Source organism: Oncorhynchus tshawytscha, linkage group LG23, assembly GCF_018296145.1.
Source record: "Oncorhynchus tshawytscha isolate Ot180627B linkage group LG23, Otsh_v2.0, whole genome shotgun sequence".
NCBI classification, from domain to species: domain Eukaryota; kingdom Metazoa; phylum Chordata; class Actinopteri; order Salmoniformes; family Salmonidae; genus Oncorhynchus; species Oncorhynchus tshawytscha.
Window position 1 is genome coordinate 3,793,760 of NC_056451.1, and position 144,179 is coordinate 3,937,938.

Here is a 144,179-nt window from a genome sequence, read left to right on the forward strand (position 1 = left end):
AATGACCATGTCTTTTGTTCTTGTACCTAATAAGAGTATAGAAAGAAAAAGATCTAACATCATTCCCAGGTGGTCGTCTTACTCTGTAATCTTTGTTTCTTCTTTCTCCACACTAAGACCCTTCATAAATGTCCAACTTCCTGTTAATACATGTCACCCAAAACACACAAATGTGTATTGTTTAAAATGGAGCCACAAGACCCAGCAGAAAGAGAGAAGGGGAAGAAAACAGTCAATTGTGTTTCCACACACACAGCCAGCACCAACTCAGGTCATGAGAGTGACCTGCTTGACCGGCTTGGCCTGAAGTGAAACCACCATAGTGTCCTGTGACTGGACTTGTGTCCAATTCACGAGTTCCCACCAGACCTGGGTTCAAATAGTGTTTGCTTTTTCTCAAATACTTTGATCTAGGGCTCTATTCAATCTGTAAAGCTGAAGCGTTCCAGAATCCACAATAGAAATGTAAAGGTCACCGTGAATGCAGACTCCGCCGAAGCAGGAACGTTGCCTTTTTAAATTTCAATCCCGCTGTAAAGCTGAACTTCTGCGGTGCGGAGTGAATAGAGCCCCGAGTTGTGTTCGATTGAGCCTGCTTGGAGTGCTGAAAGGGTGGCGATTGCAGTTTTAGGACTATATTTCCTTGTTGATTCCATTCCGCCAGGCAAGCTCAATCAAGCGCAGCGAAAAGTATTTGAAAGAAGACACAATGCAATCTCAACACAGGTCTGCTTCGCACGCACACATCAAAATGCCACATTAAAAATTCTGTTCTATATGTGTTGAAGCCTGACATTGTCTAACAAAACAACATCAGGACAGTTATGATACACTATCCATGCTTCAAAATAGACCAATGTTCTGTTCTCCCTAGTCGTTCACCCTTCACCTCTGGACAGAGGGTGTCTCAGTCAGGATAACACATGATGTAGAATGCCCTGCAGAAGGATCAGAGGGAGTTGCAAAACAAAATCAGATGAGAGTTGGTCATTTACTGTACTGCTCTACTTACTGTAATGCTGGGAAACATGTTTGCCACATTAGGCTGTATACCTATTTAGTTACGCTACTCAGTACCTCAGCATCCTAGGCAATTGACTTCGCTGACCATACTTTTGAGTGAACGTGCCCAATGAGAGCAATTGAGAAACAATTCCTCCAGGCAGACCATGGGCTCCTTCAACTGCACAGTTATTTTGTCCTGCTTGGCAGACTCAACACTCTCACTGTGCTGATAATGAAGGAAAGAATAGTCAGAACAATGCCTTGCAGCTTGGATTGCTTCCCAAAGTCAGGGAAGAGCTAATTTAATGAGAGACCAGTGTAAACTGTGTTACTGAGGATGGTTCGCGATTCACAGCCAAACGCTGCCTGACATCCAACTTAAGCCCATGGCTATAGGGCGCATGAATCTGACAAACCATCCTGGATTACAAAAAGTCAATCTGAGAAAATGTTTTCGTAACTCTAGAACTTTATCAGACAAAAAGTAGAAGCCCTGCATGATAGGATAGGTTAAGCAAGGGTGGCGGGTGGGCAGAGTTGGAGATGGGTGGGCACATGGGAGGGTATGTTGGGAGGGATGGGGAGGGCTCAGGGAACAATCAGGGAGTTGTTTGTTTATTCGTAAAAAAAAATGTTTTGTGGTATTCGGAGCAGTTTAAATTTTGAAAAAAAGAATGCTAAAAACTTCAAAAATAATAAACAATGTGTTTTCGTAACTCCAGAACTTCATCAGCAGCAAACAATTAAAAGTATACACCTTGCATTAAAATCTTGTGAAACATAAATGTGACAAAGGATGCTGACAACAAATGTGCAGAGGTAAAGGATCTGTATAGGATTATCATTTATGTTTTCTACAATGTTGATTTCGGGCTCAGTAACTCCCAGCACCAAAAAATGTGATAAGCTTGGTAGTGTGGGTGTTAAAGATTGCTAGAAATGTTTTCCCTTTGGTAGCACGTTCAGATGACAAACTGCATCTACTGTACTGTAAGCATGCTCAAGTTTTAATGAATAAGCATCAAATCAGGGTGAAAATAATTTGAGGAAATTAATATCTGGCCCAAATAAATATCTGTCCTTAATTGAGTAGAAGAGGGGGGTTGAGATAGAAGGCGGAGGGGTGCTCGCTCTCTGCACTCAAATCAACTCCCATCTAATCAAGCTCCAGGCCAATCAGGTCCATTCATTTGACATCATGGAATTTATGCTGAACAAAAGCTACCATGCAGCCCCTCCCTCTGAAGTCAAAAATCACAAGCTGCTGTCCAAAGCTGTCGTATGGTTGGCTAGGCTGGGCTACACACCAACCCTTCCAACCAGCAGGGAGGGCACAACCCTACTACCCCACCCTACCTCACTTCCACAGCCGCCCAGCTCCTCTCCCCCTCTCCAGCCTCTGTAGCCCAGGACATTGGCTCCCTGAATGGACCCCTGTGAACCAAAGTGCAGCAAAGCCCCCCCGAGTCACGTGATAGTCTGGTACAGTAGTTATACACACACAGCACCATCCCACTGTTATTTAACAGACAGACACATCAGCAACCTGCACAAGGTCGCTCCAGAGCGTAGCGTATCATCACGGCAGCCTCACACAAACATACTCTGCCAGAGGACCATCACATTGCGCTGTGGGACTCAAACGCCAGCAGCCAATATCCATCAACTGCATCCAACTCTGTCTGACTGAGAGGAAGCTTACAGAGTCAGGTAGGTGCTTCCTGTCAGGTGTTTTGGTCAGGATTGGAAATTTGTCATTAGTAGATGAAGAACTACTATATCGTGTTTTGAGAAGAGTTGCGTAAGGGGTTGAATACCATCATGTTACATGGCCATCTGAGGTTGAGGATCACTGGTATAGATATATAATGGGGTGGTATTTTCCTGGTTGCTTAATGAGTTATAAAATCATCACTTTTATTTTACTGTCTTTTTATAGATTTTATTTCACACATGACAATTACTTTTCAGGTGTGCATAACTATCATTTATCAAGTTTACACGGTAATTGGGATGGACTAACAGAAGCATATTTGACTGTATTTGGAAAAGAAATGACATAACATTTTGGATTGAGAGATGCAACAAAGTTCATCAGGTCTCTTCAAAGATAATTGAGGAACTTTTGTATTTTTCTTACTTTACATCTTACCTAAGACGACATACCTCATAGGATTTCAAATGTCAATTCACGTTAAGTTGCACACCCCCTTTTCTAGCAATTAGTGGTACAGTACAGTATATCCAATATGAAGTTTGGTGTTCTTTAGTTTCTCTTCTTCTAGCAAGTAATCTGTGTGAAACTAATTTGATTGCAATTATTTCCACGCCTTATTTTACAGTCAACAACATACTGAAACTTTTACCAAGGGTTGCACAAGGAAGAACAAATTAGGAATGGTCTTTTTGTCATAATGATTATTCATGTAAAGTAGAAATAATGGCTGGAGATTGGTTACAGCTGTTCAATACCAAACTAGTTGAACTGTGTGAAATACGGTATTACATGGGGTAGTTGAAATGCAATCGCCATTGCATTGCATGTTAATTGTCAAATACAGATTAATGCACTTTCTCATCAGTCCTCATATCACTCTGTCTTTCTCTTGTATAACTGTTCTGGGAGACCTTTCATAAAGAGGCGAAGGAAAAAAAACGAAATCAGATGCTTTTAGCACCATCTACTGGCCTACAGGCGATGTACCGTATATTCAATAGCGTTTAAGTAGGACCCGCAGGTCTACTTAATACTCTTGTTGATTTCTACTGAAGATTTGTTGTGAACAAGTCAAACAAAAATGGCATAGTTCAAATACTTGTTTCATCAAACAGAGTTTGCCACGGTGACGTGTGATTTTATAAATGTATGTATTTTTGCCGAAAGTGCACTTCACAGTCAATTCTTCACTGTGAAGAAACGTATGTTCACTCTAGGCTGCATCCATCTGTTTTTTTTTTTGTTGTTGTTGTTGGCAAAAACAAAGCAAGTTGTAAGAGCTTGAGGAATCACCTGCTGTTTCTCAATGAAACAATGAGGTAATAATCCTTTAGTATTGTGGACTTTTTGTTATTGCATGCTTTAAATTGTATGCTTTAACATGGGTAACTTTTTTCTCATTAGACTGGTTCATATGCTCCAGCTACATAAATGCAGTGTTGGATCCAATTACGCAGCCCAACATTCATCTGAATCAGGAGACAATCATTAGACCAGAGCAAACTAAAGAAAATGTTAGCTTAACTGAATCCATATGTGAGAAAAGGGTAGAGGCGTGATGTACTCCAAACAGAGGATTGTCCACAACATTCCAGGTAAACGCTGCAGATGCCAACTCAATTGGAAATTACCTTTGAATGTCAAGCGAGCTGTAATCCGGTTATGGATTGAACCCAGCCAAAATTGTGTCATGTCAAATTAACAATTAGAAAAGATCAACAGCACAATATGACTGTGACAACATAGGTAGGCGCCATTCTAGAGGGTAGAACATAGAGATAAACACATGTATCAATCTCTATGGGGTAAACACATTTAATGGCTCTCCAAGGATTCAAGGCTGTTGGAGAGACGTGCTGAGAATATGGGACAGGAAGAAGATTGAGCAAACAAGTCAATCCTGCTTTTCATGTGTTTTGGGTGTGTTGTCTTACAGTCAAGTCATAGACATTACAGATACACAGAGTGGTCAAAGTAGCATATACTGCATTTCCTTTGAGTAGGTTACTCAGGGGCACAGTGACAACTTGTTTCATCATCAGCCTTTCAGGTCAGTGCAAAAGGAAACCTGTACTGGAAACTAGGAGCAGTGACACTGTTAGTAGTGTCACGGTCTCAGGTTACAGTCTCCTAAAAAAAACGATCTGGAGTCTGACATTCTGTTATAAATACACAGCTTCTTATGACTAGTGTGTAGTATAGTACTTGGCAGCTGCCTCCCTCTCTCTCTCGCTCTCTCTCTCTCTCTCTCTCTCTCTCTTGCTCTCCCTGTTTCTCTCACGCTACAGCCAACGTTTTCTGTTTAGGGGGGCAGAGCCAAGGTCATATTTTCTAGGGGTGGAGGAGAGGGGGAGGGTACGTAGTTGACCCCTCCCCCTTCTGCTACTGCAACTTTCTCTAGTGCTCTAGGGGCTGCAGGGAGGCAGAGCTGCAGAGCACATGGCGAAATTATTTTTCGAACGAGGCTCCTTTAAATCCGGGGGATTACGGTGTCATAGACAAGAGGAGCCTGTGTACTTCCTGTTCTGTCAATTGAATGGGATACACGGAATTCGTGAGTGTGTGCGTGTGTATGTAATAGCGATAACGAGGGGGGAGGAAATATGAACTGAATGTACACACTTGCCGGATAATGTAATAATGCTCTGATCACAGTGGAGTGAGACGTTACCCAAGAGAGAAGGAGATATAATAGGCAATCCCACTCCATCACAAGGTAAGATTATCATTCGTCTGAGTCTAAGGGGAATTAGAAAATAATTCCACAAGCCTCTGTAAATCCATCTGCTCCACACTGAAGCTGAGCCTGTTTGTTAATTAGGCAACATGGGATAGAGAAATAGTCTAACCAATAGTATTATTGGTTTGACTATTTCCTCATCACTCACATCCCATGTTGCCGAATTAACAAATTGTCTCAGCTACAGTGTGGAGCAGATGGAATTATTATGTCTTCCGTGTAGGATGGATTCAAACTGAAGAAAAACCAGGAAGAGGAACTGAGTTACTGTGAGCATACAGTAGTTCTGTAAACTCTTAAGGTTATGTGTTTGTGGGTATGTGTGTATCAGTACGTATGTAAACAAGAACAGTGTTTCTGTCCATTCATACACTGAGTGAGGTGACTCATCAACTATTCAGTTTCAGACTTTGAATTACAGGCAACTATGAATCAGCAGAAGTCACAGTAACACCCTCTTACGACGTTGTACTTGCACAGAAAAGGATGAAGTGTAGGTTCAGCCTGTGTATATGGGGCTGTTCCGAGACTAGTAAGTTTGTATGTGAAAGGTCAGGTACTCTGTGCCAGACTCAACATTCGGGGTGGATGGGGGAGGGAAGGCTGCTGAGTCTGAGACTTATGGTCACATACTGCGTAGCAGACAGGCTGGCTTTGGTAACCAATGACAACGTGGGTGAGAGGATACCCCCACCTATACTTACACATAGGCTAACCTTGAGGAGAACCAAGGGAACTAAGGAAATGTGTTCATATAATGTTGTCATTGTGATGATGTTGCAGAGCTGAGAATGGGTATTTTGATTTAGTTCTGTGTTCTGGTACAATGAATAGTTTTTGGTAATTATGCCTTTCAGCACCCCAACTAATGTCAGTTCATGTTGTTCACTAGTTTGCTCCAAATGGGGGAGGGGTGGTTGGGTTGGAGGGTAATAAAGGAAATACATACATATCTTTAAATATATATATATTTGCAAAAAAATATATGTGGGATTGGATGTGATGCAGACAATTGCATTGATGGAAGCTACAATCGATCTGCAATGTTAATGCTGATTTATATTTATACCCCCCCAGTACATGATCAGTATTATAGCAACGTATGTGGTTGCATTTTAATCATGAAATTGTGCATTGTTTGTGTGTTTCAGGTCCTTTATGCAAGTTGTTTACTGGCTGTGCCTCTGCCCTTCACCATGACTCTCCTAACCCACGTGCTGGCATGTCTCTTTGGCATGGGCTCCTGGGTGGCCATCAACGGGATGTGGGTGGAGCTGCCCCTCATAGTGCCTGAAATCCCAGAGGGTTGGTACCTGCCCTCTTACCTCACTGTGCTCATCCAGATGGCCAACGTGGGGCCCCTTTTCGTCACCCTCATGCACCGCTTCCGCCCAGGCAAGCTGGACGAGCGGCCCGTCATCTACTCCATAGTGGGCCTGGGCGTGGTCGCCACCTTCCTCCTGGCCTTCTTCTGGAAGCACACGGTGTCCCTAGCGGGCGCTACGCATAGTGTCCCCCTCCTAGTGCTCTGTTTCCTACTCTCTGTGGTGGACTGCACCTCCTCGGTCACCTTCCTGCCCTTCATGATGCGCCTCGGGCCCCAGTACCTCACTACGTACTTTGTAGGGGAGGGCGTTAGTGGCTTGGTGCCTGCCATAGTGGCTCTGGTGCAGGGGGTGGGGGTGGTTCACTGTCGGAATGCTACAGTGGCTAGCTTAGCCAATGGGACCTTAGGGATTAACTCCACGGTAGGGGCCAGTGGAGAGCTCCAGGCTCAATACCAGCCCGCTAACTTCTCGGCCCAGGTCTTCTTCCTCTTCCTCAGTGCCATGATGGTGGTGTGTCTGGCCGCCTTCCTCTTGCTCAACCACCACCCGGCCGTGGCCAGGGAGAGGAAGCGCGAGCACTACTTCAACAGAGGCCTGGCAGAGGAGAAGAGTGACCAAGCCCTGTCCCTGTCTCACAGACCTCAAGAGGAGAAGCCCATGATCAGTTCTCCGGATGGCCACCGGAGAGCCCGGCAGAGCTCCTTTGGGACGGGCTTCTACAGTGGGCTGGAGGTGACGTTCATCTTTGTGGTTCTGGCCTGGGTCAATGCCCTGACCAACGCAGTGCTGCCCTCAGTGCAGTCTTACTCCTGTCTGCCCTACGGGAACCAGGCCTACCATCTGGCGGCCACCATGGCAGCCGTGGCCAACCCCGTGGCCTGCTTCATCGCCATGTTCCTGCCCTTAAGGTAAACCCAACTCTGGACTAGCATAACTGACTGATCAATAATTTACTGAACATAGACTCTCTCAGATCTATGCAGTCACCAGTGAATGCTGTTGAAGGTAGACATGGGGAGGAGTCATTGTAATGGCTGGAACAGTCACTGAATCAAGTTGACGTCTATAACAAAATACAGAATAAACAGCATTAAGTAACATTGTACTGTCTAATCCTGAAACGTACAGTACTTCAACGGATCGTTTAACTAATCCAAACACCTTGAGTTTTCCAACCCACTTCCTCAACTCACCTTCTAGCTTGTCCTTGTTCTTTTTTTCCCCAGGTCGTTGGTGCTGATTGGGCTTCTGACAATAGTTGGGACAGGGTTTGGTACTTACATCATGGCCATGGCTGCACTGAGCCCCTGTCCTCTACTGGTCCACAGCGTCTCAGGCACCGCACTCATAGTAAGGCTCTTTCTGTTATTAGGTCATGAAATAGAGAAAATACATGTGTTATGTTGCAAGATTGCTGATAACACCTGAACACTGCATGACTGTCCATTTGATTTCATTGGGCCATTGAAAACGACATGTTTCTGAGTGAAAATGTTTGAGGTCAAGCAAAGTCTTCCTAAACAACAGTAAACAATCAAACTCATGTCCATGCTATTGGCTATGTAGTTAATGATCCTCTAATGTACCGTGAATATTGACACAATGCTAGTAATGTCTATCTACTCTCTGTTGTAGGTGATCGCCTGGATGTTGTTTGTCCTGACCCTCTCCTATGTGAAGGTGATCATTGGGGTGATCCTTCGGGATGAGGGCCACAGTGCCCTCGTGTGGTGTGGAGCAGTAGTACAGCTTGGCTCCATGCTGGGTGCCCTGTCCATGTTTCCCTTGGTCAGTGTCTATGGACTCTTCAAATCAGGGGACCCTTGTAACACCATGTGCACAAAGTAGGGATCAAGATGTGGCTTACTGTAGAAAACAAAAATTGTTGACACTGGAAATGTATATTTCATCAGTGAGTTTGTCTCTTTAAACTGATTTTGACGTATCTAGTCTGTTGCCAAAGCAATTAAATATCTCCCTATGGTTGCGGAAGGATCTCTTTGAAGCACATCCTCAGATTAGACACTAAATGGCACCAAACCATTTGTGTTTGTTTTCCGTTGAATAAAGTTGAAAAACATAGGGTCTTAATTTAATCACCTTGTTGCAAGATGGCTTTTTCTGCAATGCAGGAGCTATAAAACGTGTAGTGTATTTGAGGTTTAAGGCTTCTGAAGTTTGCAATTTCCACTTTGACATTTCAGACTTAATTTTTCCCTTGTGAAAAATGTTTTCATTCCCTATAAAATGTTCCATGAATTATAATCCACATAATAATTTACATTTCCTGTTGCTGCAGGATTATTTTCCTGCTGTTGCAAACGGGCTCAAATTAAGATCTGAAATCTGTAAAGTGTGGGCGTCCAACTTTTATTGTTACAAAGACCACAAAGATGATACACTTTAATTGCTAAGCTTTTTGTAATTCTTCTTTAAAAGAAGCCGAATGACTTGGAATATGTTACAGGGACAAAACAGTGCCTTCATTTTGGAGTTTCTAGTACTGCAAATGTCAACCAAAAGGTCATTTATGTTTATTCTTTACCAGTCTATGTTTAATGTATTTTTTTTTTTTCAAAACCAAAATTTGTCTTACATGCTTTGTATACGACCTTACTGCAGTCATAATGTAATGCACTGTAATTATGTATGGCTTGAGTCAATTAAAATGTATACATTAAAATATATATATGTTTTGTATTTCTCTACTAATTGCTTACTTCATTATCAACTTTCTGTAGTTTATTTATCACTAGCATGGGTATAAAGCATCACTGTAATCGTAATCATACTTAGATCCTTCGCTTCCAGAATTTGACCAGTAGGTGTCAGGCTAGGATAATGGTAACACGAGCTGAGAGTGAGATCTGAACAGAGCAGGGGTCCACATCCTGGCATACAGCTCAGACCTATGGATATCACATATGCCTTCAATCTGACTGCAAGATCTAATGGAAAAGTATTACACTTTTTTAAAAATATATTTTTATCCCCCTTAACACTGCTTTCTTAACAAGTGTCTAATAGTTCATTTTGTGTAGGCATGTTCCTATTATTTATTTAAATGTAAGTCCTGTACAGTAGCTAGATCATCGGTGTAGACTTACAGTATGGTTTAGGATTTAAAAACATGTATTAATATACAACACATTTACTCACATTAATGTCACCATGAATATATCCCTTTTATATTCAAGATCATTTTATAAATATCACTGTATCACATTGATAATGATGAAGGGTAATTGTTTCTATATTTTTAGGAGGCCTTACTACTTTTTTTTTTTTACATGAGTCATTTTCTATTTGACCTTCCTTCTGCTTTTTGAACACTTCCTGAGATTGCTCAAAGTACAGTAGGAGTTGTGCATGTCTCTTGAGTATTGCCCCGTGCCACTAGAGTCATGTCTCGATCATTTCCTGAGTCTCACCCACTCACAGTAACTTAGAGTGAGAGCAGTTGATGGGTGCAGGTGTGTGCTCCTTTTCTCTACAGACCCCCTACAGATGGAGAGCACTGAGGAACAAAGTCATAGCCTGATTCAGGCCCCAGTGGATTCGTCATCTCCTGTCGTCTCATATCATACATATGCTCTTATGTCTATTTGTGGCTTTAATGGTTGAAGTGTGCAGGGGCCCATCAATAACAGAGGTTAGAGAACTTTTAGGTGCTGAGTAATATATGCAGGGATTTATTTGACTTATCCTCTATTTGTTCGAGAGAGCCCTGGCCAATTAGGATGCTTCTTCTGTGATCGCTATTGCTTCTGTGAATGTGCAAACTGAAATGCAGGTGGACTGCCCTGACCTACGTGAAGGTGGGTGCTTTGGAGTAGCAATGGCCATCTCTCTCTCTCTCTCTCTCCTATTGTCTCTCGAACCAATTCTCTCGCTCAGTCTCTCCCTCTTGACCCATATCTCACACTGTCCGTTTCCCTCTCTTGGCTCCCTTTGATTATGCGTACAGCATACGTTGTGATCCTAATTTGAATTGAAAACATATGAGGGGAAATCCTAGCACCCGCTGCTCTTTAACGGGCCGATGTGGGATTGGAGAATGCTGAGAATGATTGAATTTTGTGTTAAGGCCAGGAACGATCAGGTCTCGCCTGGCGTTATGCAATCGACCATTCTCCCCTCACAACGCGACGTCTGGTAAAAGCCAGAGAGGGAGGGATGGAAAGCCCGACGTCTGGACCAGACCTAAAAGGGATTTCTCTAAATGATTCAAGGCAATACTAAAGGAATGCTGAGCGATCAGAGGAGCCAAATGAGATTTGATTCACCACTTCAAATGCAGAGACTCTGGAGGCGACTGCTTTTAATATTGCAACAAAAAAAAATTTTTACACTGTGATGCTTGACACACTATATTTCCTGACGGACGGAAACATATGGTTCATATAGGAATCCTGCTAGGCACTATTATTTATATGATTATGTCATGTCTGTTTTCGTTCTACTCTTTCCACCTGCTTGGCTGCATTTGAAAGTCTTATTGAGCAAAGGCCGGCTTACTCCAGGCCTTAAAATTACCACTTTGTCCAAACTCATCAAAACACTTTTATTGCAACTTCATACTATCATTTTGGGCCCTTTGGGGGAGGCTTTTGTTTTCCGTTTAGCCCATTACAGAGTTGTCTTGACCTTGGCTACTCCTTTTGTGCGACCATGCACAAAGTAATCAAAAGTTAAAAGCAACACAAGGTAGGCACCTAGCAAAAAAAGCAAATATTTTCTGATAAAACATTCATATGGGCTATATTATATATCAGGCAGGAAATCATTGGAGATGACAGGGTTTCCTTGCAGCTAAGTCCAGTATGGGTTTACAAAGTAGATGGCTACTTCTAATATCATCCTTCTCCCACCCCTTGTCAACCAAATGTAGCTGACTGACCTACATCCGGAGTGTACTACCAGAGTGTACTATATCTATTTTTTTGCAATACTTCATCAAATAAATTACATTTGTGAGATGAATGAAATGAACGAGTTAGGTACTCTATGAGTGGCAAGCTTTACTGCTCTACACTTCGTGAACCATGAGGGGACACACACACACACACACACACACACACACACACACACACACACACACACACACACACACACACACACACACACACACACACACACACACACACACACACACACACACACACACACACACACACACACACACACACACACACACACACACACACACACACACACACACAGTCCCATCACAGAGAGTGCAGAGGCTTCTGTTAACATAATACTCGGCTGTTATGAGTTTTCTGTGCTACAATGCACACAGTAGGGACTATGAAACAGAATGTCCGAGCTGCGGTCAGAGAAGGAAATACCTCTGTGTTTACTGGCTCTCTAAAACGTGGAGGCACTTCCTTGTGAGTCCTCTGCGAGTCATCTGCTGAAGGCCTCGAAGCAGGGCATTCAAAACCGATTTGAGATGGATCACCAAAGTTCTCATGTGAGGGGAATTTCTGGATCCCAAATGGTATCAGGTGAGGAAAACCCTGTTGGACCACAGAATGTGAGGAAAAGTCAACAGTTATTAATGACAAAGGTTAGTTGTGATGGAAGACACTATTTTCTTAAGTTACTTCATGGTTTTGCTCTATGTGATATATTTTCATGCAGCTAAGACTATTCAATCCGTATCGCCGAATTTCAGCGTTTCACCGGGATTGACATTTAAAGGCAATGTTCCCACGTTAGCCGAGACTGCATTCAATGTAAACACTGCATACGTTGGCTCAATCAGAAATGACCTTCACATTTCTATTGCTTCAGCGATACAGATTGAATAGAGCTCTAGATGTTCACTAAGCATTTTATTTCCACGTCTAACACACATCTTTAGCTAGTCTGGCTATGCTGATTCTCTACACGCTGAATGAGGCTGCGGCCCGAAACGTGTCCGTGCAGAGCAATTTGGATTCATTGAAGATTCTTTTCTGGTGTCCTGTCCATCTCATTTACTGCATTCGGACAGTGAACCAGACTTAAACCTCCTGTTGAGAAGTCCTATAGTCTCCTCTCTGTCAGGAAGCCAATCCACCAGGGGTGTGCCAGCAGGTCACCCCGAGGTCACGCCGGGCATCCATTAGAGTGCTCATTTAGTGGATTGCTCCTTTAAGAGGAGGGATCGGCCTGATAAGGCAAAGAATCATTACCCCCTCGTCCCGCCCCCACCCTGCTAACAATCAATACAGAAGGATCATTAAAATGAATAGCTGGACACTCCCCTTTTCTCCGGATCCTCATTGTGAAATCAGTGTCAGGGGATATGAAGATTGAGCCGAGAGAAGGCGTCTAAAAGCCTCCAGTGATTGTCATGAAGTCATCTTAAGCCGAGAGCCCATGGCTGAGAGACAGAGAGAGAGTACTAAGCACCCACCTGAACTCTGGCTAGCCCTGCTTTTAGCCCATTAAGAGCAGCCCACGTGTCTGCTGCTACTGTAACATCAACACAACTACATAGCGTATATAGAACTGTATGGTAGACAAGCTTGAGTGCAAATAGTAGGGTCGATGACTGTACAGTATGTGTGTGTTTCAGGGGTTTTCGGCATGAATTTAGAGCACTAAAAAGGAATCAGAAGGGGATGTCGTAATTAAATGATTTGGATTGATTGACACACTGAAACCTTATGATGATATCAATAAATGGACTATTTTTGAATGATTTTCAATTCAAGTCTCCTCAAGCACAACAGTATGTCCTCGTCAGAATTGTTTGAATCCTTGCATGACATTTCACGCATCGCAAAAGAGATATAGTGAATCAAGTTGAATGATTGCAGATGAAGAAAAGATACGCACACAGTTTTTCCAGTCCATCTGGCTCTGTCTTTTTGAGTGTCTCTTAAAGTCACTTTTAAAAGGGGATTCGTCTTTGTGACCGCAGTGATGTGACCATGTCAGTGGGTCATCTGTTGGGCTTGTCACATGTCCAGAGGGCCCATGTGGAGAGAGAGTGCACCTGTGGAACACCCAGACACACATACGCACGCACACGCACGCACACACACACCCAAACACACACGCACGCACACACACACACACACACACACACACACACACACACACACACACACACACACACACACACACACACACACACACACACACACACACACACACACACACACACACACACACACACACACACACACACACACACACACACACACACACACACACACCCTATCAACCCTCCTTCCCCGCTCCCTATGAGGGGCAATATAATCATTCATTCTCTTCACGGGCAGTAGATGCTGATCTGAGACCAGCATTAATATCGCCACTATCCTGCTAAATTTGCATAACGACATACCCTTATGTCTCTGTGATCATGAACAAAAATATCCATGCAGTTTTCTCCTTTACCCAAAATAGAAAAACATCTAAAACATCTCTATTGCTTAGAATGACAGAATATCAAAGTCCAACTGTATGCATGGTCAAGCAATCATCTCTTAAAGCATCTCTTAAAGTCGCCCCCATGGCTCTCTCAACATGCCCTTCATAACAGAGGTAAGTTATATCCCGGATTTACGATCTGCAGATGGCTGAACTGGAGGAGAGGAGAAGAGAGGGCAAGAGCCGAACCACTGTGCCTAGCTATGCATTCACTTTATAAAAGCAGAAATCAAGGGCTCGGTGGGAATAAAACGAGAGAGGAAGCGGAGCCATAAAGAACCTGTAAATCTACCCTCTGAAACGTCTTAGCGGTGCCCCGTGCCAGGTGAAGGGTGCACGAGCGCCCCCCCAGGGACCAAATGGCACGAGCTGGAATCATTACCATTCACTGGGATCACTGGGATCTTTTGTCACTTACAAAGGAAGCACATAGAATCAAGCCACGTAGGTACACCTGTTAAATCTGTCGATGTATCTCACGCTGTCTTAAGCCACTTCATCAAATACATGCCCCTATAACATGAACATGAATAGGACCGTTGCTATTTGTTTGTCAGTTCGATTGTTCTTCTAAATCAACTATATGGGTCCTCTAATAAAATGATAGCGGTTTCAATGATTTCTCAACTGTGTCAAAGGGTAGCTGTCTCCGGGCAGAGGAAGACCTAGGTGAGAGCGGGCGCCAGGAAAAAGAGGCGTGACTGCATCTGTAAATAGAGGGGCTATTTTGGGACTGCCGTGGGTGTACAAGGGAGCACCGCCCAGGCCTGCCCGCCTGACTTCTGTCACTATGACGATGGGCCATTCGGAACTTTGCTGCGAGATGGAAAAAGTCTGGAGGACTGGCAGGTGGTACACAGGAGCGTGGTACAGCTCCCTTGGCGAGAAACACCATGCCACTCCCATAACCACCCACTCCACTCATGCAACACCTTACTGTAGGCTACACACGTCCTTGCAAAGACTTACACCTGAAGGACTTGCATATTTAATCGAGTATAGCAGCTAGTCATGCTCGTCAGGTCAATCTGAATTAAGGTAAAGGCTTGAATCTTGGATCAATGGCTTGAATTGCATAAGAAGAAGACTTATTTTATTTATTTCACCTTTATTTATGACCAAACAATGCCTGCTATTTGCAGTTCATTTATGTAAATACCTTGTTGCATCTCCCCAAAAAACAACTGCCTATCTAAAAATTCTGTATTGTTTCTTGCAAGAGACCTTAGAGGAAATGAATGCATCATCAGAGTTTGCATAAAGCAATGGTAAGATAATTGAATTTGGCCCATACACATCAAGGTCCTGCTGTGTCCATTTCAAGCTTTATTAGGCATACGGGGACAGGTAGGAACCATCCAAGGTTTACCATGGTCAAATACTATAACACAAGAAAAACCAAAAGCTGTTGAGTTATAGAGAAAGTCTTCAACTAAAGCATAGCCATATGGAACATGGATGGATAAGTCAGAGCACGAGTTCCGTGTGCTTCGAGAGATGCATTTCGTAAGTAATTTATTCTGCGTCGCTGTACGGAAAATATTATGTTGAGGGTAAATTAGATATGTAAAAATGTTATGTCATTCCAGACAGTCGGAGGGATAAAACACCATATAGGATTCCTGGGAATGATTTGTGCCAAAAGGAAAGGGTTTTTATAGCACACGCATAGATTCATAGACAAAGCCATCTGGTAAAGACTGCAATATGAAACAGCTAGAGTATCACTGCATGTGTGTGTGTGTGTGCGCGTGTGCGTGCGTGTGTAAAATGCTCAACGTAAAAATCAAATTAAAATCCTAATAACAGCAATGCAACATGTCAGTATTGTCATCGTTATGTCATTTATTGATTCATTTTTATTTTTTTATAGAACACATTGAGTGTACATAAAACACCATTTCAATTTCCATAAATATTTCATATTAAAGAGGAAATATGTTTCACCTTTGTGCCTGGATAGAAAATGAGTAAGAGTTACAATCATGTTGTAGCAGAGAGACAATAGAGAATAAGGCACAATACGTCAATCTGTTACATAAAGCCATGCTATCATATAGTCCACATGTATTCATGAAGCTACTTAATGGTATTGTAAAGCTAAATCATATATATCATTAGTGTTCTCTGCATGCTGAAGAAAGACATTGTACTAGACGACGTAGAAAACGATGGCGGATCTGTCATCCTTTATAAGAAGAGACCCCGCGGCTCAGTAAGGGCTGTCTGTCCTATCATACTAAGCATGTGAATCTAGATCCTATAACATTTGGTCGTGACGGAAGAGAAAGCCGTGCTGCTACTATGGTAAAGTACATTGCATACTGACTGAAGCCTACTGAGCCACTGTCTCTAACAGTAAAGAACGAAGAAGCTCGAACAATAATTCGGTAAGAAATCCTTTGATTATGAGGAAACCAATTATTGCCAAGCTGAAGGCGGAAGGCCCAACCCTTCTCCAGCTGTATTATACAGGCAAGGGGAATAAAGATGAAGACTTAGATTGTCCTTATCATCCTATGGTATGTACATGCCAACCCAGTTGTTCTCCTTCGATATGTGTAGGAGGCTCTCTCATGATGGTCTAAGCAGTTCTGAATATATATCTTTTTTTAAAGAAGGGAAGAGGGAGAGGTAGGCCAGAGTGGAAGGATAGAAGAGGCACTAGGTGTCAAGACAGACGCTAGCAACGAGGTGGTACACATTGGATCATCAGAAAAAGGAAGACGCTGAAAAAACAACAACAACGAGGAGCTAAACCGCGAAACTGCATAATAGATTTAAGGCATACACAAAGTACATTTCAAATACATGTTTATACAAAGAATATCATACACAACATTCGGTATAAATGGACAAGGACATAATAAAATAAAAAAATGTTACACAAAACTAACCTATACACGTCCCTACTTGTTTTCCAGCTATTTTTAGGTTCCCTGTAAACGAATGATTGAAGTGATCGAAATGACATTGCATTCTAGTCAGTGAGTGATGTTGTAAGGCACCGCCTGGGTTGCTGTGGTTTGCCAGGACGCTCTGACCAACATATGACACACCCATTGGCTTGTCCGTATATTAGAGTCCAACACACATAAAGAAGACGTTATCAGTAAAGAAACACGTAATTCAGTCTTACTGAGCTGTTTGGTCCATGGAAGAGCAAGAGTTGTCATTTAAGGCAAGTGTAGTAATTGTCACAGTCCCTCCCATTATATCAAAGGCCGTCTCACATTATATTATAACATTCGTTCATATGGAGCTTTGCAGTTTCCTGTCAATGACCACCAGTCGACCAATCGTTCTGCAGCGTCACGAGGGGCAAGCGAATCAGGCATCTGGGAAATGTAGCAATGAGGAAGTGGTAATGTGAAAGCTCTCTGTTAAGGGGTTCCTCATGTGGATATAGGAGCTTTGGTTTGTGGTTCCTTTGCCTCTGTCCCTTTTTGTATCTGCAGAGAGTTTATGTACTGAGATGCACTGAGATGCTGGACAGGTCGTTTCGGATGATCTCATTGACTGTGGAGACAAAAGGAGAGATATTGTTACTCGAAAACCCATCCAAAATATACCTCTCATTATAACATCATCATTGTCACAATATTCATCTTCGTCATCTTCACCATCATCACCACCATTTTCTGCAGCTGTTACGTGTGCCGCATGACATTTTGGTGGTTAAACGTTTGTCACTGTGATTTCTGCGGATTCATGTAAGAGTAATATCTCCACTTTCTTAATAGCAAAGTGAAAAATATACACCTCATTCTTAATCTCTTTTGACACAGCAATAAAATTGCTTTTCTTTAAGAATTTTCAGTGAATCACCACTGTGGGATTTAGACACAATTACACACTCACACACACCCTTATTCTCTTTCTTGTCTTTCCTGTTCTAGATCCTGTGCCCTCATGTTTCCCACAGTCAGGCAGACAGAGAGCAGTCCCCTCTCTTTATCTGCTGTGTGCTTTGGCACATTGGAGGGGGAAGTGACTGACCCGGGCCCTAGGACTGGGAGCAAACTAGAGGCTCCTCAAGGCACTCTAATGTAAAGCAGAGGAACAGAGAGAGAGAAAGAGAGATAGAAAGACAGAGAGAGAGATAGAGAAAGAGAGAAGGGCCACTCAGTCTGGAACTCAGTGAGGTCACTATCCACATCACTGGAGGTGGGAACGGAAGCACCCTCCTCATATCCACTCTGCACCCACAGACCAGGGCAGACTGGGCAGACTAGGCCTACTTTATCAGCTCCTGGCCCACTGGACAAACAGGCATACAGTGGAGACAAGCTACTCACACAGATACTGCAACCCCCCCCCCCCAAACACACAGACACAGACATCACCACCCTACACACAGGAAGAGAGGAGGGGGGGGCCAAAAGAGGGCACCCTTTCATCTATTGTGGCAGTAGAAGTGTTTATATGATTAAATACTGTATTTTCCTGGTGTTTCTATGAATATGAATGTCTATGGATATGAGTTATGATAAATAAGTTCAGTGTTTGAATTCTGATTGACTGAAACAGCTTGGTAGAGGTAAAAAGGATGAAATAATTCTGAATATGAATGCACGGATGCACGCGCGCACGTGTGCACACACACACACACACACACACACACACACACACACACACACACACACACACACACACACACACACACACACAGAGTTGGGGCTCACCTCCCTTTCAACTCCCACTGGAAAAAGTCAACCTGAGCCAACACCGCTAGCTGTTTTTACCAGTGATTCCGCTCCGGGCTAAACAGGCTTTTACACGTTGGGGTTATTTTTAGTTACGCCTCCTCGGGACAACAAAAAAAAGGCACACAAGCGTGTTACAATTAAATTATCAAACTTTAATGCCAGTCTTCAATTCCATGGTTGTGAGAGAAACAAGAAAATAGCTTGGGGCAGAGAAGAATTGTGAGGGAGGGAAAACCCAACACCTCAGCAGCATATGCCACAAATGTACCTATTCTCTGAGAGAAAAGCAGTAGCTTCCTCGCTTCTTGTCAGTCAGGATAAAAACACTGACATCTCACCACCCACGTATTAACCACAGTGTTGTTTTTCTACGCTTTATCAACTAATATTTTCCACTTTCGAGGTGCAGGGGAAAAAAAAAAAAATTGTACAGGTAGTTCAACTGAACGGTCCTTGACAGCCTCCTGTCTGAGCCCTGTTGACGTTCAGAAAGCCACCGAAACAGGATGTGGCCAACTGTTACACCACACAACTATCACAAAGAGTTATTTTTTTAACTAGCTAATGCCATCAGCTATCTGCATCTCTAGGGGGAAATAATCATTCTTAGGTAGGCCTCAAAATAATTGACTGACCAGGGACAAATTAGTTTGTATTCGTGTTTGGTGTTTTACTGTGCTTAGAGCTCCCCATAAGATGTCATGTGAAACTTTATTGCAGTATTCAAGGTCCACCCTATTATAAAGTCTGTCTCTAATTATATACCCGTGTTGCTAGGTAGGGGCTGTCCTAAGTTGTAGACTAGTATCAAGGTTAAGGCGTCAAGCCCTGGATCTTGTTCATGGAAATAGCTTTGGAAATGGTGATGGAAATGGTTTCAAATCAAATAGAAATCTACGTTTCTCATTGGACAAGTAAAGGTAGTCCTTCCCTATTTCAGGCAGTTGTCTTCCATGTGGTACCTTACCGAATGGACATGACCCAGTTGTATTACTGTGCCCTAGGCCACCCTGTCTAGTCCTTGAGGAGAAACACAGTCTTCTGAGGTGAGGAAAGAAGGGAAACGGGGTCAGAGGTCAGCCTAGGTCCTCTCATTGCGTTCTTCTTCCATGACTCAACACTAACCGGGATGACAGTGCTTTACTCACTTCACTTTAACCCCCATCCACCTCACTCTCTCTCATATGAAGGAGGCAAGCATGAGGACACAGTAAAATGGTGAGAAGTCCTATTTGAGTGGCGAATATTGTGTTCGAAATGGAATTTTGCTATAAATCAAGGCAGTTCAAGGTGTCACACGGCCTTGTGAGTTGGTGCAAGATGGCAATGTCTCCTCGCAGACTGAGTAAGACCCTATCAAATATGCCCGACTGTCAAAATAGAAAAAGGATACTTCATAAAGATGATAATGTGAATCTTTGGAAGATAGGCAGTCAGTATCAAATGTAGTTACATTATATATAAGCCAAATTAATTTAGGTTCTGAAAATATTATTTTAACCACTACAGATGTTAATGTGCGACTCTCCTTGGATCAAACTTTGATTGATGATAACACTACTATTGTCATTCCAACCTGCTTGACAAGCTTCTCAACAGCATCGGAAACTTAATATTATTTTTTCCGGTTCTGGTTTCTCATGTATGGAAAGCTATAAGTGTGAGAAGTCCTTTGTTGAATAAACAAAAACAGTGGAAAATTCAACTGAACATATTCCACTCATGCAAAACAGCACAATCCTCGGCAAAAAAAAAAAACGGAATAAAAGCGGCATCCTTTATTACCTTAAGTACCTCTAATCGCATTCAAACCACAGCCAGAGCTGTCAGCCTGTTTAACAGCACATTTTGGAAGTCGTGAGAGTGACAGAGGGCTGAATCTCAATTGTGATCCTTTGATTTCTCACCTCCTCTCTCCTCGCCTCTTTCTTTCTCCTACAATCAGTATGGTTACATGCACACAATAACCTGATTACTGTGGCTAGTCAGATGAATATAATCGTTTGTTTAAAACATTGACACATTTTGCAAGAATAACGATTTCACAACTAATCCTGTTTACATGGACACATCTGAATTTAGGCTACCCGATTGGGACACAGTGTAGACAATTGGCAAATCAAAATAAACCTTTTTACCACAGAGAAGCCTTTTTGATTTTTTGATTAAGTTTCCCGACATATAAAGTTTAGTGAAAACTAAACTTCTAAGATTCATACTTTCAGTTTATCCAAACTCACTCCACTCGCGCAAAAGAGGGAGGCTGGCGCTACTGCTGCTGGCACGTGCAGATCAAATACACAGTCTGGAACCCCGATTAAGCTGCTTCCGTGTCCTAATAATTCAAAAGATTACTCAGAAAACCAGGTGTTTTAATCGGTGTGGGCTTACTTCGATTTGGAGGAAGGTAAGCACGAAGGTAAGCGTTTGCAGGCCTATTGCCATGATCAGCCTACTGCCATAATCCGTTTTTATATTCAAATGATTTACTGTGCATGTAGACGTACTCAATGTTTGGAGAAAGGAGAGAAGGTAGTATGGAAATACAGTGTGTCAATGAAGCAGCCATCGCTCCTACCCACCTCTATAATTATCCTGCTGCAGTACTTTCTATGTGTTTGTGCGGTGGGGAGTACACGTCGAACCATGTTTCTACGGTCGGACAGGCAATAGATGGATGTATCTATGGGATTGGCTTGGGTTGGGCTCTCTAATCTCTCTGCTACAGTACATCAGGGAAAGAAGCAGCTTTCCCTCCGGGGTGTGGCCCTACTGAACAAGTGTATAGAGAGAGCTCTCCAAGGTACTCTCTCTGTCGGCATAAACAGTCATTAAAAAGACTTCCCTCATCTCAGGGAGGAGCTACTAGGCACCTCTGAAAGGGCCCAAAGTGCACAGCAGAGGGACTGCAATGCCATGTAATTAAATTTCAAGCTTTGACTAAACCATGTTTGTCAGTTGTACATGAAATTAGAACACAGCACCAAGTGAACCTTCTGTTAGGTTAAGCTACCGTAATGTGCCTGAAATGGACGCCAAGGCAATAAGCACCCAAAAGGTTAAAGAGCTTGTCATTGTTCAATTCTGATAAAGACTGATCCGAGATCCAACAGTGAAGTCCATCAGAGCAGCAGTGGAGCAATTTGGCCCTATTTTGATTGAGTTATTCAGGCAGAAGCATTATGACTTCATTTGGGCGAGGAGAACGCGCCACCCGAGCTCCTCCAGCCAAACCTGACCCGCGCGGCGGATTGAGTTAGCCGAGGTTAGCAGATAGCGTTGGCGTCGGGGTTCGATAACATCCAGGCTATCCTCTGAGAACAGAGGATAGCCATGCGGTTAGAGGAGACGGAGAGGAGAGCCTCCCAGGCCGCAAAAACACTTGGTGGTCCCTGCAAGCGTAACCTGATTCCCCCTTTACCCAATCAACGACTGGCAATGACCTGGCAGCAGCGCTGACTTCGCTTCACCTTCTTCCTGCTCAACTTTCTAAACATACCCTCTGAACTCTGAGTTGTAAGCGTTGTAAGAGAGGCATCCTCTGCTTGGGAGTTTCTATTCTCTCCGGCCTCCGGCTGCCCATGAAGGAAGGCATAGCTAACATCCTGAAAGACTTTCACAGGGTGGATAAACTACATTAACTCCAGTGGTGTTAGGGTTAGAGACCTCGGTGCTGTACATAGGTGTACTCTTCCTCTGCTTACACTTCCCCGGGCCCTCGAGTGCCCCATCATGCCTTGTCAGAAAGAAAAGCACAGCTTCCACTTATTGTGTTCTGGCTCCACATGAAGAAGCTGATCTGAATCATAATGGTCATTCATATCAACATGGACACACCGGCACGCAGGCCCACAAGCGCACCAACACATACGGACAGCATCCATGAATGCAGGCACGCACACAGACACAAACAGGCACACACAAAGGAGCACACAGGCAGACACACATGCAAACCATGGCATGAAAATCCAGATTATTTAGGAACAATAGCGTAATGCAAACAAAACTATGCATTACCCTTCTCTATTTCAAAATACTGTAGTAGGCAGAAGAGGGGAGTACAGCCATTTGGACATCCACAAAACAAATGTTCAACCTCGTTTGAACTCAATGTGTATGTGAAATTGATTTGGTGAGGAAGCTGAACTGGAGTATGAAGCTGCTAAAGAGAGACAATTGAATTTCCTGCTACATATTACTTTTGTTTCCCTACAATATCAAATCTGCTCTCGGTTTCAGTAGAAACGCTTTAATGGACAATTTGCAGCCTCCCACGCAGGTCTGCAACAGCTAGAGGGAGAGGCTGGATGCATGTCCCTCACTCCTCTTCCCCTACGAATCTGTCAGAACCAGTGTTGTGAAAGGGTCAGAGCATGCAAACAGGTACACACATACCCATGCACGCACGAACACACACACACACAGACAGACAGACAGACACGTGCACTCGCAGCACACACACACACACACACACGCAGCACACTCACGCATATACAAACTCATCCCTATAGATAAACGCAGTTGGACACAGAGGAATTACACTAAGCTAATTCTTCATCGTGATCGAACACTTCATAAATTCGTCTCAGACTAGCAGGTAGACAACAGAGACTGATACCCTGGGAAGCCCTGTGGGTGTAATGATGTGATTATATGTGCAGATGGGGATATATCATCCCCACAACTCGGCTAATGTGTGAAGCCTGCCTTTCCCCATGTGGAAGCACTCAGCCTCACGACTGACCGGAGGAGACGAAAGAAAAAGTTAAATTGTGTGGGAGAGAGAGAGCGGAGAGAGAGGGCGGGGGGGGTGTAGCTGGAGTCGACTGTTAGGGTCTCTGCTCGAGTTTTACAACCCTTCCGGCAGCAGCTGGGCTGCTGCGCAGACGTTGCTGTGTGCCCTGGGCCTCGGCCAATCCGCTTCCTCCACTGCCAAGGTGCACACCAATGGTAAGGGGGGGAGAGGAGTAATGGTTAACAGAGGCTGAGCCACGCTGGCGGAGAGAGGGAGAGAGGGAGTCCTTGGAATACTTTCCTCTGATGGCTGCTACTGCTTGCAGGACCTCCGAGTATTGCTCCACGGTGGAGAGCAAGGAGTGGGGAGACAGCGAGATAAAGTGAAGTGCTGCTCTCATCTCATCTCCACCTGTGTCTTCCTACGTGAGTCTCTGATGTGCTCCTCGTCTCAGACAGCTTGCTTTATTGGTCTCCGACGTCAGATGAAGCCTGCTCGTTGCCAGGCTAAACGGGTAGACCCCTAGAGAGCTAGCGAGCGTCTGCTCTGTGCTCAGCCCAGACGGAAAACACCAGGCCGTAGCAACCGCCGCCTCGCAGACCGAAACAGGCTGAAAAACAATAGCCAGCCACCCCAAAATTACACAGCCAATCTAAAAACAACAGCTTTTTCACTGAAAACCACCCGACACTGATTTGCTTGTTTTGGCAAGGCACTTTCTCTTTGATCTTCCATGGTGTGTTGCTACTGCTGCCTCTCCGCCCTATCTTACTCCTCTGTGAGATGCCGCCGCCGCCCGTTCCTCTCCTCCTCTCACTTCCTCTAAGGCCCTGGGGGCGGTGGGTGTGTTCGCTGGGGCCCTTCTCCGGGGACGAGGCCGGGGAGGTGTTTACATGGTTAGGGCTGCTCTCCTGTGAGCTCATCATTGATGGACTGAAATTAGTCACTTGATTGTCTTCACTGTGTCCTCCCCCAGTTTCTCGACTACTAATAGTACAAAGTAACGCAGCGGCACCAAGATTTCATGATATATTTGATAGCATATTTACGTATAAAGCTGCAATAAAGCGCAAGCCCAACCGACCACAACGTCTACAAATATCTGAGTGAGTGAGTGAAACACACGCCTGCATGGTGAAGGTATGAAGGGAGTCGGATTTGAAAAGTTCAGCATGCCTCATTGACTTAAAGTTTCGTGCTAAAATAACGATGGCCGTCAGACATGCCCGGTCGGATTGATACCGAATTGGAAAGGCATGAGGCAACAGTGGCTAATGCACATGGATTGAGATCTCCCCTTTTGAATATGGCGGAAAAAGCATTGACATATTGAAGCCATCATACTTTGCGAGATTACAGCCACCTGAGTGAGAATTTGGCCGTACACCTGCATATAATGGGATTTATGACATCAGCATTTGTATTCTGCCTCTTTAAATCACCTGTTCCCTGTCAGTTGTAAAGTGAGATTTTGGAATCCACGTTTTATATAGAAAACCACATTCCCTGCATCCAAAAAGGCATACCTCGGTGCAAGTTTTATTAGATCCTATCTATCATAGACATGAGGCTTAGAGCGGTACCTTATCGTTTGAGTGTATGTGTGTGTGTGTGTGTGTGTGTGTGTGTGTGTAGAGCTCCTGTCGCTTGGCCTTCGACTGGACCGTTGCTCTTTCCATCCCGGTGAAGAGGTAGGAGCTCTTGTTCTTTTGCATTCTCTTTCATGCATTTACAAAAGGGAGCCTTTGAACTTGACAATATACTCCTGGAGCGACCCATCCCAATGCCAGCAGGGATACTGTCTCAATCTGCCTCGCAATGTTGGATATACAACAAAGATCTTGCCATGAGGAACTTCCAGGAGTCACAGCGCAGCACTAAAACACTAAATCCACAAAAGGCTCAAGCAGTGCAGAGAAACTCCTCCTTTCTCCTGTCTCCAACACTCCTGCTGGGATCTCGCAGCTGACCTACAAGGTCAGACTTATATTTACTGTAAGTCTCAGATCTGATTCACTCTCAGTCCACTGACCTGCAATCTGCTCTGAGTCTACACTGTTTTAAATCTTCGTCCACCTGCTATGATTGGTAGACTGAGAGGCAAAAGGGTCAACTTAGGGTGACTCATGGACTTACTTACCTGGGCTAGGGTTAAAGGGAAGGGGGTGGGCTGGCTTGGCAAGTCCTCTCCTCACGTCAACCTCTTTTTTGATTTACCTAGTGTGCAGACAGACAACCTTTCTACATCTGGAGGTTCTGATCCAGCCATCCTGGATCCTATAACATCTATAGGGATCCCAGGATATCTGTTCCAACTTCTTCCTACACACATCACAGCAACCCTGCGCACACATGCACTCTAACACACACACAGACAGACACACACACGAACGCACGCACACACACACATACAAACAAAAAACCTATCTGAGCCGTCACTGGTAAATCATAGATGGCGGTTTCACCTGATTATGGCCTATACGACTTCCTCACCTGTAGATTTAATGCTTGCCATCGCTCGGGGAGTTCGCCACATGAACGTCTTAGCAGAGAGGGAGTCCCGCTCTTTTTCCCAAATACAGTAAATCTTACTGATTCAATTAAAACATATGTGACATCGCCGCTCACCTGGAGCGTTAACAACTGACCTTACCTGACACGAGGAACGTGCGAGCAGATTTGACATGAGTGATTCATAATACCGAACAGAAAGAGAATCTCAATTTACCCCATCTAAAGAGAAATAAACAAAAGTTTTCAAGAGTGCAGCTTTTGCAATCTCACATCACCTCCGAGTTTCAACCTGGACTCCCCTGACTAGCTCTCAGAGGTCTTACCTCTTAGTGAGGTATGGCAGTAGACAGGACCGGCTTAGCTTCCACCTTCTATACATGTTATACATATACATATCAAGACGAGAACTTAAAATTGTAGTGTGAGAGAAAGAGGTCAGTCTGGGGAGTCTAGGGACTAATTGAGATTTATATCCTCCACGGTTCATAAGCCAGCAATGGGACACTGAACGCTCACCGCTTCTGAACGATCCTTAAAAGCAAACCCATTCAACCTCAGCGTGGTAATTCTCTGCTCTACAGGTGCTCAGTGGGAAAATGAGAAAAAAAGAGAGAGAAATACACTCCTCCACTCTGAGCCGTGTTTTTCTTTCTTAGACTTCTATCGATTCAGTTAAAAACAGCTTCAGCCCCGTCAGAAGCAAGTATGTTTTGTCTGTGTGTGAAGTACAGGGGCATTGGGAGAAACGGCCAGGGAATCTAACCAGAGATTGCATGCTGCTTGCTTCACTCTCACATTTTCCCCTCTCACTCTCAGTATGTCTGTCAGCCTTCTTGTGAGTCTGCCCTGTGTGTGTCTGACTGAATATCCCTGGATCTAAGCAGGTGTTGAGGGTGCCTGCAACCCCCCCCAATAGCCATTCTCATTGCAGCTTCTGCCCCATTGCTTCCTATCGCTCTCTCGGAATAGATAGATATATATGAGTATGCCATTTAGTAGACACTTTAGGAGACCCAAGAAATCAATGTGATGACATTAAATCAATGTGGAAAACTGATAGGATTTGAAAAAGTAATCAACGTAAGGCTATTTTAAGTGCTCTCTTTTGGAGAGATTGGAAACCCAAATTGGTCTACACGGACAAGTTCTGGCCTGGTTTAGATCTCATCTGTCGGAAAGATATCAGTTTGTCTCTGTGAATGGTTTGTCCTCTGACAAATCAACTGTAAATTTCGGTGTCCCTCAAGGTTCCGTTTTAGGACCACTATTGTTTTCACTATATATTTTACCACCTCTTGGGGATGTCTTTCGAAAACAATGTTAACTTTCACTGCTATGCGGATGACACACAGCTGTACATTTCAATGAAACATGGTGAAGCCCCAAAATTGCCCTCGCTAGAAGCCTGTGTTTCAGACATAAGGAAGTGGATGGCTGCAAACTTTCTACTTTTAAACTCGGACAAAACAGAGATGCTTGTTCTAGGTCCCAAGAAACAAAGAGATCTTCTGTTGAATCTGACAATTAATCTTGATGGTTGTACAGTCGTCTCAAATAAAACTGTGAAGGACCTCGGCATTACTCTGGACCCTGATCTCTCTTTTGACGAACATATCAAGACTGTTTCAAGGACAGCTCTTTTCCATCTACGTAACATTGCAAAAATCAGAAACTTTCTGTCCAAAAATGATGCAGAAAAATTAATCCATGCTTTTGTTACTTCTAGGTTAGACTACTGCAATGCTCTACTTTCCGGGTGACCCGGATAAAGCACTAAATAAACTTCAGGTAGTGCTAAATACAGCTGCTAGAATCCTGACTAGAACCAAAAAAATTTATCATATTACTCCAGTGCTAGCCTCCCTACACTGGCTTCCTGTTAAGGCAAGGGCTGATTTCAAGGTTTTACTGCTAACCTACAAAGCATTACATGGGCTTGCTCCTACCTATTGTTATATCTGGAGTACTTCTCCTGTCTTATCCGGTGTCCTGTGTGAATTTAAGTATGCTCTCTAATTCTCTCTTTTCTCTTTCTCTCGGAGGACCTGAGCCCTAGGACCATGCCTCAGGACTACCTGGCATGATGACTCCTTGCTGTCCCCAGTCCACCTGGCCGTGCTGCTGCTCCTGTTTCAACTGTTCTGCCTGCGGCTATGGAACCCTGACCTGTTCACCGGACGTGCTACCTGTCCCAGACCTGCTGTTTTCAACTCTCTAGAGACAGCAGGAGTGGTAGAGATACTCTTAATGATCGGCTATGAAAAGCCAACTGACATTTACTCCTGAGGTGCTGACCTGTTGCACCCTCGACAACTACTGTGATTATTATTATTTGACCATGCTGGTCATTTATGAACATTTGAACATCTTGGCCATGTTCTGTTATAATCTCCACCCGGCACAGCCAGGTGGCCACCCCTCATAGCCTGGTTCTTTTCTTGGTTTCTTCCTAGGTTTTGGCCTTTCTAGGGAGTTTTTCCTAGCCACCATGCTTCTACACCTGCATTGCTTGCTGTTTGGGGTTTTAGGCTGGGTTTCTGTACAGCACTTTGAGATATCAGCTGATGTACGAAGGCCATTTTCAAAAAATTTGATTTGATTTTAATTTGATATATTGTCTTTTTTTCATCCACCTTTTAACCTAAATCCAATGACATGGTGACATGTATTGTTGATTTCATGTTGGATTCACAGTTAGTTCACAACTCCAAATGTAAATAAAAACTAGATGTTGAACTGAGGTCTGTGCCCAGTGGGTTACAGTCAAGCATGCATACAGTACATTACTCTCTATAATATATACTCTAAAGTAGAAAATATCTCCCGTGATCCTGATGCTAAAACTAGACATGATTACAGAAAGAAATACAGAAGAAATCGATAAATAACTGTAAAATTATAAATGTGTATACGAGAAAACTCCTTTTCTCTCTGTTGAAACATATCTGGAGAGGATGATTTGTGTAATGGCCTGCACCATTGAAACAGGGGGTGATGTGCAGTTAGTTTATAGGCCAGTGACAGAAGCTACTAGGGGACTATTCGTTCTTCCCCACTCTCCTCTCTGTCCCTATCTTCCGAGTGGGGAAGAACGAATAGTCCCCTAGTAGCTTCTGTCACTGGCCTATAAACTAACTGCACATCACCCCCTGTTTCAATGGCTCCCTCTACTCTCTCCCTCTTCTCTCTCTCTCTCTCCCCCCATCTCTCTCTTTAACAGAACACAATGGAGACAGGGTGCTTTTCCAAGAGCAGCAAACCCCACGTCATTCCCCATCCTGCCTGGCCTCTTCTGTTGACATCCGTCACTACAGGATCCTATACCACTGAGCGAATACATTTCAGATGGGGCCTATTATTAACGAGTCAGAAATGAGAGATCTGCTTCTTTTTACCGATGCCACAGGTATTTACATTCCCAAAAAAACTAACAGCAACAAAAAACCACCGGTATGAAGAGTGTGAGAGTGAGGACTTACAGTATGGCAGTGGCAGACCCGCTTTGTAAAGGGGGACTTAACACAGGAATGTGTGTTTGTCTGCCTGTGTGTGTGTGTGTGTGTGTATCTACGCGTGGGCTTAGATTGTGTGTTGTGTGTTGTGCGTGTGGCCAGCAGACTATCACAGCAGTGAGAAAAGATTCACCGTGAAACCATTCAGAAGCCAATATGTCAGTGGTCTGGAGAAGAGGAAGCTACAATCATATCTAGTATAATGTCTTTGCCAGGCTACAGATAACCTCAACGGCTCACAGGCCAAAGGGGAGTCAAATGGGAGTCAATCAAAGCCTGTGGAGAACAATATAGATCACCCTGTCAGTGTTGTAAACCACATGCACATCAATCATCTTTAGATGCTGTGGAGAGAATGCATGGGGCTATGGGGCGCAGAGGTACCACCACCACCACCACCACCTCACCCAGATGCATGGCCCATCCCAGGCCAAGCCACAGGCCTCTCTTTGGGGCTTGACCCGCTGCGACTCGCGTGGCTCCGTGGCTTCTGGATGTGTACTCTCGGAGCCTCGGAATGCAAGCCACAGAAACCAGCCATCTAAACGGCTGCGTCAGGAGAATCTGCATAAACACACATCACACGCCCATCCAGGCAAGTACAAATGACAGAGCAATGAAAAGTTCTACCGACACACATACACACACACACACACACACGCTCACGCGCATCCGCACACGACACACACACACTTTACTTTCATTAGATCAATGATGAGAGAGCACAGCTAGCCACTGTGTCACCACTTCAAAGAAGTGGAGTTTGTGACACCATAGATTGGCTTCTACCTAAATCAGTTCATCCACTGTACCTAACCATGTGCGCACAGCATGGAATAATTAGACAAAAATCAGACACTCTCACAGTAGCAAATCGTCTAGAAGCATTCCTGACATCTGAGCATTCTTTCATAAACACAAAACCCATTAAAAAGGAAATCTGGTCCCGCATCTAATTACATCAGGCCTCTGACATGGAGAGACCCAATTTGTTTCGATGTAGAGCTGCAGTTACGTGGTAGACGGATTCTTTCGCAACGACTGTGGATATTATGACGGAGCGGCCCGAAAGCACAGCAGACTACTGCTGCTGGGCCTGTAGGAACACATTTGAAAATACCCAGAGTCCAATGGAACTTAATAGGTTGACATTTAAAGAGAATATACAGAACTTTTGTCTTTTGGGGGTGCTCTTGAGACAAAAGAGGTCCCCTAAATATAGATATTGCCCAGAAATGACCTAATTGGACAGAAAGGGACACATATTTCCACACCCGTGAGCAAAAGCATACATTGTTAGCTTACAACTAAGGATTGTGTGGTTTTATGAAAAAAAATGGATGAATGCTATATTAATGAATACAACAAAAATATATCTAACTTCCATGTAGTATGTTTAAAGTTAGAGTCTTCATACAGCTCATCCCACCAATCACCTTCACCAATCACCTCATGAGTTTACGACAAGGATACTGCAATTCAAAGCCTGATGGTGACAGCCTATCATAGTTTCACCATTATATGTAACCACTTAAATAGGACTATTTCCCCTTTCCTCATTATCTTGGACCAGAGAGCCTATAACACCATGACATGTCATAATAGGGGGAACAGTGTAGAAAGCAGCTGGTCCCAAACAGCAACCAGAGAGCTTCTCAAGCCTGGCCAAGAGGACAGAGATAAAAGCACACTGAGAGGAAACAGAACCCGGTGCTAAAGGTAATCCAAAAAGTGCACACACACACACACACACACACACACACACACACACACACACACACACACACACACACACACACACACGCACGCACACACACACACACACACACACGCACACACACGCACGCACACACACACACACAGTGCAAAGGTAACCTATTCCTCAAAGCTCGATGGGATCTCGCTATGACCATGAGATCATGGTATATTCTGATTTCAGGGTTTCATTGAGTCCAGCATGCATTTATTATATTACAGAACATCAAATAGTTCAATTAAATGTGTAAGGAGTGAAGAGATCACTCTGAAGGCTTTCCTTGCTTTGGACTTAATCCTATTTTTAAGACATTGCATATCATATCCTACTATATGCATAAATAATGTGAAAAGCAAAGAAGGAAATTGTGACTAATAGTACATTGGGCCAGTCTATGATAACAATAGTAAAATGAGAAAAATAATTGTTTAAATCGCAGGGTACAAGACATGGTTTTGATTCCACTAGGAGAAATCTGCAGTTGACACAATGTCTTAGTGATCTTCATCGTCTCTCTAACCATCTCCGAAGCCATCAACGGCTCTCATAGGCCTATCCTACATCCTTGTATTATTTTTTCCTACCATTATAAAACTTCCCAAAAGCCTACACCCTCCTTTATCCACCATCAGTTCAAGGTCCTGCCAGGAAAACAAGATTCCTAACACGAAAACGCAGCAATAACAACAATATTAAAAAGTCCACATCCTCTCTGAAGTCATAAATAATAAAGAAGCCACCCCCCTTCTATTACACCTGTCAATAACATGAAGCATAAGCCGTGGGGATAGGAGGTCTTGACACTGCACTTAACCAACAGAGAGTATTGCTCTCCCGCCTCTATTAGCCCAGGCTCCGCCCCCTCCCAGCAGAGCTGGAGTTCAAAGGGTGAGTGTTGTGAAAGCACAGGCTCTAACCGCTAACGGCTGACCATCAGATAGTCTACCTTTCCTCCTCACACACACACGCGGGCTCGCAGACACAGACACACACACACGCAGGCAGAACGCACGTGTGCAAGCACACACACACGGGAGCAACTCAATAACAGCAGCTCATAGAGTCTGTCCCATTAGACACCCCTCACCCCAACCGCAGCTTCTTTAATGAACCCCCTCACCCCAACTCCGCGCCAGTCTCGCGACACACACTCCGATGTTAGAGACTCAGCATGTTTTCAGAGTGGTGCGGACACGCTCTCAATCATCATTAGGGGTTTTGCAGAGTCCTGGGGTCTGGGCACCTATCCAGGATGTGTAAAAGTTTCCATGAGAAAAGCTTGAGTTGCCGTTGGAGGGGAACGGTCGCGGACGAGGATCCTTAGAAATGTTAGAATTCTGTATTGTTGTTGGGGAATGGATTGAGGGAGTGAGAGAGGGAGAGAGAAAGAGAGGGAGGAAAGACGAGGTCTGTCTAGAAACCTGTTGCCACTGACGTCTGCCACTCTGCCTCATGCAGTCTGTTTTCAGTTTAGAAAAAACTTGAATTTGAGTTGAGGAGGAAACAACTACTGGAAAGCTGACCTTGAAATATAAGGCAATCAGAATACACATGTCAAGTGTCAGAAATCAGCAGTGTACATTTGGTTGACCCCTCCTGTCTCAGCCTCCAGTATTTATGCTGCAGTAGTTTATGTGTCGGGGGGCTGGGGTCAGTTTGTTATATCTGGAGTACTTCTCCTGTCCTATTCGGTGTCCTGTGTGAATCTAAGTGTGCGTTCTCTAATTCTCTCCTTCTCTCTTTCTTTCTCTCTCTCGGAGGACCTGAGCCCTAGGACCTGAGCTCCAGGACTACCTGACATGATGACTCCTTGCTGTCCCCAGTCCACCTGGCCATGCTGCTGTTCCAGTTTCAACTGACCTGAGCCCTAGGACCATGCCCCAGGACTACCTGACATGATGACTCCTTGCTGTCCCCAGTCCACCTGGCCATGCTGCTGCTCCAGTTTCAACTTCCACCTGACTGTGCTGCTGCTCCAGTTCAACTGTTCTGCCTTATTATTATTCGACCATGCTGGTCATTTATGAACATTTGAACATCTTGGCCATGTTCTGTTATAATCTCCACCCGGCACAGCCAGAAGAGGACTGGCACCCCACATAGCCTGGTTCCTCTCTAGGTTTCTTCCTAGGTTTTGGCCTTTCTAGGGAGTTTTTCCTAGCCACCGTGCTTCTACACCTGCATTGCTTGCTGTTTGGGGTTTTAGGCTGGGTTTCTGTACAGCACTTTGAGATATCAGCTGATGTACGAAGGGCTATATAAATAAATTTGATTTGATTTGATTTGGTTGTGTTTTTCTCATGTGGGTGAATAAGGCCCCTCTGTATTCGGCTGTAACCAGATGGTAAGAGTCTGGCTGGCTGATTAGCGTTAGCCCTGTGCTAGTTCAGCTGCGCTTCATTATATCAACCATCACACCAGAAGCTAATGAGAGAAGACACAGAGCGGCAGCCTCGCTGGATCAGACAGATGTCCAAGTCGGGAATACTATGACTGCATTACACACATGCGTGCACGTGCACGTACACACACACACACGTACACACACACGTACACACACACACACACACACACACACACACACACACACACACACACACACACACACACACACACACACACAGGCACAAAGAGGCCTTCATGGTGCGCAATGTGGCTCAAAGCCTTCAAATCTGATGTGTAAACAGCAGCCAAGTCTAGGATCAAAGCGGCCATGTGTGTGTGCGTGTGACGGGAGGGGGTAATGATGTCACCGCAACTGCAGCTCAGGCTAGGACGTGTGACAAAAACGTGGCGTCATCACAGGCCCCTGTTTTATGGGCTAATTAGCCAGGCTAACAAGGCGAGGGTAAATATACCGCCCTCCTCATTCTTCATCACTTCTATTGTTTTTATTGATGTCGTTTGCATGACATTGTGCTCAATGCCATATGTACTGTAAATCGCCCCGGATTAGAGGGAGCGTATGACTCAACGTGAAAGGTATTTTTTTTTACTTGAGAAACTTCTGTTTAATGTAAACCTCACATTAGATATGTATATATTGCGTTTGGCATATGACAATGGGCCAGAAACAATACAAAGACCTCTAGGGCTAGCTTTTGAAAATTCACTTTAACATACATCTTGCTTCCATTCCCCCTAAGCATCAATCCATGGACCTTGGTCCAGGTTTATTCGCTCACTCAACTCTTCTGGCTATCGTGAGACAGACAGACCCCTGCTGCAGCGAACCAATGGTAGCCGCAGGCCAGCAGTCCTAAATACATCCCCAGCACAAGCCAACAGATCATTCATCAATTTAAATACAATCGCAGCTCCTGGACATTACCCAAAAAGCCTTGGGGCACCCTTTTACAGACAGACAGTGCGTAATGTCCTGCAGTTAGCTAGCCTCGAGGCTCCAATGCTCCATCACAGAAGTAGTGGATGAAGTGGTGCTAGCTGGGAGGGGGTAGTGGGTTAGGGGGTTGAAGGGCAGTTAGAGGGGCTTATGTTCAACTTGTCATCCCCTCCCCCTCTAGATCTCCTACATATCTACCCCACACTGACAACAGAGCTCCTTGCGGTACAGTAGCTCCGCCTGTTGATAGGTTGAGTGATTTCTCGGGGGCTGGGTTAGCAGTGCGAGCCGAAGGCCAGTGAGAGATATTTCCTCTGGCTGATGAGAGCCCGAGGCCTGAGCGTGGGAGGCGCTCCACTCTGGGGAAGCTCAAGTGTCATCTCGCTGCAGAGCTCAAATCACTGGCTCCAAACCGGCCAGGCTGGGACTCTATGCTACGCGGCTAACGCTAAATCACCTCCGCCCGCCCAATCGCCTGGTGAGGTCATCCCCTACCGTCGCCCTTTTAATGGAGCAACTCGCTAACATATGATAATAATGGAAGGTAATGACTGTGGAAAGGGAGCTCGTCGACTTCTCCCAGCTCTAATTATTATTTTTTATCTCAGGCTCATTCGAGGGGTCTGGAATGGTCCGGAATGGGGCCGGTAGACCTGACCGGTACAGCGTGCAGAGGCCTTTGGAGTATGCTGTTACCACCACACACTTACCGGTACTCCAGGAGCACAGTTAGCCCACCACAGATGCTCAGTCAAGACATTAGATGAGGCGAGATTGCAGCGGGCCAAGGTTTTACCAGGGACGCCTTGGTAGGCCTCTGCCAATCAATACGCATTCCTGTGAGTCTCTAATGCATCTGTAATCACAGGCCCAATAACATTTGGTCACTTGGTCCAGAGATATGGGCTCCGCTAAAGTGACAGTTGATGGGGTGGTGTTAGGCGGTGGTGGATTATGAAGACATGGTTACTACTTAAGGGTTAGAACTTTAGCAGAGGGCAAATGACCCCCTAACAACCTTTTACCTAGCGCAAAATAAAGCTTGAGTTTCACTCTTATTTGATTAATTCTCATACTCTGGCTCCTTTGCCTGCCCATAACTACTGAGAAGTTTGAAAAGGAATTAGACATGTACATGACAATGCTAATTGTATTTCCTTTGGATTTAGCGCCAGTGTTCTCTTGTTTCAATGTCCAGTAGGGGGAAACATGCCAGGAGCTGGCGCGGAGTCAGAAGATAAATGCTAGCTCTGGATGTGTGAAGTGACAAAGACTTGTAGAATGTCCTATTTGAGTGTTGTGTTGTGCTCATTTTATGGAGTCGATAACAGACAGACGTCCTCACTTCTCGCTATTGTCTGTTTACGAGGCGAGGACAAACGGGACTCATCAGGCTGGACAGATTTGCTGACAGCCACGTCTCAACTCAATTACAGCACTGGCCCTAATGCCCATCACCCCTGTGCTCCCTTGGCTCTGGAGCACGCATGCAAACACACACACGCACGCACACACACACACACACACACACACACACACACACACACACACACACACACACACACACACACACACACACACACACACACACACACACACACACACACACACACACACACACACACACACACACACACACACACAGTGCTGTAGGTCTACTGCTGTTTACAGTAGGAGTGAAACAAAAGGTGCACAGGAAGAGGGATGTTCCTGAGTTGAGTGGGGAATCGCATTGTTCACCCTGTTTGGATGCAAGGGGACTTGATCTCTTCTGGCATACCGCCACGTATGCTGCATACCGCACAACCAGAGCATAACAATAATGTGATGAGCAACCCCGACAGGGCCATAACAGGCTGGGAGTGACCAGAGGGAGGGACGATTGTGAGGAGGGAGGGGAGGGGCACATAGAGAGTTAATATGGGTTCTACACACAAATGCTGCATTCCCCCATTCACATCCAGTGGGGCTCAAGTGACCCCCCCCCCCAGCCACCCCAGCCTCCCTCGATGACGTCAGCTCCAACACTACACCCTCCGCAGGGAAAACACGGGAAAACAAAGCGCCTCCTGCCTCCTGACATACCTCGCACCGAGGGGGGGGAGATGCGTTGCAGCTCAGGAAACCCCTACCTATTGTTTTGCTTCCTTCATTAGTCCTTGTGTCAACAGTCGGGGGCCGGCACGCGTGCGCCACTGTTTTTGTTCTCTTGCTCCCTGCCTGACCTCGTTGCTTCTGATGTTTTGACAGATTGTTTCGCAAATCCCATCAAGGCCCAATTGACTGTTAAAATAAAGCTGTTACTAACTCAGACAACATACACGGTAGTTGCGAAAACAAAAAGAATCTGTAATGTCTAAAATGAACAATTCTGACGTAAACCCATGGTTGATAGCGGGGGAAAGGGTGTGGGTGGGTGTGGGTGTGTAGATAAGCAAAGGTGTAAAGTTAACGTCATGTGCACTGTAAGTGGAACGTTCTAGAGAGAAACGAGAATTATGTTTTTTATGACCCTGTGTTTTCATAAGGAAAAAAAACACCAATTATCACACCAATGTGATAATGGCAATGATGATGTGATGTCACTAGCTAATAGAGAGCTTTGATTGACAGGTCTAGGTAGATAAACCTTGTTCTTGTGACTCACCATCGTCCAGGTACATCTGGTCCAGATCCTGGGGTTCCCGCTTGACGGTGACTGCTAGGTCGCGGGGGCTGGCGTCCACCGGCAGCAGGCTGGGAGGGCTGCTCCTGGCCTGAGTCTGGCTCTGTCCCTGGGTGGGGCTGTAATCTGGTGCCTGGGCGAACGGGCTCTCTGCTGCCCCATCTGGAGTGGAGGGGTCGGACCCTGGGGAGGTGGAGGGGCTGCTGCTGTGGTACAGCGGGTGGAAGCCATGGGGACTGGGGTTACCAAGGTGATGCGGGCTGTTGCCCTGGGAGTGAAGCATGCCCAGTGGAGCTTGGTCGGGTGAGGAAGGGCAGACCAGCGGCGCTGGGCGCAGCCCTGGCGTCTCTTGGATGGCGGACGCCAAGGGGCCATTGTGGGCGTGCGTAGGGCTGGTGGAGAGACACTTGGGGTAAGACACGGGGGACAGGTCGTGCAGTGTTGGGCTGGACCTGGGGGAGGAGGGGGGCATGCTGCCAATGCTGCCATGGCAAGGCGGGCAGGGGGAATAAACCCCGACCAGGCATGTGTCAGCGTCCCCCACAGGTATGATAGGAGTGAGCCTGGGTTGGCCATAGTAGAGCTTGGAATGAACAGACAGCCCCTGAGCCCCCAGAGGCTCATACTCATCATTCGGTTCTGTCTTTATTATCGGGACTGGAAAAAGAGAGGGAGAGAGAGAGAGAGAGAGAGAGAGAGAGAGAGAGAGAGAGAGAGAGAGAAAGAGAGAGAGAGAAAAAAGACAGATTAGAAATGTTGCGTAGGTCCACGTGGCTGAACGAGGAACTGAGTGTATGAGTAAAGGAGTTGTAGTGAGATGGATTGTGGGAAGGATACCCTCCAAAACCAAACAAACAACCCGCGATTAAAAGAGACACTGTGTCATTTGCTTGGCCTCTCAAACGCCAGCTCAGAACCCCCCTCCCTCCTCCACCCCCAAAAAATAGATGAGTCATCAGAGCAGAAAGCCACAGCTGGCTCTAATCATGAAACGGCGCTATTTTCTTTGGACTCTCCTTCAGCTCTGATATCCTATGAAAGAGTGCTTTAAAGAGTATGGACTGCTGCTGCAGGAGCCCGGGACCCCTAGGCCTCTTCCGTGCTCCAAAAGCAATTGTTGCTCTCAGGACAAAAAGAGAGAGCGAGAGAGATAGAGAGAGAGAGAAATAGGATGGAAGGATGAAAAAGGATTTGATTGGGGTGGTCCGTGCTCCTTAAGAGAGTATGGTATGCCTGCGGTTTCAGGAGCTCTGACTTCAGCTAATGGCAGGAGGAGAGTGCTATGACCCCACTTGCTCATGCCGCCGTCTTCCAACTCACTCAGAGTCCATTTGGGAGATGTTTCCGCCATTTCCTGATTAGTTTGGACTGACAATCATCGTACAGTAGGTTTCCTGGATGTGTGATCAAGATCCGTGTTCATCTTTCAGAGACTGACCATGACGTGTGCATGTGCACTATTTATTGGATATGTAAACATATCCTCCAGTTGCGCACGAACGCACGCACGCACGCACACACGCACACACACACACACACACACACGCCAGAGCCAAACCCTAAGGAAAAGATGAAAAGACCCAGTTTCTCTGAGAAAACCCTTTATAAACCCCCACGTGCTCCGATTCTGCCACGAGTACTGTGACACAACTACTGTAGGCTTGAATTAAGACACCCAGATGAATAACAAAAAGTTTCTGAGTCACAATACATGCACTGTCTGTTGCTCTTTCTGCACACAGTGAAATGTGTTAATGGGTGCGGTTAGTGTTTGATTGGCAAATCATAAGTGTTTTGGCAAGTCTTCTGACACTCTATTCAGCCTACAAACAGGCCATCATAAGTGTATTTCTTGTAATAGTTACTTTCTACTAACAAAGTAAGAATAAGTCAATCCTGATGAAGGTCGTAATAATACTAATAAGCCCTTCCACTTCCATCGTCTGAATAAATGAGTGTTGTGATTTGATGACAAAGAGCCCTATCGTGATGTTATGATGTTATTATTGTTGGGACAGGACGTAACTGAGAGATTCACTTTCACACCCCCAGTCTCCTTTGGGGAGAGATGAGCTGGTGTGATTACCCAGTGGGAAGCTCATTTACGTCAGTCTTGTCATAGCCACGGGGCCGGTCCATCTGTCTTAGAGGCTCCCTAGGTAAGGTCTGTATCCTTAAGAAGGTCCCAGGATGACACCTCCATACACTTACTAGGGAACATCATACTAGGCCTTGTAACAGGCTCTCCATAGTACAGACCTGGGTTTACGCTAGGTCTAGTATTTTAGCTGCATTTGATTGAGCTTGCCTATTGCAATGGAACCAATGGAATAGTCCCAAAAGTGTAAACCCTACATACATAGCAATACATGGAATACTTAGCAATTTGATTTATTCTGTAAAGCTTCATAGTCTCTCAAACGCTCTGTCACACATTCCCCCTCTCCTACAGTATCTGCAGAATGAGATCCTTTGAGGGATCCTTCGAGCTTGCCTCTCCTCCACCCAGCTCTATTTGTCTCCACCACTCTAACCGATCATTCCTCAATATGTCCCCCCGTCTCTCTGACCACTCCTTCCAGCTATCTGCGTGTGTGTCCCCCTCCAAACACACAACCTTCTCCTTCCCAGTTCCATGAAAGCAGATTCACCCTGTGAGTCCCATCCCCAGCTGGCTTCTATTTCCTCCCAACCTGCGGGTTATGGCCCACATGTTTTTCTCCACATCTCTGCCTGTCTGTGTCTGTCTGCTCGCATTAAAGTGATCAGGCCTGATCTGAGTATTTATTAGGAACTGGTTTCCTCCCAGGGATGGGGGTGAGGGTTCGAGGACGGGTTTGCGGGGTGTTGAGCACAGAGGGCCTAGGCCCGGTAAGTTGTCGTGTGAAGGGAAGAGACAGCCTGGCAAGAGGGTTTTCTGGGATGCACTCTGATTCTCATTACGATTGGCTGCTCTGCTCTCAGAGTGGAACTATGGAGTGGATGACCTACTGTCTCCATAAAAGAGCTGTTTTGATTGCACTGTGGAAAGAGTGTGCACAATGCATTATACCTAGGGCCCTGAGTTTTTCCTGACCACGTGACCTGACTAGGCCCTAGTTTTAGCGACCAGGCGGTGCTTCATGGTGGTAGTCATCAACTCGCAGGTGTCTAATTCACCACGTCCCACTGTGGTCGCAATCTGGCTGACGGCTGGTGTCCTAGTCTACGTGAGCCATGTAAAGGTGCGTGTGAGTGTGTCTGTGCGTGTTTACGCGCGTGTGTGTGTCTGTCACTGCCCTAACTTGGAAACAAGGAAACGTCTCAGTCTCCAGTTTGGTTAGCATGACACATCTTTGGGGAGACGTTCACGGTGTGCGGTTCGTTAAGTTTTCATGTATGTGTCTCTCTTGTTTCTTCTGAACATATCCCTCTCTCTCCTCCCTCCCACGTCTCAGACCACAAACCTACGGCCAGGAATCAGCAGCAGCCCCCCTTGGTGTTAATAATAGAACCCGATCTACACGAGGAACCTCCAAAACGGCTTGTGAAATGAAAGCCATTCCGAGAACTGACTTTGGTTGGGCTTTCGTCAGCGCCAGCAATTTTGGCGTTTGTTGTTTTATGTGGTTCTGTGAAACTTTCTCTTCTTTAAAGAGAAGAAAAGGGCGGCGTGTCACGTCTTTACTCAACGCAAGAATGATTGGAAATGAGCTCGGAAAAGAAAAGTAACGCTCACTCACACACACACACACACACACTAGGAGGTAGACAAGGACACTTGTGCTGCATGTTCGTCGCAACATCGGATATGTGGTGATTTATACAAACCAGAACGGCTGCCAGCAGCTCATTTTAGAGTCTAGAAAAACAGAGTAACTTCAGAGTGACATATTGCTTAGATTCTTGGATCTTTCTCCTCTGAAATTGTAACTCATGACAATGCACTTTCCGGACAAGCTTACTGAGCTTTCGTCATCAAATTCATTGGACTAACGTGACATTGTAAAGGAAAGCGAGGACAATGAAGAGCATTTTGAGAGACACAAAGACAAATAAAAATAAACGTTTCATAAAGACAATCTACATTCTATTGTTTGGCATCAATATGCAACGCCGTGATTACCATGCTAATTGCCAATTTGAAAAACTCCCTGTACGAAATCCGGGAAGAATGTTTAGCGATAACATCTGGAAAAAGCAACGGTTCAAATCCGCTACTCCTTTCTTGCTTGTGTAGGACGAAACAGGCCTGCGACAGCCTTGTCATTCAAGCTTTATCTTCACCTGTCAAACCTGGCAAAGACTCAATCGTTTCCAATCCTCCAGACTGCATCTGATAATAATATCCGTACTAGCTCTGAGGCGTGACTAAACTAAAGGGGAGATAAGAATCAGATGATGTTTACACGACAGAAACAATGCCTCTCCCGTGAGATATGACTGAGCTATTTAGAGGATGAAGAGGAAATGATTCAGATACATATTATCTCTTGTTTCCTTACTTGGGCATTTAGCTGCTCCGTACAGGTTTGAGGTTCTACAGTCAAAGCTTTGGGCTGTCAACACGTTCAATCAACCTATTTCACACACTTGTCTGATAATGTTGTGACATGAATGAGCAGAGAAAACATCCCGTGACTACAGTGGAATATACACGTTGTTTTCAATTAGCGATCGGAGGACCGCAGATCGTTTGTTTCGCCACTCTCACTTTTTTCAAACAAGCGGGGCTACTTTTAAGGGGCGGTTTCTAGATGAGCACAGAGACGAGCACACACCCGAGCGTGAACAAAAAGTGATTTTTTAGAAAGCATCATTGACGACCACAACAGTGGAGCTGAGCGCCGGAAGCCCCACTCAGATGGGTGAAGGAGGAAGTGATTAGAACGAACTCTATGTAGCACCCCCCTCCCCCTTACCTGGCCACAGTGTTCAAACACTCACACAGTGAAAGCCTCAAAAGCAAACAACCAGGTTTTCCTCTCCTCTGCTATTTATATATCCACTGTTATAATTACCCTCATTGTGACTTAGGAGATCTGTTTGCTTTGATGCCATCCTGCATCTTATCTTGGACAGATATAATCTCTTCGACCTCGGCACAGTTGAAAACGGCTCTGTTTGCTGAAGTCATATACAGTAGAGGCCACTTTACCCAGACACGTGCCCATGGGCAGACAGACATGGATTCAAACTAGATGAGTGGCAAACTCAGGGACTTTCAGGGACTACGGATGGAAATGAGCTCTGTAGCAAAATGCGCCACTATCGCTACTCAGTATTGTCTGAGTTGTTTATTATTGCTTGTTGACTATTGTGTTGAATAAATTATATTTAAGTGTTAAGGCCCGAGGAGGTGTGGTATACAGCCAATATACCACGGCTAAGTTTATAACACCTTATTGCTATTAGAAAAGTGTTACCAAATGTAATTAAAACAGTTTTTTTTTTAAATGGGGTAATACCTGTGGTATACCACAGCTTTCACCCAATCAGCATTCAGGGCTCAACCCATCCAGTTTATAATAGATGAATAAATATCAAAATAAGAAATAAGAAGATCTGGTGAACCACAGCAAGTGCCTTTGACTGTGACTCTAGTGGTACATTGTATTCCGTCATAAAGACACTGCCCCTGCTTGTGTGGTCCCCACTGAGGTTTACTTGGCATCGTAACAGAGAGCACACCCTATTCATCTGTTAAATGGACCATGTTGACTCTCTGTGAAAATGACTTGAAGATGCAATTGGTCAAAGCGTGATAAGTCTTCTCCTTGTACAGCTTATCTCCTTGTCTGTCTCCCTGCTTCATATGGGCCTGCCAAATATGGACAGAGTTTGTCTGTCCTCCCACCAACGCTCGCTCGCTCTGCTAAGGTCAGTTACCCCAAAATGTCCTGTCTCATCTCGCCCTCTCTCTCCCTTCCCCCTCTCTCTCTACTCCCCCTCCTCACCTCTCCCTTTCTCAATCTCTTTCTCACTCACTCTCTCGTTCACTCTCTTGCTCCCATCAACCGTCTCCAAATAGGGCCCTCTGTTCGTTGTCAAGGTGGTGATGCGGTCTCTCTCTCATAGTCCCGTCCAAAAGCCTGAATCATTGCTTCTTATCTCTTCCAGGCTACAATAGCGGCCGGTGATCATTGAATTGTTTAGGGAGTCTAAGAATCACATTTTGTCAGTTTAAAGGAGAAGGCTGCCTTAAAGCACTATTGGACCTGATTCTTAATTTAATATGGGATATAAAGAGAGAGAGACATTTGAAATGTCTATTCTTTTGGAACTTCTGTGAGTGTAAAGTTTACTGTTAATTTCTATTGTTAATTTCACTTTTGGTTATTAACTACTTCACTTGCTTTGGCAATGTTAACATGTTTCCCATGCCAATAACGCCCTTACATTGAATTGACAGAGAGAGAGAAAGCGAGAGAGAGAGAGAGAGAGAGAGAGAGAGAGAGAGAGAGAGAGAGAGAGAGAGAGAGAGAGGAGAGAGAGAGAGAGGGAGAGAGAGAGAGAGAGAGAGAGAGAGCGAGAGAGAGAGAGAGAGAGAGAGAGAGAGCGAGAGAGAGAGGGAGGGAGAGAGAGAGAGAGAGAGAGAGAGGGAGGAGAGAGAGAGGGAGAGAGAGAGAGAGAGAGAGAGAGAGAGGGAGAGAGAGAGAGGGAGAGAGAGAGAGAGAGAGAGCGAGAGAGAGAGAGAGGAGAGGGAGAGAGAGGGAGGGAGGGAGAGAGAGAGAGGGAGAGAGAGAGAGAGAGAGAGAGAGAGAGAGAGAGAGAGAGAGAGGAGAGAGCGAGAGAGCGAGAGAGAGAGGGAGGGAGAGAGAGAGAGGGAGGGAGAGAGAGTGAGAGAGAGAGCGAGAGAGAGAGAGAGAGATGCAGCAAGCTGTGAATAATTAACAATGTTGTTTCTAGCAGCATCAATGGATTTCAATCAATATCAATGTGTCTATGCATGAAACTTGGATTTGGCCAATTTACTCTGAGCCCAGAATGAGAGGCATTTAGTTGGTGATGTAAGACGGCAAAAGGACTACAAATCCCAATATCTTCTTCACATTCCAATGTGTCAAGCCAACTATAAATGGGGAGACCAGGGGGCACGTGAGTGTGCAGTGCAGAACGTGAGTTGTGTGTGACGGATGTTCCCATGAGTTGTGTGTGAGGTTGACGGTCCAGGGATTGACTTCTGAAACTTAATGTCAACATCGCCCAGAGGCTCTGTCAGTCAACCCTTCACACCTCATCACCGGAGAACGCAAGCTCCCAAACCAAATCAACACAACTCACAATCTTCTGCTTCTGCCCTCGCTCGACAGAGCCAGTGATGTAGCGGTGTCAGGCACTACCGAAGCTACAACAGATTGCGTGTGTTTTTGTGGAGCGAAAATTATTTAGGAGGAAACACGGAAAAGGTACAATTGGGTAACATTGCAGGTATAAGGCATGAGCATGTATGACCTCTTTATAATTTACCAAGCAACACTAGTAGGACACATAAACCCCCAAACCACGTGTAAAGGAGGCGGTAAACCTGAAGGTTGTTGGGGTTACCATTTGGTGAGAGATAGGTGAAGCGCTGGTACTGGCTCCTCTTTCTCTTGCCATTGCAGACGTAGAAGTTGACCTGCACTGGGCTGGATATCCTCTGGTTCCTGTAGGGGGGGATCTCCACCACCAGCGCCGTCTACAACACACAGAAACGGCACAGAATGGATACACGTACAGTACGAACCCTCCAGACGCACTGTAGATCAGTGCACAGTGTATTTGTGTGAGCGGAGCAGATTTTCAAAAAGCTGTCAAAAAAACATGCATCACCTAAACATTATGAAATCAGACTAAGACGGCATGGTGAAGATTTTAGTTTGAACTTCTATCCCTAGTTTAGGCCTACAACCCCTTTCAATGCTCTTCTTAAGACACAAACAGAACTCCAACTGTACTGAGTGTCAACTCATTAATTAGCAGGTATGTATGCTTGCTTTGCTTTCAGGGAACCCTGGAGGAGTGTTCTGAACAAGCTTTCTGAGCTGGGTCTTCGGCCCAATCTGGATGGGCTCAGCAGGAACCCCAGAGTGTGTACCATGTCCCTGTTTGTGTCTGTCTGAAGCCCTGAGGGCCTGGGGTTCGAACCCTATCCCTGGACTACTACAGGAGAGAGATGTGAGGCCTTTGGCCTTGTTTCCACAGCCCCTGACCAGCGTGTCGCTCCAGGCCCAGGGTGAAACCTCTGTAATGAACGTGAAAATGAACGTGAACTTTGGAGGCTGCAGAGCAGGGATTGAGGTGCATGACAAAGGCGCCATTGGGACATGACTGAGTGTCTGCCTGTCTAGAGCCTGTCTGTCTTTGTCTGTCTCTCTCTCTCTCCCCCTCTCCCTCTCTCTCTCTGGGGGCCAGCTCAGGCCATATGGGGTGGTGGAGCAGAGCAGGAAGCCATTCCCTGTTGCTCAGCATATTTTGTGGGGTCTGTCTACATGTCTGTGTGTCTGTTTATAGGCCAGGTCTGCCCCGGACTGACGGGGTCAAAGACAGCACAGACACAGGTGTCGATGACCTAACACCCCCTCCATCCCCCTCCCATCCTCCCACCCAGTGAGCAGAGCGATCCAAACAGGAATAATGAAAACATATGGCAGGCAGAGCATGGGTGACCTAACGGGGGTCGGGGGCAGCAGGGGAGAAAAGGTCAGCAACACTGTGGCTTGTTTGTCGGTACGCCAAATAAGCACACGGTACTATTTGTCTTTCACCGACCTAACCCAACCCCTCACTGTCATTTTCCAACATGTGGGACTAGCCTTAACATCAGCCAGCCCTTAAGGCCAATTAAACATTGAAGCATCAGAGAGGAGGAGGCCGCATTCAACACTCCTGACGCGACAAAGCCAGTCACCTGAACGTGAAAACACAATGACAACAAAAAACATCATCGTCAATTGAAATGCCGCCGTATTTCGACCCATGTTTCATGGGCGATGATTCACTCGAGACCCCTTACAATTGTCAATGACAGCAGTTCGTTTACAGGGAGACAGAGGCACGGTGAGACCCAGCTGGTAAAAGAGAAGAGAAAAGGGAGGGGGAATGGATGATTTGAAATGCATTGTCATCACACAACCTGACGTGCGCCCGAAGACACAGACGCACACACAGGCAAACACACAGACCTTTACGAGTCTCTCCTTAATTAACTCCAGATGCACATGTAGCTTTTCTGGGACACGTACAACATTTACCGTCCCCTCTGACGAATCCCCTTTGCCTTGTATTTTCTGAACAGAATGTAGGCCTAAATGTGTGACTGGGCATCAGTAGAAAGGTGCACAGGTTTATTTTCTCATTACTTCTCTCGTGAAAACAGCAGGTAAAAAGGGAGGGGGATAATCCACCCGAGGCCAGGCCTCGCGCGGAAGGCCGAGCTCAGACAAAGTGGTTCAAGCGCTCCTCCTCCCTGAACCAGAAGTCGAAGAGTGAACGAAATGTCTGGCTACGCTGGCTGAGGTGTTTGGTAGGGCAACTGGGCTTGCATCAGTATTCATTAGGCAACAAACTGAAGAAAATGCACTGAAACTGGGAGGGACTACCTAAACTTGTCCAATGAGAAACACCCTTTTTCGTTTCCCATTACAAAATGGTTTGCTATGGTGTGCCCTAATGAATATGACCGACAGTAGTAGAGAGAAGGTGGTGGTGTGTGTGTGTTTGCGTGAACGTGTGTGTTTATTGAGGGGTGCTTGTTGATGATGAAGCAAGATACTCTAGGTGCAATCACTCTGTTTACTGTGAGAGAGAAAAATGTGTGAAAATTCCATTCAGGATTGCATGGACTAATCAACATGACTAATCTCTCTCCTTGGTAATGTCTTAGCAAAGGTTACATCAGCAAAGTGAGTAAGGGGAAGTGAGGGAGGTGAGGGAAGGAAATACAGGGGGAGAGAGGAGGGGAGAAAAAGAGAGAGAGCCAGAGAGAGAGAGAGAGAGCGAGAGCGAGCGAGGGCTAGAGAGCGAGAGAGCGAGCGAGGGCGAGAGAGCGAGAGACAGAGCGAGCGAGGGCGAGAGAGCGAGAGAGAGAGAGAGGGCGAGCGAGGGCGAGAGAGCGAGAGAGAGAGAGATATATATATATATAATGGAAGAGAAAGATGCATGGAATGTATGACTGAGTCAATTTACACTTTCAATCTTAACAACAGGACTACAACTAATATAGTACTGTGTTTTACTGAAAACACTGAGGAATACTTACAGACTTGAAGGAGTCCTTGTCAACTTTGGCTTCTGTCTCCCATAGGTGGTGTCCATCTATAAAAAAGGGACAACAGAAAATATGAAACACTACATAATCACACACAATATAATTGCAAAAAACTCAAGTTACGAACAGGAAGCATAGAAATAGCGCACATAGAACAGATCTGCTGCTTCTTAGACTTGCTTACGATGAGAATGACAGACCTATAACTCCAATTTCTATGTGAATTTGGTCAGATCGGCCAAAAAAGTTACATATTGCAGCTTTAACTCTGCTTCATAAACGCCTTTTGTTCGTTTCATCTTGAGAGTGTGTTGTGGTGTCGAGGCCTCCCCGTCATGCAATAAAAGCCCAGGGATCTGCAGCAGCTGCCGGGAATCTGTAGCTGTAGCAGTTCTCTCACATTCTTTGGGACTCTCCGGGATTTCATGCCACACCTTCGCGAACAGACGCTCTTGTGCTCTGTTTATACAATCAGGCCCAAACCACAGCACATTTTCTTACAGCCTATGACTCGTTAGTGGCTGTCAGAAATAGAAATGACAATATCCAGCCTTTGTGTGTCTGTATCGCAATGTCTGGCAGTGCCTGTGTGTGTGTGTGTGTGTGTGTGTGTGTGTGTGTGTGTGTGTGTGTGTGTGTGTGTGTGTGTGTGTATGTATGGCACTGCCATGCTGGCTGGCAATATAGTTTCGTCTGTGGCACTACCATGCAGTGTTGGCTGGCAATACAGTTGTGCCAATGTGTGTCTGTGGCACTGCTCTGATGTCTATGGCACTGGCTGACTATATCATTATGTTTGTGGTCCTAATTTTATAAGGACTGTGAGATATGTGTGAAGTAACAAACACCAAATATGTTATGGCCATTGGGCAGCTGTACTAGTATAACTAAAGACCCAAATAATAAGATGTGGTCTCTACACCAAATTGTTCTCCCAGTGTTCTTTTTCACAACGCAAAAAGAGAAGGAAAAGATCCCAGTCATGCTTGGCCTGCTATCACTCGTGAAGAAGGGTGGAGCTGGGGTTGGGAGAGAGCTCAGGAGGATGGAAGTCACCATGTATCTGTTTCCAAAAAGCAATATTAAAAATGAGGAAAAGAGAAGGCCAGACATTGAGAAAGATCACAGACAGATTTCTTTATTTTGAGTTCAGGCAGAAGTGAGAGAAATTAAGACAGAAGAGAAAGATGAAGTGAGTAAATAGACAACTGTGATATTTCGGTAGGGTGACGAGTACGCCTATATGACCGTGTGATGCTTTGTGCAGGTGATCATGATGTGCCATGGAGCTGATATGCTTGTCAGGCTTTGAGATGGGAAGAGAGAGAAAGAGAGAGAGAGAGAGAGAGAGAGAGAGAGAGAGAGAGAGAGAGAGAGAGAGAGAGAGAGAGAGAGAGAGAGATGATAGGGAATGCTCATTCCTCATATTACATCTGGGGAACCAAGAGGGAATTTCGCCCACCCCCGCACTGGGACTCCCTCCAAGAGGGGAAACCTTAGACGTCAACCCTCCACAAGTAAACATGTTTTTCAGGCTTCTCTCTCTCTCTCTCTCTCTCTCTCTTTCTCTCTATTTCTCTCTCGCTCTCATTTTCTTTCCCCATCTGTCTTCATCTCCCTCTCTTTCCCGATCTTACTCCTCTCAATCCCGTTGACATTCTCTTTCGATTCACCTCACTTTCACCCTCTGTCTGTTTGTCATCTACAGAAGCAGCCATTAAACAGACCCTCCTACTCTTTTCAAATAGATGAAACAAGAGGAAACAAAAAGAGTAAAAGCAGTCATTTCCCCCTCTTCTCTCTCCTTCACCTTCGCTGAATCGGGAGACAGCCACATATGCGGCATGCAAACCTTTTCAAGACAGAGAGTGCCGTAGGACTGAACTGTTATGCTCTCTCTCTGTGCAACATCTGTAAAACGCGTCTGTTCCGTCAACGGAACCGCCCCTCCCTACTTCGCAGAGGCCCCACCCACACACAACCCCTCCCTCCATCTATACCTTGGCCTCCTCCTAAACTCTCACTCTATCAGACTGGTCATAACACAGGGCAGTGGTAGTAGGAGGCATAGCAACTCCCTATACGGATCAATAACAATTGCACTCAACACATTTACATCAAAAGATTTACACACACAGACACACACACACACACCATTGTCTCAAGTAAAGTCCTTTGGGGAAAGATCAGCCAGCTGCCTTTTAACATGTCTAAACTGGTGGGGAGAGTCCAAAAGACTCACATTGCACAGTAACACACCAAAGGACCTACTGACGAAGGAAGCATCATCAGGACACAGTTGACGGAGAGGTTTAACTTCTCTAGGGTAGGGGGCAGCATTCGGAATTTTGGATGAAAAGCATGCCCAAATTAGACGGCCTGCTACTCGGGCCCAGAAGATATGATATGCATATAACTCGTAGATTTGGATAGATAACACTATAACGTTTCCAACAATGTTAGAATAGTGTCTGTGAGTATAACAGAGCTGATTTGGCAAGCGAAAACCTGAGAAAAATCCATTTTGGAAGTTTTTTTTTTTTCATGCACAATCCCGAGAGAGTGCATTTCTTGTTTATCTTTTATATTGACGACATTATTGTCCGGTTTAAATATTATAGATCATTTAGGCTAAAAACAACCTGAGGATTGAATATAAACATCGTTTGACATCTTTCTATGAACTTTACGGATACGATTTTGATTTTTTTGTCTACCTGTTTTGACTGCGTTTGAGCCTGTGGATTACTGAAGAAAACGAGCGAACAGGGGCGGCAGGGTAGCCTAGTGTTTAGAGCGTTGGACTAGTAACCGGAAGGTTGCAAGTTCAAACCCCCGAGCTGACAAGGTACAAATCTGTCGTTCTGCCCCTGAACAGGCAGTTAACCCACTGTTCCTAGGCCGTCATTGTAAATAAGAATTTGTTCTTAACTGATTTGCCTAGTAAAATAAAGGTAAAAATTTTTTTTATATATATATATATAAAGAGACTTTATCGAACAAAAGGAACATTTATTGAGTAAATGAATGTCTTCTGAGTGCAAACATATGAAGATCATCAAAGGTAAGGGATTAATTGTATCTCTATTTCTGAGTTTTGTAACTCTTCTGCTTGGCTGGTTACTGTTTGTAATCATTTGTCAACTGTTCTCAAATAATCGTAAGGTATGCTTTCGCCGTAAAGCGTTTTAAAATCTGACACCGTGGCTGGATTCACAAGAAGTTCATCTTTAAACCTATCTAAAATATGTTTTGTTTTCTGAATTTTTATAATGAATATTTCTGTATTTGAATTTGGCGCTCTGCAATCTCACTGGATGTTGGCCAGATGGGACGCTAGCGTCCCACATACCCTAGAGGGGTTTAAACCGTCTAACCACAACTCAACTCCCAGGACTAAGTATTTCTAAGCAACAACACGGTCCCTATGTTTATTCTATGACTCATATAATACAGTACATGCTCCCACATGACTGCAATAACAATAACCTCCCACTTGTTTTCTTTCTCTACGGCAATTGCTTGGAGATTTGGTTGACAGGAGACACAATGTGGAATGCAAAACAGGATGGTGGGACCATTCTGGTATTTATTGAAGAACCTTTCTTATCAGGCCTCTCTTACACTTGTGCCTGCACTGACCTGTGGTTGGTTTACACCCAAACACAGAGAGAGACACAGAGAGAGAGAGAGAGAGAGAGAGAGAGAGAGAGAGAGAGAGAGAGAGAGAGAGAGAGACAGAGAGAGAGAGAGAGAGAGAGAGAGAGAGAGAGAGAGAGACATCTCTCTCATCTCTCTCATCAACTTCCACTGGCCAAAGAATGTTCACTTTGGTGGTTTTGGGAATGGAAAATCTGATTCACCCCGTCTTAATTGCAGAGGCACTTGTGAAACAAGCCAGCCTTATTTTTCAACTTTCGTCCCTCCCAGAGATAATTTTTGGGGTGTCTTTTATCTCTCTCTATCCCTCTTTCCTGTTTCTATAATACAGTCAGTTATCAAAATTCTGTTGCCACCTGTCTGGCAAAAACTGTCAGTCAATTTGGAGCCAAAATAGCAGGCAAAATCACAGGCCAAACAGGGTCCATCACATACCAGACCAGGGGTTGGCTTCTGCGTCACTAAGACACCTGGTACAGTACCTGCCAGTCCTTATACCAGTGAAACCTGACAAATCTATCAACAGAGGCGGTAGGGTGGGAAAGTTAGAAGTGGGATCCAGGGTAGAGGTGCTGGGCTAGGGGCAGACCTGACTTCTCTTTCCCTGCTGTGGAGCTATATCTGTGCTGTATGCTCCAGACCTCCAGGCACAGCTCCAATCACACCAGATGTAAAAGCTATCCTGCTCACAAGGGAATTCCCTCCCTCCCCTCTGAGTCAGAGTGTAGGCTTTCCCCAGCACTCCCTCCTCTCCTCTCCTCCTTCCCCAACTCCCTCCATGCATGGAAATCAGGGCAAGCCAGAACACACAGTCAATAAGGTGCACCAGGTATGCCTTCCTGCTCCTGTGCCAAAACGAGAGGGTTGAGCGTCAAAACACACAAACACGCCCCCCCCTACACACACACACCACTGTAATAAAAATAACAGAGACATCATAGCTAATCCAACTGATCAGCAACACAAAACAAAATGGAAAGTCTCTGAGATATGGAAAATAAATATAATCACTCCGAAAGCCTATAAAGCAGTACTTACTGGTACAGAGCGTGAGACTCTCAAACACAGCAAAACAAATCTCTGTTAACACATCCACTATGATCACTTTCAACCCACATGGGGCATGCAGAGGGTAACATCATACTTATGAAGCAACTGGTAACTTCAAAAGTTCTCTCAACAAAACGTGGGTGAAATATCACAGATCGGTCTCAGAGCTTGGAGTTGAAAGATAATAGCCATCACCAAAACCTTGTTGGAACTCACTCACTAAGCAGGGAGTCAGCAGTGAGAGTCGACAGTGAGAGTCAACAATGTGAAACACACCCAAGGAACGGATGCAGGACATCCACTACTGGACAATATCCGTCTCTCCTGCCCCTGGCTTTCCCGAACAGCACTTTGTCTCACCCTGCCTGTGCTCTCTCCCCTCTACTCCTCCTCCCTCCCTCCTCCCCCTCTGTTCTCGTCTGTTCCGCTTCGCCTTTCTTCAGGGAATCCTTCACAGATGAGTCACTGAAAACACTTCCTACTGAACACACAAACAGGCCCGTAGGCTAGCTACCCTACCCCTCAGCGGCAGCACACACACAGACATGTACACACACACACATGCACACACACACACACATGCATATGCTGTTTGCATCAGTCATCCTGCGGGTCCTTGATACAGAGCAATAGGGACGGCCTTAGCATTTGAAAAGTAGAAATAATTATATTTCTGGGCACATTAAACCCTCCCGCAGTGCCACCATCCTTGAGCTTTGCTCTTTTTTTTTACCGAGAGGGAGTCTCAGGGGGATCGAGAAACAAGCAAAACAACACACGAGAGAGGAAGAGAGAGGGAGCGAGAGGGGGAGAGGGAGAGGAACAGAAAGACAGTCCTTTATGAGCCTCTGAAATGGATACCGGTGGACTGCACATCTTAACCACTGTTATTGTGACAACAAATCAATCCCTTTTTGTTGGAAAACGGACAATTCGTTATCTAGTTGAAAACAAGCTTCTATATGTTTATCGCCAAATCAAACTATATCTCTGTAGATGTAATGACGTTTTAGTTTGAACAATAGATGCGGTGTAGAAAGGTCAATGGCACGCAGGATTATGTGATATATCCGATTTGGATATATTTGGCTGTTTTTCGCTGCATAACATTTCACAGTGGTCCCGTTTCAGGTTGAGGAGAAGGGGCTGCTAACTCAAGTTCATATGAGCTGGTAGCATAGCTAGCGTACAGAAATCGGTGGTAGTGGTCGTGGTTTAACTGTAACGCACTCGATTGGGGACGATGACATGAACATATATTGGGTTTGACATCCATCCAAGTATTTTACTCCGATTCTAACCTTAACCTATTGTGAAATACAACAATAAACCTAGATTATATTTTATTTACAATACACATATGACTCATTTTGCTGGGGGGCAATATGGAGATTCGGGATCTTTCTCCCACGGCATCTTTCCCAACCCCGCGCGTTACCATGGCAATTCCATTGTTTTGGTCGAGTTCCATTGACCTCTTTACCCCATCTATTGAACATCCTACCAATAAAGACTGGAGAGCACCAGTTAGACCGCCACAACCAAAGGAAATGGCAAAATATCAAATATGGGCATTGATATACAGCATGAAGGAGGTGGCCTCTCTGTGCAGCAATGGAAAACAGTACCATTCCATAGTTTGGCATAGAAAGCTCAAGTTAGGTCAAGTTAAGTCCTGTCTATTGCTCTTTTGTAGCGTTTGAAGAATAGCTCTTTGGAATTTTCCGGGAGGTGCTTATTGGAGCACATTCTAGAAAATGAGCAGCTCTCCTCACCTTCAATCACTGCAGCAGTAATGGATGTCACCACTGGAACACAAGCAGTGATGGCTATAGTGTGTGTGTGTGTGTGTGTGTGTGTGTGTGTGTGTGTGTGTGTGTGTGTGTGTGTGTGTGTGTGTGTCTGTGCGCGCGTGTGTAATTAGTGTAAGGCTATGAATTTGACTCATGAACTTTTTCCAGTGTAATATAAAACTCGATTCACGGCATACAACTTTAATATGAATATATTTCATTGGATAGCTTTTCCATTTCTTTCCTCTTTTAGTCTTCCCGACCTAAATCAACAATAAGAGATTTTCCAAACTCAAAAACGCTTCTCAAACTGCAATATTATGTGATCAAAATGCCAAGATTTCATTCTACATAAAACATTTAAATAGAGCATAAGAACATTTCTACAGATGTATCAACCCCTGTGAAGTGACTATTATACAAAGGTTTCTATTTGTGTGTTTGTGTGTTTGTGTGTGTGTGTGTGTGTGTGTGTGTGTGTGTGTGTGTGTGTGTGTGTGTGTCAGTGTCAGTGTCAGTGTGCGTGTCGTACTGTGATAATGAGCTTTGAGCTGGGAGACCCTTGGAAGTACTGGGTCCTTTATTGTTTACATAAGAGCAGACAAAGCAGACAAGACACTGAGACAGGGTCAAGGAGAAAGGAGGGGGGCATGAAAAGAAATCCCTCACTTTGTGCACCTTCTCAGAAGTCTCACTCCCTTGACACCACTGAGAAGGAAAACAAGCCACTAAAATTGTCGATAGCAGGCAGCCGTGTGGGGATCCCTGGAGCACAGAACTCCAAACCACATTGGCTAATTGCTTTAACGGGCCGACGAGTAGAGAGAAAGATAGTGAGGACAGGGCTGGGAGAGAGCAAGAGAGCAAGAGAGAACGAGAGAGCAGAAGGAGTAGGAGGGGAGAAAAGGCATGGGGGATGAAAGGTGAAGGGGGTAAAATAGGTTCTGGACTAGACAGGGCTTCCCTCTCTTCCCTCTCTTCCCCTCTCTTCCCTCTCTTCCCCTCTCCTCCCCTCTCTTCCCTCTCTTCCCCTCTCCTCCCCTATCTTCCCCTCTCTTCCCCTATCTTCCCCTCTCCTCCCCTATCTTCCCCTCTCTTCCCCTATCTTCCCCTCTCCTCCCCTATCTTCCCCTCTCTTCCCCTATCTTCCCCTCTCTTCCCCTATCTTCCCCTCTCTTCCCCTATCTTCCCCTCTCCTCCCCTATCTTCCCCTCTCTTCCCCTCTCCTCCCCTATCTTCCCCTCTCTTCCCCTATCTTCCCCTCTCCTCCCCTCTCTTCCCCTCTCTTCCCTCTCTTTCCCTCTCTTTCCCGCTCTTCCCTCTCTTCAGGGATCCACCTTCATGAGGAGTTAGTCCCGGCATATTAACAAGTCAATCCCCCCCCCCCTCACCCCGGTGGGCTCTAAGGGGCTGAGGGGTGAGCCAGCCATCAGGGCGAGAGAGACACAATGACACAGCTGTGGAAGGGTAAGGGGTTGATAAAGGGGTTTCGGGAGTGGGAGGATATGGAGATGGGGGAGAAGTTACTCTTGGCAGCAGGGGTGTTCATGACAGGGAGACTCCAAGGCCAATAATACCAGGCGTGGGGAAATCCTCTCCAAAAGAACAGAAGCGAATACCTCGCTCAGAGCTGATAAAGCAGCTGCAGAGTCCTAGAGCCTGCCATCTTCACCCAATAGAAAACAGACACCCTCTCAGGACATAATGACGTGTCAGGGCTGATGCTTCAAGTCTTGTGCCAGTCTACTGAGTTATCCGGGAGTTGGAATGTACCTATAAGTCGTCTTTCTGAATAGCCACTCCTCTATAGCTTGTCTAGCAACTCCAAATCATTCCTATGAGGGTAAATGAAGATATTATGAAAACCTCTCAAATATAACTCTCTCTTCTTACAAAACAAACGTCTTCAAACATAAGCAGTAAATATCAGTTGACAAATGCCAAGAAACACCACAGACAGTATATCTATATAAACCTATAATGAAGAAAAGGTAGGATTTTCCTCTTTCCTTGGAAAATGTCTACCACTATCCACAATCTCCTCATGATCATCATCATCATCAAACATCACATGTGTTTACACAGGCCATACTTGGCCAGTACAGTTGCCTTTGATTCACTGGACCCAATCAAGGAAATTACTGTTTGTAAACTTGATCACCAGTGTCTTCACATAGTCATCTCTCCTCTCCCTCCCACACAAAGAGGAAATGAATGGGAAAAATTTGAAATGCAAGTAATAAGTAATAACAAATCACACCGCAGGAGGGGGGAGACAGTGTGTGTGTGTGCATGTGTATGTGGCAGCATGAGAGAGAGATAATGAGTGTGAGATGGAGAGACCGAGAGAGGGAGAGAGAGAGAGAGGGAGAGAGAGAGAGAGGGAGAGAGAGAGAGAGAGAGAGAGAGAGAGAGAGAGAGAGAGAGAGAGAGAGAGAGAGAGAGAGAGAGAGAGAGAGAGAGAGAGAGAGAGAGAGAGAGAGAGAGAGAGAGAGAGAGAGAGAGAGAGAGAGAGAGAGAGAGAGAGAGAGAGAGAGAGAGAGAGAGAGAGAGAGAGAGAGAGAGAGAGAGAGAATACAGGATAAATGGTGGGACAGAGGTACAGATGCCATGTCTTAATTTGATCATGCTGTTGTTGCAGGAGTTTGTCATTTCCTATTTGCCCTTACAAAAAATGTATCAACCCCTACGAAAATGTCAATTAATTATAATCCTGTTGCTGCAGGATTATTTTCCTTGTTGTAGCAAACTGTCTCAAATTAAGATCCTACATCTGTACGAAGGTAACTTGAAATATGTGAAAGAGAGAGAGAGAAGCAAAGAAAGAAAGAGAGGTTGCACATGCCCCGCTTGTGATTCCTTCCTTAAATTGTGGCGAGCGCCACTATACAGGCAATGGAAACTTCTACAAATGTAAATACGGTTCTGTTAAAAAATATAGCTCCTTAATGCACACCACATGTGGCTCTCTGGCAGACCCTGCTCTATTTTGACGGGAGGAGACCGAGGGAACGCAATGAAGGGAGAGAGAGAGAGAGAGAGAGAGAGAGAGAGAGAGAGAGAGAGGCAGACAGAGGGATAAATTAAAAGTGAGATATCAAGGAAAAGTGTGAGAGAAAGACAGATATAATAGAGAGCGATAGAGAGAGATAGTGATAGAGTGTGTAGCTGCTCTGGTTGCGTCCTAACTCACCTTGGGCCTTCTCCACGAACACCACCTTGGAGTCTGGCAGAAAGTTGTGTCCACTCAGGAGGATCTTCTTTCCCCCCGTGGCGGGGTAGCTGTCCAAGCTCTGCTTCTCAATCAGGGGAAGCTCCTGGGCCGAGCGCTGGGCTGGAGGAGGGACAGACAGAGAAACAGACAGGCAGGCAGGCAGACAGACAGACACGAGGAGAGAGTGTTAATTCACATCCAACTTGGCACAATAGCTGGACAAAAAAAGAAAAACAGCGAGCGGACATACACTTTATACTACATATACAACAGCACTCTACACTGTTGAGACTTTCCTTACCTACTCCCCATCCGCCCCCGGTCCTCCAGATCCCCTCCCTCCCCAACTCTGCCATGTCACAGCAGGAGTTGGTTAGCAACCGCCTTATCAGTTTACAAATGGCTTTTAAACACCACTGGCCATTTTCTGATTTTCAGACAACAGATGTTTTATTGTTTTTACTGTCAAATATATAAAAATGGGATGAAAACAATCAGCTTTTCTACTTTCTAGATTCATTATTTTTCATATTCACTCAGGGAGGAACAAGCCAAATAACGAGTCATACTTTGGTCATGCATTAACTACCACCTGTCTCTGCTTTTATCAATGTACCTCGGGGTTCTTGGTTATCAAGACCATGTTCACAGCCAGACACACAATGCTCCGTCATTACATCACTGTGAAATGTACTTGATTCATTCATCTGTAATAATGATCCATCAGAACATTGTAAAAAAATAAATGTAGTCACCAATCAAAAATGTGCCATCATCAACCTTGGACTATAAACTACAAGACTGGCACATTCCTACCATCTACCACACACAGTCTATCTCCTCAGGATGGACATGACCACACACACACATGCGCGCACGCACACACACACACACACACACACACACACACACACACACACACACACACACACACACACACACACACACACACACACACACTCGACTGATTGACATAGTTAGCTGTTTCCATACACTCTTCCAACCCCGCCAGATCTAGGGCTGGGAAATGACCCTTCATAAACCTGTGATAATAGGGTAGCCTCACCACAATAAGTTAGGCATAAAGTCATAAAATGCACTGAGGGATAAATAACATATGTGTCTGACCTCACAGTTATCAATTAAAGTACAATGCATTCAATGACTTGGCAAATAGATTTCATCATATAAAGATTTGAATTGGGTCCAAAAGGCCACCTCATACTGATTTCCGTGCTAAGAGAGTGTTATTGGGTTTGTGTGTGTGCACCTGTGGATATGTGTGTTCATAAGGAACAGTCATTTTGTGTGTGTGTGTGTGTGTGTGTGTGTCTGTGTGTGTTTGTGGCTGTGTGTGTGTGTGTGTCTGTTTGTGGCTATGTTTGTGTGTGGGGATGTATGTGTGTGTGTGTGTGTGTGCGATGGTGAGTCCATGTGTGTGTATATGTGTGTATGTGTGCACATGTGCGTGTATACTCACAGCACTCGATGGGGTTGGAGGAGGCCTGTAGGGAGATGGTCCTGCCATTGGGCTGGTTGATGTGCACACGGAACACCATCCTCACACGCGTGTTTTTGCGCCCGATGTCCGTCTCGCCCTTGCGCAGCTCGATGTCGGAGTTCCGCAGCTTCAGAATCCCTGCACAGTCAATGCTGTCGCACAGGGGAGAGGATCCATTTTAGCATCAGCATACTGGTACTAAGCAATATACTGTCTGTAGGAGCACTATGCTACAGCTTGTCTCAAGAATCCTGAGTTTATTACAGGCCACGATCATGAGACTATATCGAGACATACATTGAAGTTGGAATATACTGCATCTTACTGTATCATCATATAACATAAACATAACAAGTACAGTCTGTTATTATTAGGACATCATCATTAGACCACAGACTATCTATAATGCAGATGTACAATATGTTCACTGTCACGAACAAGTCCTGGAGCTCTATTTGATCAAAGAGACTAGCGCCAGATCCGCAAAGCCTCTTCCAAGGTAAGAGTGCATATAATATGATTAATTAATTGATCTAAAAGGCAAAACTGACCCTAGATCAACACTCCCTACTCTGAGACGTCTCGTCTAAAGTTCCGGGTCACAGATATCGGAAGTCCCGTAAGAACACTACTGAGTCGCTACCCCATCTGTAGCTAGGTTCTTCTTAGAACAACATTCCATTTTTTGATGTGACTTATAATGTTCCTGGTGCCCCAGAATACAGCTCTCTGGAGCAATCTTCAGGGCAGTGTTCATTAGGGCAAGTAACAGAACACGCTTTAAAACGATTTGAAACTGTTTCACTCAGTTTATCGTCTATTTGGTGCCTAATGAACACGGCCCAGGCCATTGGTCTCTCCACTGTCTCCTCCAGAGGAAAAGCCCATTGGCTGCCTCTTGCATTCTCACAGCCACTTCATAACCCTCTGCCTTTCCTCCAAAAAAACATGCTCCCTCTACACTGTTCATACTTTTATCATTTCAAACATTTACGGTTTCAACCTTACTAACCGATGTCACATTGAGCTTTTCCTATGCTGTCTTCATTTATTTTATTTTATTGAATATATTTTTTTTTTGCGGGAGGATTTACCTTAGGGGGAATAAAGGCATCACTTTTCAGACTGGCCTTTCAAGAAATTAAACTAAAACCAAAATGTTGCTGGTAAAAAAAGTCAGGAAATGACATATGGGATATGGCTTGGCATTTCAATTATTTTTACACTGAAGCTTTTTGGGTGGAATTCTTGGAACATGTTAAATGTCAAGTTTAACACAAATCCATTTTCCCCCTTCATTTTGGTCTATCTGAATGTGATTCTTTTTTTTTTTTGTGAAAGACAAATTTCAACAAGTTTCTTTAGTGGCTCATGCCTGATGAAAGTGTTCAGTCATGCAGTTATGGTTTTAAAACAAACACATTAGAGGTAGTGTGCCATGCTCTATTTGACTGTCAAACGACTGTTGGAATGAACATTAGTGTCTCTCCTCATGAACTATGGTGTGGAGCAGCCAATCACGGCTTGCAGAAGTGATATGGTGAAGTCAGCTCAAAGTCAAGATCTGTGGGGACAGCAATGGCGACTGTTGGTCATAAAAAACGCTCCAAGATGTATCCTAGACTTGTGGTGGAACAGTGTCAGCAAAGAATTAAGTCACTGACTGTGATGGAGGAAAGGGAAAGGGGGATACCTAGTCCGTTGCACAGGAAAGGTGGCCGGAAAGGGTTGCCGAACAAAAAAAAATTTGATTTGCATGTTGACGGTTTATTTTACATTTGAACGGACACATTTGGACTAGTTGAGTGGAATTTTCTTTTGTTTCCGACACCAACTCTACTTGTTCAGTGAATGTCACATGATTCGAAAGCATAGTATAGAAGTAGCCCAGAATTGTCTAGATTCTCAGAGACAACATGCTGTGTAATAAAGCAGAAGCTACTGGCTACAATCCATTTCAGTGGGTGGATACCAAACAACAGATAAAACTTTATCGGCAACAATACGGGAAGAAAGAGATAGATTGATATGTGTCTGGAGTCTGACATCGGTTGTCTACAGTGCCGTCTATGTAACGTCCCACACAGTGAGTGAGCGAGAGAGAGCTGGCTTGAGAGCAAAGGGCTGGCCGGAGTGTTATCAGGCTGACTGTTAACAGCTCAATGGAAAGACTCCGTCAACGACCAACCCTCCTCAGACAGACCCTAGCCCTTCCAGCCAGTCGATAGAGAGAGAAGAGCTGGCGTGAGAGCAAAGGGCTAGCCGGAGTGTTATCAGGCTGACTGTTAACAGCTCAATGGAAAGACTCCGTCAGCAACCAACCCTCCTCAGACAGACCCTGGCCCTTCCAGCCAGTCGATAGAGAGAGAAGAGCTGGCGTGAGAGCAATGGGCTGGCCGGAGTGTTATCAGGCTGACTGTTAACAGCTCAATGGAAAGACTCCGTCAGCGACCAACCCTCCTCAGACAGACCCTGGCCCTTCCAGCCAGTCGATAGAGAGAGAAGAGCTGGCGTGAGAGCAAAGGGCTGGCCGGAGTGTTATCAGGCTGACTGTTAACAGCTCAATGGAAAGACTCCGTCAGCGACCAACCCTCCTCAGACAGACCCTGGCCCTTCCAGCCAGTCGATAGAGAGAGAAGAGCTGGCCTGAGAGCAAAGGGCTGGCCGGAGTGTTATCAGGCTGACTGTTAACAGCTCAATGGAAAGACTCCGTCAGCGACCAACCCTCCTCAGACAGACCCTGGCCCTTCCAGCCAGTCGATAGAGAGAGAGAGCTGGCGTGAGAGCAAAGGGCTGTCCGGAGTGTTATCAGGCTGACTGTTAACAGCTCAATGGAAAGACTCCGTCAGCGACCGACCCTCCTCAGACAGACCCTGGCCCTTCCAGCCAGTCGAGAGAGAGAGAGCTGGCGTGAGAGCAAAGGGCTGGCCGGAGTGTTATCAGGCTGACTGTTAACAGCTCAATGGAAAGACTCCGTCAGCGACCTAACCCTCCTCAGACAGACCCTGGCCCTTCCAGCCAGTCGTAAGAGAGAGAAGAGCTGGCGTGAGAGCAAAGGGCTGGCCGGAGTGTTATCAGGCTGACTGTTAACAGCTCAATGGAAAGACTCCGTCAGCGACCAACCCTCCTCAGACAGACCCTGGCCCTTCCAGCCAGTCGATAGAGAGAGAGAGCTGGGGTGAGAGCAAAGGGCTGGCCGGAGTGTTATCAGGCTGACTGTTAACAGCTCAATGGAAAGACTCCGTCAGCGACCGACCCTCCTCAGACAGACCCTGGCCCTTCCAGCCAGAAGAGAGAGAGAGAAGAGCTGGCGTGAGAGCAAAGGGCTGGCCGGAGTGTTATCAGGCTGACTGTTAACAGCTCAATGGAAAGACTCCGTCAGCGACCGACCCTCCTCAGACAGACCCTGGCCCTTCCAGCCAGTCGATAGAGAGAGAAGAGCTGGCGTGAGAGCAAAGGGCTGGCCGGAGTGTTATCAGGCTGACTGTTAACAGCTCAATGGAAAGACTCCGTCAGCGACCAACCCTCCTCAGACAGACCCTGGCCCTTCCAGCCAGTCGATAGAGAGAGAAGAGCTGGGTGAGAGCAAAGGGCTGGCCGGAGTGTTATCAGGCTGACTGTTAACAGCTCAATGGAAAGACTCCGTCAGCGACCAACCCTCCTCAGACAGACCCTGGCCCTTCCAGCCAGTCGATAGAGAGAGAGAGCTGGGGTGAGAGCAAAGGGCTGGCCGGAGTGTTATCAGGCTGACTGTTAACAGCTCAATGGAAAGACTCCGTCAGCGACCAACCCTCCTCAGACAGACCCTGGCCCTTCCAGCCAGTCGATAGAGAGAGAGAGCTGGCGTGAGAGCAAAGGGCTGGCCGGAGTGTTATCAGGCTGACTGTTAACAGCTCAATGGAAAGACTCCGTCAGCGACCAACCCTCCTCAGACAGACCCTGGGCCTTCCAGCCAGTTGATAGAGAGAGAGAGCTGGCGTGAGAGGAAAGGGCTAGCCGGAGTGTTATCAGGCTGACTGTTAACAGCTCAATGGAAAGACTCCGTCAGCGACCGACCCTCCTCAGACAGACCCTGGCCCTTCCAGCCAGTCGATAGAGAGGAAGAGCTGGCGTGAGAGCAAAGGGCTGCCGGAGTGTTATCAGGCTGACTGTTAACAGCTCAATGGAAAGACTCCGTCAGCGACCGACCCTCCTCAGACAGACCCTGGCCCTTCCAGCCAGTCGATAGAGAGAGAGAGCTGGCGTGAGAGCAAAGGGCTAGCCGGAGTGTTATCAGGCTGACTGTTAACAGCTCAATGGAAAGACTCCGTCAGCGACCAACCCTCCTCAGACAGACCCTGGCCCTTCCAGCCAGTCGATAGAGAGAGAAGAGCTGGCGTGAGAGCAATGGGCTGGCCGGAGTGTTATCAGGCTGACTGTTAACAGCTCAATGGAAAGACTCCGTCAGCGACCAACCCTCCTCAGACAGACCCTGGCCCTTCCAGCCAGAAGAGAGAGAAAACACGGGCTGTGTTCATTAGACACCAAAGAAATGAAAACAGACTGAAACATGGAAGGACTACCTGGACCAAGATGTGACCTAATGGACACTAACCTGGCCTACACTGTTCTACCCCCAACCCTGAGGCTCAGTTTTTACTATATACGTTCACTGCCTCTCTCCCTCTAGCTTATACGGTGACGACAAAAGGGAAAAGCTGACGTCATCTGAATAGTTTTCTCGAATATCAGATTTATCCGTGGTGCCCTGTAAAGTGTAATGGCTGAAGCTCCACAAAGTATCCCCTGTCTGGATATGATACATTCAAAAAAGGTCAGCATAGCATTGTTGGAAATCAAAAGGCATGTTAGATTCAACCATGTTAAACCAACAAAGTTCATTTTCTAGTCAAAGAGATCTGATATCTCATGGTGCCAAATATCTTTGCAACCTCCCACAATATCCAAACAAATATTAAAATCCGCTTGAACTTAATATAAACCCAGTCAATCTACATCAGGTCTTCTAAAAAGTACATTATACCAATGAAACACAGAGGAGAATAAAGCTACAGTTCAGTAGGTGGTGATGGAGCTTATATAACCGGGGTTGAGTTGAGATTTAGCTGCCTTCTCCATCAGAGAAAGTCCTGGGCCTCGGGACAGCAGACCAATTGTGGCGTGAACAGAGCACCCGGGCAGGAGCTGCTGCCTAGGTACCCTGCGGAGAACAACCTTCTGACCTGCTGGAGATCCGGAGTTGGAGAGTGGTTTAAAACTGCACAGTGATTTCAGGAATTGTATATTTGTATGCACACGGCAGATTGGGTGCAATGGGGAGAAAACCAACAGAAATAGGGCCTATTGGATTTTATGGGCATTATTCCTTTTAGACTCTACATTATGTATAGCACTGTATTAGGCATGCTTTGGTTGTCTTTCTTCCTGAATTCCAACACACACATTTGGTGATCAATTGCAAATACTGCAAGGGTACCATTTTTAACACTAGAAGCGCAGAGGCAGTCCTTTTGACTGCATATTAATTTAAAATAGAAACATCTCTGTCATGGTTAGTCATGGCCCCCCTCCTAAATAAGTCCGTTGTTAGAATTTTGTTTCGAATTTCGATGTCGCAAACAGAATTTCTGTTATAAGCCATTTTAAGAGGACATGCCTTGTTTTTTTTTTGGCAGGGAAGACGTTTTGAATCCAATATAATATCAGAAAGAGCAGATTCTGAGGTTTCCAAAACACTTTTGTCAGAAAACTCTCATAATTGAAGAGATACGATCAAAATATATATATCTCCAAAAACAACCTATGTTTCATGCGCTCCACGTGTGAGCAGATAGCTTACTGCAGGGTTACCCAACGGGCAGCCCGCCGGTGATTTTATCTGCTCTACAACAGATAATCAGCTCCAAGTTATTTTAATTTTGGAAATCTGTTCCCGAGTGTTCCCACACACAATAGAAAGACACACGATCGTATAGAAGCGTAAGTCAGGTTTGAAATTATTCTGTTTATGTCAAATATTATATCTGTTTGGGCTTCTTGCGGTCAATTTGCAGTCTACATATTATTTGTAATTATGTACCTGTCCCCTGATCATCCGCTCAAGGAAGAATCTGCCTGTGGCTAAATCTAGTTGAGTATCCCTGGCCTACAGTAACACAAACAAATGAAAATGCTATTGTGTTTTAATGTTATCCAAGACCTTCATAAACACAACCAAATTATAATTAAATATGAAATGCATTTATTACACTGTTAGAATATTGCAGTCAAAATGCTTGCTCGTTGCTTCAAAGTGGGGTCCCTTCGAGGCCTAGCTTTCCTAGTGTTAAGAGCGAGTGACAGGGGAGTGAAAGGACAAGCACTCACATGGCTCTCATGTTGTTCTCGGGCAGCAGAGGGATCTCCAGAACCTTGGTGTTGGACTGCAGGGCCTCGTGGCTGGCGGTAGAGACAGTCTTGCCCGTGATGCGGTGGACCTGGTAGAAGGCGTGCGGTCGCAGGAGGCGGTCGTCTGCGGTCCCGATGAACAGCTGCAGGGTAAGGGGCTCGCTCTCCATGTAACCGTAGAGCTGGCGGGAGAACAAAGAGATCCAGGTGAGACCCAACGTTAGGTTTTAAAGCACCTCATAAACAACCCGTCATTTTGGGGAAATAGAGATTGAACATCACATCAGCTACTGATAGTTAAGAAGCCCTTTAATGAAAGGTTTTTAAGGGGGAGGTTTCAGAAAATAGGCCCTTTGGTCGGATTTGTTTTTCGGTTAGGTTGGAGACCCGTTTCCAGATTCTTGGTGTCTTCTGTTTTTTGAATTTGGGAGCGGTTTGTTAATGTACATCCCTTTAGGGGAGGGTTAAAGAGGGTTTTGATATTTTAGAGGTAGTCTGTCTGGGGTAGAGATCTTCTGGGCAGCCAGACACGAGTGCTGATGGAGAGGTTGGCTTCCCATCACTTCACTGTTCATTAAAACCTCACAGGCACCATAAAAAAGTGCCCAATGAGAGGATAGCAGTCGACAGTGACTCAATGGAAAGTGACCATTTTGGAGACCAAATAGAAAACCAAGATGATAATTTAAAAGTCTGCCTCTGAGCAGAATGCACAATGTTTATGAGGATTTGATCCCCTCAGCAATGGACTAACGTTAGTAAACATTAATTTCCATGTCAGAAATGGAGTGGAATTCATAAGGGGTAATCATAAACAGTATTTTGGCAATCTACGTTGAATATTTCTGCTGGTGCACCATACGTATTAAGTATTTTAAATGCAATCCTTTATAGAATTGCTTTTTAATGTGATCAGCAATATCTCAAGAACAATAAATCCTAGATGATTAGTAGCTCCACACATGTGCTCAATAAATGTCTAGTACACACAATATCAAAATACTAATGTTTATGAGAAAATATCAATTCTGGACAAAAGTCACTCACACTCGGTTGAAACAAAATTTCATGACTCTATATCGATTTGTTCCTATTTCTTAGGTCGTCTGTTTGCTCTACATTGTTGACTACATTCTTCCGCGTTTGGCCCCAAGAAATCATAAACTTAGTGGCCTTGTGGTTATAGTGCCGCCCTGAGATTGGAATCTGGGAGTTCGATCCCTAGCCGAGTCACACCAAAGACTGTAAAAATGGGTCCCGATGTGGCCCTCGGGAGATCGATTGAAGATAAGGCCCTGCGATAGACTAGTGTCCTGTCATATTAAGCTGCCTTGCACTACAGAAGCAGGAGATAGGCTCCAGCTACTTACTTTTTGGTTGCAAAATACAGAAGAAAAACCGCTAGCCACATTTACACGGATAGCTTGACTTTCACACAAAGAAAACACCAGATCACAGTGAAGCAAGGCTAGCTTATTCTCTACAAGTAGCTTACTCCCGTTGAAAACATTCACATACTTGTGCCTAGCATGCTGCCAGCATACAACCCCTTGGCCTCTGGGCATATTTATGAACCTGCATTATGATTTCCATTAAGGCCTCTGAAGCTCAGGAGCGGAACCAGAGACGGTGTCACACAGAGATGAAAGGAGGCCCCTGTATCGGAACCGCCACTTCAAACAGTTTTACACTTCCCCTCTTCCTCTCACGGACCACCTTAAGCTGCTACTGATTCCCCAATAAAAGCAAGTACACCAAAGAAACAAACAGGGATGGTTACTACATCTTCTAGATAGTGCAGTAGACTTAGTAGACAGCGTTGCTCAGTGTGATCTCCAATGGCCCCAATAGCCAAACAAGAGATATGTGAGAAGGCGATGCCTGTCAGTTCATTGAACATTTAGCCAACCTTGGAACAACTAGAATCATCTAAAACAAACATAGACCAACCAGGACAACCATCTGGAAGAGAGCTCTTACAACCCTGTTCCTGGAGAGCTACCATCCTGTAGGTTTTCACTACAACCCTATTCTAGCGCATCTAGTTCTAATAATTAGCTGGTTGATAAGCTGAACCAGGTTAGTTACAACTGGGGTTGGAGCGAAAACCTAGCGGAGGGTATTTCTCCAGGAACAGGGTTGGAGAGCCCTGATCTAGAACAACTGCAACCATCTACAACAACACTGTCTGCAGAAAGCAGCATGGGGGATGGTTGAAACCCATTTGGAGAGGGGGAAAATACTTCAACCTCAGGAGAAATTGGCAGAGGTGCACATTCCTCAATGTGGTGAATGTTACCAGATATTTTTGGGTAAGAATCCTGACCCAGGCCCATTTGCTAACCCAATGGACCACTTCTGGTGCAACCAAGTTTTTAGACCTCCCAGCTCCCAGGCAACGTTTGTTCAAGTGTGTGTGTGTGTGTGTGTGTGTGTGTGTGTCTGTGTGTGTGTGTGTCTGTGTGTGTGTGTGCGTGCGTGTGCATTTAATGTGGACTTGGAAGAATCTCCAAAACTAGAAACCCTCCAAAAATTGGGGACCCGTTCCGAACAGTCAACAGGCAAATCTCACACTGGGTAACGATGGACAGACCTCCAATGCTTCACACAGCTAGGTCCTTGACCACATCAGAGACCGTCACAAAAAAAATCACTTCCACTAGACAGGTCTAACCAAACAACGTCCATCTGAAAATAAATCCCACAAATGCTCAATTATCTCCACAATAAAAGTGTATATCATTTCAAAAACCCCTTCTTAAAGTTCAGTCTTATGGAAGTTCAGCGCGGCTGTGTCCGACTGAAAACAGCGAGTCCAACGGAATAAGCGACTCCGTGTTTATTTAATGGATTGAGTCATAGAACAAAACACAGACCACATGTAACCTATGACATCATCTGATTCATGGATTTATAATTACCTTTGCGAGGGGTCAGGGATTGGGGAGTACGTGAAGGTAGAGAAATACGTCATTGGAATCTTGTGTCCACAGTAATTCGTCTGCCTTGTTGGACATGTTGACACTTGGTAACAACCAATAATTAGGACCCCACTCTGCCAAATACAAAGGAGAACGACCAACCGAAGACACAATCAGCACGCATCTATGAAGACAGTGAAGAACGACTGAGCTCATTTTGCTCTGGTGAGACAAACTGACGATAAACTTGCCAGGTGACTGTGAAAATAAGTGAGGTGAGGTGAGGTGATCTACAAACTGAAGGCATCATTTGGCTGGTGCGACATATTGAGTTATGCTCATGCCTGCTCATGCAGTAGCTCTCTGTTGGTGATTCTCAATACAGTACAGTACAGCACAGTACTAGACATATGCTATCCAAGGGTCTCAATAATGGACAAACCAGCTGCAATCACTACAAAATGATCTGGTTTTCTAGTTCTCGACTTGATATCAGCACTTGTTTGATTCAGATATCAAGGGAACTAGTTAAGCAGGCTATACTCTCCTTTCCTCATTCACTTTCCCCTTTTTTCGTCTTCACAGCTCCACACAGTGTCTCCAGCAGCTGTCCTGAGCTGTGTGCTAGTCACACATGCTAGTCATCAGTGAGTTACGCTGGGGTCAGGCGCTTCTTGAAGTCTCTGTGTCTCCAGAGAGCACTTCATCTATGCAGTGATCTCACCAGCAGACCCCTCTCTCTCTGCTCGCCTTGTTATATTTTACTTTCGGTGTCACCAGTGGTAATTACGCTTAGCCGCCACATGCTACCAGTTACTTACACATAGACAAGTCGACCGAGAAGGAAGGAAAAAGTTGTACCATCATGCTACAACGGAACCGATGGAACCGGGCACGAGGTACCAATTTGAAAACGCAAAAACGGTCTGTTAAAAATGGCATAATTTCTTTATGATTTAATAAAAAGGCAGGCTGCCACTCTGCTAAGCCTGTGGCCGCTGTCCCTTTTGAGCTTTGCTCCTCGGTAGACTTTGCTATTGAATTTCTTTGTGACCTCCAACCATTACCTTAGCCTCAGCCTTGCATATGGATAAACCACAAGAGGTGAAGTGTGTGTGTTGGGGGTAGTCTTTATCCCTTCACTCGGCAATGCTGCGGTAGCGCACGATAACGGTGGCGTCCTCCAGGGGGGTCGGGAAGTGATTAATGAGTTCAAGCAACCCTCCAAGTGATGCTAGGTCTTCCCAACAGCAAATGAACGTGGTTGTGATCCCCCCTGGGCGACCTCCCTCAATAAATTTACCATATGTGCTCCCTCAGCCCTCAGCTCTCCTCTCCCATATCTCCTCTACCCCTTTCCCTCTCTGCTCCTGTGACGTTCCCTAGTCCACACACACCAACCACAAACTGAGCGCAAAATGTACTTCTTCATTTTAAATCCTCACAAGGGCAATAAGAAAAGACAAAGTTGAGGAACCGTGGTGAAGTTTAAGTCTGGTTCAACGAGAGAGGCTTCGCACACCTGTGAATCCTAATTCACATTTGCGTCTCTAGCCATCTATGAGTCTTGATACACAGCCTAATCTTGACCAGATGAGTTTAGCTAAACTATGAATGTAGTCAAGCTGGGCTACGTATATTCATCTTCAACCAAATTTGAATCGAAGCGTAATTTGCTGCAGTCACACTACACCAGCTTCTGCCACTGCATGTGCCAAATTAATTTACACCTCTAACCTCCATCTCCTGGCAAGTTAGACAGCATCTCCTCTTCCAACACCTGCCATGCTGGATAGACCGAAATCTCAAATTAAACAGGTCAGACTGGGTTTTGATGATGTGTAACTCTGAGGGTGTTGAGCTCAGAACCAGAGCTCACCCGGTCCTTTTCCACCATTCATTTGACATGAACCATTACAGATCCATCATCACGGCTGCTAAATTTCAGCCCTGAGATGATGGTGCTCTGAAGAGGTTTTTCCTATGGGCTTTCAAACCATGTTTGCTATGTCCTCTTAATGAGAATCATGTGTCCTTGTCAGTGATAGCTTACTGAAGTTTTTTTTTTCATTCTTCTTTTTTGTAGCTGTTGCTTTATTACCTTGGTTTACTTACTGTTTACATAAAAACTCAACTTCAGACTTGTAAGTGTTATGCTCAAGATCTTAGAGACAGACCGGGTTGAAAAATGGCAGAGAAAAGATTTGCACATGTTTGTTTAAGAATGTGACTTGCTGGTGAGTAGCAGCACAGTCTGGCCTGTGGGGAGAGTGTGAATATGGGCCTGCACAGGAACACTCTCTTTCCCTCTCTTTCCAGCTCCCAGAGATTTCATCACCGCCTGGAGAAATGTCATGACTTGTATTCCACGTGGCGCATGCAGTGGAGGGGAGAGAAGACTGGACGCGGGGGAGAAGGGAGAGGAGGGAGGGCAGCTCAGGTTTCCCCCATTTTCGCGCTCCCTCTCTCAAGTGCTGACAGTCACACGGCGAGACTTCGCTGTACCCAATTCAAACACTCATCCCAAGTTCTCTCTCTCTTCCTCCATACTGCCTTCATTATCCCCTTCCTCCTCCTCTTTCTCCGGTGCCTCATAGTCATAGAGCATATATCTACATGTGAATTCTTAATGTATTGGGTTTCTCTGGTTCCAAATGGCACTTCTTTATACAAGCGACAAAGGGGCTATATTCCTCAAAGTGTGTATTTAAGCGTATTCCCCAATGTCATGTAATCAAGGGCAACGTTTCAAGTCCTGGCCCATGTCTAGACCAGCAAAGTCCAAATTCCAAATAAAAGGACGACTTGTTAACAAAATGTCTAGGCATTACGTTTTAGCCCAGGTACAGGGTATTACATTTGGGCACAGTGGTGTGTAGATGATTTCAGTCTACCCCTGATATAAAGGCTGGCAACCAGTGTTTTGCCTCGTAAATCTGGCGGCTTCTGGTCCTCACCTCAAACTAGTGAAAATGCGGTCATTTAGTTAAATTCTTTCCAGTTGCTGTTCAATGGTAATTAGTGGTTGCCCAATATACCAAGGCTGTGACTAAGGGAAGCCCCTCGGAGGCCTAAAACACAGTTTCATGGGAGCCTAACTGCTCCTCGGGGCACAGACGAACAGCCATGACTGCCTCTTGTAGAGCAGTACATGGTCGTGTTCAGTAGGGGCAAAACGAAAAAAGAAAAACGCTCTCGAAGTGAAATGAAACAGGGAGGCACTATCAGAACTTGTCCAATAAGAAATGCTCATTTTCATATGTGTTTTGCGAAACGTTTGACTACGGTGTTCGTCAAATCAACAGAATCCGGGAGTCTGCACGGAAGAACAAAAGGTATCTTTCATGTTTTAAACAAGAGGCGGCACCAGATTTAAAACACAATAAATGACAGTCTTCGCAGCGAACGTACATTTACTGTAGCTGTTGCCGAAGACATTACACAGCCAGCATAGATGTCAAGGTGAAACGGCACATGTTCAACCAGCAGCACATATGCTAAGGTTCTTCATGTCATTCTAGATATACTCTATCCATATGTAGTACTTACTATAACACTGTGTGATGGGTCTAATATTCTACAGGTGTCGTCTAACACTGTGTGCCCTGTGCGCGTCTACGTGTTTCCTGTGGTTTCCTGTCTCAATGTATACCTGAATGAAATTCCCAGAGAGGGTCACGTCCCAGGTCGCTACCCCTCAATGCAAATATAATTCCATGTAATTCCACTTTGGCAATCATTCAATTCCATCATAATATCGGTTTCTTTGAAGAAGAAAAAACATTCATCATGACGTGGTGGTCTTTGGTGTAAAGGAAGGTAGAAGATCAGGTTTGGGTTTTTCCTGAGCATGCCTTTAGAAACCATGTTGTAGACGTTGCACATAACTGTGGTGAGAGGAGGGGAGCCTGGTGAATCATCAGGGGGAGAAATTGGAGGCTAGTTGGGGTAGAGCAGAGGACCCTCCATCCCGTTAATGGGCGTTGTGGTCTGCAGCCAGTAAGTAAAGTGGAAAAGTGGCCGCGGGGGTCAGGACGTGGTACATCACCATGAGAAGGGGCTGAGAGTCCTGTGGGAGGAGGTCTGCACTGTAGCGATCTCCAAAAACAAATGATGGAATATCTGATCGAGGAGCCAGAAAGCAAACCGGTGGGGTGTGAGGGGATACGGACAGCAGAGTGCAGTCAGTGTACCCCGTAATCTGGAGGTTACCGCGAGTGTGCGGCTGCGGCAGTGGGCTGCAGCTCGGGGCCTCCCCAGATTTACGTCTTCATCCTGCAAGAGCGGTATGGTGGAGGAGACGGAGCTAGGAGCTGAGCATGATGTCACTGTTACAAAGGGACGTTTCCTGAACAAAGGGGAGCCTGTGTGCTTGGATTAGAAAAACACCTCCGTTCATTAAGTAGGAGCAACAGGAGGACTTCCGCAAATTGAGCGGTCATGAAGACAGAAGCAGTGGTGCTGTAAAGGTAGCAAACATTGTTTTGAGTAACTGTTTTTCAGCCAGGTGTTTGTCAGTCAGTGCTCTTAGGGTCATAGCATGTACTGCAACGCTTCATTGACTGATAGGTTAGATACACGGTGTCTCATGAAGTTTTTCAACATGGTATTTTTAAACTGTTGCGCACAGCAATGGGATATGTCACAATCACTCATAGGTGTTGTGCCTGTCCAACCCTGAGCCAAAACCCCAGTGCTGGTGTTTGTGCAGGTTTAGCCAGCATTGGGAATGTCGGTGTGGGAGAGAGGTTTGAGGAATGAGCGGCTCACGAGGAGCAACTTCGGCAGTGATGAGGAGGCCCACTGGGCCAGGATGGTGGTGGGGGAGGAGGCATCGGATGGGCTCTGGGACTAGTCTCACCTCACCCTACCCCTCTTCCTCTCCCTCCACCCAGCCCCAGGGCCACCCGGGCCCTAATCAGCAGGAAGCAGAGTCTCTCTGGGGGTAACACAGCCGAGACCCAGCTGCCTGCCTGCCTGGTGACTCCCTGTGCCCTCCCTCTCTCTCTCTCTTTCCTCTGCGCCGCTCCCTACGCCTCCCTCTGCCCTCCCTACACCCTTCCACCGCCTCACTCTCTCCGTCTGCCCTCATCACATCTGTCTCTGCATGTGCTCTCTCTCCCTCCATCTCCCTCTCTTCCTGTCTTCCTTGTCCCCCCATCCCACATCACTAAACACTCACCCATTCTCCATGATTGCACCACCCACCGATCGCCTGCCACTCATTGCTCATAACAGCAGGGCACCCCAGGGACTACAACATGCCCTATCACCCCTATCCAGCCTCCCTGGGGACTGCACAGGATGAGTGAAGAAAGAGAGAAAGAGAGAGAGAAAGAGAGAAAGAAAGAAAGAAAGAAAGAAAGAAAGAAAGAAAGAAAGAAAGAAAGAAAGAAAGAAAGAAAGAAAGAAAGAAAGAAAGAAAGAAAGAAAGAAAGAGAAATGTGCCCCCACATCCTACACACGGGGAAAGACATGATGAAATTCTGTCTTCATTTTGCTAATGTTGTGCGTGTGTATCAAGTATTTACCTGACCTTCTGCATTAATCATTCTCTGCCAACAAACTTCCAGTCAGAGGCTTGATTCTCGTGAAATTCCCCAGAGATTCTAATTCTCTCCAAATGTAATATTAGAGGTGTTGAATCACCTCCATTGTTCCGTAAAAGTAAAAGTACAAAACAATGTGAGTGAGTGAGAATATGTGTCACTAGAGCAGCTGTCATTATGTTTATCTGAACCATTGCAATATTGCCACCATAGGCTGACACACAGCTGTTGATACCTCTTTAATAAAACACATTTTCAATCGAGTACTCTACACTGAAAAAAAAATTGACCCCAGCACCCCAGTGATATTGGCTCTTTCAATTAATCTTTCCTTGATTCCTCACATACTCTCTCTTTTCCTCCTCCACAAAAGGCATTGGAGTAGAAGACCTGAGGGGAGGGACCTTGGACCTTCTCCAATACAGCTGAGAAGGAGGCGAGGAGATAAGGTTCCGAGGAATCAAAAACGGGCCTCGGGGAAAAAAGGGCCTCGATGCTTGATGCTCTCAGTAGACATTCGTCAGGGTTTATGCAGGCGTGTAGTGTGTTGGAGTTCCTTTTCAATTCACTTCACTGAAGAATCCGTGTCGTAAGAAAGCAACTCACCATTACCATCACCCACCTGTGAAAAGTTTCCCCCACGTACACACACAGGATGCTAATTCCCTACTCCTGACTCACTCCTTAGACCCCCTTAAAGACTGACATACAGCCTGAGTCACAAAGTGGTATAAACTAAACTAAATCAAGTTCAGTTTCACCTGCCAAAACACTGAACGTTGGTCAACAGTGCACTTGTATGTTGTTACACAAAGGGTTTTAATGAAGGGGTGTAATTACTTTAAATTTAGAGAGAGAAACTGAAACTTGACAGGCTATGTCTACGACACCTTGTTGGGCGCAACAGCTGTTGTCAGACTTGAAACTCAGCACGTTAAGTTGTGTTGAAAAGATCTATTTGGAAAAACGGGGTGCAGTGCTAACAACACATGTTGAGTGTTTTGGAGAGAAGTAGGAACCATCAAGCTGGACCAAGAGAATAGGGTTTGCTCAGCCCTTCTAATAGGCAATGTGCTACACTATACTGTGTTTGCTATGTATTTATATATAAGTTGTATATGTGTTGTTATATTTATTCACAGTACATATATAATGAGACACACACCCCCCCCCCATTCACACACTACTGTCTTAGTAGCTTACCAGGGTCCCCACCTTGAGTAAATCAGCGTGACGGCCTTAGAGAGAAAGGAGCTCTGTGTTGGGCCGCTGTGGTGACAGTGACGTGAGCTCTAGAAGCATTGCCAAGCACAATACCGAGAGGTGATGGTCCTGCTCCATGCTAATTGTGTCAATATGTGCAACTGCTAGCCACAGTGACCTCTTACTGCAGTAGGTTGACTCCCGGCTTCAAGGGACATTAATAATAGAGAACACACGCACGGATGTATGCACGCACAGGTGCACACACACACCTACACACACACACACATTATTGAGAAAGGTACCTGCACGACTGGATGACCTCCGGACGGAGCTTTGACTGCCCCGCGGCTGCCCTCTGTCTCGTAGTGGGCACGGTGGTGGGACTTGGGCTGCACCTCGATCTGCAGACTGTACGGGCCAGAGCAAGATGGCAGCTGCCAATCCAGGGCGGGCAGGGAGCTATGAGGAAGAGAGACCGTGCTTGGTATTGTGTGGAACATATAGATAGTATTTATAATATAATAATATAAATAAGAATCTACAGAATAGCTTGGTCCCAGCTGTATGAGCCGTAGCCAACTCTTCTATAGACATCATGCAATACATGGAAACATATGCATGGCATGACAATGCAATGAACGAAACCAGAAAGGAGTTGGATAAAACACAAACAGACAGGACCACCAGGCTACCTACAAGCACGCACGCATGCACAAAGACGGATCCATTTCACTTAAATCCAGATCTCTGTTTCCCTTGTTAAATAATGTCCTGATCCTTTCCATTTCATCATTGGCTCTAATCTAATCAATTGAAGTCCTAGCCTGACGTATGTAATTCCTAAAGCCTGGGCAATAACGGCTCTTTTGATGAAAACTAAATGAAACTAAATGAAAGAAGCATGTGGTCTGGTTAGTCTGCTGTGTGTTTTTTTTTTATATTGCTGTGACAGGTGTCGATAAGGGTTCCAAAAGGGTTCTTCAGCTGTCCCCATAGGAGAACCCAATTTGGTTCCAGGTAAAACCGTTTTTGGTTCCAGGTAGAAACATTTTGGGTTCCATGTTCCAACAAAGGGTTCTCCTATGGGGACAGCCAAAGACCCCTTTCAGGTTTTAGATAGCATATTTTTTCCTAAGTGTGTGGAGGGGGCATAGTCATTTCAGCAGCACAATGATACAACATGCCTAAAGGCTTAACATAGATAACCTAAGTGCATTGATGGTATCAATAATAGAAGTAGAGCTATCATCAAAAATCATTGAATCCCACACAGTCCTTTATTTTTAAATAAACAAACTCACCAAGTAACCAGACAACTGTCTGACAACCCGAAAGACCATGGTATCTCAGAAAGTGTCACAGCTGGCTACTCATAATATCATTGTTCAGATGTCGCCAGGGAATTAGCCTATCTTCCCATGTGAAGACCGCAGAGATATTGAACCAAAACAAACATTTGCGAGACAATATTTCACTGCGCCGGATGCCTGTGAAGCATAAAACCCCTGACCTAAAGGCTGGCCATGAAAAGCAATCTCTGGCATCCTCTTGGAACTTTCAGGGTGTTTGTTGACCCAAAACTAACTGATTTCCCCCCTCTCAGGCTTTATCTGTTCTGGCCGAACATTACATCATGTTTAGTGGCCAAAGAAGAGAGGGGGCACATGACAGCACAGGGAAGCCGGTTGTGTGATTACCCCACCAACTGTTTCCTTGAGCAAGCTTGTCACCATCACTTCCTGTCTCTGCATTATCTTAATCAAACATTTGATTTCCAACAGGAAAGTGTGCCAGGGCAGGAAAGAGAAAACAGAGGAAGGGTCGCCGTGAACTGAAAAGGTTGCCTTGTTAAGAAGGGAGTCTGTCTGTGTGTGTGTATGTGTGTGTATGTCTATCCGTGTGTATTGTTTGTGCGGGGGTTTCTATGGTAACAGGGCACATGTGCTACACTACTCCTCCCTGCGAAATATGATTTACGAAATGTTTTGTATCTTCAAAGAGAAGCCCTCTTGGACACGATACAGCGACTACGTTTCGACTGCTGCCTTTCTCTGCGGTCTATGAAGACAAAAACAATTTGGCACTTGCAATAAATAAACATGTCTATTTTTGGAAAAAGACAAGACAAAACCTGGGATGGCAAAATAGCGGTGCAAGTGGAGGAACTGTTTTTCGTGTGGTGTGGATGTTAGTCCATAAATCTTTTGAAATAAGTCAACAGCTCCATGAGTGTCATTGTCTTTTTCAAGAGGCCTAATAACGCTTAACAATGCTGCCTTATGTTCTCAGTGAATTCCCTGCCGACATCAAAATGACTTTGTTTTAAACTGTTGATAATAAATGATTATACAGTACAATTAATTGACCCAAGCCTTCCCAGTCCAGCAATATTTTATTTCCACCTACCTGAGGTAGGGCTTTGGCTTGGACCAGGAGTAGGGGTGCTGGGGCACGTCTAGGAAGCCCCCACAGTAGCTCTCCTTCTTGAAAGGCAGGCGGGAGATGTAGTCCTCCTGGAGGAGCTCGCTCCCAAGGCCCATCTCCTCTCCTCCCGGCTCCGTCTTCAGGCTCATGGTGGGGCTGTGGTCTAGGTTGGTCTTGCGGGCCTTGACGGGGACACCCTCGCCCATGTCGACCAGTCCGTCGGTGGTGAGGGCGTTGATGGCTGCCACGATGGCAGAGTTGGTGTACTGGTTGGTGTTGGCCAGCCAGCTGTCGTCTGTGACACTGACCCTGGGCGAGCCGCGCGGGGAAGGCGTGGACGACTGGTTGGGCGAGTAGGTTGGCTGTCTGTAGGTGGTGCCGTTGAAGCTGTATTTTCTCTTCCCCACGCCAACACTGCCACCTCCTCCGCTGCAAGCCGGGGAGTTGGGCCTGGAGCTTCCACAGGGCCCCTGTCCCACCCAGCCCTCTTCGGCTTGGGCCCCGATCAGGGGGGAGGTGGATGGCGAGTGGCGGGGGGAGGTTGAGGGGGGGCCGAGAGGAGCGTGTGGGCAGGAGAGGAGAGAGGACGAGCCTTTCGGAGAGACACAAGGAGACTGCCATGGCGAGTTCTGGGATGAGTTGTCATAGTTGTAAAAGCCAGACTCGTAGGACGACGCATCCGAGTTGCAGCTACGTGATGACACGCTGCTGGCCGGGCTGAGGCAACTGGGGTCGCGGTAGCCATCGCCGTTTGGCAGCGTCAGGGTCACAATGGAGTTGACCCCCCGCTTGTGGTGGACGATGTGGTCCATGCTGCTGCTCTCCTCCACCTCCTCCTCAGGGTACTGGTGGTAGGCTGTGATCTCGATGCGAGGACTCTCCAGGGCCGGGGCCCCGTTAGGCCTCAGGCCGTGGGACATGTAGTAGCCCTGGGCTGGGTTGTGGTTGTTGTGATCGTGGAGACCGTAGCCTGTCTGGTGGCAGGAGGACACAGAGATAATGGGGCTGGACTGCAGTGTGTGGTACTGGGTGGCCAGACAGGGATTTCCCATGCCCAGTGGCAGGGACAGGCTGACGTTTGGAGTGTAGCTATATGCATCTGGAAAATACAAACACACAAGGGCACTGTAAGTATAGGCCACCATCCAAGACATCACAGTATTTTTCATTACGTTTTTGATTTCTTTTTACCCTAGGTCACCTATGCATTCATAACGCCTTTATAAAAGCTATATTACAGGTATAACACATAGCAGGCTAGCAGATACCCATAGACGTCCAGTCATTGTGCTAATACTAGTTAGCATTAGCTCTCAAAAGTACCTCTAACTTCCTTCATACTGGACACAGAGACATAAACATGGTATCCACGGGTTCACCTGACTCTGGGGGAGTAGATAATGGGCTGCATTGCCGAAAATCCCAAAATGATCCCTTAAACCCTACGTCTATTGAACTGATCAAGGTCCAATGAAATGTGTGAGATATCAGCAGATTGTTAACAGTCCGTCTTGAGCTGTGCAGAGATCCACGGTGTGCTCTCTAGACTATAGGACCTCCTCCAGCGAAGCAGTGATGGAGATCTTATTTGATTGATGGCTTCACTCACTGAGTGAATTAGGGCTTGCCCATGTTGAACGCTAACAGCACTCTGCTATGCTTTGAGCTCGTGATTAAGTCAGAGAGTTTACAGCTGCTGAGGCATCACACACATACAGAATACATGCTTAGACACAAATGGTTGGACACACACACACACACACACACACACACAAACAGATACATACACACATTATCTGCCACACAACACACACACACACACACAAACACACAAACATTTACTTTAACAATTCACACAATTGTTACAATATAATGATTTCTGTCTGATAAGGGTCATTTTATTTTACAATCTCAAATGAATACCAACCAAATGTTGTGCAGTGTACTAGAGTAAGGCAATCCCCTTCCAGCTTGTGTGCTATATTTGTTAACCACAACGCTACGCAAACAGCACGTCACATGAAATGATGAACCTGTCATGCACCACAGAATACGTGGGTAGACTGTCTAAAATTAGTTCACGACAGACTATTTCCAGAAACAGTGGCAGGTCAAATTCTAATTGTATTTAGTAGTTCATAAAGTTTTTGTTTGTTTTTGTTGCTCAATGAAGCAATTAACAGTAGTATGAAACCTTATAGGCACACAAACTTACATTAAAGCACATTATGGTGGAGAAAGCAAAGGAAGGGAATGCAAATGTGAAATGTTCTTAGCAAAAGGGCCAAAGGGCACGAACAAAGCTTGCAATAATAAGGGAAGCAAACATAACTACATTATTAGATTTTCTAATCATGTGTAATCATAATAAATTACAAGCCTAAGTGCCTCTACGTAAATGATTCTGCTAAGCAAGATAGGACAACAAAACATTTATTGTCCTATACTTATTATGGTCTAAGTAGCCTATGTATTATTAATTACACACCAGAAACATGAAAAAAGCATGGGAATAAGTTAGCTCTGACAAGCAGATGTAAAATAATCACACTAGGCTCAACTGCATAAGGTAAAACATACACACAGAGCAAAATAAATCACCAAAACCGTTTGAGCAACCACAAGTTCAGGGACAGACACCAGCCCCTATCCAGAGATCCGTCACCACCAACCTCTGTCAGGCCTGTGGCCACACTCTCCCCCTTGGCTGTACTCAAACAAAAAGTTGAAGTCAAACTCCGGTTCTTCACGAAGGGAGCTCATCTTAGCCTCAGCTTAAGGGTGATGAGAACAGCCTCCAACACCTCAGCTCTAACTTTTGTCTGTCTGTCTCTGTCTGTCTGTTTTGTCTTCTCCTTTTGTCTTTAGAGATGCTGTTCTTTTCTGGTGCTCGTTCCTGACAGACCCTCCACTAGTGCTGAGGATGCAGATCTCTTTCTCACTCCACCTAATGTGACTTAGAGGAGGGGTGGTACACACCTACTGACTACAGGGCTGACTGCAAGTTGTTTTTCCCTCTTCTGTCTGTGTGTGTGTGTGTGTGTGTGTGTGTGTGTGTGTGTGTGTGTGTGTGTGTGTGTGTGTGTGTGTGTGTGTGTGTGTGTGTGTGTGTGTGTGTGTGTGTGTGTGTGTGTGTGTGTGTGTGTTTGTGTGTGTTTGTGTGTGTGTGTGTGTGTGCGCGTGCGTCCGTGGGTGCGTGTGTGCGTGTGCGTCCGTGGGTGCGTGTGTGCGTGCGTGTGTGTGTGTGGCGCACACTATGCCTCAGCACACTCTCTGTTTCTAACACATGAGCTACATCCACCCATACACATCGGGACTTTCACTCATTTGTGTTATCGCTGCCGATCTTGAGCTTTGCATTTCCAGGTTGCGTCTGCTGAATGCTGAACTAACAAAGTGACAGATAGCAAATTGAGGGTGAGAGCTCTATGGAATAATGGTATCTAAAAATCCAAGGAAAACAATCACTGATGACCTGTTTCGGTGACTTGCTTTCAAGGAATTTTTTATGACAGTAAGTAATCACATCTGCAGAATCATGGCACTATTAACACTGTATACGCGTTTGCAGTTTAAAGTGACTCGCATGGCTTGCTTTTCTCTCTCGTCACCATATTCCAAAATGTTTTCACTCTGGTTTTGTTATTACCATCCATAAATCCTTTCCCCCAGAACATGGGACCAAGTCAATCTGCATGTCTCTAAATACAATCTGGTTTCATTCACACAGATGGTGGGGCTCTGCTCGGCCCAGACAGAGTGAACCTCAGGAAGAGCTAGGTGGTCACAGATAAAGCCCTCTGTAGGCTCAGAAAATCAGCAGCTTCGTGGCTTGCAGTCAGTTATCACGAGCACCTTTTTTTGTTGTGGCTAAGTCACCTTAGAGAGAGGGGCTGCGTGTGTGTGTTGGTGTGTGTGTATGTGTGTGTGGGCATGGTGGTACAGGCTACCATACAGGGTCACAGGGAAAGGAGTCTGACTGTATGTCTGCAATACTGCAGTTGTCAGCAGACTGGTGAAGCAGAGTGGTTATGCATATACCCCAGCCAAGCAAGCTACACATAGAAACACACACACACACACACACACACACACACACACACACACACACACACACACACACACACACACACACACACACACACACACACACACACACACAAACGCACATGTGTCTGCTATTAATTATGAGTCTTAGGAGGGACTGAAATGAATAAATAACACAGCCCCCACCCGTCCACATCTAGAAACCTCAAAGACAAATTAAATCCCCAAACCACAAAAAGTCCATGACATCAGCACTGGAATAGCCTCAGCTACTTCCTGAATTAAGTGTCATGGCAGATAGAGCACTGTCAGTGAAGTGGATGGTCCAAGTATGTGTGCATGCATGATGTAGATTTGTCAAGGTGGAAAAGCACAACCATGAAAACATACAGGAATATTTTCAATCATCATGGTCAAATAAATAGAGCAAAATGTGGGCTGTGAATGATTGATTATTGACAATAAGGGCATTGTGAAGCCTGGGGGGAAAAAACATACAAATGAGTGTATCCTATCAAAAACAGCGTTCCCTGCACTCAAATGTCGCCTACACATTGCTATAAAAGTGTTACTCGCGCACTTCGGGCTCTGGTTATCATATGGATGCCCCTCACCGCGTCAGGTATAGCGCGATACGCACAGCATCAATTGTGCACTTAGGAGACTCCTGTATTGAAAACACCGACACCGATTGGTAGCTGAAGAAACCTTCCCAGACGGTTGCAACTATTGTAGTGTATACCTTCATAATAATAAGCATGATTTCATTGATAGCAACTCACGATTTGAGAATCATTAAAGTAAACATGACACGCACTCCAGTCAGATAATAACATTTGAACATTGCCACGTCAAATTAACGGAAAATATAGGCTAGACAGTGAAGCCGGTTTACCTTCTTCTGCAGACTTCATCTCCGTAGCGAGAGAGTTGAGAAACTGCAATCCTCGTTCCTTTCCCAAAGCCGCTGGGAGGACTGGTCCAAAGTTGAATTTGGAGCTGAGTCTCAAACAGCTGATATCCTGCATTCAACTTGCGATTGGTCTACTTTTGTGGTGGTGACGGTTGACAATAATATCACAGGCAGTATCATATGAGAACTGCGAGAAAAAATACGATTTCAGGCTGTAGAAATGTGCATTAATCAAAACAAAAATAAACGCATTATTTGTCAATAAAAAAGTAAACTCGAATGCTGATTTGAGATTAATTCAAACACTTTCATCTACGTGACAGCACTCCAAGAGAAACTGAGATGGAAAAGAGAGTAGAGTATGCGAAAGGGTTATCTTCACAGCACTTCTCACACACTCGGGGTTGGTCTGATGGTTAGATGAGTTTTGCTGTCGTTTTGTTATGCTTTAGCCTAATTAAGATTTCCTGAGACTCCTGGTAGCTGTGACACAGGGCATGTCAGAAGGGGCTGGCTCCATCCCTTTTAAAGCTGGAAAACACCTCCTGTTCAGTGCGCCGCCCCTCTAGGAATGACGTTATCGCTGCCTACAAGCTCCTTTCTGGAAGACTGACGGTGCTTGATCAAGTCCGCCAAGAGATTCCATTGTTGTATACGTGGGAGGGAGTCGGGAGGTGTTTTGAAAATCCTCGACTATTTATTTGTGTCTTACATTGCTCACCTTTCAGGTCAGTTTGGGCAGTTTGAATGCAGATAGCCTAGTTCAGGAGTATTCAACCGGGGGTCCGAGGCCCCCTAGAGGTCCGCTGATGCACTGCAAGGGGTCCGCAAAAATATAAAAACAAAAGAAAATGGAACAAATATTTTTTTATTTCAATGTTGTTATGAACATTGCTAGCAACAACATAAATAATACATGTGTTATTACATACGTACAGTAGAAAATAAGATATGTCTTCTTTCTAACTTTCTATTTCTCAACTACTAATATTGAGGAAATAGGCTTTGTCGCTGGCTGCTGTTAAGCTTTCTTGACTTGGACATACATTTTTTGCCAACACACTAACCTTTGTTTAACCAGCTAAACAGCTGCTCTTAGCGAAAATGTGTTCGGCGTGACCTTTCTAGCTAATTGGCTATGTTAGTTTACACTTCCTCTTCCAATTATAATTATAATGGGGCGGCAGGTAGCTTAGCGGTTAGAGCGATGGGCCAGTAATCGAAAGGTTGCTGGGTTGAATCCCTGAGCTGACAAGGTAAAACATGTTCCACCCCTGAACAAGGCAGTTAACCCACTGTTCCCTGGTAGGCTGTCATTGTAAATACGATTTTTTTCTTTACTGACTTGCCTAGTTAAATAAAGGTTAAAAAAACAACGTGGGGAGGTCAAAATAATGTGGGAAGGTCAAAATAATGAAAAATGATCAACTCAACCTATTTATTTGAAAATGTTGATTACTTCTACTTTCCATGATCATTTTCCTGATGATAAGACAAGACGTGAATTAAAACGAAACATTCTGGGCCTCCTGAGTGGCGCAGCGGTCTAAGGCATCACTACAGATACCGGGTTCGATCCCGGGCTGTGTCGCAGTCGGCCGCGACCGGGAGATACATGAGGCAGCGCACAATTGGCCCAGCGTCATCCGGGTTAGGTGTCACGCCCTGGTCTTAGTATTTTGTGTTTATATATTTATTTGGTCAGGCCAGGGTGTGACATGGGTTTATTTTGTGTTGTGTTTTCGTATTGGGGTTTTAGTAGGCATTGGGATTGTGGCTGAGTAGGGGTGTCTAGCATAGTCTATGGCTGCCTGAGGCGGTTCTCAATCAGAGTCAGGTGATTCTCGTTGTCTCTGATTGGGAACCATATTTAGGTAGCCTGGGTTTCACTGTGTGTTTTGTGGGTGATTGTTCCTGTCTTAGTGTTTTGTATTTCACCAGATAGGCTGTTTCGGTTTTCATTATTTCATTTAGTTAGTTTTGTAGTTTCTGTATGTATAGGTTTTCCTTCATTAAAATATATCATGAATCATCATCACGCTGCATTTTGGTCCGATCCTTGTTCTACCTGTTCGTCAGAGGAGGAGATAAAAGAGAGCCGTAACAGAATCACCCACCACACACGGACCAAGCAGAGTGGTGACAGGCAGCGACAGCAGAAGCAGCGAAAGGAGGAATGGACATGGGAAGACGTTTTGGATGGCAAAGGTTGTTACACTTGGGAGGAGATACTGGCTGGAAGAGATCGCCTCCCATGGGAACAGGTGGAGGCACTTAGGAGAGCAGAGGCAGCCGGAGATAGGAGCCGATGATACGAGGGAACACGGTTGGCAAGGAAACCCGAAAGTCAGCCCCAAAAATTTCTTGGGGGGGGGGCTCAGGGAGAGTGTGGCAGAGTCAGGGTTCAGACCTGAGCCAACTCTCCCTGTTTATCGTGAGGAGCCAAGGAGGAGACCAGAACCAGAGCCGGTGTTAGAGGTGAGCGAAGCAGAGACTGTGAAGGGGTTAATGGGGAAATTGGAGGAGAGAGTAATGAGGGAGTTGCTAGTTTGGTGCTTTAGGTACGATATTCGTCCGACGGAGCGAGTCGGGATTTGATGGCACCTGGGTCAGCGCTCCATACTCGTCCTGAGGTGCGTGTTAGTCGGCTGGTGAAAATTGTGCCAGCTTCACGTACTAGGCCTCCTGTGTACCTACCTAGCCTTGCACGTCCTGTGCCAGCCCTGCTCCCAGGCTCTCCAGTACACCTTCACGGTCTAGCCCATCCTGTGCCACCTCCACACTCCAGCCCTCCGGTAGCAGCTCCCCGCACCAGGCTTCCTGTGCGGGTTCTCGGTTCAGTACCACCAGTACCAGCACCACGCATCAGGCCTACAGTGCGCCTCGCCTCTCCAGCGCTGCCAGAGCCTTTCTCCTCTACAGCGCTGCCGGAGCCTCCCGCCTGTTCAGCACAGCCAGAGCCTTCCTCCTCTACAGCGCTGCCGGAGCCTCCCGCCTGTTCAGCGCAGCCAGAGCCTTCCTCCTCTACAGCGCTGTTGGAGTCTCCTGCCTGTTCAGCGCAGCCAGAGCTGCCAGCCTGCATGGAGCAGCCTGAGCTGCCAATCTGCATGGAGCAGCCAGAGCTGTCAGTCTGCATGGAGCTGCCAGTCTGCATGGAACAGCCAGAGATGCCAGTCTGCATGGAGCAGCCGGATCTGCCAGTCTGCATGGAGCAGCCGGAGCTGCCAGTCTGCATGGAGCAGCCAGAGCTGCCAGTCTGCATGGAGCAGCCGGAGATGCCAGTCTGCATGGAGCTGCCAGTCTGCATGGAGCAGCCAGAGCTGCCAGTCTGCATGGAGCAGCCGGAGCTGCCAGTCTGCATGGAGCAGCCGGAGCTGCCAGTCTGCATGGAGCAGCCGGAGCTGCCAGTCTGCATGGAGCAGCCGGAGCTGCCAGTCTGCATGGAGCAGCCGGAGCTGCCAGTCTGCATGGAGCAGCCGGAGCTGCCAGTCTGCATGGAGCAGCCGGAGCTGCCAGTCTGCATGGAGCTACCAGATCCGCCAGTCAGCCAGGATCTTCCAGATCCGCCAGTCAGCGAGGATCCGCCAGTCAGCCATGATCTTCCAGATCCGCCAGTCAGCCAGGATCTGCCAGAGCCTACTACCTGCCTGAGTTTCCTCTCAGTACTGGGCCTCCTCTCAGTACTGGGCTTCCTCTCAGTACTGGGCTTCCTCTCAGTACTGGGCTTCCTCTCAGTACTGGGCTTCCTCTCAGTACTGGGCTTCCTCTCAGTGCTGGGCTTCCTCTCAGTGCTGAGCTTCCCCCTCAGTGCTGAGCTTCCCCTCAGTGCTGAGCTTCCCCTCTATGCTGAGCTTCCCCTCTATGCTGAGCTACCCCTCAGTCCCGAGCTACCCCTCAGTCCCGAGCTACCCCTCAGTCCCGAGCTACCCCTCAGTCCCGAGCTTCCCCTCAGTCCCGAGCTTCCCCTCAGTCCCGAGCTTCCCCTCAGTCCCGAGCTTCTACCTCAGTCCCGAGCTGCCCTTCAGTCCAGTGGGGTCCTTGGTGAGGGTTATTAGGCCTAGGTCGGCGGCGAGGGTCGCCAATCAAAGGACGCGTTACAGGGGGACTAAGACTTGGTTGGAGTGGGGTCCACGTCCCGAGCCGGAGCCGCCACCGTGGACAGACACCCACCCGGACCCTCCCCTATGGGTTTTAGTGTGCGGCCGGGAGTCCGCACCTTGGGGGGGGGGGGTTCTGTCACGCCCTGGTCTTAGTATTTTGTGTTTATATATTTATTTGGTCAGGCCAGGGTGTGACATGGGTTTATTTTGTGTTGTGTTTTCGTATTGGGGTTTTAGTAGGCATTGGGATTGTGGCTGAGTAGGGGTGTCTAGCATAGTCTATGGCTGCCTGAGGCGGTTCTCAATCAGAGTCAGGTGATTCTCGTTGTCTCTGATTGGGAACCATATTTAGGTAGCCTGGGTTTCACTGTGTGTTTTGTGGGTGATTGTTCCTGTCTTAGTGTTTTGTATTTCACCAGATAGGCTGTTTCGGTTTTCATTATTTCATTTCGTTAGTTTTGTAGTTTCTGTATGTATAGGTTTTCCTTCATTAAAATATATCATGAATCATCATCACGCTGCATTTTGGTCCGATCCTTGTTCTACCTCTTCGTCAGAGGAGGAGATAGAAGAGAGCCGTAACATTAGGGGAGGGTTTGGCCGACTGGGATGTCCTTGTCCCATCGCTCTATATCAACTCCTTGTGGTGGCAGCTGCATGCACGCTGACATTGGTGTGGCTGGCTTCCCGGGTTTGTCAAGAGGCAGTGCAGCTTGGCAGGGTCGTATTTCGGGGGACGCATGGCTCTCGGGGGACACATGAGTCCGTACGGGAGTTGCAGCGATGGGACAAGACTGTAAACTACCAATTGGATATCATGAAAAGGGGTAAAAAGTACAATAAACATATTAATAATAATACAAATAAATTCTAATGTATGATGGAGATCCCTGGCCAAGAAAAGTTTGCCGACCCCTGGCCTAGTTCATAAATAACTTGAACATCCATAGCCACAGTTACAAGTGTATGACCTCATTAGAATTGTATTACAACATATTATCCAGGTGAATGCAAATAATATTGACCTGGGTAAAAAAGTGATAATATGCTCACCTCAAAAATACCAAAATTAGGCTAGCCTAACCTACCATATACATTACAGAGCTCTTGAAATTGCACTCAACAGAAATATAAATGCAACGTGTACTGTATTTCTCTCAAATTGTATGTACCCATTTGCTTACATCCCTGTTAGTGAGCATTTCTCCTTTGCCAAGGTAATCCATCCACCTGACAGGTGTGACATACCAAGAAGCTGATTAAACCGCACGATCATTCCACAGGTGCCCCTTGTGCTGGGGACAATAAAAGGTCACTCTGAAATGTGCACTTTTGTAACACAACACAAGGCCACAGATGTCTCAATTTTGAGGGAGCGTGCAATTGGCCTGCTGACTGCAGGAATGTCCACCAGAGCTGTTGCCAGAGAATTGAATGTTAATTTTGCTATCATACGCCACCTCCAATGTCGTTTTAGAGAATTTGGCAGTACACCCAACCAACCTCACAACCGCAGACCACGTGTAACCACGCCAGCTCAGGACCTCAACATCCGACTTCTTCACCTGAGGGAATATTGGAGACCAGCCACCCGGACAGCTGATGAAACTGTGGGTTTACACAACAGAAGAATTTCTGCACAAACTGTCAGAAACCGTCTCAGGCAAGCTCATCTGCGTGCTCGTCGTCCTCACCAGGATCTTGACCTGACTGCAGTTAGGCGTTGTAACCGACCTCAGTGGGCAAATGCTCAACTTCGATGGTTACTGGCACACTGGAGAAGTGTGCTCTTCATGGATGAATCTGGTTTTCAACTGTACCGGGCAGATGACATCATGTATGTCATCATGTGGGCGAGCGGTTTGCTGATGTCAATGTTGTGAACAGAGTGCCACATGGTTGCGGTGAGGTTCTGGTATGGGTAGGCATAAGCTACGAATTTCAATGCACAGAGATACCATGTCCCAGTTTTTCCACGGCCTGCATACTCACCAGACATGTCACCTATTGAACATGTTTGCGATGCTCTGGATCGACATGTATGACAGCCACCCAAGTTCCTCAAAAATGGTCAAAGACTCCAGTAACCCAAGTCATAGACTGTTCGCTCTGCTACCGCATTACAAGAGGTACCGGAGCTCCAAGTCTAGGTCCAAAAGGCTCCTTAACAGCTTCTACCCCCAAACTTTAAGACTGCTAAACAATTAATCACATGGCCACCCGGATTATTTACATTGACCCCCCCCCTTTGTTTTTAAAATGCTGCTACTCGCTGTTTATTATCTATGCATAGTCACTTTACCCCTACCTACCTCAACTACCCTGTACCCCACACATTGACTCGTTATTGTTATGTCATTTTATTGTGTTACTTTTTATTCAATGTTTTACTTTAGTTCATTTAGTGAATATTTGAATACTTTTTAAATGCATTTATTTATTGAACATCCGAAACATACAATATACTTGCAGTGAAGCCGCTCAACAACCAGGACTGAAGAAAACAGCAAACAACAATGCAAAAAAATTAATACAAAAAAATAATACATTTAAAACAAAGGACATCAAGGACAACTAAAGTCATAACAGCAATGCCAATCAATGTTGTAGCCAATCATTTAGCCGAAAATGTAAAGTATTTACCACGATTTGCCTCATTATTGAAGAGAGTTTTCTGTCCGGTTCCTGGTCAGAGGTTGACAGTCAAACAGCGGTGCATTCTGGAGCGCAAGGTTTATCCTGTTTTGCAAGTATGAGTGCAAAGGTTACCAATTCCCAGGGGGAGGACATGTCTATATCCCTGAGCTATGTGTGTTTAAATCATGATTCGATCACTTCTGTTGACATTCAACATGTGTTACTTGGATGTGTTTAAACCTAGCGGTAGCCTATGTTCCGTGGGTACTTTGCAAAGGCTTCCGCTTGCCTATTAGCAACACTTCATACAGGCCAAAGAAAGAAAGAAAAGGCTTTACACACATTCAGGTAACACATGATAAATATCAACAAGTCATCGTGACGTCTTCAAGTTCGTCACCCCTCACCCCTCACCCCGTCCGTCGGTTGGTTGCGCCTGTTGGCCTGCCCTGTACGGCGTTACCTAGTTTAAATATCAACAGTACTGGCACAGCAGCACGACATTTGATTAACACCTGATACCACTTGATTTGCATCACCATCAATATTCGGTCTGGCTGCCCGATATGCACAGAAGAGAGGGGCAGTAAGCGAAGACAGAGAGAGGAGCAGCTGCATCAGCACCCCCCCAACTCAACTCCCTCCCTTTTTCAGTCAGGAGTTGCTCATGTAGCAACACAGGTGGTCTAGACTCTAGCTAACCACCATATATATATATATATATATATATAAATATATATATATATATATATATATATATATATATATATATATATATATATATAAAACTATCTACACAAGCCACTAGCCAGGCATATATCTAGAGTTAGAAGATTATTACTAATATACTATAAAGCTATTATTTAAGAATGTAAGAGCATTTAAGATAAATCACAATCAGAACATTTTTGGAGCTAGCTAACTAGCAGATGTACATCAATCAACATCAGTGATCAGCTGACAGCCCACCCTCTTTTCCGGTGTCATGTGTTTAGGAGACACTCCTAAACTAGCTTGCTTACAATATGTGATGAATGCGTTGTTGCATAAATATATAGGCCTATGCTAAAACATTGAGAGAAAAAAATGGCTACAGAGGCCGTTTGTATGTTATGAATTTCGAGATATGAATTATGTGAAAGGTCTGTTCCCCCTGAAAGGTCTGTGCATGGCCCTGTGTAACTCCATTTATTGAGACCAGGGGCCAGGGCTGGGTCATCTTACCTTGCAAGGGCCATTGGGAGACTTACATTCATGCCAAGCAACAAAAAAAAGTAATGAAGTTTTTAACCAAGGTCTTTGATTAGTAGAACATAGTATGCTGCTGCATGGCTAAAACAAAAGCCTGCACCCACACCAGGCACTGTAGCATGATATTGCCCACATGGTAGGACCTGTAATGAAATCAATCAATCAATCAAATGTATTTATAAAGCCCTTCTTACATCAGCTGATGTCACAAAGTACTGTACAGAAACCCAGCCTAAAACCCCAAACAGCAAGCAATGTAGAAGCACGGTGGCTTGGAAAAACTCCCTAGAAAGGCCAGAACCTAGGAAGAAACCTAGAGAGGAACCAGGCTATGAGGGGTGGCCAGTCCTCTTCTGGCTGTGCCCGGGTGGAGATTATAACAGAACATGGCCAAGATGTTCAAATGTTCATAGATGACCAGCAGGGTCAAATAATAATAATCAGAGTGGTTGTCGAGGGTGCAACAGGTCAGCACCTCAGGAGTAAATGTCAGTTGGCTTTTCATAGCCGATCTTTCAGAGTATCTCTACCGCTCCTGCTGTCTCTAGAGAGTTGAAAACAGCAGGTCTGGGACATGTAGCATGTCCGGTGAACAGGTCAGGGTTCCATTGCCGCAGGCAGAACAGTTGAAACTGGAGCAGCAGCACGGCCAGGTGGACTGGGGACAGCAAGGAGTCATCAGGCCAGGTAGTCCTGAGGCATGGTCCTTGGTCTCAGGTTCTCCGAGAGAGAGAAGAAAATAAAGAGAGAAAGAAAGAGAGAGAGAAAGGGAGAGAGAATTAGAGAGAGCATACTTAAATTCACACAGGACACCGGATAAGACAGGAGAAATATAAGAACAAGGCAGTTAACCCACTGTTCCTAGGACATCATCGAAAGTAAGATTTTGTTCTTAACTGACTTGCCTAGTTACTTTCCACAAAGCAACATAGAATTGTAGGAGAAACTGTGTGAATACACCAATCCCTGCTCTCCCCCATTTCAATCATAAAACCTGTCCATAATAAAAGGATTGGCAGGACACCCTGTGCTCTTCTCTCCCTGGCTCCCCATGTTAGCACTCCTACTGAAGGAGATCAGAAATATTGCTATCGGTGCTACTACTCCCAGGACTCCATAATTAGTGACAGTTTGAATAATCTACAGAGTAATTCATCTTGAACCGGAGCCAGTCCTGAAAAACCCTGGATTCCCCCTTAACCTGAAAAACTAGCTGGCAAGTTAAGCAAAGAGGATCATCACACATAATCACCAGCAGACATCCCGAGCCTTGTGGGACGGGTGGTGTAGGGTTGGGGCAGCGTAAGCACTCTGCTAGAGGGGAAAGTATATGCAGTGTTTTCCTTGCCTACAGTGGATTTCTGGTTTCGACTGTGGCTTGGCTGTTTCTCTTTCTCGGAGCTTCTGGGTGAAAAGCCACATCACACACTTTAGAAGATAAATGATGGTATTAACCATTGCTAGGGAAAAAAGGAGCTGTAGACAATTGTGGAAAAGCTCAATGACGGGGGTCCGTTGCCGCTTGTTTACAACTGCAGTCAGACCAGGAATCATTGCACCCTTGGCAAGTGGAATTGGAACTTCATTCTTGTGAATGTGCTATTGATTGTAATTGTAACATCGGTGTCTGACACCAGCTGAATCAGACGAGAGAAAGGCCATGACACCTATTGATGCCCCGACAGTTTCAGTTTCCCAGGCTGTATTTATTCCTGTATATCATTCTCATCTCAAAGTGTCATTAAAATAATTGATAATTGTGTTTTTACATAGTTTTAATGATACACTTCCTGGGAAGACGTCATAATTTATAACGCTTCTACATCTGGCCCAATGGCATCCCACACACACACACACACACACACACACACACACACACACACACACATAGCACAGCGCAGCAAAGAGCAACCACATGGAATGTCTTGCGCTGAGATTTACGAGCAGTCTGCTCCTCGCTTGTGTTTTCATGCAAAATTATTATTGCTCTGTCTTGTAAACAGACATTCACTCCCTCAACATTTACGCATTGAAGACTGCTGCTGCGGTTGGTTTTACTGGTACTTTTCCTATGGTCATTTCTGGATGCAAGCTTAACGGTTCAAGTGCACACTCGTGAATAGCGGCCAGTTGATCTTGGCTAAAGACTTCTGAAGTGTGTCTGAGTGAGTCTGTCTGTTGGAGGGTTTTAGATGTTCAGATGTTTCGTGCTACATGTGTGTACGTACTCAGCACTAAACATCTGACCCTCTAAAACTCTCCAAGAGACAGACTCACTCGAACACACTCCAACAGACAATATCAACTGGCCGCAAATTGAAACATCGGTGTCTGACACCAGCTGAATCAGAGGAGAGAAAGGCCATGACACCTATTGATGCCAGTTTGTGCTCTTCAGCCCCTCTTGTCTCTAATCAAATCTAAAAGACATGCTAAGCATTCATACTTTACTGGGGTCCATCCAGTTGATGAAAGATGGAAATGCAATGGCATTCACTTGAAAATAACAGAATAATCATGTTTTGTATTGCTGTGTTACCATTTTATTATGTACTTTCTAAGTAAATACTTGGTCATTTATGTGCCATAAGATACATTGGTACAAACCATTTTACTAGATGCTGGCTGGTACCTCCTACAATAATAGTCACACTCACTTGTGCAGTGGAGACTGGATTGTGACTGAGAGAGCACACTCCAAAACAGAGTAAACAAATGTGATAAACAACTGTCCTGAGAGGTTTATTAAACACTCAAATTAAAGATAGTCTGGGGAAATTGAGCTATGGATTTGTGTTTAACATCATTTTTGAATGACAACCACATCTCTATACCCCACACATACAATTATCTGTAAAAGCAGTCAAGCAGTGAATTTCAAATACAGAGTTAACCATAAAGGCCAGGAATTCCTCGCAATATTTGTAGATGGGTAAAACAATAAAATAATTGATCATGCTTATCCCTTTGAGCATGGTGAAGTTATTAACTACACTTTGGGTGATGTATCAATAAATCCAGTCACGAACTCAGTTGCTGGAGAGGAAGGAAACCGCTCAAGGATTTCACTATGAGGCCAATGGTGACTTTAAAACATTTACAGCGTTTAATGACTGTGATAGGAGAAAACTTAGGATGGATCAACAACATTGTTGCTATTCCACAATACTAACACAAATGACAGAGTGAAAAGAAGGAATCCTGTACAGAATAACACTATTCCAAAGCATGCATCTTGTTTGCAATAATGCACTAAAGTAAAACTGCAGAAAATGTGACAAAGAAATTAACGTCATGTCCTGAATACAAAGCATTATATTTTGGGCAAATCCAACACAACACATCACTGAGTACCACTCTTCAGATGTTCAAGCATGGTGGTGGCTGCATCATGTTATGGGTATTTTGCCATCGGCAAGGATCAGGGAGTTTTTTTTAAGGATAAACAGAAACTGAGTAGAGCTAAGCACAGGCAAAATCCTAGAGGAAAACCTGGTTCAGTCTGCTTTCCAACAGACACTGGGAGACAAATTCACCTTCCAGCAGGATAATAACACAAAACACAAGGTAAAATAAATGCTGGAGCTGCTTACCAAGATGACATTGAATATTCCTGAGTGGCCTAGTTACAATTTGGACATAAATTGGCTTGAAAATCTATGGGAGGACTTGAAAATGGCTGTCTAGCAATGATCAACAACCAACTTAATAGAGCTAGAATAATTTAAAAAAAATAATGTGCAAATATTGTACAATCCAGGTGTGCAAAGCTCTTAGACACTTAACCAGAAAAACTCACAGCTGTAATCACTGCCAACAGTGATTCTAACATGTATTGACTAGGGGTGTGAATACTTATATAAATGAGATATTTCTGTATTTCATTTTCAATACATAAAAAAAATAGATAAAATGTTTTCACTTTGTCATTATTGTGTGTAGATGAGTGAAAAATATATATTTAAACCATTTTTAATTAAGGTCTTAACACAACAAAATGTGGAATAAGTCAAGTGGTATGAATATGAAGGCACATGTACATGGCAGTTGCAGGACCTCAACATAACTCTACATACATTTTATCACCTCAAATAAGCAAAGACTTATTTCAGTCCGTATCATCAATAAACTTATTCGACAGTAGCTGTACATGTCAATGTATATTTGAGTAGTGTGTAGACCTATTTTGCAAAAATGTGTATTGCTGATAGTTTGTGGAAAGGACAGGACGATCAATTCCACAAGCATCACATGGTTCTGTCTTGTGACACTTGTTATTTAGGCTACCGTTGTAACAACGGGAAGACCCCTTTTTGTTTCACTTCCTTATGTCCTCTCCGAGGGTATCTAGCAGAGTGGCTCGGAAGACAGTAGAATTCTGTTGTTGATACAGAAAACAAGGTGTGAATGATTGTGGTTAGTTCCATCACTGTTAATGGTGCCTGCAGCGCCTACTCATTGACAACCCAGGGCCTGTAGCTACAAACCTCACACTCTTTTTCCTCTGTTACTATTTATGGAGCTGCAAAATTCACTGACTTACAGCTCACAATGAAGAACTGCTGTAAGCTATCTTTAGGCATGTCTGGACAACACAGTATGTTTAGCAACAGACTTTCCCCCCCTTTTTTAAAGATTTCTCATTTGGGTATGAAGTGAAGTGCTGTGTTTGGCTGGTTTGTACACTCAGAGAACAGGGTGGTCATTGTCACACAGCCATTGACTAAAATGTAATCTATAGACCTGTCAGAAATAGGACCAGGTTACTGTGCTGGTGTGTTGGCAAGGCGATGGAACGACTTGATTCATAAGAATTTGCATACTATTCTCAAATCCTGTTTAAGAGATCAGTCCTTATACAAACTGTCATTTGTTGAAGGTATTTATGGTTTATGCTGCAATTAGATTATTGTTAGCTAGATTAACTATAATGTCGCTAATAATATGCTAAAAGTAAGCTAGCTTTCTGCTAACTTTAACAACATTCTAAAACTAGCTACATTATCCATACTGTCAAAGTTTGACATTGTAAAAATGGATTTGCTTTATCATCTATTTAGTTGAAATGATGAAAGGTAAGTGATTAAATGGGTCAACTCCTAAAATTGGGTCAACAAAATCTGTCCAATTCATAATTCAGACTTCAAGGGTCATTCAAGTGACGATTTCCTCGTATGACCTCCTTTGTGGCTCAGTTGTTAGATAATGGTGCTTGCAATGCTCGGGTTGTGTGTTTGATTCCCACTGGGGACTACTATGCAAAAGTAAAAATGTTTATGCAGTCACTCTGGATAAGATTTTCTTCTAAATTAAAATGGTTTTTTCACATTTCTGACAGCACCTGAAGGCAGCATTAGTGTACAGAATTTGCATTGTCAACAATACAACATACTGTATTTTTGAACTTTAGTCTGTAACACATCTGTATCACCAGATGTGAAGTAAGTTAGATTCTGTTGTATTGTACCATCTTGATCTTTCGTGACTGGGACAGTCTGTTGTGTTGTAAAATATACTGTGGATAACCAAAGCAATATGTATGCATGTGTTTTATCCAAACCTGTAGCCAATAACATGCTATGTCAAGTCATATAGACCCAATTTTCCAACAGGAGATTTAACATGGAGAATCATTTGGCGAGCCGGACGAGAAAGACCATAATGTCAGTTTCAGACAAGATGATATTATATAAATACACGTTTTCCCTCAAAAAATGTGTATTAGTTTAGTTTTGTTGCAAATCCAGTAATGATATGGGATTATGAGCGTGGATGGTTTCATTTTCCTTGGGCTATGACTGTCACATCAGGCTCTATTACGATGATTTAAACCCAGGGACATATGCCAAGGCCATTTTTATGACGGGGTTCTCCAGGCTTTCTGAAGTGCATTTAAATGCCTTTATAGAGTCTAGTGCAGTGAGAGCCCTGGCTATGCCATGTAAAGGGTCACTCACAAATTCAGGTTCAATCTCCGAATCCTGAAGCGGCGCGTGTAGGTCACTCATTGAATCAAGCTGCACTCTCTCCTTTGACATTGGGGTTGACTAGTTGTCACATACAGCCAGGTTTTCATGGCTATTTTCGAACCATAGTTTCCATTAAGTGTACAACAGGTGAGGACAGGCACTGTACGTAGCCTACATCACAGCATTGTCAGAATGATCTAGCAGTTCTGGCTCAATGCTGAATGCAGAGACAATGCATATCTCTGTTTTTCTATTGTTCCAGATTTTGTTTAGTTGAACATACCACTGCGATTTTCTGAAGTCACGTGGGGGCTGTGGGGTTAGCGGGTCAGGTGTGTGTGTGTGAGGGGAGTTTGATTATGGGAATTTTTGATTGTGTTTCATTTTTTTTTGGTACAGAAAAAGAGGAATACACCCGATATACATTCTTGATGTTGTCAGAAGAGGATAGGATAAATAATTGTCTAATAGTAATGGGTGTCTCTTGTGTTAACCAAAGTCATTTAACTACTGCTCTTTTACTAAGAGGACAAAATGACCAAAATAGGCTCCAGACCCTGTTAGAAATATAGCGTTGTGATTCACACTATATTTATAGACAGCCTTTTGTTTGATTCACTTCTATCTGGTTTTGATATGCCATGAGCCAGTATCACATGAGGAATTTACTGTATGATCCTCAAAGGTTCAACAGCCTTAGAGAGACTATAGAAACCCTGTAGGCAGCAGGTAACCCAAAGGTTAAGCACATTGGGCCAGTAACTGAAAGGTTGCTGGTTCAAATCTCTGAGACAACTAGGTGAAAAATCTTTGAGCAAGGCACTTAACCCCCAATTGCTGCTTGCATAAGAGTTTCTGCTAAATTATGTAAATACATGCCTTCGGCAAGGACCACTGGACCACAGTGTAAGGTTTATTTATGCACAGTACAACAGATGTGTGCACACACATGATTGGCCCATTAGGCTTACACACAGTACTTGTACTGTTGGAGTGTCCTTTCTTGCCATTAAATAACAAGAGGATTTCAATTTCACTTTAGATTGTAATTACAAATGACTTGATTTATCAGAGCACATATCCCCCCAGAACTGAACTTATTTTACCTTAGCTCCACTTGTAGATAGTAAGCGAGGTACAGTACAATGGAAGAGACACACACACATACCCATGAGCGCACAGTGTGAGTGTGAGAAGATCTCTGCATCAGGATAAACTTCTCATCAAGACATTGTGACTCAGAGGGCATGCGTTCCATTTAGTCAATCTCACAAACACATATATGCACACAGGCACGGACACACAGATACAGACACCGACACCGACACACACACACACACACACACACACACACACACACACACACACACACACACACACACACACACACACACACACACACACACACACACACACACACACACACACACACAGCTGTGGTGGTGGTGTAGTATAAAACAAATTGGGCTCTTATTTCCATTCAGTCATTTCTATATGATAGGCTTACAGTACAGATGTAGGATCTTAATTTGAGGCAGTTTGCTACAGCAGAAAAATAATCCTGCAGCAACAGGAGATGTTAATTATTATGTGTTAATACATTTTTCGTAAGGGAAAAACAATTCTGTAATTTCCAAGTGGAAATGGAAGCCTTTATAAACCTCAAATATACTACAAGGTCTTCTGCAACAGGGTGATCAAATTAATATCCTACATCTGTAGATCAGCTTACCAAATCAAAGGACAACAATTATTGTCTGCTGAAAGATATCCCTCCATTGGGAATATAGGTCAAATCTTTGTGAATACATTTGATGTTATATCCACCTTGCAGCCAAAAGCTATGGTGTGTTTTTCCCTTTTTGAGAGCAGTGCTCCTAAGCCCAGACAATGATCCCAATCAAGTGGAATACCACTGATGCTGCAGTTTGCTCCCTCTACACTGAAACCAAATAGTATAATGGTATAATGAGTGGCCTTCCTCCATGGAAAACATTGGAAAATCCTACCACTACTACTGCAGATAACTTAGTATGTCTCTCTTGGTCTATCCCAGTGAGCTTGGTATACAACGCTGGTACCAAAACATTCAACATTTGTATTGGATAATGAATATTTCACATTAAATATGAAACTAAGTTGTCGTTTTAAGAACTAGCATTCAATTAAAAACAGTACACACACTGTTATATTGTCATGTTAAATCTTTGTTTTGGCAGATCTATTGACCGATGCTACTGTTGGATTTGCATGAGTTTTAGTCTAACCTTGTATATAGCCTTGAATACACAATCAGAGTAAACAACGTCGTTTGACAACGAAAAACACTCAGACAAACAGATGACGGAATTGGGACGCCCTGGGAAGACTTGTGGTGAGTCTAGGACAAGTTTCAGTACAGAGAGAAAACAGGACACGTTGTATATCGCCTCCTATCGTCCCCTCTCATCCCCTTTCCTCTCCTTGTCCTCTCCTCTTTCCAGGATTAGCCCAGACGGACTGACCTTCAGTAGCTAAGCAGAGAGGAACTGTGCATCCGGCTCAGGGCGGGTTTATTGACAGACATGCAGGAGATGTGTGTTTAAGCAATGGCAACTCAGTCCTCTACAAACAAAAGGCATCCTAATGTTTCTTCATGAGACATGGCTGGATTTGAATTGATTACGGATATGGAAAACATAACTTTCCTTTCAGGAACTTTACAGTAACACTTCAAGTGAATGACAGTGTCTTGTTTGATTTGCTGTGTAGACTCTACAGCGTAAAATTGTTGATACGGCCTCCTTTCTAGGGTAAAACATTGTTAAACACTTGCTCTCTGAATGAGGTTGTAGAGGTTTGACGCAGAACGCTTTTTCCCTTGGTTAAATTCAGAAGCTCAACTTTCACTGGGGACAGGGGAGACACCCCCCCACATTCTGAAATTGCATTTTTATAAACAGCTCTACAGGTTCACTGTCATGGTGCATAGTCAGTACACAACAATATACTCATCCTGTCTTTGCAGGATCAGATGGTGACAGGTGTCCCAGCAGGCATCAGACAGACAGGGAAGACAAGTCTATGGAGCACAGGTCAATTTTGCAGCATATTATAACAATCAGTGAATCGATACAAAGTTCCATCTTGAGTTGATATGCATTCTACAATCTGGGATCTGGGAATAATGGTAATTTCAATTATTGAACCATTAATTCTATTATTGGATAATATAATGTATACATGTACGCTAAGATAGTTATTTGTCATTATTTGTCATTTGTCATCTAAGCAGGATCATAGGTCTCAGCAGAGTCAGGCAACCGGGAAAGACCAGTCTGACTGCGCTGCGGTGAACTTCTGCAGATGCAGAAGCTTCAAAGTTTGAAGCCAGAAGTTTCAAAGATTGAAATTATTTTAACTTCTTATGGCTGGGGGCAGTATTGAGTAGCTTGGATGAATAAGGTGCCCAGAGGTGCCCAGAGTAAACTGCCTGCTCCTCAGTCCCAGTTGCTAATACATGCATATTATTAGTATATTTGGATGGAAAACACTCTGAAGTTTCTAAAATGGTTTGAATGATGTCTGTGAGTATAACAGAACTCATATGGCAGGCAAAAACCTGAGACATTTTTAAACAGGAAGTGGGAAATCTGAGGCTTATAGTTTTTCAAATCAGCCCCTATTGAAGATACAGTGTGATATTGGTCATCTTGCACTTCCTAAGGCTTCCACTAGATGTCAACAGTCTCTGGAACCTTGTTTGATGCTTCTACTGTGAAGTGGGGCCGAATGAGACGGGAATGAGTCAGAGGTCTGCCTGAGTCCCACGAGCTGACCATGCACGGTCATGTGAAAGTTAGCTTGCTTTCCATTGCATTTCTACAGACAAAGGAATTCTCCGGTTGGAACATTATTGAAGATTTATGTTAAAAACATCCTAAAGATTGATTCTATACATTGTTTGACATGTTTCTACGGACTGTAACGGAACTTTTCGACTTCTCGTCTGCTCGCGCATCATGAATTTGGATTACTGGGCTGAACGCACTAACAAGGAGGAATTTGGACATAAATAATGGACAATATCGAAAAAAACAAACATTTATTATGGAACTGGGATTCCTGGGAGTGCATTCTGATGAAGATCATCAAAGGTAAGTGAATATTTATAATGCTATTTCTGACTAATGTTGACTACCCAACATGGCGGATATTTCTTTGGCTGTTTTGGTCTCTGAGCGCCGTACTCAGATTATTGCATGGTATGCTTTTTCCATAAAGTTTTTTTGAAATCTGACACATCAGTTGCATTAAGGAGAAGTTTATCTAAAGTTCCATGTATAATAGTTGTATCTTTCATCAATGTTTATTATGAGTATTTCTGTGAATTGATGTGGCTCTCTGCAAAATCACCGCATGTTTTGGAACTACTGAACATAACACGCCAATGTAAACTGAGATTTTTGGATACATCCTACATACATACATACATACACACAACAGAGGACAAAACAGAAAATGTCTGATAAAACTGCAGTTCCTCACAATAAAACAAAAAAATATGCACTTTATCGAACAAAATATACATGTATTGTGTAACATGAAGTCCTATAAGTGTCATCTGATGAAGATCATCAAAGGTTAGTGATTAATTTTATCTCTATTTGTGCTTCTTGTGACTCCTATCTTTGGCTGGAAAAATGGCTGAATTCTCCTGTGACTTGGCGGTGACTTAACATAATCGTTTCTGGCGCATTCGCTGTAAAGCCCATTGAAATCAGACACTGTGGTGGGATTAACAGCAAGATTACCTTTAAAATGGTATAAAATACTTGTATGTTTGAGGAATTGTAATTATGAGATTTCTGTTGTTTGAATTTGGCGCTCTGCACTTTCAGCCCTAAGAAGATTTATTAAGGCAGTCTGTAAAACCTCTAAAGTTGATTTCCAAATGGTATCTAGAGTTAATAGAGGCTTTTCCCGATTACACCAAACATGTAAAACAAAAATGTGAGGAAGACCTTGGATACACTACTGATGATGATACAGATATGTTTGAATGCCCAGCCATGTTCATGTAGTCTCAGACATAAATTACTAACTTAAGACCATTCATAGAACATACTATATACAGGTGAAACTAAATATCATGCACTCAGAAAACTAATTCCTCGGCTGGAGGTGTAAAACACATAAGGGGACATATTTCATTATGTCATGCTCTTGTGAAGGCTGGCCGAATTTTGGCAAAGAGTATGTTCTTTTATCTGCATGCCTACAGATTCTACCTTCTCTCTGTTTTTTGTTTGCTTGGAAATATTGTTACTGGAGACTGTTATCAGAAGAAACCGTGTAAGCTAGCATTTGTAGCGGCTAAGAAATGCATTGCCATTTATTGGAAGGTTGGTTATCCTCCCACAATGTCACAGTGGATGGCAGGAATGTCAAGTTATGTATCATTATATTTGATTTATTACAGGATTAAGGGTATACTGTGCAACTTTCACAAGGTCTGGATGCCTAATACATGGAATATTGTACGACAAAAGGAGTCTGTATTGAAACATACCCACCTCAGGGGAGATAAGTATTAGATAAGATAAGTATTAGTTTGAATTTGAATGCTTAGCAGTACAGGAAAAAAATCAAATTCACACACTTATCAAGAGAACATCCCTGTTCATCCCTACTACCTCTGATCTGGTGGACTCACTAAACATAAATGCTTCCTTTGTAAATTATGTCTGAGTGTTGGAGTTGCCTTTAGCTGTCAACATAAAAGTAATAAAAAAGGAAATTGTGCCATCCGGTTTGCTAAATTTAAGGAATTTAATGTATAGCATTTACTTTTACTTTGGACTTTAACTCAAGTATGACAATTGAGTACTTTTCCACTGTACTTACAGTAAGTATATTTAAAATCTGATACTTTTAGACTTTTACTCAAGTAGTATTTTACTGGGCTATGTGAATCATTTTATATTAAGGTATCTTTACTTTTACTCAAGTATGACAATTGAGTACATTTTCCACCTCTGTGTGCAAGTAAAACGAGTTCTATAGTACTTTTAGGCCTATGATATGAATTACAGTGCCCTCCGTACTTATTGGGACAGTGAAGCATTTTTTCTTCTGTTGGCTCTATATATAAAAGTTTGGAATTAAAATTTAAAAAATGACTAGGAAGTTAAAGTGTTGATGGTCAGCTTTCAATTGAGGATATTTTCATCAATATCAGGTGAACCTTTTAGAAATGACAGCACTTTGTGTACATAGTCCCCCCATTTTAGGTGAGAAAAAGTATTGGGACAAATTCCCTTATGTGTGTATTAAATTAGTAAAAAGTTAAGTATTCCGGCCCATATTCATAGCACGCAATTACTATATCAAGCTGGATATTTGATGCATTTGCTGTTTATTTTGGTTGAGTTTCAGATAATTTTATTTCCCACAATAGAAATTAATGTTAAATAATGTATTGTGTCATTTTGGAGTCACTTTTTTGTAAATAACATTAAAATATGTTTCTAAACACTTAACAGATAATCCTGAGTAAATAGTGATTAGTGATGAGTGAGAACATTACAGACGCACAAATATCATACCCCCAAGACATTCTAACCTCACACCAACACAATAACATGGGAGGTTAGTATTTTTTGGGGGGGGTATGTTATTTTTGCATCCATAGCTTTCTCACTCATCTTTATTCACAATTCATTCAGGATTATCCATAATCATGGTGCATCCACATTCTTTTACAAGTGTTTAGAAACATGTTCTATTCTTATTTACAATAAAAGTTTCCCCAAAATGACCCAAAAAGGGTCATATTAGATTGTGTAGAAATGCAGAAAATTAGCTTTAGATGCCCCCCTCCTCTGAGGGAGGACCTTCAGACCCCCCACCCACCAGGTAATGCCCCTTCCCCCCCACTTCTAAAACCAAAGTTGCGCCCCTGGTTAAATTCCTCATCCACGTATGCTATCCATTATTAAGAGAACCATTAGTGCGCTAGCTGAAGGATGGAGTATTTTCACAGGAGCGCTGGCATTATAATGCCTTACTGTATACTATATCCATTTGAGACGACACATCTCTCCCCAGTGCGTTCCAGGTTGGGTAAGAGGTTGTGGAAGTCTGCATGCCTTCACGGTTTGTTAGCTTGGCCTATCTGGCAGCAGGAGGCACTGTTACTCAGCAGCTCCCATGTGTCAAGACACTGCTGGCTGTATGTCTGAATGTTTGAATGTGTGTGTGTGTGTCACGGCTCACGGCTGTTACCTACGTAACCCTGGGGCTTCTGGGAAACCGTCTGGGCCCTTAATCATTCTCTTGTAGAGAGATTGAGGAGAGCAATGCTGCCAGACAAATATGCAGACAGACTAACATACAAAAATACTAACACACACGCACGGAGGTGCGTGCAACACACACACACACAAGCACATACAAACACACATACACAGACACATGCAAATGCAAACATGCACACACATTCAGACATACACTCAACGCTGTAATGAGTTATCAAGTCAGACTTTTGCATTTGGGAAGATCGAAGAGTGTCATAGTTGTTGGTTTGTTTATGCTGCTCTTATTTAACAGCTTGTGCAGAATGGGGGTTAGATGACGTCTTTGCTGTTCTTATGTCATAGTAATACACACGCAGACAGTAAATTGTGTAGCTGGCCTAGCGCACTCAAGATTTGTCACACTCACTCGGTCACTCATTTTCTCTCTTGCTCTCTCGCTCTCTCAATCGCTCTCTCTCTCTCACACACACACACACACACACACACACACACACACACACACACACACACACACACACACACACACACCTTTCATGCAAACTTCCCGTTCATCCCTCCCTCTACAGAAGTCCTGATTAGCAAGGCTTTAGGTCTTGTCAGAGGGAATCCCTGCTAGCCGGACTGAGAATAGACATGCTCCACCGACTCACTACTCCCCCTCTAAAAGTCTTTAACAGCTCTGACTCAAAGTCGAGTGACTCAGTGTGGCTCGCTTTCCACAATTCCCAGAAAGAAATACCAGGGTCTGGTTAGAGAGGTCTCCAGACGGCTGAGACTTCCAATTTCTGCCCTGGGTCCTCTGTTGGGACACATTAGTGTTTTGAGTTTGCGTGTGCGTGTTTACTTCTAAAAGCCCCTCAGACCCTGAATTGAGCTGGAGTTGGAAAATGGCCTCTGAAATCCATTACATCTCATCATGGATGTGAACTGGCTGGCTGGCTGGCTGGCTGGCTCACCAAACGCATTATTATAACCCAGTTAGCTCTGATTTTAGAGGGAGATCCTCGTTGTCTCCCACCACTTGCTCATTGCCCAGAATGGTAAAGTGTGTCTGGGCATTTCTCCGGGACTGATGCTAGGCCATGGAGGTCCCCTGGACCCAAGATTGACAGTCAAATATGGGTGTAATGTGTTGTTGTATCCCCTGGCATATCCTGATACTTCATGTACAGTACACTTGTGTTCTGTACTTGTTGTGTGTTAAACAAAAAAATATAGAGTATGATTGGCTTCCTTGGATTACAGTATGTTATTCTGATCTACTTTAATCACACTGTCCTTTTGAGCTGTGACACATATGTACACATATTGTATGTTTGAACATGAGCACATGAGCATATGTCCAGATGTGTGTTTTTGAGGGTGAACCGCAGCAGGTTAAACAGGCAGAACAGTGTTAGTTGTGTGCCACATTCACCACGCCACCCACCCTCACTGCATTCTAGGTATGCAGATTTGACTGGCAAAATAGTTGGACTCTCCACTAGGAAAACACTGCAGTATTGTTCTGTGTGCCCAAGCTGAGGTCCTCTCTTTTTCCAACATTCATTGTGTTGGTGGACTGTGGACACACAGTCCAATTTATTTGCACAAAATTACACACATACTGAATATAGCATCAATGATCATTTGTATGCTACCTTAAAATAACAAGGTTTGTATGCTACCTTAAAATAACAAGGTTTGTATGCTACCTTAAAACATGCAAGGTCGATTGGTTGGCTTATTGTTAATTCAACTCCATTTATCAATTTAGTCAAGTTTGCAGTTACTCTTAATATTGTCTCATAATAACCCAGATTACAACCATAAATCAACGTTGGGGCTTCCAACAGTTTATTTCACGTTGAATAAAATATCAAAATTGGAAGTTGTTCTGATGTCTTTGCCCAGTGAGCCACAGTTATATTGGTCATAGGTTCATTCATCATAACTTTCCATGTGTAATATCGCAGATAACGAGAAACAATGTCTTCCTTTGAATAGATTCCCATATGAAGGTGCTTACAAATTCACAGAGGCTATCTAGAGTATATTTTTGACCAGAGACCAAAGGAGCTAGTAAACTATAGGAACAGACATTAGCAGATAAAGATGTGCTTTAATATCTCAGTCTCAAGGATATCGCGTTACACATCTCATGACAGAGCGAGACCACAAACTTTTAATCACAGGAACAATCGTGACAATACTGCATTATGGCATTGTAGAGATGTGTGAAGCAATCAGACAAGGGCTTGAAGGAAAGAACATTGGATATGAGCAGATGGAAAGTTGTGGGTGTCAGGATCGCTGACTGGAATCAGACAAGAGTAATTAAAATACCATCAGTCAGGTTGGAGAAGTGTTTGATATAACTCACCCTGGTCTGAGGGGCTGGGGTGTGGAGGGGGGTGATATGGAAGGGGAGGGGTGGAAGGGGTAGCAGGATGTCCCTTCAGCTGCCTGCCACATGGGGTAGAGGGTCCTTAGCCTTGGCACGTCCAGACACCCACAGGCCACCGACAGATGGCACCAAGCAGATGTACTGTGCTGCCAACTGTCACTGAGACTGCATCTGGATTTAAGAGTTTTAGAATAGTGGACATGACAGCACTCAGTGCTGGATAACCACACTTTTATAGCCTGAATGGCTCTTGTTGATTGACAGTTCCTAAGATGATCTAAGGATGTAAAGTCACTTTGGTACCAGTTATTTTATGGATAGCTCATACTGTATATGGTCACACAGCACAAGAAGTCAAATACAGGTCCATTTTGAAATGGAGTGTGGTGAACCAAAAAAAGCTGCATCCTTGATTCATGTGCCATTGGCGCAATCTACTGGTCATTATAAGTACTGCATGAAAAAGGTGTCATTCCAATGTCTTTCATTACACCTCCTGGTGGACATTCAATCAATGGACACGGCCCTTTTGTTGTTTCGTCCACTGCAGTGATGAGTGAAATTCAGGGATAGTGCCCTGTACAGTTGTTCTTTGGTAAGCATGCAATTATTGTGTAGCAGTAAGGGATATGGGAAGAGAAGCTATGCCATAGCCAATAAACTACTATTCATCCAGTGTTGAATCAGTGGATGGACCTAGACACACCGTGTGTACAAAACATTAGGAACACCTTCCTAATATTGAACTGAACCCCCTCTTGTCCTCAGAACTGCCTCAATTCGTTGGGGCGTGGACTGTAAAAGGTGTCGAAAGTGTTCCACAGGGATGCTGGCCCATGTTGACTCCAATGATTCCCACAGTGGTGTCAAGTTTGCTGGATGTGCTTTAGGTGGTGGACCATTCTTGATACACAGGGGAAACTGTTGAGCGTGAAAAACCCTGCAGCATTGCAGTTCCTGACACACTCAAACCGGTGTGCCTGGCACCTACTACCCCGTTTAAAGGCACTTACATCTTTCGTCTTGCCCATTCACCCTCTAAATGGCACACATACATAATCCATGTCTCAATTGTCTCAAGGCTTAAAATATCCTTATTTAACCTGTCTCCTCCCATTCATTTACACTGATAGAAGTGGATTTACCAGGTGACATCAATAGGGAATCATAGATTTCACCTGGATTCACCTGGCCAGTCTGTCATGGAAAGAGCTAATGTTTTGTACACTCAGGCTTCAAAGGTTTTGAGAAGGAATGAACAACTTAATGTTCCTCCCATTGAACTTTATCCATCCTTACCCTCCCCAGATCTATTTTCACTCCCTTCATATCTATGTGTTACTCAATTCTGATCTGTATTTATGCTTTTAAATGTCTTTAGGCCTCTACTGTACACTCTTGGGAAAAAAAGGTGCTATCCAGAACCAAAAAGTGTTTTTCGACTGTCCCAATAGGAGAACCCCTTGAAGAACCCCTCCCTTTTGGTTCTTTTGGAACCCAAAGTAGTTCTACCTGGAACCAAAAGGGGTTATCCTATGGGGACAGCCTCAGAACCCTTTTACAGAACCCTTTTTTTCTAAGAGTGTACAGTATGTGTAAAACATTTCCATGACAGTTATCCTCTGTCTCTTCAGTTTTCTTCTTTCATTGAGAGGACCGATTTTTACCCCGTGGATGACCTCTCTTCATTCTTTTGTTGCATGTGTGTTTGTATGTGTGTGTGCATGCGTGTGTGTATGAATAAGTCTTAGGCTACATGACGGAGAAACTTGAGAAGTACAGTTGAAGTCAATGAGTTGAAAATGCCCGCCTTAATGTGTGCTGGGCCTCCTTGTGAAATCCACCTGGGTAAAAAAGACTCTACTGTATTTCCATGGTCTCTCATTCACAGCAGTCTCCATTCACAGCACTTTCCTCTCCCCACTGCCCTGTCTCTAACGCTCTCTGACTGATCACATCATTGTATATTCACATGTATGACACATTCCCATGGACGCAGACTGTGAAATAAGGGAAATGCGATAGTGACTGAAATTCAAATATCCGCTCATATTTCTCATCCTGCCATTTTGTTTTTTTAATTCAAGGCAGACGTGGTGATGTCATGCGTAGATGGGGACCAGGGATACTTTTGACAGTTGAGTCAGTTTGCATAAAAGAGTGAAATATCAATTTACCCCGCCAACAAAGAGAAGTGTGCTACTTATGCAGACGTTGGGTAACCTAACCTACTGAGAAACGCATGGGGAGCAGTGGTTGAGGGAAGGAGGACTGATGGAGACATTTGAAACAGCTCAAAATCCTGAGAGGAGTTTGGCAGTAACCTGCCGTGGAATCTTTCCCTTTCTGAGTTGACGAGGAACACAATGTTTTCGACGACAGTTGGATTTAGCCTTCCCAGTGAGCAAAATTGGTTAAACATATTTTTACCCCAAATATGTATTTTCAACGTCTTGTGCTCATAGGGTCAAAACATATTTTATTGGTCACATGCACCAAACACAACATGTAGACTTTATAGTGTAATAGTCATGGGTGAACAGGGAGTACAGGAGGAGACTGAACACGCACCCCTGAGTGGCCCCTGTGTTGAGGGTCCGTGTGGTGGACGTGTTGTTGCCTACCCTCACCACCTGGGGGCGGCCAGGCAGGAAGTCCGGGATCCAGTTGAAGAGGGAGGTGTTCAGTCCCAGGGTCCTTAGCTTAGTGATGAGCTTGGAGGGCACTATAGTGTTGAACGCTGAGCTGTAGTCAATTAACATCATTCTCACCTCGGTGTTCTTGTGGAGTGCAATAGAGATTGCGTCCTCTGGGGATCTGTTGGGGCGGTATGCAAACCCTGTTACGAATTACAATTCATATAACATATTATGAATCTGCAAAATGTAAAATATGTTATGAATTCGCAAAACGTATGATGTGGTATGAATTTGTTGTGGCTAATGTAATCTAATGTATGTGACTAGGTGGCTAAAACTAATTTTAGCTAGCTGGCTAACATTAGCTTGGCTAGGGGTTACAGTTAGGGGTTAAAGTTAGAAGGTAGGTTAAAGGGTTAAGGCTAAGGGAAGGGTTAGCTAAAAGGTTAGGGTTAGGGGAAGGGTTAGCTAACATGCTAAGTAGTTGCAAGGTATCTAAAATGATAAAGTTGTCCGTGATGACATTCGAACATGCAACCTTTGGGTTTCTGGGATGACGGTGTTGATGTGAGCCATGACAAGCCTTTCAAATATTTCATGGCTACAGATGTGAGTACTAAGGGACGGTAGTCATTTAGATAGGTTACCTTGGCATTCTTAGACACAGGGACTATGGTGGTTTGTTTGAAACCTGTAGGTATTACAGACTGGGTCAGAGAGAGGTTGAAAATGTCAGTGAAGACACTTGCCTTCTGGTCAGCGCATGCTCTGAATATTAACCTGTTAAAAGGTCTTATTCACATTGGCTACAAAGAGCGTGATCATGAAGTCGTCCGGAACAGCTTGTGCTCTCATGTATGGTTCAGTGTTGCTTGCCTTGAAGCGAGCATAGAAGGCATTTAGCTAGTCTGGTAGGTTCGTGTCACTGGGCATTCCTCGGCTGGGTTTCCCTTTGTAATCCGTAATAGTTTGCAAGCCCTGCCACAGCCGTCGAATGTCAAAGCCAGTTTAGTAGGATTCAATCTTAGTCCTGTATTGACCCTTTGTCTTTTTGATGGTTCGCCAAAGGGCGTTGCGGAATTTCTTATATGCTCTAGCCTATAGCTCAGTGCAGGTCTTGCCTGTAATCCATGGCTTCTGTTTGGATATGCACATACTGTGCATTCGGAAAATATTCATATCCCTTGACTTTTTCCACATTTTGTTTCGTTACAGCTTTATTCTAAAATGGATAAAAATAAATCCTCATCAAGTTTTTGCTTGTAAGCAGGAATCAGGAGTATAGAGTTATGGTCCGATTTCCCAAATGTAGGGCTGGGGAGAGCTTTGTATGCATCTCTGTGTGTGGAATTAAAGGTGATCTAGCATTTTATCCCTCTAGTTGCACATGTGACATGCTGGTAGAAATGAGGTAAAATGGTTCAGGTTTCCTGCATTAAAATCATCGGTCACTAGTAGTGCCGCCTCTGGATCAGCATTTTCTTCTGGCCCTATATACAGCTCGTTGAGTGTGGTCTTAGTGCCAGCATTGGTTTGTGTTGGTAAATAGACAGATATGAAAAATACAGATGAAAAGATGAAAACTCTATTGGTAAATAGTGTGGTCTACAGCGTATCATGAGGTTTTCTAACTCAGGCGAGCAGAACCTCGAGACTTCCTTAATATTAGAGATTACGCACCAGCTGAGTGCAACAGGCCAGAATTGTTTAGGTTTGATTTACTCGGCTCCCCATTAGCTTTTGCCGAAGCAGCAGCTAATCTTCCTCGGGTCACACAAAAACATAAAACACGACGAGTAATACAACACTGAGACACTGATAGAAAAGAACAGTCACACAAATGTAAAATACAACAATATTCAAACAATATAACCAAATAATAATGTGTGTGCAGATTGTGTGTTTTAGAATGTAATAGTGTGTCATTTTACAATCCCCATTGTTGTTCTATACCTTTTTATAGATCCTTTTGCTGTTTGCTTGAGTAATTGGAGATGGAAGGGAGTTCCATACGATCATGGCTGTACAATACTGCCCGTTGCATCATTTTGTTGAACCATACACTTTTTCGACAGTAATCACAGTCTCTTAACAGGTGCATGCTTGTCAACAATTGGCCTGAATAACTTTACAAATGCTTCCATTGCATCTGGATTCACTTCCTCATACACATCAGACCAACATACATTTTTTTTATATCTTCAACAAAAGACTCCTGAAAGAACATTTTGTATAACCTTTTATGAATTACTTTAGGTCCAACCTTTGGCACTTTGGCTTTCCTTGTTATTGCCATGCTGTTGTGATCACTGCAGCCAATGGGAACTGTAGCATTAGTGAAAATATGTTCAATAAAAGTGGATGTCGCAGATCCAACGCTATTGGCATGCACTCTACTGTAGTTGGTTGAGTGATAAACTGGGTCATAATACAGACATTAGTCACAGTTGTAAATACTGACTGTTAGTACTTGGTGGCCCATAGCAGCATGCTAAAATAAGAAGCTTTACACGAGGCAGGTGAACTTGCAACCACATCTCTTGAACTACTGTACATTTGACGTGAAATCTTACAGGAATATGGCTCTGAACATACACAGCAACCCCTCCCCCATAGGCATTCCTGTCTTTTGTGTAGATGTCATATTATTATAATACTACTGCTGTATCATCAAAGGAAGGAGTTTCAGAAATGGGCAGTACATGAATGTTATCCGACGTTGGCAAGTTATTGATTGCATCTAAGGCTACATATACTCATATGGGCTGTTCTTAGCCCTTTCCTGGGTACTGTAGCTTATCGGAGATACACATAATATGGAGCATTTTTGTATTTTTTATTAACTTGCTTGACTTGGGCAGGAGCTCAAAGGAGCCGAGTACCGGCACCACACATGTTCTACTGCTTGAACTCAAATCGAATCAAATCAAATCAAATGTATTTATATAGCCCTTCGTACATCAGCTGATATCTCAAAGTGCTGTACAGAAACCCAGCCTAAAACCCCAAACAGCAAGCAATGCAGGTGTAGAAGCACGGTGGCTAGGAAAAACTCCCTAGAAAGGCCAAAACCTAGGAAGAAACCTAGAGAGGAACCAGGCTATGTGGGGTGGCCAGTCCTCTTCTGGCTGTGCCGGGTGGAGATTATAACAGAACATGGCCAAGATGTTCAAATGTTCATAAATGACCAGCATGGTCGAATAGTAATAAGGCAGAACAGTTGAAACTGGAGCAGCAGCACAGTCAGGTGGAAGTTGAAACTGGAGCAGCAGCATGGCCAGGTGGACTGGGGACAGCAAGGAGTCATCATGTCAGGTAGTCCTGGGGCATGGTCCTAGGGCTCAGGTCAGTTGAAACTTGAACAGCAGCATGGCCAGGTGGACTGGGGACAGCAAGGAGTCATCATGTCAGGTAGTCCTGGAGCTCAGGTCCTAGGGCTCAGGTCCTCCGAAAGAGAGAAAGAAAGAGAGAAGGAGAGAATTAGAGAACGCACACTTAGATTCACACAGGACACCGAATAGGACAGGAGAAGTACTCCAGATATAACAAACTGACCCCAGCCCCCCGACACATAAACTACTGCAGCATAAATACTGGAGGCTGAGACAGGAGGGGTCAGGAGACACTGTGGCCCCATCCGAGGTCACCCCGGACAGGGCCAAACAGGAAGGATATAACCCCACCCACTTTGCCAAAGCACAGCCCCCACACCACTAGAGGGATATCTTCAACCACCAACTTACCATCCTGAGACAAGGCTGAGTATAGCCCACAAAGATCTCCGCCACGGCACAACCCAAGGGGGGCGCCAACCCAGACAGGACGACCACAACAGTGAATCAACCCACTCAGGTGACGCACCCCCTCCAGGGACGGCATGAGAGAGCCCCAGTAAGCCAGTGACCCAGCCCCTGTAATAGGGTTAGAGGTAGAGAATCCCAGTGGAAAGAGGGGAACCGGCCAGGCAGAGACAGCAAGGGCGGTTCGTTGCTCCAGAGCCTTTCCGTTCACCTTCCCACTCCTGGGCCAGACTACACTCAATCATATGACCCACTGAAGAGATGAGTCTTCAGTAAAGACTTAAAGGTTGAGACCGAGTTTGCGTCTCTGACATGGGTAGGCAGACCGTTCCATAAAAATGGAGCTCTATAGGAGAAAGCCCTGCCTCCAGCTGTTTGCTTAGAAATTCTAGGGACAATTAGGAGGCCTGCGTCTTGTGACCGTAGCGTACGTGTAGGTATGTACGGCAGGACCAAATCAGAGAGATAGGTAGGAGCAAGCCCATGTAATGCTTTGTAGGTTAGCAGTAAAACCTTGAAATCAGCCCTTGCTTTGACAGGAAGCCAGTGTAGAGAGGCTAGCACTGGAGTAATATGATAAAAAATTTTGGTTCTAGTCAGGATTCTAGCAGCCGTATTTAGCACTAACTGAAGTTTATTTAGTGCTTTATCCGGGTAGCCGGAAAATAGAGCATTGCAGTAGTCTAACCTAGAAGTGACAAAAGCATAAATTTTTCTGCATCATTTTTGGACAGAAAGTTTCTGATTTCTGCAATGTTACGTAGATGGAAAAAAGATGTCCTTGAAATGGTCTTGATATGTTCTTCAAAAGAGAGATCAGGGTCCAGAGTAACGCCGAGGTCCTTCACAGTTTTATTTGAGACGACTGTACAACCATTAAGATTAATTGTCAGATTCAACAGAAGATCTCTTTGTTTCTTGGGACCTAGAACAAGCATCTCTGTTTTGTCCGAGTTTAATAGTAGAAAGTTTGCAGCCATCCACTTCCTTATGTCTGAAACACATGCTTCTAGCGAGGGCAATTTTGGGGCTTCACCATGTTTCATTGAAATGTACAGCTGTGTGTCATCCGCATAGCAGTGAAAGTTTACATTATGTTTTCGAATAACATCCCCAAGAGGTAAAATATATAGTGAGAACAATAGTGGTCCTAAAACGGAACCTTGAGGAACACCGAAATTTACAGTTGAGTTGTCAGAGGACAAACCATTCACAGAGACAAACTGATATCTTTCCGACAGATAAGATCTAAACCAGGCCAGAACATGTCCGTGTAGACCAATTTGGGTTTCCAATCTCTCCAAAAGAATGTGGTGATCGATGGTATCAAAAGCAGCACTAAGGTCTAGGAGCACGAGGACAGATGCAGAGCTCGGTCCGATGCCATTAAAATGTCATTTACCACCTTCACAAGTGCCGTCTCAGTGCTATGATGGGGTCTAAAACCAGACTGAAGCATTTCGTATACATTGTTTGTCTTCAGGAAGGCAGTGAGTTGCTGAGCAACAGCCTTCTCTAAAATTTTGAGAGGAATGGAAGATTCGATATAGGCCGATAGTTTTTTATATTTTCTGGGTCAAGGTTTGGCTTTTTCAAGAGAGGCTTTATTACTGCCACTTTTAGTGAGTTTGGTACACATCCAGTGGATAGAGAGCCGTTTATTATGTTCAACATAGGAGGGCCAAGCACAGGAAGCAGCTCTTTCAGTAGTTTAGTTGGAATAGGGTCCAGTATGCAGCTTGAAGGTTTAGAGGCCATGATTATTTTCATCATTGTGTCAAGAGATATAGTACTAAAACACTTGAGCGTCTCTCTTGATCCTAGGTCCTGGCAGAGTTGTGCAGACTCAGGACAACTGAGGTTTGGAGGAATATGCAGGTTTAAAGAGGAGTCCGTAATTTGCTTTCTAATAATCATAATCTTTTCCTCAAAGAAGTTCATGAATTTATCACTGCTAAAGTGAAAGTCATCCTCTCTTGGGGAATGCTGCTTTTTAGTTAGCTTTGCGACAGTATCAAAAAGGAATTTCGGATTGTTCTTATTTTCCTCAATTAAGTTAGAAAAATAGGATGATCGAGCAGCAGTAAGGGCTCTTCGGTACTGCACGGTACTGTCTTTCCAAGCTAGTCGGAAGACTTCCAGTTTGGTGTGGCGCCATTTCCGTTCCAATTTTCTGGAAGCTTGCTTCAGAGCTCGGGTATTTTCTGTGTACCAGGGAGCTAGTTTCTTATGAGAATTTTTTTAGTTTTTAGGGTGCAACTGCATCTAGGGTATTGCGCAAGGTTAAATTGAGATCCTCAGTTAGGTGGTTAACTGATTTTTGTCCTCTGGCGTCCTTGGGTAGGCAGAGGGAGTCTGGAAGGGCATCAAGGAATCTTTGTGTTGTCTGTGAATTTATAGCACGACTTTTGATGTTCCTTGGTTGGGGTCTGAGCAGATTATTTGTTGCAATTGCAAACGTAATAAAATGGTGGTCCGATAGTCCAGGATTATGAGGAAAAACATTAAGATCCACCACATTTATTCCATGGGACAAAACTAGGTCCAGCGTATGACTGTGACAGTGAGTGGGTCCAGAGACATGTTGGACAAAACCCACTGAGTCGATGATGGCTCCGAAAGCCTTTTGGAGTGGGTCTGTGGACTTTTCCATGTGAATATTAAAGTCACCAAAGATTAGAATATTATCTGCTATGACTACAAGGTCCGATAGGAATTCAGGGAACTCAGTGAGAAACGCTGTATATGGCCCAGGAGGCCTGTAAACAGTAGCTATAAAAAGTGATTGAGTAGGCTGCATAGATTTCATGACTAGAAGCCCAAAAGACGAAAACGTCATTTTTTTTTGTTGTAAATTGAAATTTGCTATCGTAAATGTTAGCAACCCCTCCGCCTTTGCGGGATGCACGGGGGATATGGTCACTAGTGTAGCCAGGAGGTGAGGCCTCATTTAAAACAGTAAATTCATCAGGCTTAAGCCATGTTTCAGTCAGGCCAATCACATCAAGATTATGATCAGTGATTAGTTCATTGACTAAAATTGCCTTTGAAGTAAGGGATCTAACATTAAGTAGCCCTATTTTGAGATGTGAGGTATCATGATCTCTTTCAGTAATGACAGGAATGGAGGTGGTCTTTATCCTAGTGAGATTGCTAAGGCGAACACCGCCATGTTTAGTTTTGCCCAACCTAGGTCGAGGCACAGACACGGTCTCAATGTTGATAGCTGAGCTGACTACACTGACTGTGCTAGTGGCACTCCTGTTCCTCTTATAGAATATTAGCTCAAAAGTCATGTGGAACTCCTGCACCTACTGTAAATGTAAACAGTACCAGCAGCCAAAATAAATACCGGAACTTATTCCACTCCAAGTCGAGCACTGCTTGTGAGTTTCAGTTGGTATACAGTATGCTGTGATCGTGGACTTCAGGAAACAGCAGAGGGAGCACCCCCCCCTATCCACATCGACGGGACAGTAGTGGAGAGGGTCGTAAGTTTTAAGTTCCTCGGCGTATACATCACGGACAAACTGAATTGGTTCACCCACACGGACAGTGTTGTGAAGAAGGCGCAGCAGCGCCTCTTCAACCTCAGGAGGCTGAAGAAATTTGGCTTGTCACCAAAAGCACTCACAAACTTTTACAGATGCACAATCGAGAGCATCCTGTCGGGCTGTATCAACGCCTGATACCGCAACTGTTCCGCCCACAACCGTAAGGCTCTCCAGAGGGTAGTGAGGTCTGCACACCGGGGGCAAACTACCTGCCCCCAGGACACCTACCCCACCCGATGTCACAGGAAGGCCATAAAGATCATCAAGAACAGCAACCACCCGAGCCACTGCCTGTTCACCCCGCTTTCATCAAGAAGGCAAGGTCAGTACAGGTGCATCAAAGCAGGGACTGAGAGACTGAAAAACAGCTTCTATCTCAAGGCCATCAGACTGTTAAACAGCCACCACTAACATTGAGTGGCTGCTGCACACATACTGACTCAACTCCAGCCACTTTAATAGTGGAAATTGATGTAAAAAATGTATCACTAGCCACTTTAAACAATGCCACTTAATATAATGTTTACATACCCTACATTACTCATCTCAAATGTATATACTGTACTCTATACCATCTACTGCATCTTGCCATCTTTATGTAATACATGTATCACTAGCCACTTTAAAACTTCTTAGGGAGGATGTTCCCTCGGGGGGATCAAATCAGCAGGTAATCAGCGGATATTTTAGAGCGCCACTGATCGTTTTCGATAAAATTCAAACTTTCATTAAAACACAAATGCAAGGTAGTGAATTAAAGCTACACTCGTTGTGAATCTAGCCACCAAGTCAGATTTGTAAAATGCTTTTCGGCGAAAGCATGAGAAGCTATTATCTGATAGCATGTAACACCCCAAAAGACCCGTAGAGGATGTAAACAAAAATAATTAGCGTAGTCGGCGCTACACAAACCGCACAATAAAATATAAAACATTCATTACCTTTGACCATCTTCTTTCTTGGCACTCCTTGATGTCCCATAATCAATACTGGGTCTTTTTTTGGATTAAATCGGTCCATATATAGCCTAGATATCGATCTATGAAGACTGTGTGATAAACGGAAAAAAATAGCGTTTCATAACGTAACGTCATTTTTTAAAAGTTAAAAAGTCGACGATAAACTTTCACAAAACACTTTGAAATACCTTTCTAATGCAACTTTAGGTATTACTACACGTTAATAAGCTATAAAAATCATCAGGAGGCGATGTAAATCGATAGCTGGTCGTGTGGAAAAAAATGTCCGGAAAAACACAGAGACAATGCATAAAGTTGGTGGTCGGAGGGAATCGGTTCCCTTTAGTCGGATCTACCAAGAATCAAATCAGAATCAAATGAGAAGACTCTATACATCCTGTGGAAGCTGTAGGTACTGCAAGCTCGGCCTCATTTAATACGGTTCACCTTTAACAATCCATGGAAGTGGCGCATGGATATTTTTTTCCATCTCCAGTGATCAGATTTTCCTGCGCTTTTCGATGAAACAGACGTTCTGTTATAGTCACAGCCGTGATTTAACCAGTTTTAGAAACGTCTGAGTGTTTTCTATCCACACATACTAATCATATGCATATACTATATTCCTGGAATGAGTAGCAGGGCGCTGAAATGTTGCGCGATTTTTAACAAAAAGCTGCGAAAATTCGCAGCCTCCCTAACAGGTAAACTATGCCACTTTTATGTTTACATACCCTACATTACTCATCTCATATGTATATACTGTACTCGATACATCTACTGCATCTTGCCTATGTACCATCACTCATTCATATATCTTTATGTACATATTCTTTATCCCTTTACACTTGTGTGTATAAGGTAGTAGTTGTCACGACTCCTACCGAAGGTGGCTCCCCTTCTTGTTTGGGTGGCGCTCGTCGGTCGTCGTCACCGGCCTACTAGCTGCCACTGATCCTTTTCCCCCTTTCTGTTGATTTGTTGCACCTGTTTTGTGTGTAGGTTGATTAGTCGGGCTATAATTAACAGCAGGCCCGCCTGCTCTTTGTGCGGGATTGTTTTGTGTGACAGGTGTGCACGAATGAGGTTTACGTTTTGCTGGACTGTTTAAGTCCCTGTGTTTGGGGCATTTGGTTTGTGTGCACCCTGTGTTTCGTGGGGTGGCTTATGTTCGCCGTTAGTGCATTAAAGAGCACTCCCCTGAACTCACTGCTTCCTGCGCCTGACTTCGCACCCACTACACCTGGGGCGTTACAGAATCCCGCAACTTTTAATGGAGTCAGTAGGAGCAGCTGCCAACCCCCTTCCATCGATGGAGGAACGCGTTCTCCATCATACCACCGTCCTCCATCGGATAGGATCGGCGATGGATCAGATGATGGAGAGAATGGACCGATGGGAGAGGAGTGGTCTCCTCTCTGCACCTCCGGTTCCTCCGACGAGTCCACCTTCTCCTCCCTCCATATCCGGCTCCGGCGCACTTCATCTTGCACTCCCGAGGGAGTATGATGGAGCAGCGGCTGGGTGCCAGGGGTTTTTGCTCCAACTCGAGCTGTACCTGGCTACCGTGAGACCAACTCCCTCGGGGGAGGAGAGTGTGAGTGTCCTCGTCCCCTGCTTGACGGGTCATGCTCAGGAGTGGGCCAACGCGGTCTGGAATGGTCCAGACTCGGCGAAGGAGCACTACCCAGAATTCACCCGCCACTTTTGTGCCGTATTTGACCACCCTCCAGATGGCTGAGCGGCGGGTGAGTGACTATTCCATCTTAGGCAGGAGAGGAGGAGCACGCAGGATTTTGCGCTGGAGTTCCGGACCTTGGCCACTGGGGCTGGGTGGAACGACAGGGCCCTGATAGACCACTACCGGTGTAGTCTCCGGGAGGACGTCTGCAGAGAGCTAGCGTGTTGGGTCGCCGCTCTCTCCCTCAATGAACTAATTGACATTGTCTATCCGGCTGGACAATCTACTGGCTGCCCGTGGGCGTTCGGAGAGGGTCCTGTCTGTTCCACCACCTAGCACTCCCGCTCCCTTTCCTATGGAGGGGGGCGCCGTGCCGAGGGGTACCGGAGGAGGAGGCTCCTCTTGCACCAGCTGTGGCCGGAGAGGACACACGGCTGACCGGTGCTGGGGGAGCCCGTCTGGGAGTCGAGAGGGCAGGCGGAACACTTCTCGGTCACCCCAGGTGAGTCTGCACCAAACTCACCCAGAACCCCACTTGGTCACATGTTTGTATTTATTTTGTTTCTTGATTTTTTCCCCTCTTCCCAGCATAAGGCGCTAGTCGATTCAGGCGCAGCTGGGAACTTTATGGATCGCGGACTCGCCATCAAGCTGGGTATTCCGCTGGTGCCGATAGATCCCCCTTTCCCCGTGCACTCCCTAGATAGCCGGCCATTAGGGTCAGAGTTGGTCAGGGTGGCCACGGTTCCACTGGACATGGTAACGCAGGGGAATCATAAGGAGCGGATTAGTCTCTTCATTATCGATTCACCTGCGTTTCCAGTGGTGCTGGGGGTTCTGTCACAATGCTAGGATTTCGTGGAGACAGGGGGTTCTCCAGGAGTGGTCAGAGGAGTGTTCAGGGAGGTGTATGGGAGTTTCCATCGGTGGAGAGTCCAGACCAGGGTTCCACTGTGCGCATTCCCCCTGGATATGCCGATTTGGCTTTCACTTTCTGTAAGAAGAGGGCGACTAAATTACCACCTCATCGACAGGGGAATTGTGTGATAAATTTCCAGGTAAACGGTGCACTTCCCAGGAGTCACGTGTACACATTGTCACAGGAGGAGAGGTTGGCTATGGAGACATACATCACGGAATCTCTGGGACAGGGGTACATTTGGCCCTCCATTTCACTCATCTCCTCGAGTTTCTTTTTTTGTGAAGAAAGGGAGGTCTGCGTCCGTGCAATGATTATAGAGGTCTAAATGCCATCACGGTGGGGTTTAGTTTCCCGCTACCTCTCATCGCTACTGCGGTGGAATCATTTCACGGAGCACGGTTTTTCACAAAACTGGACCTAAGGAGCGCGTATAATCTGGTGCGTATCCGGGATGGAGACGAGTGGAAAACCGCGTACCACATCGGGCCATTATGAGTACCTCGTAATGCCGTATGGGTTAAAGAATGCTCCAGCCGTCTTTCAATCCTTTGTAGACAAGATTCTCAGGGACCTGCACGGGCAGGGCGTTGTCTATATCGATGATATTCTGATCTATTCGGCCACCCGCGTCGCGCATGTGTCTCTGGTGCGCAAGGTGCTTGGTAGACTGCTGGAGCATGACCTATACGTCAAGGCTGAGAAGTGTGTGTTCTTCAAACGAGCCGTCTCCCTCCTGCATTATCGCATTTCCACCTCGGGGGTGGTGATGGAGTGTGACCGCGTTAAGGACGTGCGTAATTGGCCGACTCCAACCACGGTGAACGGAGTGCAGCAGTTCTTAGGGTTTGCCAATTACTACCGGGGTTTTGGGCAGGTAGAGGCACCCATTACCTCACTGCTGAAGGGGGGGGGTTATTTGAGGCGGTTATTTGAACCTTCAATAGGTTGAAGGCGCTGTACACAGATGCCCCCGTTGTTGGCGCACCCGGACCCCTCTTTAGCTTTCATAGTGGAGGTGGACGCGTTCGAGGCTGGGGTGGGTGCCATGCTATCACAGCGCCACCAAAATTCCGCCCCTGCGCTTTCTTTTCGAGGAAGCTCAGTCCGGGGGAGTGTAACTATGACGTGGGGGACCAGGAGTTGTTAGCGGTGGTAAAGGCCCTGAGGGTGTGGAGACACTGGCTTGAGGGGGCTAGGCACCCTTTTCTCATCTGGACCGACCACCAGAATCTGGAGTATATCCAAGCAGCTAGGAGACTGAATCCGCGTAAGGCAAGTTGGGCCATGTTCTTCACCAGGTCCACCCTGTCTTATAGACCAGGCTCCCTGAACACGAAGGCCGATGCGCTGTCTCGTCTCCATGACACGGAGGATCGGCCCACCGATCCTACTCCCATCCTTCCAGCCTCTAGGCTGGTGGCACCAGTGGTATGGGAGGTGGACTCGGACATCGAGCAGGGGCGTTACAGGTGGAACTTGCGCCTCCTCAGTGTCCGACTGGTCGCAAGTACGTGCCGCTTGGTGTTCGTGATCAACTGATTCGGTGGACTCACACCCTACCCTCTTCGGGTCATCCTGGTGTGGCGAGGACAGTGCAGGGTCTCAGGGGGAAGTATTGGGGGCCCACCTTGGCTAGGGACGTTAGGTTCTATGTCTCTTCCTGTTCGGTGTGCGCCCAGAGTAAGGCTCCTAGGCACCTTCCTAGAGGGAAGTTACAGCCCCTCCCCATTCCACAATGGCCATGTTCTCACTTGTCAGTGGATTTCCTGACCGATCTTCCCCCGTCTCAGGGGAACACTACAGTCCTGGTTGTTGTGGATCGGTTTTGTAAGTCCTGCCGTCTCCTCCCGGTCTCCCATTCTCCCTTCAGCCTTACATTCTGCGAAGGTGCTATTTACCCACGTCTTCCGGCACTACGGGGTGGCGGAGGACATCGTCTCTGATCGAGGTCCCCAGTTCACGTCCCGGGTATGGAGGGCGTTTATGGAGTGTCTGGGGGTCTCGGTCAGCCTGACCTCTGGTTATCACCCCAAGAGTAATGGGCAGGTGGAGAGAGTGAACCAGGAGGTGGGTAGGTTTCTGCGGTCGTATTAGGTCAGATCATGATGTCAATGATCTTCAGGTCAGAATGTCGGAGCTCTAGAAAGATGCTAGAGTTTAATGCCAGAGTTTTCGACTTGAAATTCCGAGTTGGATGACCGTTCAAAACGATTTTCCCCGTCCGATCTTGTTTTTTCCGAGTTGTCTTGAATGCATTGAAATCGGATGTCGGAGATTTCCATGTTCCGAGTTTTTTTGACCATGCTATTAGTCTCAACAGAGGGAGGGAGAAAGCAGCAAAGGGCCAGCCTTTCAGGGTCCTTCCTTTCTTCCGGTGAGACTGACCAGAGAGAGAAACCGTCTTCCACCTCAACGTCAAACTCGAGTTTCACCGTATCACCAAAAATTCACGTTGTGAAAGTGAAATATTCCTTGATATTAAAATAGACACGACGAGCTGCTAACAATAATAAAAACACAGGGCTATCGATACACTTGGCTATACCGTGCTACCGTGCTACCGTGCTTCTACACCTGCATTGCTTGCTGTTTGGGGTTTTAGGCTGGGTTTCTGTACAGCACTTTGAGATATCAGCTGATGTACGAAGGGCTATATAAATAAATTTGATTTGATTTGATTTGATTTGGCTACTCAAGCCTTGCAGCCCAAGTGGAAGTAGGGAGAAGCAAGTTTTATGTTTTGGAATAGTGTTGAATTAAAACATTGTTGACAGTGCTGAATAACCTCTTATGAGTGAACTGACTCATAAAAACAGCAGGTGTTTGCTTTATTCTTTGACAGTCTCCCCCTGGGATTGCATATAGGCCAGTATCAAACTTTGCTGTGGCGAGTTCGATAAAGCTGTAGGAACGATGATTTTACATGTTCAACCAATTGACTGGTGTCTAACCACTGCCATAGAATCCAGATGGAATTCTTTTGGGTTCCACGTAGGACTCTTTCCACAGAGGGTTCTACATGGAACACAAAAGTGTTCTAGGTGGAACTAAAAAGGGTTCTCCCTGGAACCAAAAAGTGTTCTTCTATGGGGACAATTGAAGAACCATTTTGGAACCCTTTTTTTCTAAGTGTACTCTCAAAGCAATTCCCTCAGAGTTTTACAGCTGTCCTGTGACCATTTTCATACCATGATGGTTTTGGGCTTCTGGCGCTGGACAATTGATCTGCACTTCAGTAGGAGTTGAATCGTATTGTGGTCAGATTGCCCCAAAGGGGGGAGAGCACTGGATAAGTATGCATATTTTACATTAGCATACAGCAAGTCAATAGTCTTATATATGCGAGTGGGGCATTTAACAAATGACCTGAAGTTGGGGAGGACAAAGGATAGAGAGCAGTGGTTAAAATCCCCAGAGTTGAAAATAAATCCATCTGGACATGCCCTCTGCAGGTCCTCTATGATTGTATGTTTACTATCCATGGCACACTTTGCGTTCTATAAAGGAGGGATCTAAGTGACAAGGGCAATCACATTTGTGAACTCATAATGAAGGTATTATGGTCTACAGCTCACAGCTAAAACGTCAGCATACGGAGTACACACGGAGTACACACGGAGTACATACGGAGTACATACGGAGTACATCTGTTTGATTGTGATATGTCCAGCAGTACACCAACTGTTGTTGACATACAAACATACTCCGCCCCACGCTTTTTTACCCATACTGTTGTTGTCTCTATCCAACTGCACAAGAGAAAACCCTATCAAAAGTAATTGATTCAACAAGTGTATCCTCCCTTAGATAAGTTTCGAGGGAAACAAAACAAAGCTCATATCGCGAAAGTCCCGTTCTGCATATTAAATATCAATTTATTTAATTTCAGTTAGAACAAATTTAATGTATTTAATTTCAATCACACATTACTCAGAACCTCACAATCTATACACTTCCGATTCTCTTCCCGATCCAGACAGCTGTATCTAATAAGACATTACAGCAAACTCAGCTTATTACTTACACCTGCTATTGCTATTGATATGCATATTTCAAATTTAGGGTTGGGGTACACATTTGAATTTCCAGTCTTTTCCCACTATTTCCAGTCCAAAATATTTAACTTACCACGTCATCATTGTACGTTTTATAAATGATCTATGAATGGCTTATACATGAACGTTATTATAACATGTTTTCTTGATTTCTCTTGCTATGAGTTGAGTGAGTCCCCATTGTGCTTTATCTGTGATGCGTGCTGACTGTTGATGACTCTCATTGGTCTCTTGTGAAGCAACACTAACGGGTAATGAGCATGTGTGTCTATCAGCCAAACGTCTGATACATGACTAATAAACATGCAGTCTACATGGGGATATTTTAGGGCCATAAATGAAGGCGTTTGGACAAGAGGGTATTTTTCCCGTCCCTGCACCTCTCAGCCCAGTGTCAGTCGGTGTCAGCTGCAGAACCTGACAGCATGACTCGGCCCTCTGACACTGATTAGCACTGGGTCAAATCAACAGATCAACAGTGTCAAACATACACGAACACACGCACACACACACACACACACACGCACGCACGCACACATGCACGCACGCACGCACACACACACACACACACACACACACGCGCACACACACAAACATACACGAACACACGCACGCACACACACACACACACACACACACACACACACACACACACACAAACACAAACACACACGCACGCACACACGCACACACACACACACACACACAAACATACACGAACACACGCACACACACACAAACACACACGCACGCACACACACACACACACACACACACACACACACACACACACACACACACACACAAACACACACGTGCACATGCACACAGACAAAACCAGACAGACAGTCACAACACTGCCACCACGTGGACATCTGTGGACATAGCCACTTCCTTTAGATGTGCTGTGTTCCTGGAGCATGTGGTCAATACACGTACAGTGCCTTGAGAAATTATTCATACCCCTTGAATTATTTCAAATTGCGTTGTGTTATAGCCTGAATTAATAAAATGGATATTTGTTGGCACCCATCTACACACAATAACAAATAATGACTTATTTGTAGAAATTTTTGCAAGTGTATTGAAAATGAAATACAGAAATATCTCACATACATAAGTATTCACACCCCTGAGTCAATACATGTTAGAATCACCTTGTCACGCTGACCTGAGTATTCTTTGTTTTCTTTATGTGTTTTGGTTAGGTCAGGGTGTGACATGGGTGATGTATGTGTTTTTGTACTGTCTAGGGGTTTTGTAGGTTCATGGGGTTGTTTAACATCTAGGTGTTTATGTATTTCTATGGCTGCCTAGATTGGTTCTCAATTAGAGGCATCTGTTTATCATTGTCTCTGATTGGGAACCAGATTTAGGCAGCCATCTTCTTTGGGTATTTCGTGGGTTATTGTCTATGTGTAGTTGCCTGTGTCTGCACTCATTGTCATAGCTTCACTTTTGTTTAAGTGTTCTTCATTCATTAAAAGAAGAATGTATTCTAATCATGCTGCGCTTTGGTCTCCTCTTTACGACGATCGTGACACACCTTTGCAGTGATTACAGCTCTGAGTCTTTCTGGCTAAGTCTCTAAGTGCTTTGCACACCTGGATTGTACAACATTTGCACCTTATTATTTTTTTTATTCTTCAAGCTCTGTCAAGATGTTTGTTGAATATTGCCAGATAGTAATTTTCAATTATTGCCATATATTTTCAAGCCAATCTACACTACATGACCAAAAACATGTGTACTCCTGAACGGCTATGAAAGGTTGGTCATGGCTCGCATCAACATCATCATCCTGGAAACACTAGACCCAGTCCAATTCACATACCGTCCCAACAGATCCACATATGACACAATCTCAAACGCACTCCACACTTCCCTTTCCCACCTGGATAAAAGGAACACCTATTTGAGAATTCTGTTCATTGACTATTGCTCAGCATTCAACACCATAGTACACACAAAGGTAATCACTAAGCTAAGGACCTTGGGATGAAACACCTCCCTCTGCAACTGGATATTGGACTTCCCGATGTGCCGCCCCCTGGTGGTAAGGGTAGGCAACAATACATCTGCCACGCTGATCCTCAACACTAGGGCCCCTCAGGGGTGCATGCTTAGTCCCCTCAAGTACTCCCTGTTCACCCATTATTGTGTGGCCAAGCACGACTCCAACACCATCATTAAGTTTGCTGACGACACAACAGTGGTAGGCCTGATCACCGACAGCAATGAGACAGCCTATACGAAGGAGGTCAGAGACCTGGCAGTGTGGTGCCAGGACAACAACCTCTTCCTCAATGTGAGCAAGACAAAGTAGCTGATCGTTGACTACAGGAAAAGGAGGGGCGAAGAGGTCCCTATTAACATTGACGGTGCTGCAGTGGAGTGGGTCGAGAGTTTAAAGTTCCTTGGTGTCCACATCACCAACAAACTATCATGGTCCAAACACACCAAGACTGTCGTGAAGAGGCCACGACAACACCTTTCCCCCTCAGGAGACTGAAAAGATTTGGCATGGGTCCCCAGATCCTCAAAAAGTTCTACAGCTGCACCATCGAGAGGTTGAATCACCGCCTGGTATGGCAACTGCTCAGTATCCGACCGTAAGAGGCTACAGAAGGTAGTGCGTACAGCCCAGTACATCACTGGGGTCAAGCTTCCTGCTATCCAGGACCTATATACTAGGCAGTGTCAGAGGAAGGCCCTAAAAATGGTCAAAGACTCCAGCCACCCTAGTCCTAGACTGTTCTCTCTGCTACCGCACGCCAAGTCTAGGTCCAAGAGGCTTCTAAACAGCTTCTAACCCCACCTGTAGTTTTTGGCGCATGTGACAAATAACATTTGATTTGATTCTATGATTTTTCCTATGCTTAGCTCTATTCTGTTTATTTTTATCCTAGTCCTTGCCAATGGTGCTTAAAAATATGACGCGTGGCAGCAGCTACTTTTCAGTTATACAATTTTAAAAACATTACAATAAGTGTGTGCCCTCAGGCCCATACTTCACTACCACATATCTACAATACAAAATCCATGTGTATGTGTGTGTATGTATAGTGAGTATGTTGTCACGTGTGTGTATGCATGTGTCTGTGTCTATGTTTGTTGCTTCACAGTCCCCGCTGTTCCATAAGGTGTATTTTTACCTGCTTTTTAAATCTGATGCTACTGCTTTCATCAGTTATCCGATGTGGAATAGAGTTCCATGAAGTCATGGCTCTCTGTAGTGCTGTGCGCCTCCCATAGTCTGTTCTGGACTCTTCACAGCTCGGACTGTGAAGAGACCTTTGGGGGCATGTCTGGTGGGGTATGCATGGGTGTCCGAGCTGTGTGCTAGTATTTTAAACAGACAGCTTGGTACCTTCAGCTTGTCAACACCTCCTACGAAAGCAATTCATGATGATGTCGATCTCTCTTCCACTTTGAACCATGAGAGATTGACATGCATTTATTTAATGTTACCTCTCCGTGTACTTTTAGGGGCCAGTCGTGCTGCCCTGCTCTGAGCCAACTGCACAGTAGTGAATGGTGTATTGATACACCATCCAAAGTGTAATTCACCATGCTCAAATTGATATTTAATATCTGCTTGAATTTTTTTATTTTTAAGATCCATCTATCAATACGTCCCCTTCTTTGGGAGGCTTTGTAAAACCTCCCTGGTATTTGTGGTTGAACCTGGTTTTATAATTCACAGCTAGACTGAGGGACCTTACAGGCAATTGTATGTGTGGGGTACAGAGATGAGGTAGTCATTCAATGTTATTGCACAGAGAGTGAGTCCATGCAACTAATTATGTGACTTGTTATTAAGGATATTTTTGACTTCTGAAGTTATTTAGGCTTTCCATAACAAAGGGGTTGAATACTTATTGACTCAAGTCTTTTCAGCTTTTCATTTCCCCAAATTTCAAAAAACATAATTCCACTTTGACATGATGGGGTATTTTGTGTAGGCCAGTGACAGAACATTTCAATTGAATCCCTTTTAAATTCAATCTGTAGCACAACAAAATGTGGAAAGAGGTCAAGGAGTGTGAATACTTTCTCGAGGCACTGTATACACTCATACTTGCATGTTCAAAGGCTGGCATGCAATATAGAAACAAACATCAACATGCAGGATATTTTTAATTAAAGTACGTGTAACATGAATTAGGCTGATAGGTGCAGTAGTAATACAGTACACAGTTTGCTCTATAATATTTGATATGTTATATATTGTACAGTATATGCTCCTGTACGGGTTTTTAAGGGAATTGTTAGAGGACGTTAGTTGACAGAACAAAGATCACAAAACACAAAAGCCTATTCCCCCTCAGGAAACTAAAAAGATTTGGCATGGGTCCTCAGATCCTCAAAAGGTTCTACAGCTGCAACATCGAGAGCATCCTGACTGGTTGCATCACTGCCTGTTACGGCAACTGCTCGGCCTCCGACCGCAAGGCACTACAGAGGGTAGTACGTACGGCCCAGTACATCACTGGGGCAAAGCTGCCTGCCATCCAGGACCCCTACACCAGGCGGTGTCAGAGGAAGGCCTTAAAAAATGGTCAAAGACCCCAGCCACCCTAGTCATAGACTGTTCTCTCTACTACCGCATGGCAAGCAGTACCGGAGCACCAAGTCTAGGACCAAAAGGCTTCTCAACAGTTTTTACCCCCAAGCCATAAGACTCCTGAACAGGTAGTCAAATGGCTACCCAGACTATTTGCATTGTGTGCCCCCGACCCCTTCTTTACGCTGCTGCTACTCTCTGTTTATCATATACACTGTATGCATCGTCACTATACATAACTACACATTCATGTACATACTACCTCAATTAGCCCGACTAACGCCCCCGCGCTTCGACAAATGAACTTTGATTTGTTTTGAAAAGGACTGTGAATAACCACAGATAAACAGAATCGGAACCCAAGCAGGATTGTTCTTTTACCTTCCCTGAGGTCAGAAGGTCAAGAAGAAATTGTACTTGAATATAATCAGCTGCTTTAACATTTTAATTGTAAATTGCAGTCTTGAGGGTGTCATTGACGACAACGTTGTATTTATCTTATTTATCTATTTTCCACACAAAACACATTTATGTGTACATTTGGGCGGCAGGGTAGCCTAGTGGTTAGAGCATTGGGCTAGAAACCGAAAGGTTGCAAGTTCAAATCCCCGAGCTGACAAGGCACAAATCTGTCGTTCTGCCCCTGAACAGGCAGTTAACCCACTGTTCCTAGGCCAGTTAACCCACTGTTCCTAGGCTGTCATTGTAAATAAGAACTTGTTCTTAACTGACTTGTCTAGTTAAATAAAGGTCAAATAAATCAAAGTAAATATCAAAATAATTTATGTGGGAAAATGAATTTACTTCCTTGTAGTACATGCTGGGTTTAGGGCTTATTCATTCCCCCAATATAAAAGTCACCAAAAACATCACTCTCATTTCGACACGAATTTGCCAACTTTGCCAAAAATGTGATGTGATTGTGTTATTTCATTAAGTCGTACGGTGACAGAGGGCAAGTCATCCCATTTTTCTACTCTGAAGATATGAATATCGGAGCTTCAGGCAGCCCGGGCCCACTTCTTCTGCTAACCTCCTGTTTGCCACCTGTCAACAGCCCTATATAAAACAAAGGCAACAACATCTCCACAGCTAATATATGATTGATAAATAAATTAGTTGAAAAAAATGGCGAAAAAAAGTATTTTGTCTGATGGCATGGGACGTTTTAGCTCCTTTTAATTTTAAACTAAAACAATGAATTATAGAGGAGCTCAGTTTGGAAAAAATAAATGTATACAGTGGCGTTGTTCAATTTAATAATCTTTCTAAAATAATACACATTCAAAATGAGCTTACCCCCAAAAGTCAATAACTAGAAAAGTAAGGAGAAACAGATAATTATCAGAACTCAATAATATAGCAGGCTGTGGATAATGATTAGTATGACTTGACAGACACACACACACACACACACACACACACACACACACACACACACACACACACACACACACACACACACACACACGGAGTGGATATTACAGTGATCTGTACATCATTAACACCATTGTTATGATTATGACATACGGCCTCATCCATCTACTCCTGGGAAAAGCTCCTAATCACAGGCCACTAATTAAATTAAGTTGCCCTCAGCTTGTATTGACTCACAAATATACCCAATGCAATTATGACCATACGCCTGCCACTCAGTGAGCTAGCCAGCCCCTGAAATAACTGTAATATATCCAATCGTGTTAGCCCCACATTGATTGCCTCTGCTGACATAATGCATAGAGCCCATAATATATTGGAACGGCATGATAATTATGAAGCACTACAACAAGGTTGCTAGGCTGAAGAGGAGAGGATAAATAACACAGTACCACACGCTGTAAAACACATGTTAGACGCGTCACACTCGCCCCCCTGTTTGCATACCGTAATTGGCGAAATAGACAAAGGACGTAGTCATTAAAGCATGTACACTGCATCATTTCATTTAGAGATTTCTATGTACAGTTCAATGATGCTGAAAGCTTTTAATCCGCTAATCGGCTTAATACAGTAACCAGACACATTCAATTATGTTATAAAACCTGATTTGCACTGGCATGTGTTGCTTGCCAAAACTCTATGATGGCAGCACGGAAGCATTAACCCTTCAGAGTTTGAATCGAGAGATATACTTACACAATTCAGAGTCATATTTACAAGTACTTACACAAACGAGCAATACACTGCAAGTAGACATGGAGGGCAAGGAGCTTGTGTCCCTGTCAACTAGAACAATGCCTTCTCACTGTGTTGTGGTGAGGACTGTCAATAACTATAGGTCCTCTACATGTCTGAGAGCAATAATTGTACCCCGCAAAAAGAGAGAGAGAGAGAGAGAGAGAGAGAGAGAGAGAGAGAGAGAGAGAGAACAGCCTCCTCCACTTCCTCTCCTCAGCGTGCCATTACTCACCATGTGGGCTAATATGCAACGCTTGTTCATGTATTTAATACTAATCCACAAATGATTCTTAATCTGAAACATGATTAACCGTGGAACAATTTAGAAATACTCTGTTAGCATTTACATATAACAATACAGGGGCCTATTCTCGGGAGAGGTGTCGTTTTCTTTTAAATGTATTTTTCAAGGAAGCGTTAAGACCCCGGTGTGACAGAAACCCTGAGAGGGCATGACCCAGGTCAGAGGTCAAACAGAAATTTATGTCAAGGTTTCACATTGATATGGCCTGATGCATGATTAGTCAGATATGTACATTTAGATAATGTGTTTGCCCCATTATATATTAGGGACCTCTCTGCATGCTCTTCGCCCCAGGACCCTAATGCACTTAAATGTATTTATGGTCAATAAATAACTCAAATGGAAAAGCATGCATTAAAACCGTTCACTACTTAACAGATCTTAACTAATGAGATTAGTATAATGAATAGGCCACTTTATGAGGACTGGCCCCAGTACTGTGGTCATTTTGCTGACAGCTGCTAAATATGACAAGGTTAGCATTATAAGTCTTTTGCACTGAGGGTTTTAGGCCTGGAATAATTCTCTCAGAACAGTAGAAAAGAGGCCAGCGATTTGTATAAATGCATTCATCAGGAAAATCAGGGGGGAAATAACTCCGGACCTGGGCTCCTTGACAGGAAATCATAATTCGATGAAAAATGACTGGCATTTTGTTTGTGTCTGGAACGAAACAAATACATTAAGCTGTTCTATTTGTTTATGTTTGTTATGTGGAGCTGGTTGGAATTATGGTCAGTGGAAAAACAACAGACTAACCCTGATCCTAGCTAATATGTGGTTGAATAAAATATATGTGAGATTGAGAGAACCAAGGAACTCCAGAGTGGTGTCTTCATTCCCTCAATGCTCAATTTGCTCAATCTCCGCCTGATTTCCTTGACTAAAATTCCTCTTGAAGAGTGCACACAATTGACATAAAGCCCGTAGAGTCATAATATGATCCGGTTTCATCACCGCTCCTTCCTCCTCTCCTTCTTTCCAGCAGAAACAGCGTCTGCCTGCCCTGCACAAGCAGACGGCATCAGCTGCGGATAATTCAATACCCCAAAGGTTAATTTTCAATTTGCACAGTGAAAGGTTAACATTACATTTTGACCTGCAAATTGTATCTCCCCCACTAATACCCTATCATTTCATTTTGGGTTCCTTTGTAGTGTTGGACTGGAGCTGGCTATATTTGGTGATGGCCATCTGTTTATTATTTGGGCCATGCTTGGCTGTCGGAATGAGAGAGAGAGAGAGAGCGAGAGAGAGAGAGAGAGAGAGAGAGAGAGAGAGATGGCCAGCAGCACTACCTGGCTCTAGCAGGCTTTTTATCAGTCTTCATGGACTCATCATGTTCACTTTGATACTAGAGTTGGCCCAGAAGTTGGCCTCTGTGGAGGGTGAGATGGAGGAGGGCTCCTTGGCTACTTTAAAGTGCAGCTGTTTAATAAGGGGACGTGTGTGTGTGTGATCATAATACTGCAATGAAGCAAAGAGAAAAACAACAACATTGTGTTGACAATTATTTGGTGGTTGCTTTACTGTCTGTTCTCACAGACAAAATTGCATTGGATCGAATGAATCATTTTCAATGATTTACCACCTGTGAGCGTGGAGTGCCGCTTGTCTGATTAATATCTGCATGCATACCACAAAAAGTATGGGTTATTTGTGCATTTCTGAATGGCCGATATTAAACTCCATTGCAATGATATTCTGCATCAGCCAGCGGTTGAAAACAGCCCGTGTTTATTTAAATCTATTGCCACTCTGAATCATAAAAATACACTTACATTAGTCCCAGTCGGTATTAGATAGAATGTTGTGGCCCCGCCCACCTGTGGGGAAAACCTGTGCTTACCTAGGTTACCCCATTTGCTCACAGCAAAAATGTTGCCTTTTTAGAATGCAATTTTCTTGTTGTCTTCTTGATTTAGTCAATTGCAATAACATGTCTAAAGATTACTTTTCAACATTGCCTGCTTCCGAGCTTTGACAGTACTTAGGAAACGTAATTTTGTAGGGCTTCCCTCAAGTCCCTTTTGATGACTATGCTAGCAGCCACGTGAGTGCTAGCTAGGTACCGACCGGAACATTAAGCTAGCCAAAGCCAACAACACAAATAAACAAACTATACATCTACAAGTAGTGAGTTGAGTTACAAAAGGACCATAATAAACATTGAAAGAGTTTTTACTTGTGATTAAATGTTTTCCACACACACAGCTAAGTGTAGCCTACTTGGACACCGGGTCCCCACATTTCCCACTCTCCCACGGTGAATAGCCGGAAGCCACAGGGCTCTTCTCGCAGGCTCTATTTTCCTTCTTAGGAGCATTGCGAACCGAAGGTCTGTATTTTTGACCTGGTACATTGTACATTGAACAACACAGCAGCTTTTCAGAATGCTTTGTTATTTCTGTATAACTAAAAATAGACAACGAAGTTGGCTCTTTAACAGTGGGAAATAACATTTGTTTTCCCCAATTTGTGGGCGTGGTCGAGGGGAATTCCTTATGACATGAACATCGACTCTGAGTGTAGATGCGGTAATGTGGTCAATGGAACTCGACCAAAACAATGGAAATTCCATGACAACCGGATACTGGACAGGCACAGAAGCCAACCTCGAACCCCCGGAAGCCTACTTCATGTTGTCCAGCCTGCTGCCTCTACCTGGTGAGATGCTTCAGTGCAGAAGGCCGCCCAGCCTCTCTCTGAGTTCTCCAGATGTGAAAAGCACTGGGAGGGCCGGTGCAGGCAGACTACTTGGATCCAGTACAGCTACAACCAGCTTCTGTCTGAGCAGCAGAAATGGGGGGCATCTCTAGGTTCTACAAGAGACTGAGATAGGCTTGGGTTGAGGACAATGAGGAGGAGGAGGATGAGGAGGAGTAAGAGGTATTGGAGACTCCACAGGGCAGGCGGCGTGTGAGCTCTGAGGATCAGGAAGGGGTGGAGTTGGCTGTGGCCTTTAGCTTCCTATCTCTCCAAGTCACTGATCTGAAACTTCTGATTGACAGCTCAAGTGATTTACTTTGTAGCAGTAGTAAGATAAGGTTAGATATTAGATCAAATAAATGTTATAGGCTAGAATAAGATAACATAATTATGGAATGTTTGGTAAGTGTAGGTTGGTATTTAAGGGAATATATTTTCGATAAATTAATGGACGTTTACAATGCAAATTGTGATGCGTGTTTTTTGAGTGAGATATGTGTGTGGTACCTTAATTGGGGAGGACAGGCTCTTAGTAATTCATGGAATTAATGGAATGGTATCAAACACATGGAAACCATGTTTTCTCAATTCCGGACATTATTATGAGCCGTCCTCCCCTCAGCAGCATCCTCTGGTTTGCGCATGCGTTCATGTGTGTGTGGTTGGCTGTTCAAGGTCCTAAACGACATCATAACCGCCATCGATAAGAGACATTACTGTGCAGCCGTATTCATCGACCAGGCCAAGGCTTTCAACTCTGTCAATCATAACATTCTCATTGGCAGACTCGACAGCCTTGGTTTCTCAAATGATTTCCTCGCCTGGTTCACCAACTACTTCTCTGATAGAGTTCAGTGTGTCAAATTGGAGGGCCGGTTGTCCGGACCTCTGGCAGTCTCTATGGGGGTGCCACAGGGTTCAATCCTCGGGCCGACTCTCTTCTCTGTATACATCAATGATGTTGCTCTTGCTGCTGGTGATTCTCTGGTACACCTCTATGCAGACGACACCATTCTGTATACTTGTGGCCCCTCTTTGGACACTGTGTTAACTAACTTCCAGACGAGCTTCAATGCCACACAACTCTCCTTCCGTGGCCTCCAACTGCTCTTAAACGCCCTCGCTTCATACTCATCGCCAAACCCACTAGCTACAGGTTATCTACAAGTCTCTGCTAGGTAAAGCCCCGCCTTATCTCAGCTCACTGGTCACCATAGCAGCACCCGCCCATAGCATGCGTTCCAGCAGGTATATCTCACTGGTCACCCCCAAAGCCAATTCCTCCTTTGGTCGTCTTTCCTTCCAGTTCTCTGCTGCCAATCATTGGAACGAACTGCAAAAATCTCTGAAGCTGGAGACTCATATCTCCCTCACTATCTTTAAGCACCAGCCGTCAGAGCAGCTCACAGATCACTGCACCTGTACATAGCCCATCTGTAAACAGCCCATCTATTTACCTACCTCATCCCCATACAGTATTTATTTATTTATCTATCTACTTTGCACCCCAGTATCTCTACTTGCACATTCATCTTCTGCACATCTACCATTCCAGTGTTTAATTGCTATATTGTAATTACTTCGCCACCATGGCCTAGTTATTGCCTTTAACTCCCTTAACTTACCTCATTTGCACTCACTGTATATAGACTTTTTGTTTTCTTTTGTTCTACTGTATTATTGACCATGTTTTGTTTATTCCATGTGTAACTCTGTGTTGTTGTATGTGTCAAATTGCTATGCTTTATCTTGGCCAGGTCGCAGTTGCAAATGAGAAATTGTTCTCAACTAGCCTACCTGGTTAAATAAAGGTGAAATAAAAAAAATAAAAAAATAAAATGGTTATTGGTTTCACAATGGCACCTAAGCCACATGCTCATGTGTTATACGGGCGGGAGCCTCTGACTCAGAGACAGCGAGAGGCTGTGGTTGGTACTACTCTGTCCCCACGAAACCTTATCCCAACACCACAAAGTCTTCTCTGATTCACTACTACAGATAGGAAGGAAAGAGTGATCCTTTGTTGAAGGAAATTCTCCCAAGGATGTTGATAATCAGGAAATGAACAAGGGGAGAAAAAAAAAGTAAAACAAATGTGTATTGCTTTGCGTTTCCTCTTTACAGCTATGTGTAAATTTGCCCCGGACAGAAAATATCTCACAATCCGCTCACAGGAAATAAGAAATGGTATACAAAGGTAGTGCAGCTTTGCCTTCACCAGCATTTCATTCCTCCCTGGTTATATTGGAGTAACCTGTTAAGAAAGGAAGTCGAATATCCCATCCATGTGAAAATATCATCACGCAGTCTTCATTCTCGCCACAACAGGTGCTTCTATGACTCAACCATTAACATGACCACCTGGCATGATGCATCAGAGACCTCGTGTAGCAGCACAACACCATTAGTCAACTATGTGGATCCCCGATAGCGAGACAGAGAGCTAAAACAGGCCACTGCTTCACAGAGAGAGCTATAAAATAACGGGTTCCTTTTTAGTCGTCGAGATAACGTTTTTATCAGCGTCAGTTTCAAGGAAATGTATTTTCAAAGCCTGCAAGACGTTCAGGGAGAGGAAGATCATCACGAGTCATTTCGAGTGGTTGTGTATGAAATTTAAATTCCTCTCTCCAATTGAAAACAGAGGTTGAAATGACCCAGAAACCAGCACCAACCATGTGGAATGAAATTCCTGGGTCCCTCCTGTGTGCGATTATCAGGGGGAGCTAATAAGAGAGGGGGTGGTGGCAGTGCCCTCTATCACACAGAAAGAGTATCTATGGTCCCCAGTCAAAACTATCAGCTCTGTTTCATGTGCATCTACAGTACCACTGATAACGCACAGATAGAATTTAGAGTTGAATAGAGGCTTCCCCTTTTTTGATGGTAAACTATCTACATTGAAATGAGAGCTATTTTTACATTCCAAAGATATTTTAGAGAAAAAGACGAAAAGAGGTTTTTATGAACATGCTTTGTGTTCATTTTATTCTTAATGTGTGTGAATGCATTAAGGGGAAGACTTCAACCCACAGACCGATATTCACATCCATATACACTCTTCTGCTAACTTTTCATTCAGACTCTCCATGAGTGCCTCCCCCCCCCCACAAAAAGAAAAATGTTCATGTTTATGTATAAATGCCTGTCAATTCTAAATGATATCTATGGGTTATTTATCCCATGAGAGCCGGGAGGTCAGGACAGTAATGGCTCATGTCATTGACAACGATTCACTGGTCTCAAATACATTGACAAAGGGACATGATTAGTTGGACCTGACTAAGCAGTCGTTTCAGCACTTTATTGGCAGTGACCAGGGCGCACCTTGCTCATTTTCGTCCTTAGCAATGCAGTATTTTGTTCCATTATTTATTTTGACCAATGGGGCGGACATCTACTGACAGGGCATGATGGGAGTAGTTTGACCACTTACAGCTGGGGCACATTCAGCAGGGCACAATGTTGTGGAACGATCAAATATACATACACTGCTCAAAAAAAATAAAGGGAACACTTAAACAACACAATGTAACTCCAAGTCAATCACACTTCTGTGAAATCAAACTGTCCACTTAGGAAGCAACACTGATTGACAATAAATTTCACATGCTGTTGTGCAAATGGAACAGACAAACAGGTGGAAATTATAGGCAATTAGCAAGACACCCCCAATAAAGGAGTGGTTCTGCAGGTGGTGACCACAGACCACTTCTCAGTTCCTATGCTTCCTGGCTGATGTTTTGGTCACTTTTGAATGCTGGCGGTGCTTTCACTCTAGTGGTAGCATGAGACGGAGTCTACAACCCACACAAGTGGCTCAGGTAGTGCAGCTCATCCAGGATCACACATCAATGTGAGCTGTGGCAAGATGGTTTGCTGTGTCTGTCAGCGTAGTGTCCAGAGCATGGAGGCGCTACCAGGAGACAGGCCAGTACATCAGGAGATGTGGAGGAGGCTGTAGGAGGGCAACAACCCAGCAGCAGGACCGCTACCTCCGCCTTTGTGCAAGGAGGAGCAGGAGGAGCACTGCCAGAGCCCTGCAAAATGACCTCCAGCAGGCCACACATGTGCATGTGTCTGCTCAAACGGTCAGAAACAGACTCCATGAGGGCGGTATGAGGGCCCGACTACCACAGGGGGGGTTGTGCTTACAGCCCAACACTGTGCAGGACGTTTGGCATTTGCCAGAGAACACCAAGATTGGCAAATTCGCCACTGGCACTCTGTGCTCTTCACAGATGAAAGCAGGTTCACACTGAGCACATGTGACAGACGTGACAGAGTCTGGAGACGCCGTGGAGAACGTTCTGCTGCCTGCAACATCCTCCAGCATGACCGGTTTGGCGGTGGGTCAGTCATGGTGTGGGGTGGCATTTCTTTGGGGGGCCGCACACAGCCCTCCATGTACTCGCTAGAGGTAGCCTGACTGCATTAGGTACCGAGATGAGATCCTCAGACCCCTTGTGAGACCATATGCTGGTGTGGTTGGCCCTGGGTTCCTCCTAATGCAAGACCATGCTAGACCTCATGTGGCTGGAGTGTGTCAGCAGTTCCTGCAAGAGGAAGGCACTGATGCTATGGACTGGCCCGCCCGTTCCCCAGACCTGAATCCAATTGAGCACATCTGGGACATCATGTCTCGCTCCATCCAACAACGCCACGTTGCACCACAGACTGTCCAGGAGTTGGATGCTTTAGTCCAGGTCTGGGAGGAGATCCCTCAGGAGACCATCCGCCACCTCATCAGGAGCATGCCCAGGCATTGTAGGGAGGTCATACAGGCACGTGGAGGCCACACACACTACTGAGCCTCATTTTGACTTGTTTTAAGGACATTACATCAAAGTTGGATCAGCCTGTAGTGTGGTTTTCCACACTAAATCCAGACCTCCATGGGTTGATAAATTTGATTTCCATTGATAATTTGTGTGTGATTTTGTTGTCAGCAGTTTCAACTATGTAAAGAACAAAGTATTTAATAAGAATATTTCATTCATTCAGATCTAGGATGTGTTATTTTAGTGTTCCCTTTATTTTTTTGAGCAGTGTATTTTATGAAGAACAAACATTTGTTCAGACATTTAGAAATGATGTCAGCTCAATTTTTATGACATTATGTCCGCAATGTTCCACCACGTTTTCTTATACTGAACATGGCACAGCGGTGTATTCACTAGGAACCAAATGAACCAAACGGAAGCCAACAGAAGCAAACAGAACAAAACAGGGAGGGATCCACCTGTTGCAAAACGTTTTTCGTTTGGAGTAAAGGGTTTCCATTGCAAAGTGTTTGGAACTGTTTGCTATGGTATTGGTCTGAATGAATACACCCCGGGTGTTTTAGTATACCCTCTGGCTCTACATACAGTAGAGACACACACACACCGCCCTGAGGCTGTTCTCCTGTAAGACCCCCCAGTTTCTGGGGGCGAAAAATGACCCGTTCATGAGAGCCTTCGGTCATTAAAATCCACATCCAAGCACTCACCTATGACCACTCGAGGTCAAAGGTCACCAAAGGGCCCTGTTCACAGCATGGCCTTCTAGCAGTGGGGCGCAGCGACTCTCTTTACGATCCCTCATTACATTAGGGGTCAGCCACAGCCTCCATCCCTCTATCCCTCTGTCCCTCTATCCCTCCGTCCCTCCGTCCCTCTGTCCCGCTCTCCCTCCATCCCTCTGCTAAAGGGAATAATGATGCAACAAATTCTCTTACTCATTTCAGCAAAAACATGGTCAACACAATAACAAAAGGTGAGGTGAGAGAAAGAGAGAGAGAAACAGAGTGAAAGGATGACTGGTAAAGAAGAGACAGGGGAGGTGAGATGAGAAAGACAGAAGAAAGAGACAAAGATGCAGGGGCGTGGGTGAAAGTATGAAGACGGAGAGATGTTTCCTGACTGTCAGACAGTGCAGACTGATTTCTCTCCCCACTTCTTCTCCCAAGAAAATGACATTTTGATCAATCTCACAAGCCCACAAACAATGTGGGAGATAAAGGAGAGTATTAGAAGGGAAATAAATAAATATACACTTACACCACCTGTCCAAAGCTGAGCTGGAGGGCTGGAGAGGGGGGGGGAAAGGAATGCCAATTTCAGAGCTTGGGAAAAGGAGGACAATCCATCAGCCACACCCTCATCATGGGAAAAGTGGTGTGATAGTGCGTGCGTGCGCCTTAGCCCAGACAGTGTTTTTAACACGTTTTTAGCCCTGGCTGACAGTGAGCGAACAGACCCTCATCTCCAATTCACTCTATCGGTTAAACTCTGAGCTCTTGCCAGCCTTTTTAATAATTAACCAGGCTTACATTTCTATAGGCCTCTCCTGACTCAGGATATGTATCTCCTGTCCCATCAGTGCCTCCTCTCCACCCCCACAGGGCCAAGTCCTAAACATCAGACTTATAATGATGCAGCTTAAATCAAATAAATGGTAGGTCAATGGACAGAGCATTATTACTTCTGACTGGAGATCCCATTAGGACTACTGCGAATCTATATACAGTGAAGCCACCTATTTCTAAGTAAATGCTGTAATTTAAATATGCACCGTTAGCTATTGGACATGGTGCCTTTTATCAAATCAAGGTTTTTAGTCAAATACATACAATTCAAGTGTCTGTCTTCACTTGAATGATGTAAATATGCCTACATCATGGTAAACAGGTAAAAGAAGAGGAACTAAAATGTGTGGAAGTGTTGTTTTCTTCATTAGAGGCTATGTATATAACTTTTGCCTCTGGGGGTGCTCTTGAGCAAAACGGGGTCCCCAAAATGGACAGAAATATGGCCTAGAAATTACCTCATTGGACAGAAAGACACATCAATGTGCAAAAAATATATATATATATATTGCTTGCCTAAAACCAATGATGTGTGTGGTTTCATGGGATACGAAATGCATTTAATTGATATACTGTGTATGGACATGAATCATTCAGATAACACTCAAATCGAAATGTGAGTTAAACATTCAGCAACTAAATATCCAAATTGCATCGTTAGAAACAACAAAATACACCAGTCATCAGAATGGTGTCACTAACCGTTGAGAAAATAAAGTGGCTTAAACCCAGATTTATGGTTATACTGGGAGATGTGGCAACGGCTGTCGAACTCTGAACCATAGCACATCTCACTGAATAATTAATTGTTTGCATTACTTTCCCCACTGGCCATCGACTCCCCCCCCCCCACCTCAAAATAGCTATTGAATATTGCTTCTTAAACAAATTATGACAGGGACCTTCCTCACTGATTGACCCCTGCTGACCCCTTATATCTTGGATATTTATTGTTCTCCTTCCCGGGTTTCTCCCGATAACGCTGTGCTTACATTAAGCAGGCGGGAAGGCCGTAAATCCTGGTGTGGAGCAGCCGGGCGGCCGGTCAAAAACACCAGCACTATAGGATTTCTACACAAAGAATGCTATCCAACAGCCTCGCTCTTCCTTCCTCCCTCCTTCTACTGCCAACCCCGTCTCCTCCCCTCTCTTCCCCCTCTCCATAGCCATCAACCGGAGAGATGCTATCGCTCCACTTAAGAAAGGAACAAACAAGATTATACTGTATGTTATCCTCGATTACCGCTACAAATCTGGGGGGTGAAAGATGATAAAGTAAACCAGCCTGGTCTCTGTTCCTTTTCTTACTTCACTGTTTTACCCTCCACGGCACAGATTTACGGGATAAAGAAGAAGAGCCTTTCATATATAGTATCTTTCAAATACAGTAAGGTTGGCTGGAGAAAAATGTGACAACAGCTGGTGGTTTGTATGCGACTCATTTTGTGTGTGTGTGTGTGTGTGTTTTTGTGCGTCCGTCTGTCTGTGTGTGTCAGTCTGCGTGTCTGTGTGTGTGAGCGCATGCGTGTGTGTCTGTGTGTGCTCCTGCATGTGTGCATGTGTGTGTGTGTGGGTGCGTGTGCGTGTGCGCCTGCACTGCATAAACCCCTCTTCAGCATAGCTAACATTGTGGATGCACTTTATAAACATGTGTATTCTGACTGACAAAAATAATCATGTCAAAACAACTTGACAGCTCTGAGTAACCTCTGAAGGAACTCCTTCCATTTCAGCCTCACTCTATTCCCACGTCTCGTCCACAGCCCTCTCTACATCCGTGCTGCCTCGACTCTGACTGTGATTCGTCACAAAACGAAAGAGCAGAACCAAATGTGACACCTAGAAGTCTGTTCATGTCATACAGTAGAGCGAGGGGGATTTCCCCCCCCTCTCCTCTCCCGCAACAACCATCAATTTAACGCTGTGGCGGACAGTCAGCGCCACTCTGTCCCAGCTGTGTTTGACACAATTTATCTGCTCTAGTGAAGCAGATCATGTTTGATTATTAACCTCCCACCCAAAAAAGAAAAGCTCCTCCAAAGGTTAAGATGCAAAATGACAACCTCGCGCGATTCCCCACCCGGACAATCAAACACTTGACTGTTACAGCTGCAGAGCTACTCCATCAAGCCCTCCCTCTCCAAGCGCCACTCGACACACTCCCACAAGTCCCCCCTCCCTCCCTCCATTCTTTAATACGTTTTCACCGCACACCTTTTCATCCTTATTCTATTCCTCTGTCTCTATCCATCTCTATCTCTTTCTCACGGTCTCCCAATTGAATATTTTGGTTTTCCACTTTCATTGTCTCCTTATCTCTCTCTCTCGCTCTCGCAGTCTGTGTGTGTGCGCGCGTGTGTGCGTGCGTGTGTGTATACCATGCCTATTAAAGTATAGTCCTTTCAAATAAAAGGTTGAACTTTCTTTAGCCACTCATGTGGATGAAGAATCTGCTAGTCTCCTGCTGCTCCAAAATCCTCCCTTAGAACGTTGAGCACATACATGCATGCTCTCACACACAGTGCCTTCCATTCAAGTCGCCTGCTATTCCATTTTCATGCTCGCAGGACATTCATGTCACACACACACACACACACACACACACACACACACACACACACACACACACACACACACACACACACACACACACACACACACACACACACACACACACACACTTGGTGCATGCTGTATCTGCCAGCCCGCAGTTCTGAACCCCTCTCCCTGACATCTTCATTCTACACACACCGGTGCCATTACGCCTACCCATCCAATAAATTAAGCCCATTTACTCTTCTGAATTATGTTATGTTTATTGATGCTCGTATAATTTAATTTCACACAAATTCCATTAAAGATTATGCTCTCCGTCACAGAGAGGCGCTTCCAGGAGAAGGGAATCTAATCGGGTTATAATGGATCTGTGCGCTGCATTACAGTGGGGACCCCGACAGACTATTGTCATCTTAATAACGCGAGGGACACTCAAAAAGAAAGCACACAGATCGATGGGCCCCGTGACGATGCTGTGAAACTGCACTAAGTGACAGGTGGCTTTCATAGCCTGGATTACTTAGCGGAATAGGCAGAGGGCCTGTACACTGTACACAGAATATCACCTTTAGGGTGATATGGCAGGTAGCCTAGTGGTTAGAGCATTGGACTAGTACCCGACAAGGTAAAAATCTGTCGTTCTGCCCCTGAACAAGGCAGTTAACCCACTGTTCCTAAGCCGTCATTCTTAACTGACTTAGTTAAATAAAGGCAAAAAAAATACAATGACACTATCCATCCATTTCACATTAAATTAAACAGCTGAAGTAGGGCTATGGACGTCTACAGGCCCGAATTCAGCAACATACAATATGATTAAGTAACATCAACTAATAATTTTGTTCACTGTACTGAATTCATGTAATTGGATTGGCAGTTAACTTCTATACATATCAACTTCCTCGAGTGACTCAAGGTGTGTTTACGTATCCTTTGCCAGACACTGCTGATCGTCTTGTTCCCATCATGCAACAGTTGAAGCAGAGTAATAACTGGAATTAGGCGCTCAATGAGGATTCTGACGTGCTTGTGCTAAATGTCAGCCAATCCTGACTCATCTCTCCGAACCTTAATCTTCCACAACACTTTTTAGTGTGCTCCTCTCTGTCACGACAAGAAGCATGCATTTTGTCATTGTCATGCTGATAGGAGGGAAACAGAGGGACTAAAGCAGAAGCCTAACAAACGTATGTATGGTACACTTGTATTGTGTATTGTGTGTGACTTATGAAAAATAGTGCTTTGAATTCTCAAAAATGTTCTGAGGTAAAGTGGTAGACATGCATGTATTTTATATATAGATACTGTAAGTTTGTTGTTTCAATATTTTTCCCAAGCTGTGCTTCATAAAAAAATATACAGTACTATACATAACATCATACCGATATGGCAGGTAAGCTTTTCCTGTGTTTAGGCCACACTGCAAACTGTTTGTGACATCCAAAACATGAACAGCCCAACCAATAAGCCCTGTCCTTTGTAATGTCTGCTTCCGACTCACACTCTCAAACACATAGATCCCCTGAACGCAGCTCACTCTCCAGGTCCCAGTCACCTGAATTCTGATCACCTGTTCACACACCTGTATGTCATTATCATACACTATTTAGTTCAGTTCTTTGCACCCCATCACCCCATCTTTGTGAGGTATTGTTTGTTTTGTGACACACTTCTTTTCGGGGGGGGGGGCTGTTTTTCACCTGTGATTTAATCCGCCCATGTATGATAGTTTTGGCCTGCTCACTAACGACGCCTTTTGCCTATTCCCTGCCTGTTCTTTAGATTTCCTGTTATCAACCTATTGCCTGATCTCCCAGACGACGTTACTAGCCTTTTCCCTGCCTGTACTGTTGCCTTTTTGGACCCCCTGTGTATGACCTTCTGCCTGGCCCTGGACCCAGCTACCTGCCTCCT

General features: G+C 44.7%; 2 protein-coding genes across 3 annotated transcripts; one reads left to right on the top strand and one right to left on the bottom strand.

The window, feature by feature from the left end:
- The first annotated feature begins 2,516 nt into the window (after positions 1 to 2,516).
- On the top strand, positions 2,517 to 9,477 carry LOC112223135 (riboflavin transporter 2). 2 transcript variants are annotated; one of them, XM_024386123.2, is made up of 4 exons: positions 2,517 to 2,715; positions 6,614 to 7,698; positions 8,017 to 8,140; positions 8,426 to 9,477. In XM_024386123.2, the coding sequence occupies exons 2-4, from the start codon at positions 6,659 to 6,661 to the stop codon at positions 8,636 to 8,638; spliced, it is 1,377 nt and encodes a 458-aa protein (XP_024241891.2). In that variant the 5' UTR covers positions 2,517 to 2,715; positions 6,614 to 6,658; the 3' UTR covers positions 8,639 to 9,477. The 2 variants fall into 2 exon arrangements, with proteins under 2 accessions (XP_024241891.2, XP_024241890.2); XM_024386122.2 differs by lacking the exon at positions 2,517 to 2,715 and adding an exon at positions 5,053 to 5,438.
- Positions 9,478 to 16,028: 6,551 nt separating this feature from the next.
- LOC112223134 (nuclear factor of activated T-cells, cytoplasmic 1) lies at positions 16,029 to 82,869 on the bottom strand. Its single transcript, XM_042304461.1, has 10 exons — positions 82,334 to 82,869; positions 77,374 to 78,490; positions 75,270 to 75,426; positions 65,271 to 65,473; positions 58,884 to 59,056; positions 57,383 to 57,523; positions 47,678 to 47,733; positions 44,983 to 45,115; positions 37,438 to 38,112; positions 16,029 to 17,740 (listed from the first exon to the last, which is right to left on the bottom strand). The coding sequence occupies exons 1-10, from the start codon at positions 82,464 to 82,466 to the stop codon at positions 17,685 to 17,687; spliced, it is 2,844 nt and encodes a 947-aa protein (XP_042160395.1). The 5' UTR covers positions 82,467 to 82,869; the 3' UTR covers positions 16,029 to 17,684.
- Positions 82,870 to 144,179: the final 61,310 nt, after the last annotated feature.

What these genes read in the sequence shown, in the direction of transcription:
- LOC112223134 (XM_042304461.1), bottom strand. Translation starts at nt 82,466, where the DNA reads ATGCAGGATATCAGCTGTTTGAGACTCAGCTCCAAATTCAACTTTGGA. An exon ending in AAGCCAAAGCCCTACCTCAG is followed by an intron (nt 75,427 to 77,373) that starts GTAGGTGGAAAT and finishes TCTTCCTCATAG; the next exon opens with CTCCCTGCCCGCCCTGGATT. An exon ending in GTTCGTGGAGAAGGCCCAAG is followed by an intron (nt 47,734 to 57,382) that starts GTGAGTTAGGAC and finishes CCTTTTTTATAG; the next exon opens with ATGGACACCACCTATGGGAG.
- LOC112223135 (XM_024386123.2), top strand. Translation starts at nt 6,659, where the DNA reads ATGACTCTCCTAACCCACGTGCTGGCATGTCTCTTTGGCATGGGCTCC. An exon ending in GCCATGTTCCTGCCCTTAAG is followed by an intron (nt 7,699 to 8,016) that starts GTAAACCCAACT and finishes TTTTTTCCCCAG; the next exon opens with GTCGTTGGTGCTGATTGGGC. An exon ending in TCTCAGGCACCGCACTCATA is followed by an intron (nt 8,141 to 8,425) that starts GTAAGGCTCTTT and finishes TCTCTGTTGTAG; the next exon opens with GTGATCGCCTGGATGTTGTT.